At 39.7% G+C, this 143,655-nt stretch overlaps 8 protein-coding genes across 15 annotated transcripts in view; 4 read left to right on the top strand and 4 right to left on the bottom strand.

Annotated features, from left to right (window-relative positions):
- Window positions 1–45,125: 45,125 nt before the first annotated feature.
- LOC139605785 (hyaluronan-mediated motility receptor-like) lies at window positions 45,126–60,676 on the bottom strand. 3 transcript variants are annotated; one of them, XM_071457563.1, is made up of 8 exons: window positions 60,427–60,676; window positions 58,361–58,518; window positions 55,994–56,250; window positions 53,800–53,887; window positions 51,817–51,929; window positions 50,510–50,662; window positions 50,114–50,204; window positions 45,126–45,420 (listed from the first exon to the last, which is right to left on the bottom strand). In XM_071457563.1, exons 1-8 carry the CDS (start codon window positions 60,521–60,523, stop codon window positions 45,382–45,384), a joined length of 996 nt encoding a protein of 331 aa, XP_071313664.1. In that variant the 5' UTR covers window positions 60,524–60,676; the 3' UTR covers window positions 45,126–45,381. The 3 variants fall into 3 exon arrangements, with proteins under 3 accessions (XP_071313664.1, XP_071313666.1, XP_071313665.1); XM_071457565.1 differs by having other exon boundaries at window positions 50,114–50,201; XM_071457564.1 differs by having other exon boundaries at window positions 58,361–58,515.
- Window positions 60,677–62,532: 1,856 nt separating this feature from the next.
- LOC139605786 (leptin receptor overlapping transcript-like 1) lies at window positions 62,533–69,915 on the bottom strand. Its single transcript, XM_071457567.1, has 4 exons — window positions 69,776–69,915; window positions 69,052–69,127; window positions 67,678–67,864; window positions 62,533–66,131 (listed from the first exon to the last, which is right to left on the bottom strand). Exons 1-4 carry the CDS (start codon window positions 69,789–69,791, stop codon window positions 66,015–66,017), a joined length of 396 nt encoding a protein of 131 aa, XP_071313668.1. The 5' UTR covers window positions 69,792–69,915; the 3' UTR covers window positions 62,533–66,014.
- Window positions 69,916–71,506: 1,591 nt separating this feature from the next.
- srp72 (signal recognition particle 72) lies at window positions 71,507–82,336 on the top strand. The gene is made up of 19 exons (XM_071457104.1): window positions 71,507–71,665; window positions 72,997–73,117; window positions 73,882–74,002; window positions 74,195–74,338; window positions 74,504–74,615; window positions 74,699–74,730; window positions 75,244–75,368; window positions 75,590–75,647; window positions 75,778–75,909; window positions 76,019–76,147; window positions 76,396–76,468; window positions 76,813–76,877; window positions 77,100–77,195; window positions 77,777–77,880; window positions 78,107–78,184; window positions 78,712–78,849; window positions 79,022–79,059; window positions 79,495–79,654; window positions 80,558–82,336. Exons 1-19 carry the CDS (start codon window positions 71,566–71,568, stop codon window positions 80,736–80,738), a joined length of 2,007 nt encoding a protein of 668 aa, XP_071313205.1. The 5' UTR covers window positions 71,507–71,565; the 3' UTR covers window positions 80,739–82,336.
- Window positions 82,337–83,041: 705 nt separating this feature from the next.
- Window positions 83,042–84,436, top strand: LOC139605544 (snRNA-activating protein complex subunit 1-like). The gene has a single exon (XM_071457105.1). It carries the CDS (start codon window positions 83,168–83,170, stop codon window positions 84,275–84,277), a length of 1,110 nt encoding a protein of 369 aa, XP_071313206.1. The 5' UTR covers window positions 83,042–83,167; the 3' UTR covers window positions 84,278–84,436.
- arl9 (ADP-ribosylation factor-like 9) lies at window positions 83,127–90,402 on the top strand. 4 transcript variants are annotated; one of them, XM_071457109.1, is made up of 4 exons: window positions 83,127–83,268; window positions 86,392–86,572; window positions 86,666–86,841; window positions 88,690–90,402. In XM_071457109.1, exons 2-4 carry the CDS (start codon window positions 86,503–86,505, stop codon window positions 88,864–88,866), a joined length of 423 nt encoding a protein of 140 aa, XP_071313210.1. In that variant the 5' UTR covers window positions 83,127–83,268; window positions 86,392–86,502; the 3' UTR covers window positions 88,867–90,402. The 4 variants fall into 4 exon arrangements, with proteins under 4 accessions (XP_071313210.1, XP_071313211.1, XP_071313209.1 ...); XM_071457110.1 differs by having other exon boundaries at window positions 83,245–83,268; window positions 86,395–86,572; XM_071457108.1 differs by lacking the exon at window positions 83,127–83,268 and adding an exon at window positions 84,638–85,057 and having other exon boundaries at window positions 86,395–86,572.
- A 129-nt stretch (window positions 90,403–90,531) lies between these two features.
- LOC139605546 (sperm microtubule associated protein 2-like) lies at window positions 90,532–99,254 on the top strand. 2 transcript variants are annotated; one of them, XM_071457112.1, is made up of 10 exons: window positions 90,532–90,881; window positions 90,975–91,005; window positions 91,758–91,807; window positions 92,075–92,131; window positions 92,490–92,624; window positions 94,362–94,484; window positions 96,349–96,490; window positions 97,207–97,341; window positions 97,947–98,097; window positions 98,298–99,254. In XM_071457112.1, the coding sequence occupies exons 3-9, from the start codon at window positions 91,797–91,799 to the stop codon at window positions 98,076–98,078; spliced, it is 735 nt and encodes a 244-aa protein (XP_071313213.1). In that variant the 5' UTR covers window positions 90,532–90,881; window positions 90,975–91,005; window positions 91,758–91,796; the 3' UTR covers window positions 98,079–98,097; window positions 98,298–99,254. The 2 variants fall into 2 exon arrangements, with proteins under 2 accessions (XP_071313213.1, XP_071313212.1); XM_071457111.1 differs by lacking the exon at window positions 91,758–91,807 and having other exon boundaries at window positions 98,298–99,253.
- Window positions 99,255–106,450: 7,196 nt separating this feature from the next.
- Window positions 106,451–114,004, bottom strand: hopx (HOP homeobox). Its single transcript, XM_071458029.1, has 2 exons — window positions 113,667–114,004; window positions 106,451–106,758 (listed from the first exon to the last, which is right to left on the bottom strand). Exons 1-2 carry the CDS (start codon window positions 113,811–113,813, stop codon window positions 106,681–106,683), a joined length of 225 nt encoding a protein of 74 aa, XP_071314130.1. The 5' UTR covers window positions 113,814–114,004; the 3' UTR covers window positions 106,451–106,680.
- Window positions 114,005–128,505: 14,501 nt separating this feature from the next.
- Window positions 128,506–143,655, bottom strand: part of sec24b (SEC24 homolog B, COPII coat complex component) — a 25,149-nt gene continuing 9,999 nt past the window's right edge. For both annotated transcript variants that reach the window (XM_071506632.1, XM_071506631.1), the window contains 18 exons: window positions 142,587–142,771; window positions 142,219–142,321; window positions 140,044–140,170; window positions 139,814–139,923; window positions 139,264–139,376; window positions 138,941–139,059; window positions 138,135–138,190; window positions 137,318–137,524; window positions 136,601–136,724; window positions 136,072–136,230; window positions 135,545–135,718; window positions 134,976–135,086; window positions 134,698–134,873; window positions 133,747–133,884; window positions 132,951–133,055; window positions 131,802–131,894; window positions 131,083–131,186; window positions 128,506–129,543 (listed from right to left, as the gene is read on the bottom strand). In XM_071506632.1, the coding sequence (XP_071362733.1) occupies window positions 129,429–129,543; window positions 131,083–131,186; window positions 131,802–131,894; window positions 132,951–133,055; window positions 133,747–133,884; window positions 134,698–134,873; window positions 134,976–135,086; window positions 135,545–135,718; window positions 136,072–136,230; window positions 136,601–136,724; window positions 137,318–137,524; window positions 138,135–138,190; window positions 138,941–139,059; window positions 139,264–139,376; window positions 139,814–139,923; window positions 140,044–140,170; window positions 142,219–142,321; window positions 142,587–142,771 (2,319 nt within the window). In that variant the 3' untranslated portion in view covers window positions 128,506–129,428. The remainder of the gene's footprint in view (window positions 129,544–131,082; window positions 131,187–131,801; window positions 131,895–132,950; window positions 133,056–133,746; window positions 133,885–134,697; window positions 134,874–134,975; window positions 135,087–135,544; window positions 135,719–136,071; window positions 136,231–136,600; window positions 136,725–137,317; window positions 137,525–138,134; window positions 138,191–138,940; window positions 139,060–139,263; window positions 139,377–139,813; window positions 139,924–140,043; window positions 140,171–142,218; window positions 142,322–142,586; window positions 142,772–143,655) is intronic.

Raw genomic sequence — 143,655 nt, 5'->3', positions numbered from 1 at the left:
TCCATGACAACATACAGTAGTGTTAGCACCGAAACGGATTAAACTAAGTCCTGCTGCAGTGTAGGGGGGATTGAGTGGAGAACCTGCAGAAACAGAACATGTGTTTGGCTCACACAGATGAGGTCAGCTTGCTGCAGACTCAGTAGACCCCTCCGGCGTGGAGCTGAAACAGAGAGAGCTCTCTGGTCAGGAGCTAGCTGAGAGCAATAAATTGAACAAAAACGGAACCAACTCAAAGGGGAAACTATTCATCCCAGCCCTATAACTCTTCCTGCTCCTTTCCCCCCTATTATATTTTATGTCTGAGCTTTTTCGCGCTGATTGCATTAGCAGGCCCCAAAGAGGCCTTGGAAGAACAAAGCCGTCATAGCTGGAAGCAGACCCAGCTCAAAGGAGGAGGAGCCCAGGGGTCTGCACAGCAAAACACAGGCTACATAATGAGAAAAGGCCTCGGTGTCATCCAGTAAATTACCTCCCAATGCACATCTGAGGTGATGGATTTCAGTTTAGTTGTTTTATCTTTCAGTGGCAGTTATCTTTGTCTGTTTTGTTTATGTCAAACAATGTTTTTAATCAGTTTCATTTTTTATTTTTCATTATCTTATAGTTCCTCAGTTTTATCATCTGTAAATCTCTGTGTAACTTTTCTAAGTGTTGCACAAACAGTGTTATCACCACAGCTTTCCCTGTTATTTTATTGTTTGAATTTGTGGCCTCCGCAGCAGTGTAAACAGAGGATTTAGTTCTTGTAGTATTCTGAGTAATAGCAAAGGTTGTACCAGCAGTGGAAGTTGTAGTACCTACAGTCATAGTAAAGGCTGTATCAGTAAAAGTAAAAGTATTAGTAGTAGTGCAAGTAGAGCTTTAGTAATAATGTCTGTAGTAGTAATGGCTGTATTAGTGACAGTAGTAGAGGTAGCAGTAGTAGTAGTGCTTTAGTAATAATGGCTGTATTAGTAATAGTAGTTGTACTAATGGATGTATAAGTGACAGTAGTAGTAGTAGTAGTAGTAGTAGTAAGCTGCCATCAAGCTGAAGGGTGATGTTATCCATTACTGCTTCGTTTCTTATGTCGTAGAGAGCGATACAAAAATTACTTCATCACTCTGATACATCAACCTGTAGGTGGACATGTACAATTTGCTCTTCTTCATCTTCAGAGTCAGCCTGAGGTTTGAACATGTATGCCTGAATTACTCCTATATTATCACTTACCCATGTGTAGCGTACAATAGCTAGAAAAATACAAAAAAAGCAGAGGTTTGTGTGTTTGATGAGCAAAGTTCGAGCCGCAGACGAGCAGCTGAGGGGTGGGTGGAGATAGAGGTGGGGCTATCCTCAAATATTAAATGAGGTGTAGCATACAAGCTATTTTCATGAAAGAAACTTCTAAATATATCATTTCTGAGGAACAGATATGAGTTTGTAGGGGTTTAATCAATGCCAGGGGATGAACTTCAAATAATAGTAGCCTAATATGTAGTAGCAGTGGTAATGGCACAGTATTAGTACTAGTCGTAGTAGCAGTAATGCAACACAGTTCAGGGACGGCACAGACCATACTGACACTGAGCTGAGGTCTGAGTCTGGTTCATCATGTGTGCAGAGACTCACAGCACAGAAACTGATTGTGTTCATCTAAACTGCAGCAGTAGCTTGTGACCGGACGGCACTGAGGAGATTAGAGCTTCAAAGTGCTGTGGGATTAAAAAAAAAGTGAGGTCATGGCTTCTGGTGAATGCCGCTTTAGAGAAGCACAGGTCTGCTCCTGTCCCCTTATGGGTTCAGTCTTGTTTACTTCTCACTGTCGTGACTGTGCTGCATGTGATTCATTAAACCTCAGCGTTCTTCTGCATCCCTCAGTGTTGTCATTATGTTGCAGAGTTCATGGACGTTATCGGCATGCTTTGCTATGAATGAATCATGGAAATTGCTGTAATTATCTCTCGACCAGACCCTCTTCATGTTTACAACCTTTAAGCCTGTGTTTTTCCTCATTGCATTCATCCAAAGGAGAGGGAGAGGAAATATCAATATGGCTTGCATCAAGTCAGGGAATAAATTATTCTTAATTGCTTACAGAGAGCAGTAACGCTTGGGGGGTATTGTGGGGAGTCAGCGGAGGGCTGCGAACTGATAGTGGCTCTACCAGTGTTCAGTAGGTCATGTGTTACGTAAAGGTTCACGGTAAAGTATTATGTTTATTCTCTCCATTGTACAGAGCATGACTATACACCCTGTATCTACTTTATTAGGTACAGCTGTACAATCTAGAGCAATACACCTGTTCTACCATAAAGTCTATGTTTATGATGCCTATGATGTTTAGTTTTTTATGCCATCATAGAGGTGTTAATTAAATTATATTTTAGCACTGAGGCCATAGTAAGTATTGCTGCTGGACTTGACTGCATTATATCAAATATTCTGCCCCCTCATCTATGCAAACAGAGAAAAAAAATAGAGACACCTCTTAATATGATGTAGTCCACCTTTAAGTATGAAATCAGTGATACACATATAATTGAATTTGCAACATTTTCAACAATATCAGCGAAAACTGAACATTATCAAGTAGAAATTATGCCAAAACTGTTGTATTAAATTGTAATAGATTGTACAGTTGTGCTTAATGAAGTAGCCACTATTTATCAATGCATACTGAACTTTCGAGGGTACAGAACAATCTAATGTATACACTTTGTATACATATTGTGACTTTTACATGTCTGAACTTTCTCTGCCTTAAATTAGAGTAGATTTGTTGATGAGCTCAGAAAAGGTCTGATCCCACGTTGAATATATTCAAGTAAACTGGGGTGAATAATTACTTAAAGTTGGACTAATCAGTATTTTTATACTAAAAAGACGTAAAATTACTACATGTAATAATAACATGAGGTAAATCGACAGACTGTTATCGCTCAGCTCTGTGGAACATTTTAGCATCTCTCAGCTCATTGTTTTGGTTTTTCTCTCCCACAGCTTTATTGTTTCGCATCCTTCTCGCCACTCTCATCAAACCTGTCTGTTTTTAGAGAAAAAGCTTTGGTAAACCCACTGAAAACTGTCTGTTACATATGTTCAGCATCAAACAACCAAGACACAGTTAGCCACTAGCTGGGTTACACAGTGGAGCACTGAGTAGATAAACAGCTGGGTCTTTGTTTAAGGGGTTCACGAAGACCAAGCAAAGCTAAAATGAGAGCAAATATTGTGCTTATATCCATTAGGTGGACATAAATATGACCTCATATAACTGATAATGCTGATTCAACATATCAACTTCATGATGATAATGTGTTAATATGTCAAAGTTCATATTACAGTTTGTTTGTTTTTTTTCCACTGCCCCCAAATAGTCAAAAGTCATAAGTCAGTTAATGTGGGTTTACATCAAACAAGTGAGGCTGGGAAATTAATTGAATAACTGTTCAGTATATTAACTCAGTGATGGGTACAGAAGCAGATGAACAAGAGCTGGTACAAAATAAATACGCCATGTCGGTTGTGGGGTTCACACACTGTCTTCAGTCAACATGATACAGAACAAAACTACGTTAAATATACAGTAAATCAGATCTGGATTTGTATAAGAACATATGTGATTAGTCAGAATCAGTAAGTTTCAAATAAGTTTCTATTTATTGATCGGCACAAAGAATAAATAAGAGGTTTATTTTGAGGACAGAGAATGATTACTGAGGTAAATGTTCCCTATTAATCTTGGTATGGATTTCCGCTGATATCCCTTTCCCTACTCCAATAATATGTTGGTACTTTTGAGTAGCCCTCTTTTGTTTTGCTTGAGAAATTAGTCCAAGTCTAACGATCATTTCAGAGAAATTGTGTTGTAACTTGAGCCAAAACACGGTACGTTTCATTAGTTTCCACTGCTACGGATCTGTGGTGCAAAGTGCAAATACTAAGGAAAACAAAAAATTAAGTACAGTTAAGTACAGATCTGAGAGTGCACTTTAAATACTAGAAAAAAAAAATGTTTGAAGTAAAAAATGTCCAGTGAAAACAGCATCAGTTCCCTTCCCGAAGGACAGCCAGTTGAGAATATTTAAGCCACATTTAAATTGAACAATTGGATTGTATATCTGCCAGAAGAGAGAATTTCACTGTCTGCTTCCACTCAGGGACAGAGGTAGTGATTTTTCAATACTGAGTGTCTGAAAGGATTTTTTTTTTTAAGAAGATAATATTCCTGAAGCCAAATGGTTATATTTTTTATCTTTTTTTTAATCTTTTTTTGAATGAAAAAATATTATATATAAATAATAATACAAAACAAAAAGTTTGGTTGTTAAGTCACTCAACAGTGATTTTGTTTATTTATTGTCTTCTCTCACTACAAACCATAAACATGACACATTTCTAATAAGACCACATGGAACCATACTCTACCAAACCACAAGATGAAATCTATAATTTGAGCTATGTGTTGATGTGTTCAGATAATTGGAGCTTTCCATCCAAATGGTAACCGGAGCCATATTCTTGAAAAATAAGTTCCCTCCAATGGAGAGCCACACACCTCCACTGCTGAGAAGCACCAGAGGTGTGGGGTCTTAATTGAATTTTCATTGCCCACTTGCCTTGTAATGGCAAGGTTTCCTTTTTGGAATCAAAACTTGCCAATGCTGCAAAACATGGAGCTCTGAGCCCATGAAGTTTGGTGCAGCTCCAGGCCTTATGTTTATGTACTTGGAGGCCCTTTGGACCCGGTAAGCTGAACCCATTCTACCTGCAACTGGGAAACCATGTCAGCGTGAATCTCACAATTCGTTTTTCCACTTCTCTGAGCATATACAATTGCATTTTCATCCACTGTTACTTGCTCCACACCTGTGAAAGCCAGAACCCGAAGCATAGATGTGATGTGAATATAAAGCAACAGTCCAAGGATCTCTGTATACATTTTAGCTCATTTTAAAGCTGTGGTCTGAATTGCATTCATACTGGGCTGCCTCAGGAATGTCCTCTCTTTCAGTTCGCTCAGCCCCAAACTCCAATTAAATAAGCTTTTCTTTGACTGACATCTTCTCTGGCAATGTCTCGATGCAGTAACTTTCACACATCTCCTGCTTTAATAAGATTTAGAAAAAGGCTAAGAACATTATTTTGAAATGTATAATTTGATCCAGAGCCAATATCTACTGAAAACTGGTGATTGGGGAATTTAAGGTTTTCTCTATGTATAGCAAGACCAAATTCTTTTATTACGGAGAGTATCAAGTTAACAAGTTTAAACTGGTCATCAGGCGGAGAAAACAACAAAGTCCCATAGTGCCATTAGAAGCAGCTCCTGCATGTGACTTTTACAAGGTCATTTCACGGCGGTGCTCCCAGCCAGTCCTCACAATCACAAGATGCTGTAGGTGGCTGGATCCACGGTGATCTCATGTTTTAGCTGCCTCCCAAGTAACAGCGTAATTGTAGCAATGAATGTGGCAGCTGAGGGACTCAGCCTGTACTGGAGAGAAGGCTCTTTGAATTACTGAATCAGGGATGATATGTCCTGGCTGTGGACTTAACTGTAAATAAATGCCAGAGCACACCCTGCTGACTCTGGCTGAATGTGTGATTAGCTCTGGCGGCTAAATAAAAGGCACATTGGCTTGCAGAAGTGCCTGAAAGCTACTTTTTTTCCAAGGACATCATATTCCCATGCATCACATGTGGATCTGAGACGCCTAAAGCTCATCAGCTGATTTGTACTACTGTTTCTTTTGCACACAGTGTTTTGGATGAGTGATGGTCCATCGCCTGTCTGCAGATGAAAACCAAGTGATGTAAAGTTTGGTAAAAAATGTAATGATGCTTAGTAACAGGAAAATGTACTTTTAGTGAAAGCATTTATTTGTGTCATTTTTTTGGATACCTTAAGTTTTTTGTTATCTAATGATGGATAGTTTGATTTTGATAGATGGATAGATGGATCATTTATCTGCATCCAAGATTTGAGCCTCCAGTGTACCCTTGTGACAATTGCCTTCTTATAAAACATAAACAGGGTTTCTACAGGGTTCACCAAATTAAATTTAAGACATTTTAATTAACATTTAATTAAATGCCCATTACGCAATCATACCGCCCAAAGTATAAAAGTAATCAACACAACATGGAGCCAAATTAGCACCTGAGAAATGGTTGGATTAACTGATTACAAAATGATTAATTAATGAAGATGAGCTCCCTAGCTACTGTAGCTAGCAGTAGTGAGATTGTTTGCTACAGGTTTGATGACTGACTGAAACTTTACAAATGGGATTGAACAGAGTCTTGCATCACTGTCTATGGCAGGCAAGAGATAAATGTTTAATTCTTTTAAATGAAAGACATTTTAATGCCTTCTATGGCCTTTTTCTTTCAGGAAACTGAATTCAATGCTTTTCAAAACGGATAAATATGTCCCATCGCTACAACCTCCCTCGGTGCAGTTGCCCCATAAAATCAAGAGATGGATAAAAGCTGTTAGCAGGCTTCTGGTTTTTCGAATCAATCAGCTGTACTAATGTTGATTATATGAATTAGCCAAAAATAAAATGTTCTGCTGTCTGTGTATGTGACCAAAAATAAGCATTTCCTGTACTTTCTGGCAGTAGAATACTGATCCACAGCTAACGCTAGCAAACAGCAAAAATCGTCAGGATCCACAATTACTATTAATTACATCACATCAATACTTAAATCAACTTAATCAGGATCTCAAAAGCATTCAGAGCTGAGCGGGAGCTTGTTCTGTCAGTCTGTGAAACCATAAGATTAGCTAACGTAATGTTTGCTCAGTGGCCAGGGGAGACTGAGAGCAAAGAAGATGTTTTAGCAGCAGTTTGTTATTGTCATCAGTGTCTTAATCACCTTAGTCTGGCTCTCTGGAGGATTCAGTGCTGAGCAGCAGCTTATCCTGTCAGTCTGTGAAACAAAATTATTAGCTAAGGTTAGCTACATAACATTAGCTCGGCAGCCAGAGTGACGACACGGAGCCAGAGGGATTAATCTGATATCCGACCTCCTCAAACCGAAGATTGTCTGTGCAATAAAAGGAAGCTAGGTAGAAGTCATAAATGTAATTCCACATTTGAAGATAATGAGGTGAACAATGAAAAGGCATGCCATTCATTTATAAAACATATGTGAGGTACAATATCAGTCTGTTTTTCTTTTCGGAGCAGATTCATTTTCAAGTTCTTTGACGCTGTTCTTTGATCATGTGAAATATTGGTAAAATATTTGTCAATATTTCCTGGCATGTTAACAGTGTACAGTTTTCACAGTATTGTTTATTTCCCCTCATGGGGGCAGTAATTACCCCATAGAAACAATAAGTCTCCTTGACCCCCTTCCAGACAATCCTGGCCTCAACATGCCCCATAAAGTCTGTGTTTTTAAACAATAATTGCAGGTCTTTGACTGCAGTTTGTACAGATCAAAGTGACACACAACAACCAAAAGCCAGTGCTGCTAAATCTTCTCCTGTGTAAGTACTCTGGCAGGTAAAGCACAATCGTTTGGACGCCTTACCCTGTCCTAAAAACTGATAAAATACTGAACGCAGCCTGTCATGTTGGGGATTTACTAGCATCTCTGGCCAATTGACAAAAAGTTTATTTCCGTTCTTGATCTCGAGGATTCTGGAGTTGTATTTGATGGCTTGAGTTGTTGCTTTGGGGCTCCTCGTGATTGCAGCCATAAAGGGCTTACAGCAATCAGCGTGCAGATTCAGTCTGCCTCAGAGATATGTCTCTTCCCAGAAGTTTTTATTTATGTTAACTGAAGGTCTACTCTTAATGCTGATACCATAAAACAGCTTTTTTTGTGCATGTTCGTGTTGGATGTAAACCAAGGGTCACCTGTGGGTAGAGCAAAGACGACTGGAAACAGACAGTTCTTACTTGTATGTTTTGATTCATACATATCAGTTTTCACTTCCATAGTATATCAAACCGTGATAAATTCAATTTGGATATTATAGTCCTTGCATGTTGCACTTCCATTTTTGTGGCTTTTCAAATGTCTTATACTTGATATTATAGCTCAGACCTTGACTAACTCTCTGATTAGGCTCCTTCCAGCTCTATTTGTCAGGTTTTAGCACTTAAACCCCACATGGTTTTATTGTTCCAGCTAGGACTGTGACCATAGATTAAAATATCAAAGACAGAGAGAGAGAGAGCTGAACTAACACACAAAGAGGTAAAACGAGCAGACAGGACGTAGTGAAAAACTAAACCTGGAGAGATGCTTAGAGCAGCTGTCCAAATTAAACAGACACTTTGCCAGTGCTCCAACCTCAGTGAGCCATCCATCATTAGACGGGGACATTATTATGAACATGTTTTCAGCGTTTGGTTCCATAGGTGGAAGGTAAAGGAGTTTTTTTTCTGGTGTAATTACAGAGTGAGGCCCAGCCCGTACTGGGGGTTACCTGTTAAAAAAGGTTTCGGTGAATGCATAAGTTCAGGCTGAGTGGGACCATGTTTGTCTTCAGGAAATCAGGGTTTTTTGGGGTACTTTTACAAAAAACAAGACATGATAATTTAATCTTGAACCATCCTCTGAAAATTGGATGTTTGAGGTTCTGAGGGAATATGAAATATCCATGATGGATATTAAGGGATTCCTCTTCAGTTTCTAACTTGATTTAATGACCCTTGTTCCAAAAATAGCATTTTTCCATCAAAAGCAAATGTTTTAAAAAAGTTACCATGTGCACATGTCTTTACTCAATATATAAAATTTTGACATCGGAATTTGCATCATCAACCAACAGCAAAGTGTCTCAATATTGTCCTCTGAAAGGGGGCTCCAGTTGGAGAAGCTATCCTTTTAGCTGATTCTCTTTTACACAGTCCATCCTGGTACAATGTAAATTGCAGTGCTGAATGAAACATTGGTGGATCACAAAAGTCTGTTGTCTCCATCCTCTGGGGACCAGGAATGCCTGTACAAAATGTCATGACAATGCAACGATTGTTGAGATATTTCAGTCTGGAAATTAGTGGAAAGACGGACAAATCCACACTACCACTCACAAAGCCATGCCATTAGCATGGTTGGAAAAAAAGAGAGGTGGACCTCGCAGGGGGTATCAATTCACACAAGAAAGCCCTCTATTACATTAAATATCTTAAAATGTACCACAACTAAACTAGCTGCCCCCTGCTCAGGATATCCGAAGGGCCTGAAAAGTCTTAAAAAGCAGTGAATTCAGTTTCCTTAAAAAAAAAGACCTGAAAGATATTATAAGGTCCTAAATTTTATCTACTTAAGTCTTAAATACATTCTCTTGTCTGCTGTAGGCAATGATGTCAGTTCTAAAACAGTTTTGTACCTGGTTGTGGGTTGTTAGGAGACATTCGTGGGACTGTTGCAACAGGAAGCTAATTTTTTGTTCAGCACCATCAAACATGTAGCTACATGTACCGTTGGTAGAAAGTCCATTAATTCATAAGTTGATTTTAGCAAATACCTAAATATTCATCATTATTAGCCGGTTATTCCAGCTGTCTATTCCCTTTAGTTTAAGAAAGTATATCACTGTATTTGGAATTATTGTGATGTTGTGCTGGAAAATACTTTGATATAATATTAAAAAATTCTGGATCATATCATCCTTGCTGGTTTTCTGTCATGCTTTGGACAGCATGACCTTGAAAAAAGTTTTGAAATACAGTCTTTGTGGTGTTAAAAAGTCTTAAATTTAACTGAGTGTGCTCTGCAGAATCCCTGTCTGCTGGTCAGTTTCCACCACTTTCTATCCAAATACCCCAACGACGTCCAAATGTTTCTCAAAAGTGTCAGCACTCTGATGAATAGCACTCTCAGAGCCTGGAAAGTGAACTTTGACCCAGTGGATGATCATATGCATACGTTAATTTTCTTTCCTGGTCCCTCGGCGTAGTCTTAGACCAACTTCACTTGATGGAGTGCCAGATCTCTTTTTGCTATTAAATATCTGGAGTGCTTTAGATGCAGCTGCAAACACGGGCACAGATACAGAGGCAGACACAGACACACATACGGCACGTATTGATGAGCATTCATTTGTGAGTGTTTGGGTTCAAAGACAGTGAGTCATGTTTGCACTACATGCACACAACCACACACACTCCACAGACAGTCGCTGGCCTTTTTCAAAGTGTTATGGCGTCCATGTGTGAATGAGGTAATTACACGGTGTCATTCACAATGATAATGCTATTCGGCTCATTTGACTCATTACAAACCATTTCCAGTCAACTCAGTTGTTGGAGTAGACCCCTCCTACACCTATTAACTACACACACACTAACACCATCCCACCAAAGGAGAGAAATAGATAGTTTTCCATGCTGTGCAGTGGTTGGCAAACAAGGGGAAAAAAGCAAACATCCCCCTCTTCAAGTAGCAGTCCCTCATTCTTTTTATTGCCTCTGAGGAGTTCAATGATACAGGTGTCTGCTGGGACTTGTAGTCGGGCCTGAATCAAAGAGCAATACAGGCAAGGGGACATCCTGTAGGCTTCCTGTAATCTGGGAGTCCGGTATCTTTCCAGAAGGAAACGTCATCTTCTAGAGTTTACTGTACACACATCTTTCAGTCGTCTTAGTTTACATTTTATAAATACATGTTAGGCATTTGGCTGGTGTTACTGTGTCGACGTCAGAGGGGAGGGCTTCATTGTCTCACTAAAAGCTTTGCACTTCAGATGTCAGCTAATGGATTGGCTGTTGTGGGGAATTAAACTGTTGACTTCTGGTTAGGTCTACAACACCACAATGGAATTTTCCAATTTCCCATTGGGATCACCGGTAATAAAGTGTTATGGTCCAGGATTTTGAGTGTTGTTGAAGAAATAATAATTCAGCATTCGTCATAGTTTATTTCAAAGATTTGAAAAAATGGTTGAAAATTGTGACTTCAAAAATTGGTAACACAAGAAATCTGCATGGGTGTAAATAAGACAATGAAGACAAAGTTTGTGGTATAAAAACTCTTTAGTTTAATAGTAGGGAGGACAGCAAATATGTTTTGAAGAAAACATGATCAAAACTAGAATACGTTTTCTATGAATGTAGTGAGGATATGTTGTTAATTTACGTTTTTGGCAAGTGGCACATTCAAATCCAAGTTTTTGAGCTGTAATATTTGACTTATTTTTGAACTGCATTTTAGAAATTGTTGATTTTTGGCTTTTTAGGGTAGTAAATTACCCACCATGCCTATGTATATCAGTGTACTTGTTGTAGCTATTTGTTAATATTTAGCTTGAAATCAATATAATAAATTAAATTACAATTTCAAACATCTAAGTGTCTTAAAAGAAACTAACCACAACATATTGTTATTTCCACTAGAGTGGGAAGCTTATAAGCTGGAGTAGACACAGTACTGCTACTCTGCTAAACTAGGCTAGTTACCTTTTAGCTGGACAACAGTAATTTACATAACTTGTTCATCAAATGAATACAGTATATATTTAATTGTAGGAATCAGCGAGGGCGAAACTGTGAGTAAATTTAGCTTTAGCCAAAACTAGCCATCTAGCTTTCTCACCATCTAGCTTTGACTACAAGCTACATTTGACTACTACAAACATGAAATGATACATTAAAACAGATACAAAGAAGTCACCACTATTTATAGCATGTAGCTGCTCTGGGAATTTTAGGTGGGTTCCTATGGCCGCTAAACTGGTATGTGTTTTATGGGGGGAGTATCAGTATCTTCAGACTCAAACTACTGAACTTTTAGGCCAACAAAAAAAATGAGTATATAAAACGGGAGGACTCACAACCTCTGTATTATTAAAATCCTGGGCTTGGCCCTGTAGCCAGTTGCATAAGTAGCTCGTGACCATGCATACTTCTCTGTTACTTGCAAACCGGCAGTGGACCAACGGCTAGGGCCAATGTACCACTTCACCTCCTACTCATCACGGTTGTTGTGGAATCAATTAAATGTTGGTGACAAAAACACTTCAACCAGCTCGGCCTAGCTCATCTGGTCTATCCCACTATAGTCCCTTCAGCTGTAGCATGGCTGAGCTGCCACAGTCCTGTCCCTGTCAGGCGAGACACACCCGCACACTCAGTTTCCCTCGCTCAGCTCATCCCTCGAGCTTCATATCTTCTCCATATGGGACAGATTGAGTTGTGACCACAGCTCCTCTCTCTCATCCTGAATCAAGGCTGCAGAAATCAGCCTCCTTTCACGCTTTCCTGAGGCCACACAACAAGAGGGGAAGGCACTGATTGGGCAGCAGATTCTCTCTCCGCACTACTGAGGTCGGATGTAAATCCCCCTGAGGTCGGAGGTCAAGTGTTTTCATCATCTGTGCAGCTATTATTTTACTTGTCATTATCAGCTGTATAATATCCCCACTCAGACAGGAAACGGGCGTAGGTGCAAGCAAGGAAGTGAAGAGATGTGGGTCTTGTATGGCTTGTTGCCCTGCAGCTGTGGTTTGGGTCTCTTTCCTCCCCCAGGACCTCACACAAGCCAGTTCACATCCATCCAGTAAGTCCTCAATGTCTCAAACTGTAAAGGAAGCAGCTGCGTTTCATCCTCATAACCACCTTTGGCAAGACTGAGTGACCATCTATGGGCCCAAAGCGTTACTTCCCTGTCCACTGACCACAGCTGCTCTGATTTTTGATAAGCTTAGAAGTTTTGGGGCTATTTATTATAACCCAGACTTCGCTTCCCACCTAAATCACTCCCATTCTTATATCATATCCAACGAGAAGAGCCAAAAGACATTAGCCTTACTGTAACCCAATCCAAGTGTTGCACGTCAGTGCTGATACAGAGCAGTGAAGCAGGGACTCCACCAGTTTCTAATCGGAGCCTCCTTGTTTATATTTATTAGCTGACAGTTAAGCATCACTGTGGTGTGGAAATGTTTATTATGAATTGACGGCTCACACTTTTCTACAAACTTGGCTGCTGCTCTCCCACATACATCGAGGATGTTCCTTTACAACATGGAGGAGATGTGCAGATAACAGATAAAGTCCTGATGAAGTTAATGTAATGTGAATGTTATCTTTCCTCCCTGGATATTAAGAGGCAGCAAGAAATATTTTCACTGTTGCATAGCAGCAAATGGCTGTAAGATACCTGCCAAAGTTATCAGCCGTGTTGACTTGGCAATGTGCTCAGATTTTCTAGACATAGAAACTCACTTTATTGCCAAGCTGTATTTTTTTTTTATTTCACAGTCTTTTGCATCTATTCTTCTCTTTGCAAAAATGGGACATATTGTGCAAAAGATACTTTAGAGTTTCAGTTCCTGTCTGTGTTTGTCAGATTGTCAGGATGTCTTCTGTAAAGTTATGTGACTATATGTTATTGTGTTTTAACTTCTCGTGCTGATTGTTTGCTTAACATGTTTTGTGGATAAATTTTAGCTTTTAGCTTTTTATCCTGATGGCTATAATTTAACATCTAGTAAGGGGACAACAGTTGAAAATGAAATATTAAAGTAAAATAAAATTAAATTAAGAGTCACAGAATATGTCATTCACCTTTAATCTACACAGAGATAGTAAAACCTGTATGATGTGATAAAACTGTAATAGTTTGTGTCACAATGGGGGAAAACATGCATAAGTCATGTGATGACATCAGCTGCTCCTCTGCACAGACGCGCCACATCTTAGTTTTGCTTATGTTGCCTTAGTTTAATCTTTATGTTTCATTCTGCACCTCACAACGCCTGCACCCACATTCCTCACTCTTAAGGTCACTTAAGGTCATAGCAGTTGCAACTAAAAATAGGCTTATTTTGCATGATTAAAAGAGAAATTAACATACATACAAACAATAGCAAATGGGCTGGAAGTCAGGTGAGAGAAAGGCCAATGAGCTGAATCTCCCCAAGAACCAGACTCCGCCCACCTGGGATATTCCTGACCACATATAACTGGACTGGACTTGTTTTGGGTGGGTATCATTTGATACACTGATATTAAAGCTGCCTTACAGATAGGGGACCCTCCTCATTATGGGTACCATAATAGCCACTTGGTTAAAGATAGATAACAACTGCAGCCATTGCTGTATTGTATTGTGTACAGTAGTGGTTTCCAACCTGTGGGCTGTGGACCACTAGTGAGCCGACAAATCATTTGCAAAACAGTACAGTTTGAACAGTTGAAAAAAAGTAATTATAAAACATTAAGAAATACAAATAATGTTTTTAAATGTCTTAAAACAAAATTACGTTTAATAGCGTTAAAAATGTTTAAAACTACTTTTCTTTTTTTTTGTGTTGTTATGGAGTCTGTCGTGGGCCGTCAACATTTGAGATTTTCAAGTGAGCCATGAATTGAAAAAAGGTTGGGACCCACTGACAAACAGTATAATAACGTTATTGAGCCCTAAGCTGCTTCCCCTAGTCAGGGTAAATCAGCCGTCAATAGGCCTGACACAAGATCTATTTGATTTGCTAAACAAATCTGAGATGTGGGCGGCGATGCAGAGAACCAGGCTACAACTGTAATGGATGACAAGTGAAGTGTGCACAGAAAAGAGCCATCTGTATATCAGATCACCTGAGAAGATCATGGAAAACACTGGAAATCTTGTAAGAGCTGGAACTGCCTGGTCAAAGTTATGAATGCGATGACTGATCATTGGCTCAAAATAACTGAGAAAAGTACTGATAATATTTGTTTAAAATGAAATAAGTCATTTCAAAAATCCATTCTCTCAAATAACAGACACTTTTTCCAGTAGAGAGTCATTGTTGGTGCAAAATTAAAACCGATTAGTGGAATTGTAACCTGTCAAAAGACAGTCTGCTACTCAAGTTCTTAGTTCAAAACCTTTTCATTCACAAGATATCTAATAACACGCCTACAGAAATACTTTCCAAAGGGGGATGAATTGTACTTTGGAATGAAATCCTTCATTTGTAAACTGACGTATTGAAGTAGCCAATAAAAATTATAAATGACCTCGAGAAAGAGAGGCCACGGAGCAGACTGTGCAGGTACGTCGTCCTCACCAGTCATCCACACATTCATGGCTCTTGTGAGGATATTTTCTGCCAGAATTCAGTCGGCTCCAAAATTACATCTCAGTGTATGCAACACGTGGAGGCTCTTTGGACTAGCAACACCAACATTAGTTCAAAATCATCATCATTTGCCATGCAGCAAAGTCCTGCTGATTGATGCTGATTGACAGTGACATTTCTCAGAGTTACGAGGTGTTTGACAGCTGCCCCTGTGGCTCCCATTCATTTAGCATGTATGATGGCTAAATTTTCACTTTCAAGAAATCCACACCATGAACTTTGAATGGGTTCCTACACCAGGTCTCCTCTCCAGCCAAGGAGCTATTTGAGAATCCTTTTGATTAAGTGTGTGTAACCATTAAGTTTTCAGCGAGGGAAATTACACTGTTGTTACCGCTGAAGGTTTCATGTGGTCGACTGAAATGACCCGGCGTGACCACGGGGGCAGAGGGCTCGATAAAAACGACAAAGCATGAAACTATAGATCACTCTCCAAAGCAGCAAGTGGTGTTAACCTTGGAAATCTGGGGAGCTGTGAGGTTCAAAGAATACAGGCCTTGAGTTATTTGTTTAGGGTTGAGCTACGCTGAAATGGACCTACTAAGTTACTAGAGCCATAGCTCAACCGTGCCCCTCTTCCTGCAGGGGTCAAAGGTCAGCGCTACTCTAGAGACCGCACAACAGTAGAGAAGAAAAGTGGTGGTTTGAAAGCTGCAGAAGATGTGGAGTTTCTTTTTGTAGCCATCCAGAGACAGAGAGAGAGAGAGAGAGAGAGAGAGAGAGAGAAAACTGAATGAACAGTCTGCGGTACAAAACCCCACAAAGTTAATCTTATTATGACCTCATTTTTTGGCTGGTTTTGATAAATGTCATGGTAGCATTCAAAATAATTATCTACTGCTCTACTGTATGTCTTACAAAACCACAAAGCATGATTTCTTTACAGGGCAGAGAAGCCCTTCCGTTGCTCGTGTTTGCTGTTTTTGATGTAGGTTGTCCTAGGTGGCCTCCTGCACCATGAAGATCCCAAAACCACATGCACTGTAAACTATTTACAGACCCGAAAAGCACATCCGAAAAGAGGTTTCCGAGTCTAAATCCTCTGCCATTTTTTTTCTCTCTGAATGATACACCTTAAAAATTACACACGGGAAATGAACATGAGTGCCTCTATTTCTTTTTACCACTGACTTCCAACTACCATTTAAAAGAAGATATTTAAAGTAGGCATTATTTTGTTCTGTTTTAATGAACTGATAAGTTCCCCTAAAATAGATTCAACAACAACTAATAAGCACTGATCCCACCCTCCCCACTAAGAAATTAAAAGAAAGAATAAATCAATAATTGTATAACAAATAAACAAAAGCAATTTGCTAAAAATGTAATATTAACAATTAAAGACAATTAAATTTTTTTTAAAAAGAGGGTGTGCAGAACATCCTTGGTATTGTGTTGTCTGATGCAAATTGGTCAGAAGGTGATGCTCATAAATCTACTATCTAATACTCATGAAACATATCAGTAGATGCAGTAGATCGCCTAAAAGTGAATCTAACATAATCTAACACCACTAATCAATGAGGGTGGCATATTACAGTTTTGACCCGATGACGACGCTAGATTAAAAGTCAGAACAATTTATTCTGAGGGCGACGTGAATGTCTGACTCGATTTTGCGACAATCCAATAGTTAATTTCATTCAAAACACAAACTGTCACTTTAGGAAAAAATTTTGGGGTTAACAAAGTGATCGAGATACATCGTCTGGCAACCATGAATATGAGCAATAAAAGTACCTGTAAATAAAAATTTTTAAAAAACTTTATTTACTGGTGATGCTGAAAGAAAAGTGAGGGGGCTCCATCTTCTTCAGACCATGAATGTTAGGGCAGATTTTGAGTCAATCCATCAAATGGTTGTTTCAGTCTGAAACTAACTGACTGATCAACAATGCCATCTATAGAGGTTTTCTTACTTTTTTCAAATCCCATTAAAGGCTTAAATAATCGATAATTGCTATTTTTATAACACTGAGTAAAAGGGGTCAGTTGTAGTGATAATCTGCAGCTCCCCTCAGTTTATAGTGAGTTTCAGCTCTTTGTTTAACTGTGTGAACCACAACTTTACTCTCACTGCTCTCATGGTGATGTTTCTTGTTGTAGCAGGCTGCTGTTTCCCCCTGTCCACTTCCTGCTCTGATGCGAACATCAGACACAGTTAGAGACTAGCTGGTGAACATAGTGGAGCATTTAGCGGCTAAAGAGCTTAGAGAGAGTCCACTTTCATCAAGTGGACAGAAACATGACTCCAGATGATAATATTGCTCAGCTGGAAACCAGTGTGTCTCCTGTTTGAGAAAGACAAGGATCTGGTGTTGTTGTCACTAGCCTACGGGGCCCTCATATCAAGTGTCTTGTTTCATTTCACTAATCAAAAACATACTGATCTAATTATCATAATGTCAGCTTATTGCCACTTCTTGGGTAAACTATCACCCAAATGCTCTACCCACAGCGGACCTGTTTTTCTTAGCCAATCAATTTCCGAGGCATCAGCCCGGGATTACCTCCAAGGCTGAGCCAACCTCTCCTGCCACGGGCTGCGAACGCCCGGTCCATGTCATGCTTATTTTGCCTTCCTCTTGCGTATTTGGGTCTGTTTGTTGATCTTGGTCGTGCTTCTCCTTTCGAGACTGAACTTGGTTTTGCCTGCTTCGTCTCGCCAAGCCTTGACACCGGCTGGACTCGGGGCCGCACTGCGGCCCAGAATACACAAACGCCACTGGTCAGAGGGCCAGCGAGAGGCGCGAGGCAACGCTCGGCTTAGACCACACAGCTGTCAAACCTGTCCCACTGTGCAATCTGAGAGAATTCTGTGAATGCGGTCGGGTCGGCGCTCTGTTTAACTTTTCCTCGGCACAGTGAAGGGGAAATACAGGAAGACCCTCTGTGCTGTGTATTTTTGCAGGAAGTTCAGATAGAAATGGAGGGATCACAGAACCTTGATTCAGAACCACAGGGGTCAGTTTAACCAAATAAATGCAAAAAAAAAAAAAGGGGGGGGGGGGCAGTTAATAAGAGAGAGAAGAAAGACTGCTGGTGAATAATTTCCTCAACAGAGAAAAAATTGCTCAATTACATTGGTCTGGAGGTCTCCACTCCCAGAAACGGAGAGTAAAAATAGTCCACTAGATCTTGGACATTTCAGGATAAATTGGTATATATTGGCATGCATTAATAAAACCTCAGAACACGAGAACTGTTGCATTTTGAAACTAATGGGCAATAATACAGCTTTTATGAATGTTCTGCCTCATTTGAAGTGACTTTTTGGACAGTGAAGTTGATTTCGCTTCTCTCTAAAGCCTCTCTGCAAAATGAGAGTAACAGCTCATATTTTCCTTCATTAGGACTTTCTTCTCCTTCCACGATGTATTTGGTGTCCTGTTAGGAGCAGAGGTTATGAGCTATTGACTAACATGGTGTGATGATGAACAGACAAAGGGTGTAGAAAGTGTGACCGTTAATGGAAATTGTATCAAAGCTGTGAATTGCTTCTATGGGATTTGCATGAAGAGGAAAAATTAACTATTTCTGAAAGAATCCAAAAGAAAGTAGTTACTGCTAAAAAATTACCCTGGCACTTGTTTCTTACGTGAGCACTGACTGGTTTTCAGCAATGCAAGAACCAGACCTACTGTTTTACACATTACTCAGGGTTTGAACAGCAAAGAATTAAAACACAAGACACATGTAAGGCCTATTCTTGACTGTTTTCTTGCATTAATTGTTTACACTCTTGGCTGTTCTTCTTAATACTGACCCGCACTGTTTATTGCATGCTTCAGAGGCAGCAGAAAATATTATATAATATTATAAGGAAAGTAGCAGCTTTTGCTCTGTATCGACAATCTGCTTCTTTTTCATTTTTGCAGTATACACAATATTTGCTCACAGGTCCTCACTATGTTGCTCTTTTTCATCACATTACAGCTGCAATAATCTCCCAAAAATACACATTACTGCATCCTGCCAACTAAAGGATAAGGTGTGATGTCAATAAATCCCATTACAAGACCAAAACCAGCACTAAACTCTAACAATTCATACACCCTATTCTTCTGAGCCCAAATTTTTTTATTCATTTGTTTATTTGTTTATTTAGTTAGTTAGTTAGTTAGTTAGTTAGTTAGTTAGTTAGTTAGTAGTTTAATAAACAGGGACAGGGCACATTAATAAACATTGCTGTGCCAGAGTTAGCCAAGAGGCAATTTTTCATCTGTAGTCCCACATGTAACAAAGTCAAAACAGAATACAAGATTAAAATTGGTTAAGATCATTTATGATCATGCAGAGCAATAACAAAAAGAGGATATTTATGTTAGAATAAAATACAACAAACATTTCAAAGTAATGAAAGGAGGAATATTAATGTTAAAAGAAATATCGATTAACTAAGACAACATTGTGCTGCATTATTGTTATTATACCGGAACACAGACACAAACATGCAGTGCATGAAATACATAAATCAGTGTGGCACAGTAAAAGCACAGCCACATTAGAAGACATGCATGCAGGTACATGGTGATAGCAACAGCTCCACTGTTAAAAACATATATAAATGAGTCATGAACACAGGCTGTTTTTTCCCTTTATTAAGTGATTAGAGGACAAGTGAAGAAAAGTGTAACAGTATACAAACACATGACAGAGGATAAAACAAACACGTAAGACAAACTTGTGTGTGTGTGTGTGTGTTAATTATCTGCAGCTGAAAAAACTCCCCAAAAAATGCAGTTTACTCCTGTTTGAGTAACAACTGTGAATGTGAATTTTTTTGTATGTATGTATGTATGTATGTATGTATGTGTGTGTATATGTATATATATACAATATTTAGTGTGCAAATATTTAGAACTTAAGCAGGAACAAATGGAGCAGCAGCTGAGTCCAGCTGGTGTGGACAGGTCAGGTTAGGGAAGGCCGGACAGAATTGAGAGACCTTTGCTAATTTGCTTTTGTCTTTCAATGGGAATAAAAATATAAAACATTGCAAGCATCAAGGCCTTCTCACATCAGAAAGCAGGACTGCCAAGTTCTTGTAGTAGTAGTAGTAGTACTTCTGTACCTCAGCTTCCTTCATTTTGAACTCTCTGGCTCTCTGCTCTCTCACTCAGCAATGACAAGACTGTTTGATTATTCAGAAATTCACAAATTCTAATGAAATTAATTGATTGTGCATCTATTTTTGCCATTAAATGCTTGTGAGCATTTATTCCATAAATTGTGGAGAAGGAAGAAGCAGAAGCTCAGTTAAAAGTGGAAGTTCTACGACATATATGCATCAGTATGTTAACCTCCGCCAATAGTTTTTGTTCTCACTTCGAGGGTCACCCCACAGTGCCCTTCCCGGGTGTTACAAAGACATCACACATGTTTCTGCGTGCCAGAAACCCCAAGAACCGAAATTTGATTTGCAACATCCATCAAGTCTTTTAGTGAAGTAAAGTTATTTGCATTCAAGGGGAAAAAGAGATGGGAAATCCATAAGCTTCTGGTCCAGCTTCAAAAGTTTCTGCTTCTATTTTTCATATCAAACCTGCTGAAAGATGGGGCATTGTTTAAATTTTTTTTTATTTTGGTTACAGAGTGCACTATATGAGCTCTTTATGTTGGAACCTTCCAGACTGCAATTTATTTGATAATAGCAGTGAAATTCATCGGCTCTCCTATGCTGTTCCAAGAGTTATAAAAGATTTGGAAAGTTTTCTACTGGTTTCACACATTGTCTCTGATGGGAAAAAAAAGTTTAAGAGGGAAGGGAAAGGCCACCCTGGATGAATTCTCACTCTCTTTCTTTCCCTCTCCCTCTCTTTTTCATAAATGCACACCTCAGCTCGCTCTATCCGGCACGCGAGTCGACATTTTCTGCCCGGAAAACAAAGGAGGCATGTTCACCATCGTGGCAATTATACTCACCACCAGGTTTACAACGCAGCTGAATTAGTCTTTGGATTAGGTGTAGCACTGCTTTTCTCATTATGGCCTGTTGGCTCTGTTCATTTCATTGTTTCCGGACTCCAGCCTTTGTCCATGGAGGCTTCTATATAGCTGGTTTTGCAATTACGTCATTTAAAGAGGATTTTTTTGAATTACGCACTTATTCAGACATGTTCAGCATATGAAATGTGCATAAGATTTCTGGGAAGCATTGTCAGCCTTCTTTTAGTGACTTCATGTGTGATAAAGTGAAAGAGACATGGGGCAAAACGAGGGGCTTTGAGGAATTTGTAGTGATGTTTTAAAATGGTATTTGTCAGCCATTTTTAGTTATATTTTGGGTTTTACTCTGGGTATCCACAGTCCAAAGACATGCAGGTTAGGTTAATTGCTGACTCTAAAATTGACTGTAGGTGTGAATGTGAGCGTGAATGGTTGTTTGTTTCTATATGTAAACCCTGTGATAGACTGGTGACCCTCACCCAGTGTCAGCTGGGATTGGCTCCTGCTCCATGACCCTCAAAGGATAATCAGTAAAACTAATGGATGGATAATCTCACCTTTACAGAACTGACACAGCAGCTGTGTACCTTTGTCAGAAGGTGTGCATATGTTCCAAAACAGTGAGTTGTTGCCCATCTTTGGTAAGTAATTCAAACACTGGGTTTTCCCCAGTTGCAGAAACAACCGAATCAGATGCTGCCTTTCAAAGGAAGTAATGAGATAATAATGAGATAACAGATATGTTTAGCTTTTGGTAAAGACTTCCTGTGGGGCTGACGTTTTAAAAAACACCAAAAAAAGAATGACAACACTTTCCTGTCAACTCAAATGGGAAAGTGACAGTGTATGAACTTGAGGCCATGAATGTATTATTAGGTTTCTCAAATTGATATCCACCTATTAAATTATGTTTCTATCTGTCTTTTCTGTGGTGTGCGTTTATTGTGTTACCAGACACAGGTTAATAAAGATGGCCTGGCTACATTTGTCGTCATTTGTATTAGCTAACAAAAAATCCTGCTGCTGTTCCAGGCCTATTTTTATTTATTATTTTTTAACAGTAAAGTAAAAATAGTTAACTCAAGTTATAAATAGGACTCAATGGTAGCTAAGAAGTTCATTAATTTATTAGCTTGCTTGCCAACATAAGTCAGCTATAATAACGGCATGCTAAGTGAGAAAACTGTATCAGACCCCAGTTGCAATGTTGAGTCTGCATTATTGGGGATTTCTGCTGCTGATAAAAAAAAAAGAAAGAAAAACATTGATGGCACCACTACCTAATTTTTTGAATCTAATTTGTAATTTTCGTTCATGATTTCAATATTCCCACTCTCCTGACACTCTGGCATTACTGTGCATATGTGTCAGTTCTGACATGCTAAAGGACTGCATATAAAAGTTAGCTTTACGCTAACTATAGCACAACACATCAAATGGTAATAACTGTACATGGTCCCAATCCCTTACAAATAAAAAAAATCAATAAATCCTGCTTAACTTCACCAACTACACATTGGTTTATCCACCAACAGTCATCATTCACAATACTGAAACAAAACCTTCCCCATGGAACATTTAACAAGAAACATGTCAGACAGACTAACAGAGTAATAACCATATAGTCTCAATATCTTGATTCATGATCTCTGTTTGAGTTTCATACAGACAAAAATGCTAACCATCCTGTAAATCCTTATATATAAGGCAGTATAATACACTGAACACTTGTGTAGCAATACTTTTCTCTGAACAGCAGGTAAACATCACCGCTAAAGCTTCACTGCTCTCACATTAACTCCTCTTTGGCTTTCAAAGCAGAACAGCTGGAAAAAAAATCTAACTGTATTTGCCAGGGAGTCAGGACATGGTGTCAGTTTTAAAATTCAGTATAAAGATTTTTTCAGATTTTTAAGGCACAACCTGCCTTAAAAATATAATCTCCAAACTCAGTGAAGGGCTGTTTCTACATTGCACTTCCCAGAGATCACCTGTCAATCAAACTGTGAAGTAACTCTTATTCACTTTCTGTTAATGAGGAGTTTCTCTGACTATAACAGCTCATTTTCTGTTCAGTACAAACAGTCTGTAAAGTAAATCACATCACTGTCCATCAGCCAATACATATTTCCTGAGAGAGACCAATCAAACATTCTGTGTTTGGAACAGCAACTGTAAAAGCTTCCACGAACTGGCTGTATTTTGAATCACAATTGTGTTATAGCAATCAGTGATAGAGAGTAGCAAAATGCAGATCTGTTTATTTGAAAATGTCACATTATATAACATTCAGCTGCAATCATTCACTTATTCCTCCTGTAACCTGATCTGGTGTTGCCCAGTATTCCCATCGTCTCACACACACGCACCTCCGGTCCTGTCTCTAAGAGTTTGTACTGAAGTTATTTTCTGCAGAAACAGCCCTTATGCAAAAGCAAGATTTTTTTTTATTTCATATGGTCCTGCACGGTATTACAACCTTTTTTGGAACAATAGAGTCAATATATAATTGTATGTTGCTCTGGACAAAAGCATCTGCCAAATGAATGTAATGCAACAGATCATTTTATCTCGATGTTTATAACACATTATCACCTTGTGTATGACCTCTTGGCAAACGCAGTGCAGACCCTGGGAATAAGATCTGGAAATATATATACTGACCTTGCATTTATAGCTGCAAGAAAATGTATAACACCAACCTGTAATCCAAATAATGACCTACAATGCAGCACTGGTTACATGAAATGTCAAGTTACAAGGTTTGTGATAACATTCAATATCAAAAGAGCAGTTTTTGAATATGTAGCATCTACATACAGTAGATGTGCAAATGTTTTCAACAATTACAAAAACAAATGCTGTAAAGTGAGGATGCTGTAAAAAGTAATACCATGAACAGTTTTTATTCATCAATTAACTTCAGTAAGACAGCCTAAATGAAATCACTGTTTGCTTTGACGACCATTTGCCTTTAAAGGAGCTATTTGTAAGTTTTGCTACATAGCCAATGTTGGCTTTAACAGCTGTTTACTTACCAGTCTAGACAAAACATTGTGAGTTCAGCATCAAACTTTATTCTTTTACTTGCCAAGAGCTGTCTCTGGCAGTGGAAAGCTAATGTTAACTTGTCTCTATCACGTCTTTTCTTCTACTGACGTGAGCATGCTAACCAGCTAGCCCCAGCCCATCTCATCGCTTTCTGATAGAAGCTCACTGTTGCCTCCAGTCTGCTCTGAGCTGCTCAGAGGGTGTATTATAACCTCTTGTCTTGTAAACACAGCAATGGCTGAAACGAACCAATCACAACCGCCTGCTCCCAACAAGAAACCGCGTTCAACAGCAGAGAAAACTTACACCAGTTCACCAGTTCTCTTCGATGCACCTGCACACAATTTTTCATGTTTTTGGAAGGCCTGTTCCTCCAGCATCTTGGAGAACTTACCACAGTTTTTCTTTGGATTTAGTCTGCGTCATTGTCTTCTGTCTCTTCATGTGATCCCAGACTGACTCCATGATTTTGAGATTACGGCTCTATGGGGGCCAGACCATCTGTTGCAGAACTCCTTGTTCTTCTTGTCTATGTGGATAGTTCTTTATGACTCTGACAGTTAGTTTGGCGTCATTGTAAGTGCTGTATAATGAATTTGGGACCAATCAGACACCTCCTGATGGAACTGAGTGATGAATGATAATCTAAACATCTCAAGTGCCTAATACATTTTCTCTGAAGTTCATCAACAGAGCATGTATTTATGGGTTTGGGATACAAGAAGAAATTAAGGTCAAGTGGGTGATAAAGTACGTTTTTTTAGCCAAACAAGGCCCAGGCTCTCACAGGTTCATATACAATGAATCTAATGGCTTCAGTGATCCTCAGACTAATTGCTCTAGTGCCGCCATGAGGTTCACAATTATGGTTTTCAGGGAAACTATCTCAACAGCTATTGGATGGATTGCCATGACATTTGGTCCAGACATTCATGTCCCTCTCAGGAAGAATTTAACTTCACCTGTCATCGTCAAGACAAAATTTTAATTTGTCCAAATCTCTGTGTGTACTGTATGAACAGTTATTTGAAGCTTAAACAACATCACTGCACAGATACCACCTTTGTGAGCTTGATTTTGTTAAAAGCTGTGTCAAGTTGTAGTTGAGTTTATATTGTCGAGTTATTTTTTCTACTTATTTTACAGTATCTCCTGCGAAGTATCTCTCTACAGTATGTTACTGTCATTTTTAACATATCAGGAGTACAAACCTTACTTATTGATTGGTTTAACATGCTTAACACTAAAGTGACTTGTAAGGGCAGAGCAGGAGGAGCAGCAGGGCAAGATTTTCATTCATGGTCTTGGTTGTTGGCCACTTGGTCGCTCCACTCGAGGTTTTGTGTCTAGCTAAAAGGTGACAGTAGATGATTGAATTCTCCCGTGGCCTGTAGATTTGAACCTGTGACCCTCCAGCCACATGCCCAATTTGCTAACCTTGGTGTTTACATTAGCTTCACCCTTTAACTTAAGTACAGTGAATTGGTCTTTGAAGCCCAACCAGTTCTCTGGAGTTTAACGGCAGTTCTGTGGAAAAGTCGGTTGTGATGTAATTGTGATCTAAGATCATTCTTTTGGCTTCTGGAGCCATAATCAGCATGGTGTAGGCTTGTGACCCAAGCACTGATCCCAGAGCAGACTGAAGACGGGTTCTGGGCCGGCTCTTTATAGAGGTCACATTGTATTTTGGGAATGCAGCCACCCTTCATTCCTCTCCAATCCATGCTACATCAAAGCAACATGTCCTCTGCCGCTCGCCAGTGTACAACATGCTACAGTATACACTGGCCTTTATTCAAACCCCCACTAATTACCTCCAAAGCTTAGTGGGGATGGTCTGTTGTTTGAAAGTACTTGTTTCTTTGGTAACTGGCTAAAATGTGTATGTAGTGCTGAAATAAACGCAGAACTCCCAGATAGATGCACAACTGTAGATTACAGATTGTAGATGAGATTGTGGAAATTACATTCTCTGCCCATGCTCATGTGTTTTATTATCAGATTTGAGTTCAGTTTATTGTGTGTGTGTGTGTGTGTGTGTGTGTGTGTGTGTGTGTGTTTTAGCAAATTGTTCCTTGGAGAGTTTTGGAAAGAGTCCAAGTACAGTACAATTTGAGTTAATTATTGAAAGGAGAATTACATATGATATGGCCAGGGGCCTAAAAAATGTCACTGAAAAACAACCACAAATAACAAACACAGAATGACCAAAAAGGGACATAAAACAAATGCAAAGACACACAAAACTATCACAAAAAGACACTAAACAACCACATAAACAAAACAACTAAGGGACTAAAACTGACCACACAGGGGCAAAACAACATGAGATGCAAAACAACCACAAAGGGAAACAAAACTACCACAAAGAGACACAAAATGACCACAAAGGGACATAAAATAACCACAAAGGGACAAAAATGAACCACATATGACTTTATCTTTCAATTTGGGGGTCTTGCTCCTATGTAGGAGGGGGGCCCCTTGTCTGTGACCAGGGGCCCATTGTCTCATCGTCTGTCCATGTCAGTGCGCATGTACAGTTCTTACAGGAACTCAGGGAGAAGTTCAGCTCATAAACTTTGATCTTCCTCATTGTGTACATCCACAGACACTCAAAAAGGAACCAATCATAGATACCCTGGGAAAACAATGTAACTGCAATTCTGATGTTTGTCTTTGCCTATGTAAAACTTAAATGCTCACTTATTTCTTGTTGGCCTCCAAAAATACACCCATGACTCCATGAAAATAAAAAAAGCCTTTTTTTTGCCTTTGCAGATGCTGTTAAAGGCAGCACTATGGATAGTCTACAGTATGTATACCCCCAGACTCAAAAACCCACAACTCCCAGCTCCACACCCAGACGCCTCTTCCTCTCTTTTACAGCCAGACATTTTCCAACCTGTCTGGGGTGCAGGAGTCAACCACCACCCCTTGACACCAATCCATGCAGGTTAATTGACAATGAAAATACCTGGAGGGAAAACAGCCGTTTATAAAATCAAGATTTAAACCTGGCCATATAGGATTATTAAAAAGAGTCATGGGCATGCCGCAAAGAAAATACCTCGGCCTGCAGATGAATAGGTATTCTTTATTCTTCTCGAATGCGTTGTTTTTCTTTGGGGAGCTTGTGGTCTTGAAGTGCTTTGGACCTCAGCTCTGAGGCAATTTAATGGATGTTCAGCAGCCGCACTGTGCAGAAAATAGTATTAAAATATGTTCCTTATGTTTTGATACCAATTTCAGGCTTCGGGATAGCGCACAGTGTGCATCAGCGACGTTAAAACTCACCCGCTGCAGTGACACGTGGGGCAGTTTTCTTGGCCACAACGATGAGAAATGGCGTCCAAGCGTTTGCCTCAGCAGCAGCACTCTTAGAATCACTGAGGAGCAGTTTGTAGCCAGGAAACACTGGTGCAGATTTATGACCCTGTGGCTCCGTTTGTTGCCTGATGCTGGAAATGTTGTTCTTTTGCACCGAGTAAAATTTCGTCTTAAAATCCGGCTTATGGATTGAATTAACTAACCAAACACACAACTGAGACCCGTGTACACAGACTTAGAGATATGATGGAGAAAGACAGCAGAACGCATGCTCATTCACTAGTTACAGATCCTCATCCAAACCACTTATTTTTGGATGATGGGTAAACAAAATCTAAACATGTATTCCATATTTCTCTGTGCCTGACATGATGTTATTCAGGATTTTGACTTTTTCCTCTGCAAAAGCAGTCAGGGTGAATAACTTTGCGGCGATAGCATCACTGCTGTGTTCGCTGGAGGCCACTGAGCTCGTTCCCAGATATTATCTCTGCTTGACATCACCAAAGGGGTTAAAAATGAGCAGATTGTAAAAGAAACCACACAGCAGCCTGCAGGTCTTTGTTTCCATGACAATACCGCAGATGCACATCCCTCTCTGTAATCAAGGGTTTACTCACAGCTGCTTGTTTTGACAGCGTTGCGTCAACTGTTTTGACAGCCGCTAAACTTTTCAAACCATTCAGCCCTTCTTTTCCATTTTCTAATGTCTGTGTTCAGATCATCAGCTCATCAAACTGCAGCGGCGCCAAAATCTCTATTGTTACATGATTTTCAAAGATGCTCTGATCAACTCTGCACGTGGACGCCTCCAAAGACTGAAAGTGCACATGGCCTGTTTGATGTTGACAACCCACGTCTGTGATAGTTTACACCAACAAAAAGGAAAGGAGGAGAGAAAACAGTGTAAAGATGAAGAGTTTGGTTTGTTGTGCTCTGAAAAACACCTGAACTCACTTAATGAACATGACCTCATACAAAAAAAAAAAAACATTCGAAATTCGTGCACAGCTGAATGCTAATACTGGAGGGCAGATGGAGGGAGCTAAACTTCTCACAGTGGGCAGCAATGTAGCGAATGAGCACCCGGTGTTTATACTGTGACAGGTTGTGGATGTACAGCACTGAACAAAAGTTTTAGGCAGATAAAGTAAAGGTTTTATTTATCCGTTAACTGCAGTAAAACAGAAACAGCCTAAATCAAATCAGTATTTGCTGTGACCACCCGTTGCCTTTAAATCATCACCAGTTCTCCTCGGTACACTTGCACAGTTTTTCATGGTTCTTGGCAGGTGGGTTGTTCCAAGCATCTTGGAGAACTTGCCTCATGTCTTCTGTGGATTTAATCTGTCTCAGTCTTCTGTCTCCTCATGTGATCCCAGACTGACTCCATGATGTTGAGATCAGGGCTCTGTGGGGGTCAGACCATTGGCTGCAGGACTCCGTGTTCATCTCGTCTCTCAAGATAGTTCTTTATAACTCTGGCTATATGTTTGGGCTCATTGTCCTGCTGCTGAGTGAACCTGGGACCAATCAGACGCCTCTCTGATGGTGCCGTGTGATTGATAAGAATTGCAGCACCTGTGGTGCCTAAAACTGTGGCGCAGTATTGTTCATGTTTGAAGAATATGCGGGAACATGTGACTATAAAATGACCTCTGACCTTTGTGCCTGCCTTAACTACCACAAGTCTCTATTGTACTCAACAAAGTAAATGCTGGTATCTCAGAACATGGAGGCATCACTAAATATAAGTTCAATTGGGGCAAAAGGCTCGACCAGTCAAAAATTCATTCTGGGAGTAAACAACAAAAGGTTTTGCAAAGTTAGCTAAAACATAATTTTGGGTTGAAATCCAAAATGTAATGTCACAAACTGTAAGTGTACACATCTGCAGCTGACAAGGCAGTAACACAGAGTTAATGTTAACTGAGTGAACTGATGGTCAGGGCTGCAATAATTAAGGTTGTAATAAACTATGGTTTTACAGTAAGTGCAGTTTGATTGCAGTTTGATTTGAAAAACTTAGTGCACTTTATGTTACCAGTCTGTCACTTCCTAATAATTTCTACGTGTATCTTTACACGTATCTTACATCTGGTCCTAATCACAGGAAAAACTAAGTTCTGAGACTGTTGTTTTTTAAAGTTCAGTTAGTTGTCTTGAGATAATTCTTGACTTCCAGATGAATTCCCAGGAAATACATTTCTTCATTTAAACCCCAGTGAATATTCATCACTCATTCGTTTATTATATGAAACTTTATTCTTCACTTGGACCTGTGAAATAAAGTGTCACCTAAAAATCAATTGTGCTTTTCTCTGATTTTCACTTCCTGTAGATGGAAAAGTGCCAAAGTTTCATTTGTGCTACAAAGTGCCAGTCTGTTGGGTCTAAACTGGTAGAGAGGGGACACTTTTCTTTATGGCAGTAATTTAGGTTCATGAGACCTTTAGTTTTTTGCTGTTGTAAAGTGACATTGTTTGATGATTAGTGATTAAATGTTACCTGCACTCAGTTGCAGAGGAAAGTAATGTTTTTAATTTCCCAAATCATGGTTGTCCAGCACAGAGCTGCAGAGCAAAGAGTTCCAGTGGTAAGAAATACAGCTGCTGTGACAGTGACATGTGTATCTTCAATTTTATGGCCTTTGGCTAATCTCACTCTTCTTTTTTTCCCCCTTTATACAGTCCTGACATGGAGGCATCATAAGAACGCCAGTTCAACCTGATGTCCAGACTTGTGTCTGCTCTGATGAGAAAAAGTGTGTTCTCTTTTGTTCGGTGCAACTCCAGCTCCAGTGGTGAGTCACTGAGAAGAGGTTAAGACGAGTGGCTTTAAGAATATACCATCTTACATCTGCCTCGTCTCACGTCGCTCTTGTTTTTTTCTCCATCCCTCATTCCTTTGTATCGCGGTTGCCATTCGTTTGGAACATCTCAGGATCGTCTTTTCCATTCCCAGACAGCTGGAGCGAGTTACTGGCTGCCTGGCGATCAGGCCGGGGGGGGGGGGGGGGACGCAGATGGTTCAATTCTCATGTCACCCTGTCTGCTTGGCAGAGACATCGCGGAGCAAGTGGAGAAGGATTTACTCACACACACACACACACACACACAGAACATATACATACACACACATACACAAATAGGATCCAGTGCATACACAGTCACGCATGTATGTGTGGGGAGCTTTCACACACATTTTTTCCATTTACATTGTAGGCTTTCACTTGACACTCTTGTCCAGAGACACCTGAACAGAGTGCAGAAGCTGAATAAGCTTCAGTTCAAGCCACAAAAACAAGGAATACAAAAAGGTCTCGCCCTGACAAGAACTGCACCAACATATCGGGGAGATCATGTATCATAAACAAACAAAGATGTAAACATTTTGCAGAGTGGCCCACAATTGTTTCTACTAACAAATCTATTTTGATCGAGGGGTAAAGCCACAAAAACAACATTTAGACCATTGAAAGTTTGGATAAATTATATCTAGTCACCATTTTAGTAGTAATTTTAGCTGTGCTGAGTATTAAAGGTCCCATATTTTACACTCTTCCAGTGTTTTATTTGAAGTGTTGATGTCCATATGAAGATATATTTGAGGTTTTAAGTAGCAAAAGCCATGTCAGTGTAGTTTTACATCTCTCAGGTTTCTCCCTGAAACCCTAGTCCTAAGAGGTGAGTGAGGCTCTAAGCCTCTCTTCTGATTGGTTTTCTGAGTGATTGAATAAAATTATAGCAAATTTTAGATAAACACTCAGAGAAACCAAATCCTGCAAGGCTGGATGGTGGGTCCAGGTGGCTGAGAGCGGGGACTTGTGACATCACAAAGTTACAGAAATCCTGACAGCCTGTTTTAAGGCTCAGTTTCTGAATACAGGCTGTGTGCATTTCTCTGTGGACTGAGCACTTTGGGATTTTCACTGTATTAACATAGAACCTAGGCCTGCTTTATAATCAGAAAAGATATGGACATCTCACTTTATACAATACGGGACCTTTAAACAGTGTTGACTAAACTATGTTTGTACATGAAGGGAATCAGCTGAAATGATACAGCTGCTTGTTAAAGTCGGTTCAGAAATGGCCATCATACCAAAATATAACAAATACAACATAAATATTATTATGGGTTCACAGTAGGCTGCAGCTAATGGTTATTTTTGTCAGTGAATCCATGGACCATGCTTTTGATAATTGCATTAAACATTTAATAATAAAAAACAAAGACTGAACATAGTAATAAAAATACCATCATATTTTCCCACAACAGAAGGGTTGCATGTTTTGTCCAGCTGTTCAAAACCCCAAATTATTCAATTTATAATAATTTAAAACAGAGAAAAACAGCAAATCCACAAATATGAAAAGCTGGATCAAGCAAATGTTTTGCATTTTTTGCATGATAAATGACTTCAGTGATTCTGAAAATTGTTATCAGTTAATTTTCTGTTGATCGACTATTTGCATTTGATTAATCAACGGTTTGTCTTATCACCCTTTCAAAGCTTCTTGAAGTAATATCACCACCATCCCCCTTTCCACACTGCTCAACAGGAGGTCCACACAGTGTTGCAGAAAAGAAGGGAAAGGAAAACAAAAACAAACACACATCATACAGCTGAAAACCTATTAATATTTACTTAATTATAACCATATTCTTCACATTACAACAACAAGTGACCGTGCCACGCACCACATTTTCACTCTATTCAAAACATACTTTGATTCCAAAGCACTCACTGACCGACTCCATGGGGGTGAAACTTTGGAAAAGCCCTGAAATTATTTTGGAGAAAAAGAGTTTTGGGTCTCCCCTTGTTGCACTTAAGGGTTTTTCTTTTAAGTTTGTTTTCACAGAATGGGCCACGTTACAATTCTCGGGTAGCTCCGGTCCAATAATTGTTTGCTGAATGTTTTAAGGTTTGTTGTCATACCTAATTTTGGCAGAAGGGCAGGCTGCATTCCTGCGGTGCACGACTCGGTCATTGTGCTCATGGAGGCCCCTCTCCTGCTGGGGAGGAGACTACTGTTTGTGTGTGTGTGTGCATGTGTGTGTGTTAACATTGCACACACAGTAGGTGGGAGGTATCCGTAGCATGAAGACCCTGCTGACAGCTGAAGACAGGTGGGAAATCTTACAATAATATTACACTGCAGTTAAGGGAATGGGTGTGTGCATGTGATTGAGTGAGTGCATGCATGTACATGCTCTGTATGCATGTGTATGTATGTATCTGTGTCAGACTGCAGGCGTGTGTTCATATATCAGCTGATATGTAAAATCATATCAGTCGACCAACATACTTGTCTCTTACTTACACCACTGGTATAACTGCAACACTTGCAATGTGTTTTTTCTACTGTATATATATCAGTAAATCTATATATGTCTTTGGAGTGTGTTTTGTGGTTGTGATTTGTATATACTGAAAAAAAAAAAAGAAGAAGCAAAAAATTATTTTTAAAAAATTATTTATTTTTCTGCTGTAATAGCTGTACATTAGTGATCTCCAAGGACCATGAATATTTGGTACTATTGACAATGTTGATATTAGTATGTGCAATTCTGTGTGGGAAGGTACTTAAAATATTTAATATTCACACAGGCAGTTTTCTAACCATTCACACAGTGTCAGCAGAAGAACAGGAAAACCTCCCAATTTTACGACTTTGGAGCACTCACACATTATGGTTACACTCTAGCTAGGCTATTCCTACAGAGACTGTTTGGTGGCAACAAGATTTAATTGATAACTCTGAATTGATGGGTTATGTTTTCTGTTATATTGTGCATTTTTATAGCTGTTTTAAGTTATCCATCAGTAGTTTTAAAGTTGCAGGTTGAGGATTGTGTTTATTCTGCTGTTGGTCACCCTGCCATAATGAATACTGGGGATACGCCTATGCCATATTTTAGTCACAACACATAAATATTCAAAATTAGCTTTGTTGTTTTACATGTTTGTAATGGTTCATTCATGTAAAACATGTAACATGTAAAATCAGAAGAAAGAAAAAAGTGTGTATAGCTCTCTTAAAATTCATTGAAACTTTTGGTTTTAGTGATAAAAATGCATTTAACTTTACCTGACAGTGATGCTGGCTTCACGGTTATGTTGCCAGCTCTTTGCTAACGCTTCAGTTCCTCACACAAAGTTCGAGATAGAAATTCCGAATATCTCTGACTTTGAATTACAGTCTGAAATGTTTTTATATCTGTGAGGGATGACATCTGATTCTGCTGCGTGTGTATCTTTGCATGGATACAGTTGGATTGAGTGTGCATCCGTAATAAGACCACTTTGTAACTCCATGTCATGAATCGAATCACGTGGTGATGTAAGCGCTGAGATTTCGGGACTATAAGTTAAATGTTGTTGTGAGCTTTGACATTCAGGTCACTTGCCGTCACCACAACAGGTTCAATGAAAGAGCGACAGCTAACATTAGCTAAACAATAAATCATATATCATACAAAAACACTGAGTTGTCAATGATCAACTGGCGTGGAAATGACATTAACAAAAAGTAACATCTAGTGGGAATCGGTGCTTACGTTAGCAGGCTAAGCTACTAGCTTTTTCTTTATCTTGGGGACAGAGGAAAAGGCAAATAGCACTTCTCCACATACACATAAATAGATAATATTTCTATAAATATATACAGTCCAATATTATTCCAGAATATTAGCTAGAAGAATAGTTGCTTTTCAATTACAAAAATTGTTAAGATACATAAACATTTTCCAAATTAGTCAAACAAAAATCTGAAATTGGTAATAGTGGTATTTCCCCAGAGTAGGCCTGTTAGCCTCCACTCTCCACGTGGAACACAAACAATATGATGCATCCTCCAATATGTTAAAGGTTGTAAAGAGAGAAGCAAATTGAATTTCTCATGGGTGATGATCAGCACAGTGGTGATGTTGAAAAAGGTGAAAAAACACTTTGTATCAATGTTTGTAGGCTGCACAGTAAGACATGCTCCGGTCCATAGTTCACTACAGACATTTACAGCACCTCGGTGGAAACATCTACCGAGAGTCTTGAATTTTATGCACTGTTTCCACAAACATATCCAAAAATGGTTTTATTCTCTTTGGAAAGCGTTGCAAAATATATGCACACAACTACAGAATCATAGTTTATACTTTCTCAAGCAAAAGTGAGAAGAATTCGAATTTCAGTTTGACCTTAAATCAGCTGCTCAAACAACTTCTTTGAATAAGCTCATTTATAAAACAGCTATGACTCTGAGTCCCACCCCACCAGTCAGTAGGTGTGGTGGGTTATCCTGCTCTGAAAAAAAAAAAAAAAGCTGCTGAACCCTAAAATAATTTTATTACTTTACTTTATTATTTTAGTCTGCATTTCAGTGGAGAGTTTTAGTGTCCCATGCTGCTCTTAAAGCTGTGAGGGATTTCCCACAGCGATGTGAATAAAATTCCCAGGGAGACATTGAATTCTTGCCATTGTTGTGCATTATAATTTGCCAAATTTATGGATATTGAATATCGGGACTTAACATCCATGACAATTTTCAAAGCGGCTGCCTGTGGAACCGTAAGACATGCATGTGTTTCATCCACGCACCCTGCTGCTGAAGAATCTTCACCTGTGCACCGAGTTCATCTTCTCATCTTACTGCTTTCGTTACAAGGTTGCTTGGACACGAGCACTGCAGCACTCACCAGCCTGCACACTGGAAAGAGAGCTTCAAATGCAGGAAGAGCCCGTGCCAACATGAGTCACATCAACATTGAAGTGAAAAGTCAAAAATATCCCTGAGAAGTGGTTCTTTCTTTGTTATCAGCAACTCTGAATCTGCTTTACAAATGTGTGCAGGACACCCGTGACTGAGCTTGTCCCTCGCTGGGGTTTTTATGGTGAGATAAAAGAAAACCGAGGAGGTTATCTCCAACTCAGCTGACATTCCAGCTCAGAGGATGGTGTTGACTGCAGCCCGCTAATTGAAGACACATTTGAGAGTTGTCTCACCGTTTGCCAAATGGGCTTCGACTGACCCCACAATCCTGGTGCAAGAGGGACCTCCAGTGGCCGGTTTTGTCATGAAGAAATGCACTACATGCTTTTTACATGTCAAATATGATGAAGAACATACATTTATTACTGAGTGGGGTTCCCTAGACATCAAAGACAGGCATGTACCTACATCGGTGGCCTTGATTGCTGTTAAAAGAGTGTACATTTAGAGTTTGCCAAGGAGGTTAAAGTTCATTGACAGTTTGAGAGAATTTGACATGTAGACCATGAAGTGTAGCATGTGTGACTTCTACTGAATTTTGGTAGAAGAGCTTATGGCTGCAGTATTGTATTAACTCTGGAGTTCAGTTGGTAAAGACCTTATTCATGTTGCATAAGCTCAATTTATTGAAATAGGTTCTGAAGAAAACCACTGCATACCACAGAAATATAACGTGACAGGAGAAGCTGAGAAACAAATCCAGAAATGTATCATGTGCTATACCCAGTCTCAGACTAAATAATATCCAGGAAAAAGAATTCTACCGTTCAGACATCAATGTTAATCTGACAGTTGGTCACTCGCTTGCTTGCACACTGTCAGATTTTTGGACATGGTCAGAATAATGTCATCCAGCCGTGGTTTTCATTTGTCAGACCGTCTTTTTTACTACATCATCATCTCTGATTATGTTCATTCTCCGCTGCTTGACACAGATGATTCAGTTCCTGAAGTGTTTCTGCAGTAAAGACATCAGGAGACGCTTTGGACTCACTTTTAATCATCAGAAACTGCGGCAGCTAAACAAGTTGCAGATAAATTGATTCCTTGACTAATCATTGCAGCTTTGAATAAAACACTTTTAGGACTAACATCTAACAGAAACACTGTGAACAGACTTGAAGATGCCTGCTAGTTTGCAACATTAAGGCTACAAGCAACCAATAACCAATAACACTCAATTAAATGTCATTTCTTTTTAAGATTTAAAAAGGATAGCACGCTCTTAGTAATGTCTACTTTGGGATTTCATGGTTGTGGCCACACCAGGATATCACCAGGATATCTGACTAAATACTGACCATGTTTCGTGTAATAAAATCAAGGTGAAGATGGTCAGCCTGTCGGGTATTATGAGAATAAATGTAAGAATCGATTTTTGTGCGAGACAGCTGAGTCATCTGTTTCTGCCCAAACTCTTTCTTCTGGTTTATGTCTTATTTGGAAATGTGAGTCTGGGAGTGAGCTGACTGAGCTTTTTAATGCCTGGCTTTACCACAGCTTTCATCGTGGCTTCACATGCTGAGGAAGATTGTCCTGATTTAAAGACTACTGACAATACTTCTACACACTTCTACACTTCTTACACACAACATGATATACGCCCACCAGGAACCAGGCAGCAGTAGCTCAACTGTTGCTTTAATGGCCAAAGAGAGAAAAAGCAAAGAAAGATATCCCTCCCTCTCTTCTGAAGTCTGACAAAAACCTTTGACTTTCTTCCCAGGATCCTTCACAGGCTTCTGTCTCCTTGTCTTCTGAAGTGCCAAAAGGATAGCTGGATGTCGAAGTGTTGAAAATAAAAAAATAAAAAAATAGGGAACAGAGATGGAGTAAAGGAGAAAAAAAATCTTCCAAAACAATCCAGCCCTGGCACACAAAAGGCATTTCAGGTCTGAGAGAAAATAGATCACAGATGTTTCTGCCAAAACCTGAGGAGGAAATGTTTACAACCTAGTGCACCTTGTATACCAAATTGATACCAGCAGCACGACCTCATTTCTTGCTGGTTTTACATCGAAGGAGAAATACGACAGTCTGCGGGCAGGTCCGGTGTCATATTGTCAGACCTAAATTAAGCTCTGCAACACTTAAAGGATTAAGTGCCATTTTGGGAAATACTTTATATGACTATGTGTTACTGTATTACTAAATGCTACATAATATTTGATTTCCAGATGAGAGGATTAATACCACTCTCACATCTTTGCAGTAAATATGAAGCTACGACCAGCAGATGGTTAACTTAGCTTAGTATAAAGACTGGAAACCGGGAAAACAGCAAGCCCGACTCTGTCCAAAGGTGGGCCGAATGGCCAAAAAAAAAATTGTTTTGTTCTTTTTTCCCCCCTAAGCCTGGGGACGATTCATATTTTAATCCTTTATTTTTACAGCAAGATGCAAGAAAATTTAAACATGATATTTCTTCAGGATTTCATGGGCAAGACAGAGTGAGCAAAGCACGAAGAGGTTTTATTTAGTTTGAACTGTCAAATATCAGCACAGGGGGAAAATGCATGTTCATTTACTGTCATTGTAGTGTACAGATGTTTATTCACCTCTAAAGCTCACAAATTAGTTTTTATATCTTGTTTCTTTAATTCATAGAAAAATTAAGATGTAAAAGCAACAGCTTGTGGTTTTGTAGTAGAGACAAAACCTGTTAATTGCTTTATAGGTGCTGGCAGGTCGATGTTTCCAGTTTGAGACCATCCTGCAAAAAAAGAGCCCATAGGTCGTCTGTGCAGCAGCTTTTATGACCCATAGTTACATTTTGTTGTTAGGCGACATCTAATGGCTGTAGTAATTATGACAGGAGCAAAGGGAAAATTGCGTTGATGTAGTATAAAGAGCATCAAAGTCCATGTCAGGAGGAGGCTGGGTTGGATGGAACACAGGGATATGACACAGGAGAGCGGTGTTTGATTCCCATGTGAAAGTAGCAGTTAATGTTGTTTCTATTATCCATTATGACCATTATTATTGTAACTATGATGACAACGATTGTCTAGTGTTGAGGAAGTATTTATTTTAACCCAAATCACCATCTTTTCCTCAACCTAACCAATCAACCTGACTGTTATTATAGTAACCATGGTGATTAAGGTAGGTACGCCACTCTCAGTACAGTTAGCCTGTTTATCATTGTAACCATGACAACCAAGGTCAGGTGACACAGAGACACTCTGATAGGTCGTATCACAGGGTTGAAAAAAATGACCTGTGTGGTTGTTCAGGTTGGAGGGCTGGTTGTTCCAGTTCCCTATTCCCAGTCTTAATGCTGAGCTAAATGAATCACCTGATGGCTACTGTAAGGCATGAGAGTAAGAGATAGAATAAGCATATATCCCAAAAATGTCATACTAGTCTTTCAAAAGGGGTTGTATTTGATTTGTACTGTCAAAGGTGTAAAAAAAAAAAAAAAAAAAGTAAAGGGAATCAAGGTATGCTGACTTGTTGACCTTTTTCCCTCAAAGTCACCATTTATGTGCCAGAAGATTTAAAGAAAAACTTTCTGACCTTGTGCCTTCATCTACATCATCATCGGTTCACGAATGAGCTCATGAGAAGTCGATTTAATAGCTGAAAATCAAATTAAGGTTACAGCTTTCACCTCAATCCATCTGGTCAGCAGGTCATCCTGGAAATCTCCTTTAGAGCAATTTATCAAAAAATGTAGCAGGAACACAGGCAATATTGACAGTGTAATAACAATGAAATACAGCCACCATAATATCAGTCAAAATGCCTTGCCAGTGTAAACACTCCATCGAGTGGAAAGTATATTTCTCAACATAAAACACATCTGTCTTCCAGACCATTGATATTAGGCTTCATACGACAGCAAAGGGAGGCTTTTCCTCTCAGCTGGCCAACGCTGGAACAACCTTGTCGCTCTGCTTCACCTGTGCACTCAATGGTCCGGACGGCTTCGGCAACCGTCTGGGGCTCAGCACTGCTGCCACACACACACACACATACACACACAAACACGCACACACAGTCACCCTTCAGTCACCCCGTGGGCTGTAAAATAAGCTGCCGCCACATGCCAACCAGGGGTCAATGGTGTGTCAACATCTTGTCTCTGTCATGCAAGAAAGACACACATGCACAGGCGTACACATGGAGCTACACACGTTTGCATTGCCACAGTTGGGAGGGCCTTTATTGTCTACATTCATTCCCTAACCTCAAACCATTTTCCTTCCAGCTCTACATGCTAAAACCGCAACTTTTACCTTAAACTAAACCCGAGCCCAAACCCATAAACGCTCCTTGAAGAAGTGAAGACCGGCCAAACAGACCTCACTGAAACTCACACTGGCTCTCATTTGGATAGCAAAACAAAGACACAGCCACTCAGATGGTGTTACCACTGACATCAATCATTTTTCGTCTGCAGAGAGCCTATTGAATCCATACAGAGGGAGGGTATGAGCCAACAATGAGCCAACAATGAACTGTTCAGCATATTTATAGTGACAACGTAAACCTTGTCTCGTGGAGGAGGGACTTTATGTCAGACCCTTTTTACTTTCTGAAAAAACACAGACACAAAGTGTTCTGCCCACAACGTAAAGAGCATCAAGCCTATTCTGTGTACCCTGTTTCTACCGACAAATCTCCCGTTAAACAGCAGAGACCATAAGGTTCTCACGCCAGTCTTTGCAGCGGCACCTCTTAAAAACCTGCAACCACACCACCTACATTCAGCTCCTTGTCGATGATTGTCTCGTTGGTCTCCACCAACCAGTCTCTTTCTCTTCCACTTCCTGTGTCAAAAACACACCAGCAACCACGTGGAAGCAAGGAGAAGAAGGAGGAAGCAAGTTGATGAAGATTCATTCAATACAATGGTGACAAGTAGGCCTATTCAGTTATATATAAGTTATAACGAAGAGGTCACAGTCGGCCTTCTTCAGTGGATTTGAAATTGTTTGATACCAATAAAAACTCCTGTAAGGATGTGAGTATTAATACATACACAGACAGTGTACACGCAAACCCAAAGAGGGAATGATGATGTGTTCTTTAACACAGGGATCATACTGAGCCCCTTGAACCTTGAAACATCCTCCTGTGATTCAATAATCAAAATCTACAAGCAGCGCAACGTTGAAACATTGATAAATTAATGTACTAAACTAAACTGAAACCAAGCTTACCAAGCTTAAGCTTGAAGAATTAGCACTGACTGATCAAACACCTCTTCTTTTAAAAGATGCAGTTGCCCAGCAAGGTGACTACCAGGATGCACTTGTGTGAAAGTGAATAATTTGTCAGAAATCCTTGTTTGTAATCTGAAAAACACTACAGAAAGACATAGAAAACCAGTTTCAACCATAGCAGCAAGTTCTCATTTCACTCAGACCTCAATCATGTTTTTCTTGGTTTAATAGAACTTCTTTGTCTTCTTGTGACAACTTTGTGATAGTAATAAAATGGGGTTGGGGGCGGCCCGATGGCGGAGTGGTTAGGGCGCGCACCACATGAGTGGATGCTCTCATCAGGTGAGCACCGGTTCAACTCCCGACCGGCCTGACTCCTTCCTGCGTGTCATTCCCCCCTCTCTCTGCCCCTTTCCTGTCACTCTCTACTGTCCTGTCAATAAAGGCAAAAAAAAATAAAAAAATAAAATAAAATGGGGTTGGGAACCTGGACACTGGCTCCTGCAAAGACTCCCAGCAAGACAAAAGATCCAGGCCCAGTGAAAAAAGCCCACACATCTCAAACGCTTCCTTTGTGCTGTGTAGTAGAAGTAAAGGAGCAGAACTCCCTCTTTAGCACACTGCCAGGTTTGCATTTTCTCTTGTTCACTCGTTTTGTTTATGGGGAGGATTCCTCTATATGTGATGTCAGTGTCTCTTTAAGGTATGAGTAGCTTTGTGTTTACATGCAGTTGTGTGTTGTGATCTTCCTCGCTGTACACAGCGCGGGCGTTAACAGCTAAGATCTTCAGCGGCTAAACAAGACCCCCTCAAAACCCCGACACCTAACCCTTGTGTGTGTTTACTCACGCCACTGTTAAACATTTACATACCCATCCAAACAGTGTCAGAGGGAAAACCGCATCATCCCGCTCTGTTTTACATTAGCATGCGGCTGAGCAGTTCGCCGCTTCCTCCAAGAGGCAGAAAAAGTCCCAAAACATCCATAGTAATCAATCTGGTGAAACCAAACAGCAGTACACACACAGGACACGACACAGTAAACAACTTTTAACTCAGTCGGATTGAGGTCTCATCTCCACAAGGAGCGAATATGACGTGACTCGTTTTGTCTCATAGTTTAAGCTCCGAACCGCAAACAACTGTGTGCTGAGCACATCAGAGTTTGTTTTGTGAGCTTAGACAGAGGGATATTTCTCTAAACAGACCCCAGCTCTCGTAAATGTTTAATATTCACAATAATTGAATCTCTTCCAAAGCCATGTGGTGCTATTTATAATTCATTTAAGTTACGTACTGTATATGCTTTTACCAGATAATCCGTGTTTGTATAAGCAAGTACATGGACAAAAGTCACACGTGGAAATACAAGCCTCCTGGCCTCCATTTTAACAAGTCTCACTTTTTTTTTTAATGGGTATATCCTGGTGTTAAATATCTGTAACGTGTTTTCCCTGGCTGTGACGTCGTTCAGACATAAACATGCTATTCTTGCTCTACCTATAATTGTTCTATTAATAACACCTATAATGTCTGAGTCTCGTTCTGCATGGAAGGGTGCAACAGTATTTATTGTGTGCAAACGCGACCTGTTTCCAGCTGCCACACGTTGTTAATCTCTGGCTACACCTCTGCCATTCACAGCCCATTTAGGTTAGACTCCTTTGGCGCTTGGCAGTCAAAGGGCAGGCTGCCGCTGCTGCCACCGATGTCCCTCGTGGTCAAGTGGCGCTGCCGCAGATCTGGGGCCACACCTTTCTGACCAGACTTAACGCCGGGTTCCTGCAGCGGTGACACGTCTCACCGAGAACAGCAGCACCTCGCCTCGGTTACCTCTAACCCTTCAACCTTGGTCCCAGACTTATTGCGCAACTGCCGTAAACTTGCACACATTCCTTTCCAGTGGGGTTCTTGCTCTTTCAGGGGCAAGGGTAGCATTAGCCGCACAGAGCTAGGCCCAGAGCTGTAGTTGTAGTAGTTGTAAGTTGCAACCCAAATAATCTAGACTGGTGCCACCAAATTAGAGACTGAAACCCAATCCAGGAAGGTATATTTTTGCTTTATTTCATCCATTACTGACCTTTTATCTCATCAGGCTAATGCAACACATTGCTTACACTTAATTGTTGTCTATCTGCGTTCTTGCCTGAACTTGAGTTCCCATGGACTTGTTTAATGTCATTATTCACTAACCAAGTCCTCTCCCAAAGTCTGCATTTAGCCAAGACTGCTACAGATGTTTGGAAGTGTTCCTCCTCCAACAGTTTTATCAAGGATGCTTTACTTTAGCTGACTTGTTTGAACTAGTGCAGGCCAAAAGTGAACAAACTAATATTTTCTTCTGCTTCTTAAGATGATGGAAAAGTCCTTGAAATTAATGTCAAGCTAGTGTGTGAAGCCTCTAACAGTACACACCGTAGCCTGTCCAGTGTTTAACTTGTGATGGCTGGACTACAACAGCAAAAGGTGTTATTCTCATTATTCTGGATTGGATGCGTTCCCTGTTTATTTATATCTTTTTAAAAGAGCTTTTGACCGTGTTGACCTCTGTATCTGCATTGTTGTGCTTGTTCGAAGATATTTGCACCTTTATGATCCGTCAAACTTCTTAAATCCTCAAATTCCCTAATAGTTTTTCATTAAATGTGACCCAACTGACATGGAGTGTAAATGAACAAAGAAAGACTGTACTTCGGTTTCCTGCAAAGTCATCTTCATCGTACTCTGACCTGAATATCCAGGATTAACTCAGTTGTTCACCCTAATTATCACACAGGGAGAGGTAATAATGAAATGCAGTCTTTTGGTAGATGACTAAGATGCTGAACTAATCCTCAGGCTGGAGACTGTTCACAGGAGTCAGTGGAAAGTATTTGCTTTAACAGTTTTGTTTAAAAAGGGTTTTTCTGAACAATGAATGCAGGCTCACCAATGAAGCTGAATTCATTCCATGTTTCTCATGTATCTCAGCATAATGTGATACACACCTGACTAGGGTTTGCATCCTGCACACCACATGTTATTAGGTTCAGGCCACTAAACCTCAAGGAGCTATTTGTAAGTTTAGCCAACATTAGCAGCTGTTTACTTACCAGTCTACAACAAATGTTGTGAATTTATCATTAAACTTCGTTCCTTTACTTACTAAGAGCTCTCCCAGTGGTGGAAAGCAATGCTCTTGTTTTGCTTCTCTTTCAATAACTTCTTTTCTTCTACTGAAGTTAGCATGCTAACTAGCTAGTCCTAGCCCGGTTGGCACATCTTGACACTTTCCAATACCGAGTCACTGTAGGGTCCAGGCTGCTCAGAAGAAGTAGCGCTGCTCAGAGGATGTATCGTTACCTCTTGTTTAGTAAATGCAACAATGGCTGAAGCTCTTACCAAGACTGGTAGGTAAATAGCTATTAATGCTAACGTTGGCTAGCAATAGCAAAACTTACAAATAGCTCCTTTCTATATTGTAAAAGTCAGTATGTCTCATCCTTAGACTTGGTGCTGATTCCTTGATATTTAATGAAAGCCACAGCCTTCTTCTAACCTTAATAAGGAACTTTGACTTGCATAACATTAAGAACATTTACTATGCTTTGTTGCCAAAAGTAAAGCAATATAATACAAATACATTAACATTGAACATTTTGCTTCTCTCCTCAGATAAATATATATCTATATATATCTTTCCAGGTAAACCACGGAGCATCTGATAGATAAAATGGTAACTAGCTGATTTGATCTAATTCAATTCAGCTGCAATTAGAATTTGATATTTTTACTTAATAATAATAATAAAAATGTCACTTACCCATAAAGACATGAAGCTGTAACTGCTGCCAAATGGGCTTCTACAAAGCACTGAATGAATGCTTTTGCAACTTTTGATTTTTAATACATTAGTAAAAATGTGTTTAAAGAAGTTTCTAAAAGTATGTTTCCACTTTGTCATTATGGATTACTGAGTCTAAACTGAATGGCAAAAATGACACAATGAAAGTGTGCAAAAAGTGAAGGCACTGCCGACATGTCCCTGTACATAAAACTCCAATACACCCTTACCTGACCTGATGAGGAAAAGTTCGTAAAAGTCATTACAAAATGACTAAAGAAAGTAACTTGTGGCAATGATATAAAGGTTTCCATTTACCTGTGGCAAATGTGTAATCTCTTTTGCATTATATGAGTAAAACTGGCTTCACTTTATTGAATGTGTTATGCAAGGTTTTATCCAAAATGTAGCTGCTCACTTACTGTCATTTCCTCATGCCGCCAGTAATTGAATGTAGAGTTAAGTGTGACAGAATGCATGCTTGAGACATCTTGGCCCAAACATTAGCATCGTCTGTAACCTGTTGTTGTCTTTACACCATGCCTGTATCATATGGTTCACATATTCTTATTCTTAGTTATCATTATAAGTGTGAGCTAATATTATCTCACATATTTTGCAGATTCTTGCTGACAAGGAAAAGCAAAGTGGTTAGTAAAACATTCTGTCTCTTTAGAGACAAGATGCAGCAAACTCTCATTGTGGGAACGACCCGCACAGCTTCAATTTGGTCAAAACAACATATTTGTTGTTTCCCTGTGCACCAGCTGCTGGTTCCCCTGTGAGGAGTCACTGGCAAAACAACAAAAAAAACCAACATTCTCAGGTGCTTTTGCTCTTGGTAGTGGTGTTGATTACAAGGTCTGAATAATGGACAATTACAGCAAAATGTGTGCAGACAACTTTAGGCACATGTGATGTACATGTGCCACAGTAAAAGAGGACAGGAGCACATAGTACAGTGTTGAATGCAGTCATATATCATGACGCAGATTTCTCTTCAAGACAGGTGAACAGTTGTGGGAGACAAACAGTGAATTTATGGTTTCACTGGTATGTTTTTCCAGGATTGTTTTTTTTTTTACACAATGACTGGGAAGTGCTCCACATAGCTAACAACACACACAAACATCTAGTTATTATCTTCTGGTTTGCAGAAGGTGGGAAGAGAAAACAAAGATGAGTTGAGGCTCCAGGCTTCTGTCCTCAAGGAGGTTTTTGGTGTCCATTGACAGGACTCCCTGCCTAAGGACAGAAAAATAAACTGTAAGTGAAGATGACCAAAGACAATAAACATAATGTGTGCGCAAGAGGGGAACTCAGGGTGAGAAAATGATTTCAGGAAAAATGTCCTGGTAAGTATCTGCAGGTCAAAGAATGTTGAGATAGCAAGGATAAAATTCAGCTAAATTTGGATGAAAAGTGTTTAGGGACATCAAGGTCACGTATTGAGGTCTTTCAACTGACATCAGTTTCTAAAAGCCACAGGTCATAAACTCCGCACCCTTCATGTTAAGCTAATAAATAAAAGTACATGTCAAATTAATTTTTGACAATTTATAACAGGAGTGTAACGTCATGCTTTACAGCTGTATTGACTGGCGATTGGGTCAACTGGGCAGACTCCGCCTCCAAATGCCGCCACCACCATTGTAAGATAGTCACTCCACACAGTCATTGAGTACAATCATTGAAGTCAATGGGAAAATTTCTGTTATGACCCCAATGCATGGGTTTTCCTTGTGCTTTTGAGGCCATTTGATGGTACTGTAATGTCTTCCAGTGGCTGACATCCATCAGTCCATACAGTCATTGATTTCAACCCAAACTAAATATTGAAATTGTCATAGAAAATACTTTTGAAACAAGTTATATGTAACCTAGACGTCTAAAAAAACATTTATACTTTCCAACCACATTCATTTTTGATAGAAGTTGCACAAATGTCATTTTCACCTGCAAATTTCCTGAGATACAGCTCTAAAGTTTCAAATATTGTTCGTCTAGGCACCCGTATGATTTTCTTTATATCGCTGTGTCATCTAAAAATGAATTTTATGTCTACACACTGTGAATCTGCTGTTAATATAAGTCATGTCTGAGCTAGTAATGTGTTTTATCATGGCTGTTTCCTTTATGTCTCCGGCAGTCCCTGCTCCTCCAGCTAAATTTCCTCCCCTCTCTCAGCTCAGCAGGGACTGAAAAAAAAAAAAAAAACCTCCCTGCATCATCTGCACTCAATCACAATAATTATCCCAAGAAATGCAGTGCAGAGTCTGTGAGAGGTGAGGGGAATGAAGCACAGAGGCTATTGGCAATCACCTCCCTCCAGTCATTATTAGTCATCTCTCTGCTGCTTTGGAAGAGGACCTGGACGGTTTGGGAGGAAGCCATGTGCAGCCGACAGACAGAGAAAAGGCCTGATGTGACTCCGGTGCACAGAAAGTATCAGTGATCTCTGAAGGCTTCTGGCAGCACAACAGCTCCACTGGGGACTGGCAGTCATCCGCACACGAGTATTAGCCTTATGTTCTGTCTGTCAGGTCTCCTCTTATCCACAGATCATAAAAACACTGAACTTGTCACTCTGAAGACAGGGAGCTTTTCAAAATCCCACAGCAGCCAGCATACACCTTTTTGAGTTCTTCACTATAAAAATCCTCAAGGAAGATGAAGCGTTTGAGGTCCTGTCAGGATTTGTGAACACTTCCTAAAGGAGTTTTTTGTGGAGCATTGTGGGGTTCCTGTTTGATTGCAAAATGGCTTTGCAATCAAAAGTTCCTCAAAGCCCTTTAACGTTTTTAAAAAGCAGACAGACAGAAAAAATAAAACACTGATTAGGCTCCACTGCCCATGAAGTATCAGTTTTATGAATGTTCTGGCAGCACTACAAGTCCACAGGGGGCTGGCAGTCATCCTCAGATGAATATCTATGTGTTTTGAATTTGAATTTCACCCCTGAGATTTTTTTCACTTGTCTCTGGTCCAAAGACTTTAGAAGAATGAACTGGTAACTTTAAAGGTAGTGGATCTTTTCTAAACGAAAAAAAAAGGCTGTCAAGTCTGCACCCCAGCTTTGAATATTAACTAATGTACCCTCTCTGCTGAGGTTCCACATGGCACCTTTTAGGGGCCCCCTGTTTTTTACCATAAGTATTTGAGTATATTATATAAGATGAGAAGCTCTTTGTATCGGAAAGTGTATGTGTAGACTGGATTACAGATCAGAAAAAAGTATATTAGGCTGGAAAAGATGGCATTTCAGCTTCAACTTTACTGGATCTTCAGCAGGCAAATAGGCAACATGACAAATATAGTATATAGATGTGCAGACATCAAACTGAGCCTTTTTGTGTAGCCAATATAATATTTCATATTTATTCATCATTTATATATATATTTATTTATTTATTTATTTATTTATTTATTATATAATTTTCACAAATAAATAGATTTATTTATTTATTTTGTTTTTTTTTAAGAGTCAGGTTGAATTAGACTGATTTTCAGTGTGACACATGATAGTCACAGTTGATGGGTTTCCATCCAATCGTAGCTCAAATTTTAACAGAATTTTGAGAAATTTGGCAACAAAAAGAAATGCTAATTAATGTACATTTTCATCCACTGCTGTTATGCAAATATTTGCAAAGATAGACAGCTGGTGGTTTTAATCCTCCAGCCAGCTGCTATTAAAACCATTGCAGAAGAAGTGGGTGCAACTAGAGGGTGCAATTAAAAGAGCGCCGGTCAAATCCCAGATGGTGAAAAACAAACAATGTAGAAAACATGACTGAAATATGGAATTTGTGTTTGTTTCATGCATTAATTTAAGGAACGTAACAGTCCTGTTATCATTCTTCACAGATGTGATACCACTATTTTCTTTTCTAGTCTCTTCAGTGAATGTTTAGGTCACATGCTTAATGTATGTCATGATTTATTTGCTAAATCTTTAAGTTTTTGCCAATACAACTTTTTTTTTTTTTTCACTCAGCCAAACTAAACTTTTTTGTGATATTTTATTTTTCAAATGGTGGTTCCACTCAGATTTTTTATTAGTAAATTGAAAATGCCAAGTGAATAGGATGCCATTTATTGAAAAGCTGATATTTAATAGGTAAAGTTTGCCATGTTCACTCGTGCATGTGTTTAGTGCTTATTCACCATTTGTAAATAAGGACCAAGCACAAATTACAGCTGAGACTGATGACAACATCATTAGTTTTGCTGGTATTTGATCCTAAACCAAAGAACTGGACAAATTAAAACTTTGACCTGCCAGGGAATCACTTCAGTCAATGGGAACCATCAACCATTAATAATGACGCCAATTTATGGGTTTCCCCTGTGCCCTCTTGTGGTCGTTTGATGTTACTGCAATATCTTCTAGTGGCACAGTTGATCTTTCATGCACCTCCTCCTCTTTGCATACACAGCTGAACACTGCATAGAGTTGCATGTCATTGTGATAATATACAGCAAACAGACAAAATAAAAACACTGATGAGACTTCAGCACCCATGAAGGATCAGAGTTTTGACAATCCTGGCACCAAAACAAGCCCACAGTGGGCTGGCAGCTGTGCCCAGTTGAATATTAGCTCTGTGTTTTAGGTTTCTTAAATTTCACCCTTGAGAGCTGCAGTTGTCTCTGATCCAGATATTTTAAAACACTGAGTCATTCGTTGTGAGATTTAAAAAGAACTGAAGTCAGCCGTAGTCAGTATGTACCTGTTTCTGATAAGATGATAAAATAGCCCTTTACCAAATAGACAGCCGCTTTGGTCGCTTGTTCAAATGGCTAAAAAGTTTTCTCAACAAGCAGCATTCAACCAAGGGCCCAGCCTATGTTTAAGATCCGCAGCAACTTGTGTGACATTCCTATACCGCTGCAAAAAGTCTTATCCAGAGAGACACATTGGAGGGATTAGTGTATCAAGCATCTGAATTCGACCAACAAAGACAGGGATGTGCATCCTTCCACGGAACAGAAATTTATGGACATACTGCCAGTGTTCATATTATATGAAAGGGGTTCTTTACAAAACATTCTGCGGTTACTCATTGATTGCATAAAGCATTGCATTCAAGCAACCTTTAAAGGACAAAAACAATGATGATACTCCAGTACCCATGAAGTTTCAGAGTTCTGGCTGTATTTCAATTCCTGCAGGGACTGGCAGTCATGCCCAGATGAATATTAGCTCTGTTTTTTGGTTGACTTCTATTTCAATCCTGAGATCAGTCCTTTTCTCTAATCCAGAAATGTTTTGATACAAACGTGGTCACTCTTAAAATACGGGTTTCTGCTAGGGTGCTGTTCAAATTCATTCATTCAGGGAGCCCGTGAGCATTTCAATTTCCCTACAGGTTTCTTTTAAGATAAGAGGTGAAACAAATATTTGATCAGACAATTGACAAATAACGAATTAGCAACTATTTTGATAATCAGTTGATAGATTAAGTATTTTTCCCAGCAAAAATACAAACAACTTTCTGGATATTGTGGTTATGCCATGTTATCCCAATAAAAAAAATCTGTTTAAAAATATCTCCATGAGCTGTGGGGAATTATAACAGGAATTTCTTGATGCAGCTCTACCTCACATTAGAGAGCTGAGGAAGTCAGACTTTGTTGTGGCTTCATATTTGGTTGCCAAAGAGCTTTAAGTAACCCCGCAGGTACTCCACATCGTCTTTACTTTTAACAGTCTGCATCGGACAGAAAACACCGTGGACGTACCTCTAATTTCTGGAAGAACTGGCAGCAAGACAATTCCTCTGGGGATTGGTAAACATAACAAGATGAATATTAACCCTTTCTAATGAATCTAATCTAAATTAATATTTCACCCCTGATGTTTACACGTGAACCAGTGTAAAACACACGCCTGGCCAATTTTCAAGAATTAACAAGTGAAAAACTAAGCTGGTACCTGTTTCAAGAGCTCCTCATACAACGTGTCTGACTTCTCCACCTCACACTCCAAGTCAGCCACTACATCTGCATCCCATGATGCTATGCTGCTGCAAAAGAAAGGCAAATTAAACATGTTATAAATGATGTGTAGCCTCATGTTGTTCTGGAAAGTTTGAAGGAGGTGGAAAGTGGAAAAGATAGAAAAATGATGGGACTTGTAGAAGAATGTTGCCGTAATTATTTAATGCTCAGTGGGAGTGTTTTTGAGGCTTCCTCATAGTGATATACGGTACAGGTACTTAACTTTAATAGACTGATTCGGCGCTGTTGTTTGGGTGTGATATCTATTCTGGGTTAAGACATTAGTTAGCTGTTTCCTGTCTGTTTTGTGTCTCTGCTCATTATTTCTTACCTGTCACAGTGCTCAGTGTCCTGTAGTGGGCAGGGGAGGCTCTGTGTGGGACTGTCCTCATGAGAACCCGTGCTCGGTCTCTCAGCTGTCTTTTCCAGCCCGCTGATCTGCTGCAGCATAGCTTCTCTCTCCTCCATCAGGCAGTCTTTGAATCTACAAGATTCGTTCAAAGCAGTGACCAGCTGAGTGATTAAAAAAGGATTAAGACAATACAATAGATTTTAACCACAACATGGATTTATATCCCTACAATTTCTGATTACACAGCACGTTAAACTTAGATGGTCTTAATGTTCAATGTACGAAAGCCAGTGAGTGCTCAGATATGGCTGATTAAACTACAAATTAATGATTTTTTTTTTTTTTTTTCCTTAAAGGCAGGGCTCAAAAGAAATATTTGTTGCTCATTAAGTGACCGCGCATGGGGAGCACTGGTGTTTCTTAGCAAGATTAACAACATAATTACATGACATTTAAAAGCTTGAGTTTCTCATATTTCAGATTGAAACACATGAAAGACCTAATATTTATCCAGTAAGGTTTACCTTCATGGTCCAAAGAAAAAATGGGACACAGGTGTCTCCCATCTACAAGATGTACAGTATTTAAACTAAAACAAAAGCACGTCACCTTTCTAAAGGTTCCACTTCTGTTCAGATCAGGCTTCTTGGTCCCAATTATTAGGGACGTAAGGCATCAATATGTTTAAAATGAAATGCTTGTCGTATCATCAAAGAGCACCTGAAACCCCATCACCCCACCCCACAGCGTTTTGTCTCATACTATGATACATAAATTAAAAAATGGAGATATGTATACCACGTATGATATGTGCAACTACTATTGAAAGGTAACAGTTAAAATATACAATATAAATATAAATGCAACAATATATGGTGTGATTGCACAGTTTGAAATAGCACTTGTCAAAACAGCAGTAGAATAATTGCACTTGGTATTGCACAGAGAATAGAAGTATTGACCAGGACTGTTTGCTTGTGGTTTCATCAGCTTTGATTGACAGCGGCAACGTAAGCAAACAACCCTACAGCTGTCATCAGACTCAGATTGTTATTTTTATACTTGTAAAGTCTAACTGGTGCATGGAAATACCCGACATCACCATTTTCCAGCCCGGTTCCGCACAGCACAGAGACAAATACACACATAGATATTAATACTTAACAGTGTTGACTGTGTGTTGATGCAGGATAGCATGTTTTAGAGTAAAAGGATGATTGAGAAAGAAGCTGTAAATGTCCTTTGATCAGGTCATGTGCCTCTGTGTGCAGGGAGAAAGCACCCACCTCTTCACACAACACATCCAGTAGCGCTGTTGCTGACACAGCCACTCAAACTGTTCTGCTGTCTCCTGTAGTTTCCTCAGACTTCCTTCATTCTCCTGTTGCAGTTCTCTTACCTTAAAAAAAAAAACAAAAAAACACAAGATATCATTTTTATTGCGTCTTAAACCAGGATGTGATTGAGACAACAAGAAAGCAGGAAATAATGAGGGAATTTGTGGTGTGCATGTCTGTCTGGGCTTAAATATAGATCAGAAAAATGATTCTGGTGCTCACTGCTGTCATCTGGAAAGATGAGCAAAAATTCAGTGGAGTCAGAATTAATCTTTAACTCCCATGACTTTTATAATAATTCACAGGCTTGATCCACCATGAATAAATGTTACTCATTAAGTTTTTCTCTGTCAGGGCTGTTGAATCTGTTGTTTTGTTCTCTTGGACTTGTCCAGATCTCAAAGGAAAGACAATTGTAGACCTGGATTGTTCGCTGTCTGATGGACTGGTGGAAGCAGAGGCCAGTGAGGGAGTGAGTCTTTGAGGCCAAGTGTAAATAAAAAGAAACTCCTGACAGTGTGGAGGAATGTTTCAGTCATGCCCAGACCGCACGCACACTAATGCAAACCTAATGCCAGCAAAATCTGAATTAGTGAGCTCTCTCTGGGGTGGTGGTAGTTTTTAAAATTTGGCCACAGTACATAAATTTGAACCTTGAGGTTTTACGTTTCATGAAATTAATTATTCAAAGTCCAGCAGTGGGCTGTAATTCACTGTTTTTAACTGGCCCACTGCCACGTTCGCTGAAATTAGCCTGAGACAGCATGAGCAGCATTAATCCATTCCTTCAGATTGGAGGAGCTGGCAGCCAGCTGATGCTGCACTGCATTATTTCTGACGCAGTTGGCTGCGAGTTTGACAAAGAGAAATACTCTGCATTCATTGTAAAACCATTAAAACTCCATTATTTATCTATTTATGTTCACTCAGAGTGGAGCAAAGCTGCTGAACAAAGAGTCCACTCCTGACACCTGCTGGACCAAAGTGATATTGCAACAACAAGCAACTGATTGACTTTCCTATAGCTATCATATCATATCTATGGGTCCTCTGTCTTTCTAAAAGGAATCCACTGTGCGTTAATAAAGTTTTCAGCTTTTATTACACTACTTTTCTTACATATCTATTTGTTATCAGACAATATTAGCTATGGACAATCTGGTGAACATACAAAATTAAAAAAAAAAAAAAAAAAAACAGAAATTTAGTGTGTGCATCTGAGAGTAGAGACGAGTTTATTTCTCAACTGTTAAATGTTCTGCCCAGAACTTTTCTTGGTTGTATTTGTTTAAAAAAAATAGGAACCTTATTAAAATTGTTTACAGTTACAAGTTTTTATATATATATATTATAAGTGACCTGACATGAATTGGATTTTCAAACAAAATGCTTATGTAAGTAAACTTTGTCATCTTTGCATCTCACAATAAAAGACTAACAGAACAATTTATATATTAAAGGTCCCTCTGCACCTCTGTAGGAAAGCTTTGTATTGTTGTTCAGTGAAGGTTCTCCCTAGAGGCAGAGTAATGATCAGTGAGGCTCTTTTCTGCTAACAGAGCTTCACTTAACATGCAGCTGTTTTCACATATTCTGTTTTTTCATTTGTTCTCCGCCCACTTTAGAGACATTTCCCTGGAACTAAAGTAAATCAATATCACTGTTAATACAAGTGTGGCCAGTGCTGTCTATCATGAATGGCTTAGAGTTGTTGTTGGATCACAACAAGGATAACTACAGCAAATGCACGCTTGGTCTTGCTGTTTTTCTTTCTAAAGGCTTGAGACTTCACCTGTTGAAATCCAGCTGAAACACAAGGAAGGACCTCTCAAGCTTCTTAAAACTTCAGGTTATGAGAAGCCCCAGGTTGTCTTGATACCCACACAAACAAACTGCAGCAGAGCTGAATCTTTCTCTGTACATTTTCCTCACCTCCTTCTGATGAGCTCTGCTTGAGGCCTTCAGCTTCTCTGCCAGAGTTTTGTTGAGGTCTCGCAGCTCCTCCACCTCCACTGTCTTACTGTTGGGGACAGATACGCAAGGTGATTGTTTGTTTTATCTGTGTATATGCTTAACACAGGGATGGAGTTGTCAGCACCAGGCTTCTAACTTGCTATAAACAAAAACTGATCCACATGGTTTTCAACTGCACAGGAAACTCCATTTACAATAACATAGAAATAAGAATAATAAAAAACTGAAAAAGGATATGCTAATACTATCACAACAGATTTGACTTATTTTTCTAACTCATAGAAATGAAAATTATTTCTATTACTTTACTATTTCACTTTTTACTAGTGATAAAAACAGTCAAAAAATTGTTCAAATATACACATTTGATTTGATTTAAGTCTGTGATAATTGCCTGTTTGGTGCCTGGATTGCTCCGAACCAAAATACTCTTTCTCATTTTTAGTGTTTTTACAGGTGTTTCTTCCACAGATGTATCTGGATTTCTATTTTCAGCCCTCGCAGACAAGCAAGTAAAATTTATTTTCACGGTTGTATTAATGCATTTTATGTTGTTCTCGAGAAGAATTCTCTTTCATCTTCTCCCTGTGCGGCTGCTGTGTCCTTGAATCATAACGTGATAACGTATTCTGACACCAAGCCAACCATCAGGACTCCTCAGGGATTTAAAGTCAGCAGACGGAGGGCGACTGCATTTCTGCTGACTTTTAATCACACATTCAAACTCTATATTTTTGTTGAGTCTTGAGACAACAGTCTGAGCTGAAGGTGACAGCTTCACTTGGCTCCAGTTCACTGCAGATGGTAATCAAACTATTGTATTTTTTTATCAGTCTGAATGGTTCTTTTCTTCATCTGTGGCCTTATCTTTAACATTATTCTTCCTTTTTATATGTGGCTTAGTTTTAACAGCTGGGTGAAACATGGAGGAATGTGTTCAAATCGGCCGAGCAACAGCTCAGCGTGGCTAAGAACAACACGGAGAGTGACAGGTTTCCACAGTCCTTATTTCAGGTATTTCCTCCACGGCCTCCTGTCTGCAAATTTAAATTTAATGTTTAGTATCATTACCATTAATGTACACTAAACTGTGAATCTGAGGCGACCACACAAGGAGGTTAAAACATTCAGTTTTTCCCTTTTAATTGTCCCTTAATATGGTTGAAATCATCTTATTCCATACTGTCTGAAAACATCATCTACTGTATCATTTGTATCGCCTTTTTCCGGCTTTACAGTAAATGATATTTACACTATAAGGGAAATATTATTCTCAGGGATTTCTAACAGCTGCACTGCTCCATCAAATGTAAATATTCAAAATGTCTTGTGCATCAATGTATACCCATTTTACCAAAATTCATCCTGACTTATTTGGTATCTTTGGAAACCTTTGGAACCTGCACTAGAATTTAAAATAAAGTTATGGAGGGGGGGGTCTCAACAAATTGTTAACCTTTGTGAGACAGCTCCAGAGCAATCTTATGTGATGTTAGGCTTTGGTGTTGGGTCAACATAGTGTGTAGTAATAACTCTGTGATAACACTTTGAGCTCCTTTGAGCTGTTAAGTGAAGCTCTTCAGGTTTTAGCAAGAAAATTCCCCCATTGACATATTACATAGATGTCTGGGGTGATTAGTTGCGGCATGCAGTCCAATACATGCAGTCATGCATGTATAATGTAGTCCTAATGTTCATCAGGACGTCTTCCGGATCTGGAGTACACCTCGGATTTGATTGCATAAGATACACAATGAACAAAAAATTGGTGTTGAATTTCTTGAAAAAAACATTGAGCTCGCTCTTGTTAGTAGCCTGTTCTCCTGTTTGTTAGAGAAAGTCTTTATTGATTTGTTGAATACTAACAACAAAACAACAGAGTAGTATATAGAGGCCACTGTGTGCTGTCAGTATCAGGATGAGGTATGGAATTGAGACGCAGCTTCTGCTTCTCTTAAAATTGCAGTCAAATCATATTTTCAATGAAACAATAACATTAGGTCATTTGATCATGTTTGACAGAAAGCCAATGTGGACTGAGGCTAGGAAGCTGAATGTCACAGAATAGAAAAGTGTCTATAAGCTGGAATATGTGACTAATTTTGATTTAAACTTTGTGTCACTAATAAATGATCAGTTGCTGTGGGCCTACCTGCGCAGCTCCTCCCGGAGGCTCTTCGACAGTTCAGCCCTGCGCTCGGCCTCAGAATGCAGCTCCGCCTGGAGGTTCTCTGCCACCTCACCTCTGTGCCGTGCCTCAGCGTGCAGCTCCTCCACCAGGCCCTCCAGCTTCACCTCGGAGCTCTGCAGACACAGCAGCTCTGAGCCGACCTGCTGCAGCAGCTCTGCGTCCCGGGAGCTCTCCTCCACCAGCAGGACCACACGCTGCTGCAGCGAGTCCACCAGGTCCTGCAGGAGAGATGCATGGACAAACCGATACTCAGATCTTCACTTACACACATGAGGGGAGTTGATGTACATTTGAGTAATCCCTGCTAATGTGCATACCTTCTGCAGCATATTTACACATTTTTTTTTCTATTTTATGGCTTTTATCATTCTGGTTTTATTACTCTTTCGTGCTTGCACGGTTTCCACCATCTGTTTTATAGCATGCATTCCCTCTAATTGTCTTTTTTCCCTGCTGAGTTACTTTTATGGTGTTATACCTTAATCTCAGCATGCACCTAAACATGGACAAAATATACTTAAATACTACATATTAACCATGCATATTAATCTTATATGTGAGGAGTGGACTCAGTACTTCATGACCTCCCTGGAGATGTCCTGATCATAGTGTTATCAAACACACCCGGATTGTCTACAAGTCTACAAGTTTGTGGCAAGTCCAAACCTGAAACTATATCAAATCTATGTGGGGAAAGTGAGTGAGCCACACTCTCCAAATGTCAAACAAATACCATCAAAGTATCTAGAACAGCTGAAAATCCTCCTGAAGTCCCATAATCAAGGCGTACCCAATCCAGAAACAAAGAAAACAAAAGGCTGCAACATTTGTCTGCCACAGAAAAATATGTTGATTTTTTCCCACCCCTTTCTCTCGTCTTTTTTAGTCCTGTGAAAAAGCACCAAAAACAGTCTGTGAAAGCAAAACTAATTGCTCTTTAGTTAAACTTCTCACAGCTCACACCTATGCAGCCTGTGTGGAGCAGCCAAAAAACCCAAAGAGGTTGGTAACTGCTGCCAAAACTCTCTGCATTTACCGTATGTTCACACTGGCACTTACTGGTAGCCCAATTCCAGTGTAATTACAGTAATTGTAGCATAGGTGGCCTGTTGGTATGGTCGTGGCTCTGTGCATTCAAATTATGGGGCTGTAATGAGGTTAAACACTGTAAGGTTAAATGACACAAATTTAAAAAATCACTGTGAATTGCACAGACATTGGCCTTCAGTAGTATTTTCTAACAAGAGCCTAATTGCTACAACAACGTCAGAGAGTGAACTTAAGCTGCATGTTGGTGAGAATTGTTTTGACATCAATTAAAGTGAAATACTTATTGGCCTCTCTGACACCTGAACCCAATTTAGCCACACCAACCAGAAGCAATTTAGGTTAACTTGCAGGCTATGTTTTTGTCCCTTTATCATAAGTGCTGTATTACGACCAAATGAGTTGTATTTTTATTCATGCTTGACAGGGGCTTAAGTTCCACTCTTTGGCTTGCAAACAGAAGTCTCCTTCACATAAATGCTCTGTAAAGTCTATTAAAAAATGACAGAACCATTATATATTGAACTGCAGTGCTCGTGCAGCCTGGCAGAGAGCCAAGGATGCAGAGAATAGGCCCAGAGCTCAGTGGCCCAAAGACCTCAAGGGGCACCTGGTCCAAAGGCTCAGTTTGAAGTGGCAGTAAAACGACCACAAAGAGACACAAAATCATTATAAAGAGAGAAACAACCACAGACACTCGAAGCGACCACAAGTCCACAGGTGGAAAATGACCTTAAAAAAATACAAATGACCACAAAGAGGTGCAAACAATCCAGAAGAGACAACAACCACAAGTGGTGCAAAACAACTAGAGAGGAGAGTGATGCACAATGACCACAAAACTGCAGCCGCAAAATGTGGTCATTTTGTGTCTGTTTCATTTTGGCAGAAAGTAGTGATATGAAGGGCCTCGTACTGTCTGCATCAGCGACTGATCACAGAGCTTCTTCTGCAGCTGAATCACTGAATATTTATCTGCAAGGCTTGATTACCGGTAGATATGTGAGAACAAGAGTCTCCACTGGACTATTTTGTGGTTCATTAAACTTTTTAAAATGTATTACTGAACCAAGACAGACAAGACAATAGTTTACATTAATCTGATGGTACTATACAGAAATGTTACTGGACTTAACACTGCCATCATAAACTTTACACAAAGGTGTCTCAGACAAGAACCTGAAATTGCCACGTTTACGTAACAAGGTGCATGTCTGAAAGGGGCTGTGGTCCAGTAACTCAACCAAGATTCTTTCGCTCTCTCCGCCTCCAACAGCTCACCTTTTGCTGGTGTATCCAGCTGATGAGCTGGTCCTGCTTCATCCTCAGCTCCATGTTCATCTGCTCCTGGTGGAGGAGTCGAGCGGTCACAGCTTCCAGGTCGTTCTGCAGCTTCCTCTCCCTCTCCCTGGACATCAGGAGCTCCCTGTCGAGCACTGCTGCAGCCACACAAGACATCAAACCCAAGTCAGCAGAGGAGAATCTGCTTTATATATGGGCCACCTGGACGTGTTATTAAAAGGTACAAAGAGTGGGATCTTTGCCGTTTACAGCTTCAGACCTTCATCCTTTTGAACATGAACATCAAAAGAACAGAGTTGGACCTAAGTGTGCAGACTCTTCATTTCTCCTTTCTCCAGATTTACTACCCACAGAATCAAGTAACCATTATGTCCTGATACAGGAAAACAGGATTGGGACTTGGAGAATGTATTTTATGTTTCATGGAGTCTGTCAATGTCAGGTTTTATAGCGGCTGCTGACATTTCTGGCATTTAAAAACTTGCTGTTAGACCTCCTCTCTGCAATTGTCTTCATGTCTCATGCGAACATGTGTCTTCATCATCCATGTCAAGTACACACGGTCGATAGAGTCTGCCAGTGCTGTTGCAACTCCCTCTGGTCATGAACAGAGGTCAGCAAAGGTCACAGATTTCTTCACTGTTCTAACCCACTCATTATGTCACTAAATATAATGTTATCCTGCAAAAGTGTTCAGTACAAGTACAAGGCTTTTACTTGTATTGTTACATATTGGTAATTTAACTCAAGTAAAAGATCTAAATATTTCAAGCCCCCTTAGATACTACACCTTATTTTTCAGCACTGTATGTCACAGGTACTAATGTTGACTTTTGTGAAATCTTTTTTTTTTTTTTTTATAACTCTTCAGGCCTCTAGAGATGATTCAGATGCAACAGTCAGAGAAGGGAAATTACTCTTTAATTAAATAGTTCTTCGTTGAAGGGGTCACTTCAACCATCTCTGCATATCTTATGTGATCCATAACTTTAAAAAACAAGAGCCATCGTTGATCTAATTACTTGTTTAGTGAAGTTATGAAGGGTTATTGTCACCATGATGTACTGTAATAGTCATTATGGGATATTCCTGAATTACATCCCCAAGTTTCACTGTGTGTAAGGCACATTTTCACTTCGAAGTTGTGACCTTTGAACCTGGTTAAGTAAACTATTTCCTCCTGACTATGCTCAGAGAAAATTCACAGGTGCTAAAAAACACTTTAATGTTTCTGCTGAAGCACAAAGCATCATCCTCTTCAGGCAGTTGTGGTATTTTCTGTAAGTGAATCATTTTATGGCATGAAACTAGTTTTAAACATTAACCTAACACATTCAACAATCCAGCAGATAGCAGGAAGTGTAAACTTTTAGCTACCACAGTACTCTGTGTGTTAAAGTACACATTAGACTACATCCAATTTGTACTGTATATTACACAATTTCTAACCTTGTCACTTTGGATAATCATCAGTTAAGACAGTGTCACTGGGTCTTGGGCTTTCCCTAATTAAACAATAATCTAAGTTAATTATTGGTGCCTCAAGTGCAATCAATAATATGGTGAATTAGAGGAAGCATACACTCAGTCGGCAGTTTATTAGGAACACCTATCTAAGTAATACAGTCCAATACAACAGTCCTGCAATAGATCTGTACCTCCGTGTTCACATTTTGTTGAAACGCGTTGACTCAGCTTTATGATCATTTTAGAGAATATTTTTTGCGGTGCTGTTGAATTGTGTGGTTTACTCCGGCAGTAATACACAACACAAATATACGTCCTCTAAAATGGTCATTAAATTGAATCTGCACCTTTAATAAACATCAGAACCTTCAGGAAGGAGCATTCACTGCAGCACTGTTGAATTAGACCGCATTAGTTTTAGCCAGGTGTTCCTAATAAACTGACAACTGAGCGTAGATAACATGAATAGTGTCAGTTGACACTTGATTGACACAGTACACTTCCTTACCTGCTCGTCTCTAAAATGTTAATGTGTAACTTCACTTGCAGGGGTCAAAGTCTTGACCTTTATGACTTACCTTTGTCATGAGCCAGACGGGTGCACTTGGCCGTCAGATACTGGATCTGACTGTAGTCCTCATCCCGCTGCGCTCGGAAAAACCTCCTCATGCTCATCTCTTTCCGAACTGCTCTCTGCCTTCTAAAGCTTCTTCCACCTTCCCATGATCCTTAGATCCTAAGGGCACGGTGGGTGTGTCCCCTACAGTCAGATAAGACACGGTGTGCACTTTTCCTGCAATATTGAACTCCCCCCATGCACAGCAGACAGACGACAAGTTTAAGCATTAATCCAAGCTGCTGTTTTCATAACACAGAAGCGAGATGAGCTGCTGGTGTGTGTGTGTGTGTGTGTGTGTGTGTGTGTGTGTGTGTGTGTGTGTGTGTGTGTGTTCAGGCCTGGCCTGCTGGCCCACTGCTTGAATAAATAGGAAAATTATGCCTTGTATGAAGGCTTAATCTGACATTATATGCATTAAGGGCAAGTGCGAGAGCTGAAGCAGGTCGGGCATGTTGTGTCTAGCAGGCACACAGCTTCCTAGCAGCAGCCTCAGGTTGGTAACCTTATTATACAGGGTTGCATAAGACATTTTAGAGAGGAAAATACCCACTGGCATGTGTTTGTGCTTTAGTAGTTCATGTGTTGATTATAGTCCTGAACTTGGTATGAATGTTTACTGATTTTGTAAACGAATTCCTTTTAAGGATTGTGACCTATCCCAGAGTTTTCTTTGTTATTATTCAATGTGATACATCAGCCAGATTTTAAGCGCTTCAAACATTTAAGGAAGTTCATCAGTCTGAGTTTCACTGGTTTATTGTCCTGATAGTGCACTTGCTATCTTGATAATCAGAACCAAGAAGAAATTACAAATAGGAAATGCACTGAACGTTTTGTGCTTGCATTATAAAGCCTATGAAGCTCTAAAGATAATGTTAAGTAACACTAAACACCAGTCACACTTATACTATGTGTGAATTTGTGGCTTGTTGGTGACAAATATGTCTACGAAAAGACACCATCCTCTCTCAGGACTCCTTCTGTTCTGTTGTCTTCTCATATTTTATTTTTAGAGCTCAAAAGTGTAAAGCCAAGGAAAGGTACTGGAGTCAGCTGTGGTTTGCACTGTATGTGCAGCTGCTGATGTACCTGCTGTCACATTTCCTGCCAACAGAGGGAGGCAAAGCAAAGCTGTTCTTCTAATCTCCCAGGCCCTTATCATTTCACTTTGTACAGTTTTCATCAAATGTTTCAGTTCAGTACGGGCTTTTTTGTAAAGTAATTTATAATTTAAACAACAATCTTAACCCCAGATGTTTTTCCTCTCAACTGTTGTTTAAAAGCAGTCATTATTATCCCCATCATTAAATATTTGGTGTTGAGTGTTTAATTTCTACAAGTCATACTGCCATAAAACATTTCTACCAGTTTGTGGGTCTCAGTGAAGTGTACTGGTCCCATGATGGTCTAAGCACTTTTTAAATTTTTTTCCAACCTTTACAGGGTTGAATTTCAGGAGTGACTAAACTGTGAATTTGTGGTATTCGCTTACAGGAAATGTTTTTTTTTAATGATGCTAACAATAGTGGGGTACTGGCAAAAAAAAAAAATGCTGGCTGCTGAAATATTATTATCAATATTAACACATGGGACTGGTATCCAAGGGCCTTGCCCAGGAAACAGATACCAGTAATTACCAGCCAGTAAAAGTGAAACTACTGATAAGAGATGCAAATAGACTATTTAATGACTGTTGCTGAACAAAAATGTCATGGATGAACAGATCTAAAAAATAAGGGTTGATATAATAAAAACCACAAGGATTATGACTTGAAATATATTATTTTTATTATTATGATTAATTTGATTAAATCCTCCACTAACTGAAGTGTCAGTTAATTCACATTAAGTTCATTTCCTTCAATAAAAGACTTCCGACTGTTTAAAGTGCCATCTTCCTTTCTGTCTAGAAATGATTCTCCTGAGTGCTCTGAGTGCTGCTCACCAACAACAAAAACTAACTACAAGATATCAGTTAAGCTTATTTCCTGTGAAGCGAGTGTATCTGATGCGGTCTTTCCAGCAAAGTCAATGCATTTGCAGTCAACAGTCAAAGGAGAGGATGTTCAAAAATGGCGTTTATTTAAAAAAAGAAAACCCACCATGCTGACTTCTGCCTCGTTAACACAAAAGTTGTAGATAGAAAATGGCGTTGGACATTGACACAAAGCGTCCGATAAAATAAATAAATACAATATCCACCTAATTCCTCCTCCAAAAAAAAAAAATCTCTCTTAAAACAGAAACAGAGGGATACCATCCCACAGCTATACACCAGGCTCTGTCACATCAGGGAGTTAACATCAGAAAACAGAAAGTCAGAAGAAGAACTTTTGACAAATTTAGCTTAAACTTCATACAGACATTCACACCTCAGGAACACAACATGGAGTCACCCTGCTTGTCAAAGCACAGACAGGCTTACCGACGGACACCGGTGGGTAAATTTACTGTTAAGAGCATTTTCTGTAGCTTCAAAGTGGTGTCACATAATAATTAATAACATGCACAGATCATGTCAGTAGTTTTCAACATTAGCTTTGCTTTTTTTTCACATAGGTTTTCAACAGAAACTGAAAAGCAGCCATCACTGTGGTGCTTTTCATACAATCAATGCCTTCACTGAGGTTATGATCTCTGGAAGAGTCAGGTAGAGGTGGAGGGTTAAACCCACTGTAGTAAAACACAGCTGTCGGTTCACATTTTGAGCCCTCACCAGGTTTCTAATGCTTTTCTCCTCTGAAAGTTTTTCATTTGTGTGAGAAATACTGTAACAATTGTGTTGAACATAATAGGGTTTTTTTTCTTAATAAACTGCAGCTTTGTGTTAAAGTTCACTTTAAAGGATAAGTATGACATTTTGGCAAAACACTTGCTAGCTTTCTTTCCGAGAGTTAGATGAGAGGACAATTATTCTCATGTTGCTGGAGACAGGAGGCACTTAGCTTAGCATAAAGACTGGTAGCAGGGAAGAGCAGTAAGTCTGACTCACCTCAAAGTTAAAAACATTTACCAACATCTCTAAAAGTCACCTATTAACATTTAACTTGTATAGAATTGACAATTTGCTGTTTTAGAATAAGTTATGTGCTTTAACGTCTTCTTGACAAACATCAGTTTATCCAGCAGTTTACAGGTGAAGCACATAGCTCCCCTTGAACCACAAACTACTATTTTTACATTTCTGTCTGTGTACAAATTAAACAAAGAGATAAAAAATGTTTATTACTGAACGTTAAAGGTGTTGATAGACATACTGACCTTCAGACAGAATCAGGCTAGATGTTTCCCCCTGTTTGTGTGCTTATGCTAAGCTAAGCTAATCTAGCTTCATATTTAATGTGAAGACATCTACTTCTCAGCTACCATATTTACCAAAATATTGAACTTTTCCTTCCCAGCAAGTTTTCTGTGGTTTTAAAATCATAAAAAAGGGTTCAAAATTAGAAATTTTACTGTGACTGTGGGACAAAAAGTGTGAATACTGAGTTTCAGAGTTGGCCTTTTTCACAATGCAAAATTTTCATTGGAAATCTGCTATGTATGGAAATCTGTGGTAAAAAAAATACCTTCAAGGCAAATACATAATTACTCTAAAGCTGCAATGATTAGTCTTTTAATTTATCTAAAGAAAACTAATCAGTAACTATTTTGGTAAAATTTCAAGCAACACTGACAAAAATTTGAATCTTAAATTTTCTCAAATGTGAGAATTTGCTGCTTTTCTTGGTCCTAACTTAAACATTTTGGGGGTTGGACTGTTGCTTGGGCTGTTTTCTGATGTTTTATGGACCAAATGATTAATCAGTAACTCAAAAAAGACCTAAATAACTAAAACTACTCTTGAAATGATGGGATTCAATTTAAAAATATCCCTGAAAAGAAATGCTAACTTTTATCTTCCAGAGAGCACATTTCAAACAGCGCCATCCACAGAAAAAAAACAACAAAATCAACATGTAAAAGGAAATGTTCGACACACAAATCTCCATCCAACACACCAGTGCTTAAACGAGGCAGCAGATGCTTAGTTCCTTGTTTAGCTACCGCTAATGCAGTTAAACATAACAGCAAACCGGCTGCTTATCCCAGAGCTGTAACAGATTACACAAACAAACATAAAAGTTCCCTTCCCACGGGCCGGAGAACATAGAAAAACTTCAAAATGCAAAGAAATGATAAAACATAACTTGTGTTTTTATCCTGGAAATGCTGGTGTGAGGTAATGCGACGGCGTGTGTGCGCACCAAATCTGGACCTAATGTGCTTAATTAACACCAAGCATAGTGTCTGGATTCTTTTACACTGAAGGAGTCATAACAAAGCAGTCCCATTTAAAAGCTTAAGGGCTGTTAGTGACTGACCAGGCGTTGTTTATAAGTAGCCCAGGTCTTACTGTAGCTTGGCTGCTGTCCTCAAGCTAATCCTACGCTAGCTGGCTACAGGCTACTACAGGCTTTTCATGCTTTCTTGACCTGACGAGGCGAGCCAAACCCAGACATACGGTGAGGTAAGAGCTATCAGATACTAAATAACATGGTGAATAAGCAGCCTGCATCCAGTTGGCACCTGGGAAATCGCAGAGTCACTTGAATTTGATCTCTGCGGTGGCGGTCAGGGTGTTCGAATGAATCCTCTGAAGTTGAGAGAGGAAACAAGCATACAAACTACCTCCTTATTTTATGTGATGAGAAACACAAAGAACAATCCCAAAGCTGGAAAGACAACTGATTTAAATCACATTTACACATTTAAAATGGTTTGAAGGGTGTGTATGGTTAGTGGCAGTAACAGCCCAGTTCTTTCACACACAGACTGATCTTCTAGACTTGTTTGCCAAGTTTCACGGCTTAGTGATTTGAGCTTTACATTAGCGAAAAGCTGACAACAACATCTGCACTCTATCAGCTGAATTTTTACCCTTTGATGTGACAACAGTTTCAGTTCAACTGAAATGAAAATGGAGCTTTGATCATAAGAGGAGGTGAAATCTGAGCTCACACTGTGCAGATGTTCCATCGGTTTTCTGCTGATTTACTCTCAACTCAGTGGACACACACACCCATCTGCGCTCTTCATATAGAAAAAGCTTCTTCACAGGATTCTCAGAGTAACTGGAAAAAAGGGGGCAAGACAACCTTGACCCTGTCCTTTTGGTCAGATTAAATCTTAGACATTCAATTGGATTTTTTTTTAACATATTTTCACAGATAACACAAACAGTTGTTCACCATTGCCTGGGTTACAACGCTCAAAAGGAAAGCACACACAGATGGAGAAAACTCACAAACACAGAGGTCAGAGAGCAAAATTAGGAAAATCCAACTGAAAGTCAGCATTCTCCTTCCCACTAGTGTCATTTCAGTATGATGCAGGCCGTAAAAAAAAAAAGAAACGAAAAACAAAGTATTGCACTGGTTTGGTGTGAGTCTATTGATGGGCGGTCATCATATAAATAACAACAACAAGAACCAAACAGTAATACCATAATAATAATGCTAATAAAAACAGTTCAGACTAAGGTCTCCCACTCCCACCTCTGCCGTTTTACCACTGCTGCCAACTGAAGTCGTCGTTGGATCCGAAGACGAGGAAGAAGCCCAGGATGGTCCCGAAGATGACTACGTTACCCGTTAGCACGAGCGCACACGCCCCCCAGGCAATCTGTAAACCAACACATTAATGATTAATTTGTTCATGAATGATATTTAGGACAAGCTCTGGTGGTGTCAACAACAACGGTTAACAGAATCCTGCCTACACTTGTATATTGAGGACAAGGCAGCTGAATAGGACGTGAACAGCAGCCACCAGTGATACATTCATAGTGTCCTGGGCTGCAGCTGGAGCATCTGACCTGTCTTTGACTCTTGTCTTTTACAATTTTCACTTTTTTTTTTCTTCTCTAAATGGCGCCCCATTTCAAATGACCACATACTTGCCCCATTACAAACAATCATAGAATCTGCTGCTGGACTCTTGACTGTCTTTACATCAAGAACTAAACCTGCTGAGGAAGCAGCGTTAAGGCTTTGGCTCAGAAATCTTAAAATACATAAGTTACTATACTTCTTTTATATTCTCTCTTTTTTTTATTTTATTCCGTTATTGATGACACAACATAACACAAAAATAATAATAATTATTATTATAATAATTTATATGGTATCCTGGCAATGTAATAGTGATATATCTTACAAGAAAAATATGATAATATAAAATAATGTGAAATAATATGATAATAGTGTAGTGATATTATGACAATATAATATGTATTATTTATATATTTTTATAATATAATAATTCTTGTTGATGTTATCTTGATTTAAAAACACAGAGAAATATTGTATTTGTTAAAGGATATTTTTGAAAAGTTGATTGTTTACAGTCATTTACATTTATCTTGTTATATAATTTCATTGTGCACTAGAGGTAAATGTTGCAGTTTGTAAAAATGGTAATGTTGTTTTCTGTGATTATTATGTATGATGACTGCACTGTAGAAGAGGGAAACCAGAAAAAAGCTCACACTCCTGACTACTGAGGGAAGAAAAGACAGCCTAAGACATCTGGAGGAGAGCTGTGTAACGCGTTTTAATTTTGATACTAGAATTCACTAAATTTCTGGTTTAAAAACAGAATGTTGAAGTGAGTCAGAGCATGAGTAGAGAAAGCGAACAAATGCTGTGCCTGACCACAATACTGAAAGTGAAACCCACATTTGTTTCACAAGTGGAACCAACACTTGATATTCACAGTATCATGAAAAGTGACAGATTATAATGTGATGTGTTTTTTATGTTGTGAAAAGTGAATTCTTTCAAAATGTGTGATAATAATAATGGCCAGAACTTACTTCCTAGTATTCCATGAAGTATAGTTTACTTTAAAAAATCATTGTTGTTTTTATTGTAACTTAAGGTACATTATTCTCTTCTTTTTTGCTTGCAACCCTTCAAAGTAAAACTAAGTCTCCTCGCCTCTACCCCAGTCTTGAGATCTCTAAGATTGTTTCATTGAAATAGTTTTGGATAAAAATTGGACAAAAGTCAGAAAAATAAACATAATTTTTGAAACAGCAGTATTTTTTTTTTCATGCAAATGACCTTGCAACCTCTCAGATTTATCTTGCAACAAGTTAGAGGGTCCTGACCCTCAGTTTGGAACCACTGCTTTACAACAGCACAAAAGCTAAACTACTGTAACTTACAACTTCAGCTCTTGCGAAGACGATGGGCAGGCCGAAGGCCGAAATGACGATGCCCGTTGTGAGGAAGATGGCCAGCTCTTTGCAGGCATTACTGGCCGAGTCTGTGTCGTCGACCACCCTCCGAGAGATGCAGTAAGGGATGGGAGAGAGGATGTAGAAGAAGAGGAGGAACAAAGGCCAGTATTTGCTGCAGAGACATTAAAAAAAACACATTGTTGTGTTAAAAGTGTACTGAAGGATGAAGGAATAAAACACTGTTTGTTAGGTGCGGACAAGGCTGTATTACAAACATGTTACACATTAGCTACGATAAGCTAAGACTTGTTGATAATATCAGTCAGGCTCCACTAATAATCATGTATTGCTTTTCTAACTGCCTTCCTCCCCTACATTCTGCTGGTCTGAGGCTGTCATTTAGTATCCAGATAATGGCTGAGAGGAAAATGAGATTAGATTACAAGAGCCAGATCTTTCACCAGAGCTCGTCCCTGCATGCAGAGACTGAAAAACCTTGTCACAGCTGATTTGAATAAGCAAGTCAGCCGTATCCAGCTATGCTTGAGCGGTTTAATGTGTTACAAATATACAAATGCAAAGTTACCAGGCTTTCTTTTTTTCTGAAAGCTTAAGAGATGTGTTTGAATTCCGTCCATCGAAATGATGATGATAAATGTTGAGTTACATTTTACACATCAAAACAAACTTAAATTTCAATTTCATCCTTTCATCTCTCCTTCTGTTCTACTGTGCTCTCTCTCTCTCGCTTTCTCTCTGTCCCCCCTACCCCTGACACTGTTGGAGGTTCTGACAAATTCAACATCAATCAACCTGTGTTTTTACTTATTTTCTTGATTTTTTTTTTTTTATTTCAACAAATTATCTTGGCCTTGCATTTTTTTTGATAAAGTCCCTATTTGGGTAAAAAAAGAAATATTTGGTTTTACTGTTACTTCACTGTAATGTTTGAGCTTCATCCTGCAGAGTGATAAACAATGAAGTAGCTTTCACAGTTATCTGCAGAAGTGGGAAAGTCACATTGTGACACATTGTGATGTGGAAACTTGAAACCTCCAGTGCATGTACACAAAAAATTGACTTTTCAGTGAAGTAGCAGACATCTTGTGTCCAACATATTTCCATATTCATAGATTCTGGATTCCTGTCATAAAATGTTATTTGAAACAGATTATTTTTATGTGTATGAGAGGATCTTTTAGAGGAGACTGTCCACCAGTCCAGTCATGCATTTAAAGCTCTAAACCTGTGATGGGATCACCCAAGGTTTACCTTCGTGCCATGTGTGAACAGTGTCCTTCACGCACACACACGCACACACACTGACAAGCTCATGTGGTGCGTGATGGTGGTACTTACTCATACACAGGGAGAGCACATCCTAGCATGAGGAACATGAGGCCAATGGCCCCTCCAAAGGACAGGCTGATGAGAGCTGTAAGACAGACGGGGGGGGGGGGGGGATCAGCATGCATAAAGCCAGACACCCTCTCTCTGATACTGAGCATGTGTGGCCCCCAGACCCTAACCGATCTCATCGCAGCAGCAGGGCCCCTGGCTACAGTGGCTATCATGTGATGAATCAGCTGATTTCACGTGTAACAGCTTCATTAGCAGTGTAAGCCGCGCTATTAGTGCTTCATGTTAAACTCTGGAAGCAATACAGTGCGTGTGGTTGTTTGTTAACAGCAATTTAATCCACTTGCAACAAGCACAGCATCTCAATCAGCGACTGAAGTTAAGGTGCAGCTAGCGTTAGCATTATAAGGGTAACTACTACGTTATTACACTACTAAAAAGAAATGCCATTAAATACGGTTTAATAATCCAGCATTACACGTTGATTAGCTAATAATAATATACATTTAATTGAGTTGATAAAGCATCTTGTCATAAGAGTGCAGGTTAATCAGCTAGCTAATGCTAACGACTGTATTGGCCCTGCGGCTGTCTACTTCTACCGTTAGCTCCCTGGACATGGAAAACGCGTTCATCTGTCTTCGGGATATTTCAACGCAGTTACACGAGCTGAGCCTGAATTTAGAGGCTTTTCTAAAGGAAACAAAAAGTGGAAATTGCCAACCTTTAATACCGGCCATTTCTCCTGGACAAAAGCTCGACACACAGCCGTGGTGAATGACAACAGTGCCCCCTCCCCGGCTCAGAGTCCGAGTCCAAAACCACCAACAGCCGCGCTGCCTTCACGTACTACCACAAAACCGGAATCACGAGCTTTCCGTGTAGAAACAGCCTAATCAAAAAGGTGTAAGGGTGAATTATTTTGTATTTAGTGGTCTGTGGGGGAAAATGCACCCAACACTTTTATTCTTGTAAAAGTAGTATTACCACAAATACATTCACATCTCCATCTAAACGATTCAACAAAAAAAAAACTCTACTCAAACTTTAAAATGTTTAGCTTATTTAGGAAATTTTCAAATGTCTTCAGTTTTGTTTTTTTCACATATTTCATACTTTCCAGAATATTCAAGGTTTTTCTTACATTTTTCCCCCATTTTTCCCCTGAATTAATGGAATGTTCAAAATCAATTTTCCACAACTTTTCATTCATTTTCATAAAAAAATCATAAATCATACAGTGGGCTTGAAGTGTTGCAAACATTGCTCAGTGTCTTCTCAAAGTTTCTCAACTTCCCTCATTTCCCAATCTCAATGGAGGATCTACATGAAGGGACTAAACACAAAGCATTTTTCCTGTTGTTTCCCACTGTTATACATTAAAATGTCACCATATACATATCACTTCATTTTTTTAATCACAATAGTGGCAGATCACGAAGTATCTGTATTTGACACTTCAGTCACTGCAAGCGACCATCCTGCTTCATGTTTCCCTGCAGGCAGGTCTCTCAACCTGCAGGTGGACTGTAACTCCATCGTCTGGTGACGTTAGTTCTTGTTCTGCTCAGGTGGAGAACTAGTAGCCTACACCAAGCTCGCTGAGCTGCAGAGCAGAGCAAGGCCATCACCAGCTGCATCACCATCACCAGCTGAAGTCCAAAATGGTGGTGTTTCCAGAGACCTGCCTGCAGGCAGGGAAACAAGACAAAAACCCAAACATAACTTTTGTGTATTTCATAGGGATGCCAGAATCCACCTCAGGCCAGCACCAAACCTTATGGTCCCCCACAACCAGCAAGTCTTTTTTTTTCAAATATAAATCTCTTTTGTATTTGCACAAACTTGAATTTGTAAACTTGTAACTTGTGAAATTTGTAAATCAACCTTTGAAGTTTGCAATGGTTGATTTACAGTGATTTACAATAAATACAAACTGGAATTATTCATAAATATTACTTTACAAGATGAAAATAATTTTGACCCTAATTTGAGTCTGGATTAAGTTGGGGGATAAGTCAGGGGATAAATTGTTGTTTAACACTGGGCCTGTCATTTCTTAATGGCATTTCAGACAGTGGACATTTTGATATCTTTTCATAGCCTCTCCTGCTTTGTAGGCATCAGTTATCTTCATTCTCTGATCCTCAGTCAATGGCTTAGATAAGTCAATGGTTATTTAGTTCAAAGAATAAGAGCCTCAAGCTTTCAGGGCACCCACTGAGGCTAAAGTGTATGGGGCCCAGATTTCTGTTCTAGGTCCCTGGCATTCAGTAATTGGAGCTGCCTGCTACGCTTTTTTAAATAGGGCTGTGAAGGCATCGTTTGTCTGCGTCACTGCTGAATTAAAAAAAAAAATCCAAAATATTGAATTTGTATTAACTTTGAAACAAAGTCGTAGATAGTAACCGATCTTCAGTTCGTGTATTTTAATTGTGTTTAAAATGTAACCGCGTTGACCCGGATGTGTACACCCTCTTCTTCCGCAAGTCGAGTGGAAGCCATTCAGCCAAGATGGCGAGCGGGGGGGTGTCCGTGGCTTCGCTGTGGACCGAAGTGAACCGCTGCGGACAGAATGGAGACTACACAAGAGCCCTGAAAGCTCTGACAAAAAGTAGGAAACTGTGTGTTAACGTTACTCTCAAATAGAGCCGGAGCTGAGGTCAAAGAGCAGGCGGCCGGTGCCTTCTTGGGGCTCCGGTTAGCTGGGTCCACGGGGCCAGCTGTTAGCCTGTGGCTAAGCTAGCGGCCGTTATACGGTTGTTTGCCAGATGCCACAAGCATCAACTAAGCTTTGTATACCCAACTACTGCGCATAACCGTGTTTATAAGGGATTGTAGCTACAAATAAATTTGGTTTCCCTGTGTTTCACGTTATTTAAATAAATGATATTTTGCCTTAGAAAGGGGCCGTCCTCCCCTGAAAACTGACGTGTCCCTAGCCCGACAGCTAACTTCTCATGTTTGGCAGATGATCAGCTTTCAGCCAGCTGTTACCAAACTTGTAAAAACGCTTATACGTCTCTTTATTATCATTTTTAGACAGTTAAATCACTGTGTGGGTCTCATATTGCCGTTAATCTGTCGACAGAAGTTGGAGACTTGAAGGAAACTTAAATGTCAATACTGTGCAACCGATTCTTCGCATTTCTGCACCACTGATTGAAAAGGAGTCAAACCGGCTAGTTAAAGCCTTAATACGGGTTAACGGCCACTTTCAGATTTATGTAACCTTAAATCTACCTTTGGGAAATAAGAACTTCACTGTTATTACTTTTCCCCATGTAGACCACATCAGACCAGGTCCAGATCCAAAACCACTATATTTCAGTTTGTCATATCTAGCCCACATTGACCAAGGAAGGCTAAAGATTGTTTAAACTTGGTTTCAGATTTGTGAAACCTTCTATCCATTTGTGAAAACACAAAAAGGATAATTTCACAACTTTTTTTGTCCATCTAGACCTCTTCAGACCAGATCTAGATCACTATGCCTAGATTTGGGAAATCTGGACTAGATTAGCACATGAAGTGTAAAAACTGTTGTAAACACAGTCTCAGGTTTGTGAAACTTTGATTCTATTGGTAATATCTCAATGTGTCCTTATGCCACTTGAAATTAGTCTCCATTTAATTTTTGATTCCTATTTTAAAAAAATCTTTTCTCAAACTCAAAAAGTTAGGTTTGAAATTAGATTTAATTTTGTTTACTTACGACTTATTCACAAAAAGACACATTGTCGTGGCAATACTGTAAAGCAGGGAAATTGGCTTTTTTGCTCTCATGAATTAAATAAAGGTTTTAAAAATCTGAAAACTAGGATGTCTTAACACCATTTCACAACAGTAAGTAGTGCAAAAAACAGAATTGCTAACTTAAGTTGCCTCTTTACTGCTGAACTGGAAGCAAACTTCAGTGTGTGTGTGTTTTTTCTTCTGTTCCAGTTTTGCATGAAAACAGAGATGATGTGACGGCCCTTCACTGTAAAATTGTTTGCCTAGTGCAGAACGGCAGCTTCAAAGAGGCTCTGAATGTTATGAACACCCATTCAAAGGTGCTCGGCAGGTAAACAACACATTGTTATTAATATTTTTTTTTTTTTACATTAACTTCTACCTGTGCTGTCTGATCAATGTGTATGGTTCATATCACTGGAGCTGAAGCAAACAGCAGACTCATGGAGTGTCAGAAAATTATTTCAGCTGCTAGTTTGATAATTGAATAATTTCAGTTATGTAATCAAGCAAAAAAGTGAAAGATGTCTGATTCTCGCTTCCAGAATGTGAGGATTTGCTTATTGATTTATGCCATTATAAGTGAATTTTTTTGAACTATTGAGCAGATAACACAAGGCGTCACCTGACTTTTTAAAATTTCCTTTCGACATTTCATTGACTCGCTGATTAATCAAGTTCAAGTTTATTTTTATTATTCTTGAGCAACTGCAAAGATACAGCTGTGATAACATAAGTGTAGCTAACACTAAACAAAACTGTATTGAATTTTATTATTATGATAACAGTCTTGTTGTAAAATTTAAATCTAACCGGAAACATGTGAAATATATACTTTGAGTGACCATGAAGTCCTTTATAGACCAGAGGCAAAATCACTAAGTCAATGCTGTAATGAGGAGGAAGGTAGTAGTAAAATCAGAGTGATATGATCAAATGATTAAATATTATGATATTTGACACTGTTATTAATACTTAAACAGTATCATATAAAACTGTTGTCATGCTTGTTTCAAGCTTTGCACATTTGCTTTACATTTCGTGGTTGACACTATCTCCCCATTGAAATGACTTTTATTTTCTCTTTTCCGTTAGTGAGGTTGTGTTTGAGAAGGCATACTGTGAGTACCGGCTGAACAGAGTGGAAAGTTCCCTGAAGACCATTGAAGGTGCCCCTGAGCAAACAGACAAGCTGAAGGAGCTCTATGGTCAAGTGGTGAGATTCTTTGGTTGAGACTGTTAAGGTGGATGGACAGTGATCCTGCTTACCTCAATGTTGAAGATGTAGAAAGCGCTAAATCTCCACACTCACTACAATGAACTTTCTAATCATTGAAGCCTGTGTTGTTTAGTTCCCATTGTGCTGACAAAGCAGAGATCTCTGCTGACTGGATTTGCCTTTTTCTAGTTGTACAGACTGGAGCGCTACAGTGAGTGCAAGTCCGTCTACACGGACCTGATCAGGAACTCTCAGGATGAGTATGAGGAGGAGAGGAAGACCAACCTGGCTGCTGTGGTGGCTGCAATGAGTCAGTGGGAAAACGCCCCCATGGTAAACACTCTTCTACTAATTTACAATTTCATTTTGGCTTTTTTGCTGACACTGTTGAGTAGTTTTTTTAATATTCACATCTGTTTTAAAACTTAGCAAGGTCAAAGTATAAATTTATCTCACAACTGTACATTATTTTAAGATGGTTTTCTTTCCTTACTGCAGGAAGATCTTGGTCTTCCTGAGTCGACGTATGAGCTGTGTTACAACACTGCCTGCGCTCTGATTGGCCAAGGACAGCTGACAGAAGCCTTTAATAAATTACGACAAGCAGAGGGTCAGTCCTGGTCCTTCTACCTTTCCTGTCAAGTAATTTTGTCCTTTTGTGATTTGGTATTAACTGATTGTTTTCTTCTTCAGAGTTTTGCAGAGTCTCTCTGGCAGATGATTCTGTAAGTCTTTGTTTGTTGTTCAAAACATTTAAGCATCATGTATCAAGTCACATCCATTTTCAAGGAGATCGACCACTAAAATACACTTTGTCTAGAGTTGTTTAGAGTATGAGCTCTAATTCTAAGTCTGGAAATTGAATTTTCCATTATGTTGGACTAGATAAGCTTGGGAAAAGTCCCAAACACTTACGGAAGACATTAATGTTGTTGTCAATAATCCGTTTTGTCTTGAGAGTGAAACTGTAAGTAACTCCTGTAGAGCATCAACCACAATCTGATTTCCAGGAAGAGTTTGGTCTCGATACAGATTTAGGTTTAGAAAATGATATTTATTGGTCTGATTGCAAGGAAGAAGGTGGATGTTACAAATTGATCAAAGAGTTAAAATGTAGAGAAGTGTAGATTTAGAATAACGAGATTGCATTCTTTACTTCTCAGATGTATTCTCCCTAGTTCCTGTCTCTTAACTTTCCCCAGAATAATCACTGTCATCGCTGCTTTGTTCCCTTGCAGGACGTAACTGAAGAGGACATCGAGTCAGAGCTGGCTGTCATCCATTCTCAGATGGCGTACGTCATGCAGTTACAAGGTCGGACAGATGAGGCACTGCAGCTCTATAACCAGGTCATCAAGCTCAAGTAAGTTCAGGGTCTGTCACATCCAATTTAGTCCCAAAACAGATGATGGGAATATAAATGAAGAGAACATAACTCAGGTTGAAAGGACGTTGTCATATTACAGTTTGAACTTGTGTGGTGATGGCACTTGTACATTTGTGCAAGATGCAAAGGGGCTGGTTTCAACAGGCATTTAAAAGGCCATAAATAAATATTTAAGTAATTGTTTGATTTACTTTCAGGCCATCAGATGTGGGGCTGCTTGCTGTGACTGCCAACAATATCATCACAATAAACAAGGTGGGCAGAAGGCGAGCTTGCCATGTTTAATTAATTAATTCTTAAGTCTTTGCCACATCACGAAGCCCATAAAACTGGATTCCAACTGGAGCAATAGATGTTTTCATTAACACTCTGTGCGTTCCCTCAGGACCAAAACGTGTTTGACTCCAAGAAAAAGGTGAAACTCACGAATGCTGAAGGCGTTGAATACAAGCTGGCGAAAAAGCAGCTGCAGGCCATCGAATTCAACAAAGCTCTCCTGGCTATGTACACAAATCAGGTAAAAGCTATAGCAGAAAAAAAAAACCCGCTGTGATTCAGAACAGCAGTAATGGCTGATTTTTTCCTGAATTCCATGTGTTATTTACGTTGCTGTTTGTCTTTACCAGGCTGACCAGTGCAGGAAACTCTCATCCAGTCTTCAGTCTCAGAACCCAGGTCACCCACGACCAGTCCTCATCCAGGTCGCTCAGCTGTGCAGGGAGAAGCAGCACAGCAAGGCCATAGAGCTGCTCCAGGTACAGATGACCGCTGCTGCCTGATTTGTCTTAAAAACAAAAAACTCAACCTTTTGTGATTATGTAAAAGTCCAAGGGTAAAGTAAGGCACCAACTTTACTGATGTTTTACTGTCTTTACTGACAGCTTTACTGACTATACAATAATTTGTTTTCAGGTAACATGCAAGGTTGATATTGACACTATTGTGTGTTTAATAATTTGCATTTTCAATGACCACGCTAACTGTCTGTTCCTGTGTTTTCCAGCAATTCTCAGATCAACACCCAGAGAGTGCGTCTGGCATCAAACTGACAATGGCACAACTCTATTTAATACAAGGTACTGACTTGTTTTGACCAGGATTATGATTTGATGCGTTCAGACAGACCTCTGCTCCTTTAACCCTGGATGTCATTTGAAAATGCTCCAGCATCCTGTAGTAAAAATATGACTATCTCTGTCAAATGAAAGCATATTTTATTGTTAAACCTTGGAATTTTTTTGTGAATCATCTTCACATAATCATTGCAACTTCTAATGGAAGAATATGATGTTTTCAATTAGTGTCTTGTGATTTAATTTTGATAATCTAAGTTACACTATGGGCCAGCGGCTGTTTTTGTGCTTTAACACTGTGTGTGAGGAACTTCAATGATGAAGAGCTTTGTTGTTTTGGTTGTCAGGTCACGTAACAAAAGCCTGTGATGTCCTGAGGTCCATTGAAGAGTTCAAGCACAAATCAGGGATGGTAAGTCTGAAAAGACAACAATGTTTTACTGGAGTTTTCCACAAGTGATTTTTGAGCAGTGTTGTCTCTTTCCATGGTGGTTGGTTATTTCTTGCTTAGGTTGTGTCACCTGACCTCATCAGCTCTTGTCAGTGTTATACTCTAATAACTGTGTAAACACCCTGATTGTAGCTTCAGTCATTTCTCGTTCCATCCAACTCATCTCTGCCTTTGACTCCTCAGGTCTCAGCTCTGGTAACAATGTACTCCCACGAAGAAGACATCGACGGCGCTATTGATGTTTTCAAACAAGCTATTGGGCACTACCAGTCTGAACAGGTTGGTGTCCAGTGTTGTGTTTTTTTATTTTATAGCAGATTGAACATGTGCAGCTGGACATCATAGGGTAGTAATCAGTCTTTGTAATCTCTTTACATAGAGCTGGTAGAGATGATAAACTGCTCTGTGGCTGATATATGTGGCACAACAGTAATTATTTGTATGTCCAAGTAAAGAATGCGGGCGTACACACCCTGGTAGTTGTTTCCTGAGAGAAAATCATTAAATTCAGAGTGTCTGCAGGTCTCGAATAGTCTGAAAGTATTAAATTCAATTAATTAAAAAACAAAAAGCCTTAGAATATATTAAAGTCTTAAACTGACATTTACAAAAGCTTTAAATATTGATGACTTGAATGATGACTTTTATCGTCATCCTCATCATTCAATTTATTGAAAAGCAACTGGTTAGCTAACATCAGCCATGATAGCCACTTACAGAATCTTATTAAAAAAAACATCCAGGGAGGAAACCAGTATGTTAATGACAAGCTATGTTGACAAATGCAGTGCAGAACAGAGATGGCAACATATTTTTAAAGATAAATATTGAAGATGTTCCTGGTGTTTTCTTCTCCACAGCCCGGATCTGCTGCACACTTGGCTCTTGTACGAGAAGCTGCTAATTTCAAACTGAAGTACGGACGGAAAAAAGAAGCCATTAGTGATCTGGAGCAGCTGTGGAAGTGAGTTTACAGTCCTCCAGTTCAATATGTGAGGAATATCTGGGGAAAAAAAACAACTCATGTTTATCTATCTGACTCTGCTTTTTGTTTAGTCATCTTGCCAGCATGATGTCAAGTAGCTCAGACATTTATGAAGTTCTCAAATGGCTTGATATCACAACAAGTTTATGCAGTTTCTTCCTTTGCAACAATGACATTTCATTTTCTAAACCTTTTCTTGAAACAGGCAAAACACCAACGACATCCACACATTGGCACAACTCATCTCGGCGTACTCTCTGGTGGACACAGATAAAGCCAAATCGTATCCTTTCACCCTCTGAAATCACTGAAATGGAGGACAGCAGAGCCCAAACAGAAGTTGATTAGTCAGTTACTTGATCAACAGAAAATGAGCTATAAATGAACTACTTTTATTCTGGATTAATCATTTAAGACATTTTATAAGCAAAAAATGTCAAAAGTTCTCTGATTGCAGCTTCTCAAATGTGAGAATTTCCTGCCTCACTCTGTTCTATATAAATATCTTTGTTTGGAATTGATCGTCCGATGAAAGAAGGAATATGAAGACACTACCATCTGGGAATACATAATTAGATTTTCCATCATTTTTTGAAATTTTTTTAGTTGTTTGAGAAAATAATAATAATAATAATATCTGTTAGTTACAGCCTCAGAAGACCAGAATCTGATCTGCTATTGACTAGTATTGGCTTGTTTTGTTTTCATTTAATTTCATATAAGCCACAAACTCATGTAGGGACAACAGTGCTGCATTTATAATACGTATAATGCCAATGCTGAAATGGTTCCTTAGCATTTCCTCCCCAGCCTCAGCAAGCACCTACCATCTGCAGACACCATGTCTTTCAACGTGGACGTGGACGAGCTGGAGAACTCCCACGGAGCCACATACGTTAGGAAAAAAGCCGCTAAAGTCACAGGAGAAAATCTTCCTAAAGAACAAGGGTAAACCCTCCTCCACACTCAGCCTGACACATCATCTTTATGATGATCTGAACATTTTCTAATTTTCCCTACACATCTTCTCTTGAAGATGCGCTGATCTGTATACTCTAGAATGAGCTTAGGTGGCCATACGTCCCCCCTGTTTGCTTATATGTCTCCATTTCCTTTACAGCCAAGGAGAGATCAAGAAGAAGAAGAAGAAAAAGAAAGGTATGTTTCTGCCTCCACTGAGAGTCAAATACTGAGTGTGGGACAGGTTGTTTTCAAAATAAGATCAATTTTAAACCAAAAAATACAGTAAAACAAAATTAAATGGTGTTGACAATACGCCACTGAGACACATGAGTCTGTTACAGCAATGAAGTTTTGACTGACACTTTAGAGAATATGCTGTAAAGTCTTTGTCTTCATTTAAAACAGGCATAATAAAATGTGCGATCCCTTATCAACATTATTGTTAGAGCTTATTTGCTCATGCACAAGATCCATTTTAGATATATGTTGGTCTTTTATCCTTTTAAGGCAATAAAGTCTTTCTTGTTTATTCTTTAAGGTCATTTAAGGACATAGTAATCGACCACAGAGCACAGACACCGGCTGACCCAAGTGCTGCTTTTCACTGATGTCACTTCATCTTCATTTCAGGCAAATTACCCAAGAACTACGACCCCAAAGCAACGCCTGACCCCGAGAGGTGGCTGCCCATGAGGGAGCGTTCCTACTACAGAGGCAAGAAGAAGGGGAAGAAGAAGGAGCAGATAGGAAAAGGAACACAGGGAGCGACGGCAGGAGCATGTGCCGAGCTGTGAGTAAACTCCACAGTCACATGTGTGTGCACATCACCTGCGAGGAGTGCTGTCTGGGTGCAATTTCCTGTAATTGAATCCTAATCAGCTCCTATAATGGAAGAAATTGTCCTCTTTGTTTCCCTGCCAATGAGTCCTCAGTGAAGCTCTCCAGCTGCTGCACAGAAGAAACAGCCAAAATAAAAATTATTGTCAGTCTCACCGGAAGGAGAAATCTGTCTGCTAGGACTCTCTGAGTTACTTCAACACCAGGCGATGTCAGATAGAACATATCAGCTTTCAAAATGTGCATTTATTAGACTTCTAACAGAATCGCATAAGGGAATAGTATTTTTTGGCACAATACATTACATATTAGGCAGCCCTGATTATATAGATATTGAGAATAGTGCTGAAACAGGTGATAAATAAATTAGTTGCTACACACAGAAGTAAAATTTACATTAAAGCTAAAATGAAACAGCAAAAATATGAAAACAATTGATGGATTTAGCTTCTTGAATGTGAATATTGTATTTAATATTGTTAGAAACTGAATATCTTTACGTTGCACTCTGTTGGTTGGACAGAGAGAAAACTGAAGACATCATCTTATCTAGAGAATAACCGTTAGTTGCAGCATCAGTTAACAGCTGAAAGTGTTTACAGGACATATTCTCTGCAGCAGTAAAACACCCAACAGGAGCTGTCAGAGAATTGTGTAAATTAAACTGAGCTTCCTTAATACTTTTAAGTCTGACAAAATCTAAAGAAAACACTATAAACAGACATGTTTATGACACAACTCTAACTACTTAAATATACTACTAACTCTAACTACTTAAATTATAATATTCAGAGAAAATATCATCTTATATTTGAGAACAATCTCTGACAGGATTTTGGTTGTGCCTCTGTTGCAGGGACGCCAGTAAGACAGCCAGTAGCCCCCCTACCTCCCCGAGACCAGGGTCTGCGTCTGGCTCATCTGCAGCCCCCAGCAGCAATGTGGTCCCCCCACGGCAGCAGAAACCCGCAGCCTCAGGGGCTACTCGCAAGAAGGCACCACAGAAGAAGAAGAAGGGCGGGAAAGGAGGCTGGTAGTCAGAGGAGCCACAGGATCCACCGACATCTGTGTGGCTGAGAAATCTCCAAGAAATCAAACTCTCTTTTTTTCCAAGGTTAATTTTAGTTTTGTTGTGGCCATTCATTTAAACACGTGAAACCAAAATCTCCCCTTTGTGCTAGAATTTTTAAAGGGCAGTTCCACTAAAATTAACTTTGTTGCTCTTCAAAAGCAGATGTTTTCTTGAGTGGTAGTGCTTTATTTTGGTTTCAGTTGTGGCTTTTGAAATGAGAGTTAAACAAACAAAGGAAAACTTTATCAAAAGAGTCACTTAACTGTTTATTTTTTAAAAAATGCTGAAAAAAATGCTTTTCTGTGCAATTGCTTGGTGTTTGGAGATCAAATTAAATTTTATTTATACTGTATAGCCCAATAACACTATTCACTCATGCTTCACAGGGCTTAACAATCTGTGCAGCATTACAGCACCGTCTGTCTTTAGTTACTCAAACCAGACAGGGAAAAACTCCCCTGCTGCTGGCTCTGTGAGACCCAGTTTTCCTGATGCATCAAGAAACTCTGACACATGTTTGTAGCGCCTCCAGCTGTGCACGAAACTCCACGAGAGCACCATCCTGTGTGGATGTTTGTGCAGCCTCCACCCGTCTGATCAGCCCCTCCTAGTCTCGGTTCTTCTCCAGAGCTGTCCTCTCAGCTCCTCCTGATTCCCAATCATCTCCACATTTTCCTGCAGGTTCATCTTGAGCTGGTTTCCCTCTCTGCAGTCACTGATGTAACTGCAGAGAGCAGCTTCTCCGTCTCCTCTGCAGAGCTCTGGAGAGCTTCTTCCTCTGCTCACACACTGAAGCTCTTCAGTCATCTGGTTCACTTTCACTGTCAATCAGCTTCTCCTCCAAATCCTGCACAATCTCATTCAGTGCTTCTACTGGTGACACTGTGCTGGGCACTCTATCCTCAGGCTGCTTCATCACTTCATCTTGAAGAGTCTGACATGAGGCCAGCTCCTGCGGCTCTGAGAGCTCCTTCTGCTTTGCGACATGCTGTCAGCTCTTAATTCAGATTGGCCACCGTCCTCTCAAGTTCCACACAGCCTAATTTTTTTGATTGCACAGAAAGTGTCACCTTATATATGCAGTGTGTACAACGAGCCACTTTGTTGAACCATTACATTTTTATTTAGTAATAAAAGTGAAGTTATTGTCATTTTTGGACTGAAGTCATCTTGATACTGCGGAGTCGCTACTGTAAAAACCACACATTAGTTTAAGGACATTTTAGGAAAACAGCTGCTTTTGCAAAGTAACTTTAAGTTCAATTTTTAGAGAATTGTCTTTAATAATTTCCCGGGTCTCAATATTTGAATGCCTGCATCATATTTCTTTAAATTGTCCCTTTACTTTCAGTAAGCTGACCATCAACCACTGGGCATTGGATGCAATGTTAAAGAATATTTATTTTGAATCCCTGTGTTGGTCTAAATTCAAGCAAAAGAATTTTAATTCTTGAGTTTCATTATGTCAGATGCATGTTTTAAGAAATGAGAAAGAGAGAGACTATTTTGGCCAAACATATGTTCCATTTTGTTAAGTCTTAATAAAACTCTTGTCAACAGCGACTCAAGACTCCTGTGTTGCATGTAATATTTGTTCAATTATGTTGATGTTGCATTTGTTATCAGTATCATGCCCAACACTCCACAGCCAATGCTCTTCACCATTTTGGGTCTGCGGAGAGAATTAAAGCACATGAATGAGTTTGATCATTGGTTTGTATAGTTTGAACAGAAATTCATCCACTTGTTAGGATAAAACAGGTGGACTAGTGCTCCTCTACTGACAGGATACAGTAGGTTTTCACATGTAAATCTTTGATGGGACAATATTCCTCTGTGAAACCCCAGGAGTTTTTTTTAAATAAACCTTTCTGAATATGGCCTTCAAAATAAAACCAGGGAAATATAATTCTGAAATAAAATCAATAATGTATTATAATGGGTGAAATTTATGGTCTGCCCTCATCAGCTGATTAGCTGATTATTATTATAGTTATGTGCAGCATGTATAACAGTTTGCAGTCTTCACTTTCTGCACGAATGAATCTGTGCTTTCATTTCATTGGTTTAACGTTTATATAAATCATTTTAAAGCAGTTTAACCCAACCTCAACATTTTTCGCTGAGGTATTTTTGATTGAGGGCTCATTCATGTTTTCCACCTTACAGGATATTACTAATCGTGCACTTTTCTTTTTCCCTACCATGCCCCAGTGGAAACCTGCATCAGCCTGTGGATAATTATTGCCATAATTAACCATAATTAACCCCGCCCACTCGCAAAAAAAAAAAAAAACTCTAACGTGATTGGCCAAAAGCGAACCTCACCTGTCTTGATGGGCGGTTTAGTGGGGGTTTAGTGGCGGGGATCCGAGGTGGTGTTTCGCGGACAGAATGCCTCGTTTGCCGCCCGTTTACTCAGATTTCTTCTACAGCCCTCTGACAGAAGACGTGGAGGAGCTGCTGGCTCGCTTCCAGCACACCGACTCAGTGAGGTATGAGGTGTTTACAGCCATCTGGAGGCAGATGGGCTTCTCAGATGTCTTCATTGGACTCTTAAGTGGGGGTGAGATGAAGAGATTCAGCAGAGTAGCCATGGCCACAGCTGTGAAGTACTTCCTGCCGCCATACAGCTACCAAATCAGAGTTGGAGGCTTGTATTTGATGTTTGGTTTTTACAACACACAGCTTTACGTACCACCTGTGAAGATAAGACTCGCCCTGAAGGACTGGGCTCAAGTTCAGAAGTTTGTCAAAGATTCTGTGGACGCTGGCCATCAAGATGTGGTTTATATCTACAGGAAGCTCGTTGCGACCAAAGCCATACACTACGTCGCCATGCCACATTTTCTCACCTTCCAAAAGCAGAGGAAACCGAAGAGGGAAACTGTGTGTGGAAAGTTTCTGGGGAGGACCACAGCTGTGCAGGATCTCATCTCTACGGACATGGTGGAGGAGGTGACCAGCATCCACAGTCATTACGAGAAGCTGAAGGAGGCCACAGCGGAGGTCAGCTGCCAGGTCACCATGACGCACCGAGACTTCGCCTCAAGCCTGAAGGACTGCATGTCAGAGTTCATCGCCTGGCAGCAGAAGACTTTCTCACAAGAAAACAAAGTCAAGGACGCTGGAGATGACGATGACGGCGACGACGACGACGACGACGATGATGATGACGAAGCTGAAGCTCAGTCCAGCAGCACCAGGGCCAGGCTCCTGTCCTCCATCAAACACAAGAGTTACAACAACTTCCAAGACGCACCCAAGTCCCGGAGGCACCGCCAGGCCAAGACGGTGGACTCATCCACCTCAGGCGTAGAGCAGGTGCAGGAGACTGTGTCTGTTCAGAGGAAGAGGCCTCCATCACTCAGGGCCCGCACCCGGAAGACCCTCGGGGAGATGCAAGAGGATGGCAAGCTCCAGGGCTGGCTCCTGAGTGCTCCTGAGAAGCTGGAGAGGGTCCCAGGGAGGAGGACCAACCAGGTAGCACCCTTCAGACCATGATGAGATCAAGTTCTGTCCTTCCATGTTCCGCCTAGTTTTCTTCATTGGGAAAAAAAAAGACATTTTAATTTGATAAACATTTGGATTTGAACTGTCTCTTTAGTTACTTCTTTAATAATTGGAACCCTTTAATTGTAAATAAATATACTTATCTGCTAATTGTCTCTCATTCTTATTTATACTGCTGACCTTTCAAATTGCTTTGAAATGCTAAAGGCTGACTGTGCTGTACTGGCTATAAAAGAAAATATTGGACCAGAGAGAAGACCTTTGAGGTAATATAGTGAATGTTAAGAATAATGGTGACACCTGGTGGCCAGACTGTCACTCTGCATCAACAACAAAAAAAAAAAAAAAACCCTCACACTTCAGCCCGGAAATATCGTTTGAAGAAGTTCCTCCTGAGCTTCCTGTGAGTTAATCCACTTGTTGAAGGCAAGAGGAGGAGGAGGAGGAGGCGGACACGAAGTTAAAGCTTCACCAAAAACAAATACCATGCCCGTCTAACCAGAGCGCGGAACCCGGCAGTCCAGCACCATGTTCGGTTTGAAAGAAGCCGGTGTCCTCGGCGCCTCCGTCGTTGTAGCGGGAGGAGTCGCGTATCTTATCTGGAGCTACGCGTCCTCCTCCGGGCAGAAGAAGCCGGAGTCCCGGCCCGGCCTGCACGGTAGGGGTCCCCGAGAGGAAGGAGGAGGCGGAAAGGAGGAAGAGGAGAAGCAGAGGAGAGAGGAAGCTATACCTGAACAAACTGTTGCGGTCGCTGCTGCTGCGCAAAAAGAGGTAAAATAAATAAATAAATAAATAAAACAATGAATGCAGCTTGACTGGACACAGTGCAGGTGAAGAGTGTGTTATCATGGAGCCACCGACCACGGGCGGACTGTGAGTCTGCAGGGCTGGAGTGGGCCCCTGGGAACTGACATGCCAGAGACCCCCACCCCTCCTACATACAACAAGACCCGCACACTTAAACACGCTCTCTGTGGTTGTTTTGCATCTTTTTGTTTTAACTCTGTTTTGCCGTTTTTACATTCAAGTAATTTTGCACCTCTGTGTGGTGCTTTTGTCTTTTTACTTGTTTAATGTGTCTGTGTTGTCACTGTGCATGCCTCAGTAGGCATTTTGTGTCTAGTCATACTCCTTTTGAGTCTCTGTGGTTCTTTTCAGTTGTTTTATGTCGCTTTTTTGTTGTTTTGCGTCTTTCAGTGATCATTTTGCATCTCTCCACAAAACAAATAGATGCAAAACAGCCACATTTTGAGTCCATTTTGACTCGTCTGTGTCTCCTTGTAGTTGTTTGTTTGAAATATTAACCGCCACTTCACACAGGGCCTCAGGCCCAGGGGCCTAAAGGTTCGAGGGGCCCCTGCTGTGCCCAGTAGGTCATTCAATAATTCAGTGTGCCACCAAATGTCCTCATGTGAATTTTAAAGGCGAGAAGCGAGGCGAGGCATGTTAGGGTTTTTTTTTTTTTTTTTTTTTTTTTTGCCTTCAATTATGAAATATGTATATTTTCATGGCCACAACACTCCACAGCAAGTTTAGGTAGGTTCTCTGGGTGTTGATATGGGGCATTCTGGGAAATGTAGTAGATCACTGTGTGATAAATTATCAATAGTATTTCAACTTATAGCCAGGTAACTGTAATTTACAGGATACATTGGGGTCCAAAAGTCTGAGACCACTTTTCCATTCACTTTAATGTGATTCTCTCTTAATTAGAATATGTTCTTTTAATTAACTTTTCACATAACAGAAACAAACTGTTTTGAAAACGATCCCTTATATTTGGTTATTAGATAATTGTGAACAAGCAAGACATTTTACAGTTAAAAGATAAATAATAGGGACACTGTCTCTAAAACCCCTCATAACCTAAAGATCTTTGATTTCAACCGATGTCTGCTGATTCTAATATATCTGCATTAAGGTAATGTCTGTCTATTTAATTGTCTGGCTTTAATTTCGCAAAGTTTAGCCAGTTTTTCATCAAAGAAAAGGTCTCGTATTTCTACATCATGTGAAGACACAGATGAACATGCGAGTGTTGGTATTGCAAACTTTCAAACAATAACCGGCCCTTATCTGATGTGTACTGGTCTCTGTGTGTGCAGCAGTCCAGGCATGTGCAGTCAGGGGGGACACAGGTTCTGGTTCTGGGTCTGGATGGAGCCGGTAAAACCAGTTTGCTGCATTGCTTGGCCACAGGCAGCCTGGAGCAGGACATGCAGCCGACACAGGGCTTCAACGCCGTCTCCATCAACAGAGAGGACCTGCACGTCGAGTTCCTAGAAAGTGAGTCTGAGCTCCTGTTCAGCACCTGAGTGAGCAAAAACAGAGGCGATGGTGACGGTCATATGTCTGTCTGTGTGTCTGTCTCTCTGTCAGTCGGAGGTAAAGAGGAACTGCGACTGTACTGGCAGAGGTACATGTCCAAGGCTCTTCTGCTGGTGTTCGTGGTCGACTCCTCCAACCCACAACGCTTCCCAGTCGCTAAGAAGCATCTACACGAGCTGCTGGCCTCTCACCCCCGCCTGCCTCTAATGGTGCTGGCCAACAAACAGGTGAGCATGACAGAAAACCACTCCAGACTGGTTTCAACAAAAGCCTCTGGGCCCCTTGTCCTCAAAGAACCTGGCTCAGTTTAAAATTAGAAACATTTAAGGCAGCTCCAGTGCTGCTACTAACTATTATTTTTTTAATAGATTAATGTGCTGATAATGTTCTCGATAAATCATTTAGTCTAAAATAGTCATCCAATCAAAACTCCAGAACCCACATGTATTCAGTTTGGTATAGGAGATAAATTAGAATTAAAAAAAATATTCACATTAGGAAGCAGAACATGAGCTTTAGTCAGTTAAGTTTTTTTTTGGTAAAAAAAAAATTACCTTAACGATGGATTATCAGTATAGCTGTTGATCAATGTTTTTAAATCAGCAGATCAATGAATCAACTGATAATTTCAGATCTTGTGTTCAGATGAGATTACACTGATTATGAGTTATTTTAATAACTACTGAATTAAAAGTACTTTTTTTTTTTTTAATTTATTTATTCCATGAAGAGTAAAACATGAATAAAACAGGTCTCTATTCAAATACTGTTTTCTCATCAATAAGTCAAAGCATAACAATAGATTTTTGTTCAGTTTCAGTTGGAACTGGTAAAGAGAAGGTTCTGAGTTGTCATGTGAACTTTGATTTAAAAAGAAAAAATCAAAGTAGTTGGAGAAAATTCATAGAAGTGTCTTAAGGCACCTGCAGCAATTTCATCAGTCTTATAAGTTTATTGCAGGCTATACGGTGCAACATGGATTTAATCTAAACTTGGGTACAACATCATGTTTGATGTGTGCAGACCATATGATGATTAACACCTTCTGAATCATAGGCTATAAGACAAGTTAACATATAAGCATAATCATCAGCGTGCGTCCTCCATCTGCGTTGCTATAGTGGTAAATAATGAAGCTAAACAAGAATTGAGCCCTTGCAACAGCGGTATTTATATGTATTGGAAAAAAAACAGAAGAAGAAGAGGAGGAGACTGTGGACCCTGTCGTAGCAGGGGGAAGCTCAGGGTGCCAACGTTGCAAGCGGAGTGTGAAGTTTTTGCCAGCATACATAAACATATGCAGCTGTCATTTCATGCAGCGTTCCTGTTGGTTGGGTTGTTGCAGCGGTCACATTGTGAGATGGTCATCCTAAATTTCTGACATTTTTTGTCCCAGGGTGTTTTTGGTTACAAGATGTGACAACAGCCATCTTTAAACCTCCCTCACAGATCATTTTAGATATCGCCACTTTTCTTTCACTTTGGTCATCCTTCCTCTGGGACAGCCCAAAATCACCGAAGTATACGATGCTGTGTTCAGAGTTGTGCTTTTGTGCAATTTGTTTTGCTACAAAATGTTCTCAAGATCTGTCTGAGACTGACAGTACCTGCTCTGTGGCACTGGATCATGTTCAGTGTTGCCATCTTCGTCCGTCTTTAGTACAGAAACATACGTGACCCTTGTTTGATTCATTAGAAATGAACTCTGTCAGTGAGAAATATTTGCTCATATTGTTGTTTGTTTCCAACTTGAACTCCATCAGCGCTGTGGTAATGCTGCTTTTTCATTCAGAGAAACTGATCATAAATCCCAGGGTTTGTAGGAACGATTCAAATTCTGACAAAAAGCGAAAGTAGGATCTGTGGAGTCTTTAAGTCTTAACGTTTAAAAGTCTGAAGAGAAGATGAGGTGTTTTATTTAGATTATCTGACAACACATAGAAACTGACTGGAGTCCACCTGCTCCAGAATATGAAAAGCTTGCCTCCAGATCGAGTATCAGAAAGTCAGATGATAATATTTTTTGAGACTCAGCTCCACCCTGACGTCTCCTCATGTTTCCTTCATGTCTCCAGGATCTTCCCGGCGCCTGCAGCATCACTGACCTCCACGAAGCTCTGTCCCTGTCCGAGGTCGGAGACCGCAGGTTGTTCCTCATCGGTACCCACGTGAAGAAGGGAGAGGCGCAGCTGAGCTCAGGCGTTCAGGACGCCCGGGACCTGATCATGGAGATGGTTTGTGAGGGCAGATAAAACACTCTGGTCTCAGTCCGTTGGTGGTTGTCACTTAATCCTGTGTTTGTTTCTGTAATAGTTTCTTTGCACTTTACTGTTTTCACTAAAGCAGATTGGCTGAAACTCTTTTATTTATTTGTGAGAAAATTAAATCTTGTTGTTTTTGTATGTTACATTTGGGATTAAAAAAACATTTTCACCGTTACCAAATGACCAGACCTGAATGCTAAAATTATTTTTTTATTTAAAATGTTTTTTCCAGACCTATGTTTATTTAAGCTGGTTTTCAAATTTTATTCTTACCAAAAATGTATTTTCTTTTTGTCCCAGCAGGAGACGGGTAGAGCCATAAATCTGTCACTTTACAACACTGTTATTGAGTGCTATTCATTAATGTCTGCTTCTGTAGATGATGACACATGAGCGACTCTAAAAGCAGTCCAGGTGCTGCCTTCGGGTTTTATCGCTGGTGCTCAGATGGCACAGAGTCCCAGTGGATTTACTTCAGGCCATCTGTGCACCCAGTGGCCGCAGCTCTACCACCTGCAATGAGCTAACACTTTGTTGGCATCATAACTTCTTTGTTTTTTTTCATTGTGTCAGTGTATGCAATCAAAAATGTAAAAGAAAAGACACTTATTATTTTTCTAATTTGGATGTTATCATAATGTTATTCATGTGTCATAATCCACAGAATATTCAATACCTCAACATCAAGATTTAAGGCTGTGCTGGGCGAGATTTTCACGAGACAATAAACATATCAGTCCTAAATGTTTAAATCTGTGCAGTCAGCGAAACACAAAACTGAGGAAGATTCTGCTGTATGCAGGTCAGCGATGGTGCCTGTCATGATTTCTCTGTGTTTTTTCTTTTTTTTTAATTTTCACTTTTCATACACTGACTCCTTTCTGCCATTTGGGGCCGCCAACATGCAAACTTGCTGAGTGCAGCTTTAAGAAAAAGACAAGCTCCCTGTTGTGCCGTTAGTGTTTAAAAAAACATTACTTCAACAGGAAATTTAATGTCTCAATAAAACAGCTGTTGACTGAATCAGGTAGAGCTGAAGCTGAGGGCAGTTCGCTCCAGTAATTTTTCTGATGTTACCAAACCTTAACACTACATGACATCTTTTCTCACTGGAGTGTTAGTGTTGGATTACAGCTTCAAAAACGCAGTAACTTTAGAACCTACTCTGATATGTGTTTGTCGTAATCTTAAAAAAGGAATTTACTATATCTTGAAGAGGAAAAGAGAATATAAACCACAGATTTTCAGAGAGACATTACATTACAGCTTTTACTCATTATTTTATCTTATTATTTTTTTTATTTGATGAAATTCATGGGTCTACGCTGTTCAATTGTGCAGAACCTTCGTATATACCATTTATGAGGAATGTAAAGGCACATTTTTGTAATTTCATCCAAAGTTTCATAGCTTTTTCCAATATCAAAACATGTTCAGTTTAAAGTACTGTGTGAAAAGATGCCTCCCAGTTCAATATAGTCTTATAAAGTGTTTTTCACATTTAAATAAAGTGTTTCCAGTAAACTGCTGTGGTGTTTTCATTGTAACACATCCACGTACAGAACGCCATGCAGTGCCATATTCATGGGGATAAAACTAATAATAAAGACATCTTATCTGAGAATGCAGATTGACTTCTGCGGTGAGGAAAAACCTTAAAACCTTATTCTAACACAGCGTCTGGCCTTTACACTGTCGTCGCGCAGTCAGAGCACATTTATGTCTGGAATCTGATAGAAACACAGCTGCCGCCTTCGTCACTGACCTCAACATATCAACATATCACTTAACATCCTGCATCGGAAATCTTGAGCCAGTGAGATGGGCGGTTTAACTGTGCAGACTCCGGTTTCAAGGAGTCCTCAGGTGTGGAACTGGTTGCTAAGGACTCCTGGCTCCATAGCAACAGCAGGAGTTTAGTGTGTGACACCATCAGCAGGCAACAGGTCGATACATCCAGCCCACAGCACTGCTGCAAGTTGAGATGGTGTCTGAAAAACATGGTGAAGTTAAACAAGTCTTATGTGCAAAAGAGTCTTCAGATGATTGTGGTCTGATGTTTTCAGCCTCATGTGTTTTGTTGTTGATTCTTCCAGGTGTCCAGTCCAGATTTGGTCCATCAAACAGGTGAAGTAACATCTTTTTTTTTTTTTTTTTTTAAATCAATTTATCCTTTTATCAGATGCATCAATGAGTTTAAGTTAAGTTTTTAAGTGATAATGACTGGTTTTTACTACCTATTTTGAATATTTATCAGAGTGGCAGAGTGTGCTTTGCTCAGTTGTATTTTCACATATCATTTCTATGATATATTTCATCTGATACCAGCTGAAATCTCTGGCTGAAGTGGATTAGCAGCTGAAATAGTTAACTTGCTAAAAGTACTGGATAAAGGGCTGATACATCCAGCTTCTGCCAACAGAGTGTGGAAGTTCGAACGCAAACTTTACACCAAAGCAAATTAAAAAAGTTCAATCATATGAAACCAATATTGTAACAGTATCCACATTTATATTATCTGTAAATATAGCATCCAGTTTATAAGTGTTCATAATAGGTGGAATCTGTGACAGGTGGCACTTGAGCTTATCTGCCCGGGCTGTGGTGTTGTAGATCAGACCACTGGTTTTTCATCTGTCTAATTTCTTTAACTTTTATCATAGTTTTTATTTATTTCATTCAAATAGTAGCTTATCCACCACTTTTTCTTACCCTGTCTGTTGTAACCTAAATTGTATCTTCTCTTATCTTATTTTCACTTTATTGTATTATATTTGTCCATAACTGAGCAAGTGTCACAGTCTTTTCTGTTCCTTTTTTTATGTGTAACTATGTCCTATACCAGTTTGAGGTCAAAAGAAAAGTGTGGTTTCTTTCAGGCAAAGCTGCTAAATGAAAAACCACTGTAAGGAAAATGAATGACTCACAGGTAAATTCTGACAGTTTCATCTTTCAGTTTGATTAGTGGCCACGGTGAGGTTTCAAATTCAAAACCAACTGTTTAAACTTAAGAGCAGGATCAGGTTTTGGATGTTTCAGCTCTGCCAGAAAAAGTAGAAAACCCTCAACAGAAACAGGAAACCCTCAGAGTGATTGCATGCTCCCCTCTGGGAACAAAGTGCCTGAAATGCGCTTGTATTTAATGCTGATTAGTGTGGGGTTTTTTTTTTGTGAATGTTGTGTTTCTTTTTGGCAGAATCTTGGAGCTGGCGCAGCACAAAACCTCAAAAACAGTTTGGGCTACGACTCCGTGGTGAGTAGCCGAGTCACATACACTTCTCTGAGACCACAAGAAGTATCACAACGGCCTCTGTCCATTGCGTGTTTGGTTTTACAGTTTTTCAGCTTATAAAGACAACCAGCTGTTACATCATATGAGATTGCATGTTTGTTCATTGATCCAGTCTGAAATAGTCTCCAATAATCCAATGGCCTGAATGGTCAGTGTGATTAAAGACAGATGTTTGGCTCAATCAGAATGAACAGGGGTCACATCTGATTGTAAGTATAATTGTTTAATTTAATAATTGCCCACTTGGAAAATATTTATTCTGCTTCTGCATCAACATCTTCATAATCACTGGAAACTTTTCCTCTTTGTCATTGATCAGCGCGAAGCTGAGCTGGGGCAACCAGGAGCCAATATGGCCCCTTTCCGCTTCAGCGCTCGGAGCCAGTCCAAGTGCAAGAATCCAATACCTGGCCAAGCACAAAAGAGACTTCTCAGCAAGGGAGGACCACCGGAGGTAACTGTAGCCTCGTCTGCACCCCGAACATTATTGATGACTCTATCAAAAAAGCATGAGAGCTTGGGAGGGCTGTTTGTGTTCACGCTCTGAAGGAGAGTACACAAGTTTTACTGTAGTGCTGCATTGACATTATCTGTGGAAATGTTTGCAAAAGTGAAGGGTAATAACTGCAAAGTCCCCCTGATGATTCAGGAAACTCTTAAAGTGATGTCCAGGACTGATGCCAGATGCATCCTGGGCTATGGCGATCACCCCTGAGAGCTGTCAGGCTCAATTAACGGACCTGATGGTAGTTACAGTCCCGAAGCTTTTATTTTGATATTGTTTGTTGCTTCGTGACTCAGGCGTCACATTAAAAGCACAGTGACATGCAGTGTAATTCAATCAGAAGCCCACACAGGAAGTGCAGCTCCCAGAAAATAATAATAATTTACTGTAACTGATGATGACAGTGATCACCTGCAGGATGTTCATCAGAGATTCACAGTGTGGAGGAGCTGTGAGAAGATACTGATCCAGGCTGATGAATACATAGGCACAGATAGACTGACTAAATTTACACTGTGATAAATGATCACAGTGATAATTACACTGCTGCTCCACATCTTATCACTGCAGTCTGCAGTCCAGAGTCTCATCCATCTTTTTCATTTCTAATCTAATTATTTACAAAACACAATGTCTGCTCCTGCTTGACTGTTCATTTTGCAAAATAATTTTCATTTGCCATTAAGTAAGAATTTAGATAAGTAAGAATAGTCAGATAAGCCCAGAAATAGGCATTAATTATATAAATAGATGTTAAAATAACCAAAATCTAGCATCAATATTTTAAGCATTGAGGACTCAGCACCAAGTTCTTTCCATTAAGTTCTTTCCATTAAATTCTTAGTTAAAGGAGTTATTTATTTTCCCCCAAATCCCATGAAAAGACCTATCCTGTCTGTGTCTTTAAGCTCTAAGCTCATTGTTTCCTGCTGAAGACAAACATCTTATAGTTCCAATCCTATAGCTTTATTTTTAAAAAGCGACACGAATTTCCTAAAACAGTTGGCCACTGTAGTTTTTTGCAAACTTTCCCTTAAAAGGGAGGATGCCGTATATTATTGGGGTCTATTTTCAGCAGCGGATTAATCCACATTTCCTGTCCCTGCGAGTATTTATGGCAGCAGGACAGTGTGGGTGACAGTCAAAATAAACTACAGTGTGTGTTCATGGTGATGAAAGAACATGTCTCCCAGTGCAAAAGTGACTCAATGCAGCTCTATGGCTCAGAGGAATAAGATATATCAGGCTGCAGAAAAACACACAATACCTGTTAGTAGGATCAAGTCATTGTTGGTTTTAGTCTTTTGATGAGTTGTATTGACAATAAGAAACATTTTGAATATCACTAAACTCCTCCTTTACACTTTGAATCAGTTGGAAAGGATTTTGCAGAGGTGAAACATTCACTACTTGGATTTTTGCTTAAAGAACAAAAATGAATGAGTTTGTCAGCAGGAAACAATTCACAGTCTCAGTGAAGTGTTTCACAAAATTTAAATGTTTTTGCTGGTGCAGCTGATTTTCCACTCATACCTCCGTCATCAGCTGAGCCCTGACACTTATCCATTGTTCTGTACCCCCACCCCTTCTCCTCCTCCTCCCTCCTGGCTTGAGACATTGTTTTGTCCCAGACTAACAACACGACATACTATAATGGACATTGTAATAGCTTCCATTTTCCTGCAGGAAGGAGGAGGAGGCAAGCTTCTTCAGGAAGACCCAGCGTCCTTCCTCGAAGACGTCCCAGTACGAGAACATTGTCCGCCTGTCAACACCCAAAACCAGGAGCCACAGCTCCCAGGAAGCAGGGTAAAAGCCTTGTTACACATCAAAAGTCAACCAGCGAAGTTAAGTTAAACTGAGCCAAACTAATCGAACCTGAATCAAAAGAGTGTTTTATGAAAGAAGTGACTTGGTGATTTTCAGGATAAAAGATGTATAAATTGGCGTATATATTGAAACCGAGCTCAAACTGTTTAGACAATAAAATAACATTGATTCAACAGCTTTCCAATGTATTTCATTGTTAAGCTCGACTTAAATACATTTCAAAATAAAGTTGAATGAAAAGTCAGAGGATGACTTCAACTGTCCAACAGCTGCTGAGACATTTCAGTCTGAATATTCATAGGAAAAAAATATTTTATTGTAAATTTAACATCTTCGTTTAAACTCACCTTTGACCCTGAGATAAGCACTTTCCTTTTTAAACTGACGTTTTAGAGACAAAAAAACCCAACAATTAATCAAAAAATAAGGAAAGTCATTAATTTAGCTTATCATTAGGTGCAGCCCAAAATTTAGCTTTGCCAAGCAGAAACCAATGTTATTCTGGAGAAGTTGAATGAATTAAGTTTTGTATTACTGTATTTTAACAATTATCTTTTTTTTGCACTGACAGCAACAGTTTGGAAACATATTTATCACATCAAACTACTGCTTTACAGTGAAGAAATGTGTACAATATGTAGAGCAGCTCCATGACAAACTCTTCGTGGTATCTGTTTCAGAGATTATCTCCACATCCAGCTCTGCAGTAGACCTCTGTGTCACCAGTTTTTGGCAGATTTGTGACTCCAAACTCCAAAATCTTTTCATTCTCCCTTCAGGGAGCCCACATACGAACCAAAGTCTAGAATTTAATCGCTGCAGAATAAAACATATCATAAAGTTAAACATGACACGGCCAAGCAGAGGCTCATGTCCAACACTAACGTCTCCGCTCTGTGAGGAAGCCAACGTTTGGACATCTGTTATTTCAGTGTCAGACTGTGGGAGAGTGAGGAGCAGAGACAATAGAGCTCATTGTCCAGAGTTCAGGACCCCTGGGGCGCTCGCAGACAGCCGCGGAAGTCTTTTTATAAATCCTGAACACTGCAGCCGTGGAACATGCTGCTGTTGGGCATGGACAGAGATTCATCCAGGGTTTATATTCTGAGCTCAATACACAAAATGAATGTTTGCATTCCTAATAGTTGACATTACACTGATTGCTGTTTTAATGCCCTGCCCCAAAAAATAATAATAAAAAGAAACTTAAACCTCACAAGTTGTTGCTCCAAAGAAAAAACACAAAAAAGTGAAACAAATTAATAAATCAGACAAAACACGAGGCACAACCACGTGGCAGATAAAAATCAAAGACTTTCCTCTGAAAAATTAAACAGATTAGAAATCTACACCTTGAGAATAAAAGCACCTAAATTGACATATCTTCTTATGGATATCAGCGATTCAAATAATACACAGCGAAAGTGTAAAATATGGGACCTTTAAACTTAACATTTTCTTGAAATGATCATTTGAATAATTAATGTACGTGTATGGTGATGTTATATGTTTGGAAGACAAAAAAGGTACAAAGTAAATATAGCAAATGCAGGATCCACTTACTCTGAGCTTTCAACTGTATCCAGTGACCTTCTTATTCAGGCCTTTTGTAGAATGGTGATTTGGTTGAAAGCTCCAGGAACTAGCACAGATATGTTTGACAAATCTACTTTCATAACAAACATAAAGCTAGGAACTATATGACTTTTGGTGGGGAAAATATAGAGATAGATATGAAACAAAGATAAAGAAGGAGACAGTCTAAGAGCACTACAGCTCTGTAAGACATTTCAGATGTTTGTGCCATGCAGCATGTTTGAAGGCGTCTCTGTTGGTCCCACAGGCCTCCTCACACACCTCAGTGTGAGAATAATTGTCCGATCTGGCACATTGATCCCAGAGTGAGAACTGCCGTGATCACACCTCGACTGCTGCAGCTCTCACAGCCCAAAGTGAACCATCTAGACCTCCAGAGCAACAGAGAGGTGAGATCCTAAAGCGCGTGTGCACTGGAAAAACCCCACATACAAATAATCGGTAATGTTGGCTGACAAGGTGCATCAGCATTGTTGCACGGATTCTATAGGATTTTAAACAGACCTCAATAGAGGCGATTTCAGACCTTATTCATTTGTGTTACTGTTGAAGACAGACGCTTCAACTTTCTCTCCTCACACTTTATTGTGTAATCATCAAAAATCATCACAGCCTACTGTTGTCTTGCGGTGGTTGTATAAGAGGTGAGCAAAGTGACGATGTAGCAGGAGACAGTAGAAATGTCAGTCATCAGTGTTTGCTATGCCAAGGTATCTCCTGCTGTCATATCTCTGATTATATTAGACCATTGAAAGGTATTTTGTAAAGGATTTTGCATTAATGTAATAAGGTACCAGAATTTATAGAAAATGTATAATATATAATGACCTAGTACATATTGATATTATATACTGTGGTAGAGATTTTCTAACTTTCATGTACCTCTATGTAATAAATTTCAGGGGTGGTGTCCTTTCTGAATGGGACTGTTTACTGTAGCAGTTGACCGAAAACTGTGTTGGACACCAGAGCTTTTGATAACTTTTTATATGAAACAAATTGAGACCTTCCTCAGCCACTGCTGGGATTCTTCTTTTTTCTATTGTGGGACTAATTTACTCTTGAGAGACCCTGTAACTTTGTACTAACCTCTCTGTCTCCCCAGAGCGCTGCCTCCATTGTGTCCCTGGCATCCAGAAGAGTCCGACTCTCTCAACGACTGGTCCGGCTGTCACTGCCCAGACTGAAACAGAGCAACATCTGCTGCGAGCTTGGACGTCCGGAGGAATCAATCTGGACTGTGAGAACACTCACTGGCATGCATCTTCCCTTCAGGAGCATCTCATGTCACTATTTACCGTGTTCATTCTGTCCTCACCTAAAGGATTTTAATGATGCCAACTCAATACCATTAGAAGAGTCATAATTCACTCATATCTAGTTATTACTTTTGGAGAATATTCCTCTAAAACTGTCTCAACGGCAACAAACACAAAGCAGAAAACACAACAACTTGCTCAACATCACAAAATAAGATTTTTTAAAGATTTTTTTCCAGCTGTTTGACCCAAATTTCTTTCACCAGTTGTGGAGTTCAACATGATGAATAGCACATTAAATTAATTGTCGAACTCTCCAATTATTGCCATCAGCCGAATGACTATTTGATGCATTCTCTGCATGCATTCAGTTTCCAGATTTTTATTGGCCATCCATTGTTTCGCAGTCTGGTTCTTATTCAATTTGATTAAGACACAAGTTTTGGGTCATTACTGTCTAAGTTTTCTCTGGCATTTTCTTCTTAAACCCCCTTTAACATTTCTTAAAGTTAATGTCATTATAATTTACATTATGTAGCATACATCTGTCGAAACCCCTCATATCAGTCATTATCTCCACAAACAGGTTTCAGGAGCGGCGAGGAGAGCCACAGCAAGCGCTCGAGTTGAAATGCTGGCAACACCAAAGCAGCTTCCCGAGGACTACGTCCCTCCACGAGAACCAGATTGGATCCGGAGAACCGCCATTTCCACCTGAGCTTCAGAACCACAACCAAGTCAGTGCACATCTAGTTTGTGCTCTTTGTGAGACTAAATCACTGACAGACCAAACATGCAAAACTTTAATGATGCAATTAAGACTTAAACTTTAAAAGTGGTGTTAAATACATATAGATCTTAATAAAGGAATAATCTCTTATTTTGGTGCTTTCAAACTGTCTGAAGATCTTTATATTCTATGTTTTCATTCCTCCAGGCCTGCGACAGCCAGAGCTGGGGGCATTATTTGTTATGTCAGACCCATTCCAGTGAATGCAATATCAAGCGATAGTACGAACTCATGGATGAACTCAAGGATTAATTTATTAAATTTTGGTGGTCAAAGGTCAAAGTTCAACATAACAGTGATCTCACAGTCTTGTGAATGCAAATTTCATTGCATCTGGCACAAAAATTCATTTTGACTGAACTGATGAACTGATAAGAATTTCACAAAGTCACACATTTTTGGCCATAACTCACAAATGTAGACAGTAATTATGACATAAGCTAACTCAAATGTCTATAAAAGAAAGATGACATTTCATATCCAAATGGTCTTCAGGTCATTATTCAAGGCTTTAACTCAGGAAGAGGAGTTTATGACCATATTTCCTGCAACTTGACTGGTAGGTGGAGGAAACAACCACAAGGTGGTCATTCTAGTTTCAAAGTCTTTTGTTCTAATAATCACAATAAAGCTAGAATAGCAGTAGAATAGGTTTTTTATATGATTTGCAGTAATTCAATCAAATGTGATAAAATCACAAAAACAAGAGAAACCCTGCACCAAACTGCTTTAACTGCAAACTGCAAACAAATGGAAGAAAAATCAAGATGAGCAAAGGCACCAGGATTTAGTTACAGGATCTAAATGACAACCAGAAGCAAACAAGAAAGTTGCAACTTATTAAAAAAGATTTGAAAAAAATCACTAAGTTAACATTCCTACCTCAGTTTGATAGATCTGGAAGGAAAATGTGTATGAGAACAATCCAAACTGGTTCATCTGTTTCTCTGCACTCGCTGGTTCATCTGTTGATATCATCACCATGTGCATGAAACCTCAAAGTGGTTAGTGTTGGATTGTGACATTATGACTTATGAAAGATTTCTGGTTTAAATCTCTGATCTTTTGGCAAAATCAAAAGCAGAGACAGTGAGTGATGTTAGGAATAAAAAACATATCTCCCTCTCTCTCCGTCTGAGACCTGTGTCTGAGCCTCAGCGTGATCCACACGATTTTTCCTTTGCACTCGAGCTGGATTCAGTGTTTATATCACAACCATGTGTCTATGAATCCTGTCCGCGCACTGATTTCTATTCAGTATTTACTTTAGACAAAGCCATTCTGCTTCTAGAGGTCATGACTTGTTGAAAATACCACAAATCTGGCCACAGTGGCCTGAGCTTCAGTTTGGAAATCCACTGTAATCCCAGTGACACCTCTCTTGCATAAAACGTGGGCACTGCTGATGTGAGGCCCTGTACTGTAATTCAGTGTGAAGCCCTGCAGGCAGCAACAGCCAGTGTGGGCTGGAGATCAGCGCAGGTTTGTGCTCCGGCTCGGGGCAGAGGCCGGCCAGACATCAAAGGAGATTGAACCCACGTCCCGCTGGCAGGCTAATCTGGGATTAGCCTGCTGCGATCGTGACCTGGGACCGCAAGGTAGTGAAGAGGAGGTAGGAGGGTTGGGGGAAAAACAAAATAGAGTTTTAACAGAGGACTTTCTCAGAGGAGTTTTGCTCACATGTTGCTATTTTTATTTTCTAATTACTGCCTCCAACTGTTGATCAGGGGGAAGAGTATAAAACCGTCAATAGGAATGTGTTTCACATGAACTGCATGCTTGTGCACACACGTGCATCTGTATGAGCACAAACAAAATGTCGATCAATTTGTAAAAATGTTGCTTTATAGTGCTACTGGTGCTGAAAAACTTTAGGATTGTCTGCTGATGAAATTTGAGTTTCTGAAGTTGGACCGTTTCTGTTTCTCATCATAAAAACACCAGTTCCTCTTTTATTTCTTCCAAACTAAATGCAAATTGCTTCACTTCTGTGGCAGGGACAAGCCGTACAAAGTTTTCCTATTATTTTGTGCTTTTATCACACGTACAGACGGTGGATAAAGTAAGAAATTATCTCCTAACATTGTCAACCATGACAACGTCACTAAGTACAGCCTCAAAATTTACCATGAATGTAAATCAACATCCTCCTGAGTTCTCTTTTTGACTTCAGAGGTTGAGGTTGATTTAATTTTATGGTTGTTGCTTTGTTGCTGCTGCTGTTGTGTTAAAAAGATTTGTTTATTAGGTGACCAACAGAAAATGAATCAATAACATTTTGATAATATTTGAAGTCATTTATCACAAAAAGTCAAATATTCTCTAGTCCCAGCTCCTCAGAAGTTCACATTTGTTGCTACTTGTTTTATATGACTGTAAGGTGAATATCTCTTGATTTTGACCATTGCTTGGACAAAATGAACAATTTTAAGATGTCGTATTGGGCTCTGGCAGCTTGTAATAGGAGATTTTTACCATTTTACAACACTGAGAGGTCATTAACTGAAAAAAATAATGGATAGATTAACAGTTAAACTATGTGCAGCCTGACAAGTATTTATTGCAGGACGGTTTTGTTGCATTTTCCGGATGTGGTTTCTATTGTGTCCACACCCATGTATATAAAAGATCAATAATAGATAGGTTACAGTACGGAGCATCAGAAGTATGCCTGTTTGTACACTCGGTGCTTATCTTAAGTTCACAATGTCTTTGTTGTCTTTGAGTGGTGTGTTTTTTTTTTCCTCATTGTCACATGTGTTTTGTGCCAACAGCCTCACACAGGATGTTGTGTGCAGTCAGCCCACACCTTCTGCTAAACACAGGAAATACTCCAGTTAGAGCAAGACGTTCTCTTGTCACCATCCTGAGCGGGACAGACAGCCAGCGCTCCATCAGCCTTCACTTTAATTCAGTGTAGGGGTTTATATCTGAGGTCGTTCTTGTTTTTATACCTTCCTGCTTCACACCTTATAAATACAACTGATATTTGACAGTGCAGTGATTAAGAACCTGAAACCTGCTCTTATAAAAACATGCAAGCAAGTGAACCCAGTCATGATGCATCTCAGGAATAGCTCGGTTTTTGAGAGTTAAATTATCTCTGGTTTTTTTGTCATTTGTATGTTGTAACTCTGCAAACAACCATGTCAGGGTGGAGTCACAGGAACTCTCTCCAAACAAAAACCTCTTTGGTAAATATTCCCTGAGCAGTGAGACACTGGCTGCAGCAGCACTCTGAAAACCACTGCAGGCTGATGCTGCATGTAAAAGGTCCACAACAGGAGAAACAGACAGGGGGAAAAACTTAGGCATCGTCCTAAGTGTCATTTTTTCACCAGGGAAGTACAGCAGCCCAGAGTTTATTGAAAGGTGTTTTAATGGGTTTCATTCTTACGGGGATGATCAGTCTTCATTACAGAGGAGTTTGTGCCTTTCACAAAAACAGGGATATAAATTCACAAAGACTGAATCAGATCAGTGCTGGTTAGATACCTGGTGCTTGCTGAGTCAAAATTTGGTCTAAAACTGTCTAATCAATCATCACTTCACATCACATCAGTCAGAGCTGCAAACTCAGAGAGTAACGTTAGTGTCTGATGAAGGTTTTTTACGTCTTTAGCTGCTTCTTTCTTCCCAGATGTTGATGTTTTGTTGACTTTCAAAACACTAAAAGTAAAATTTCTGGATCTGGGGGTGGTGCTGGATGCTATAATAAAGTCAGGGGGTGTAGTTATAGATGGATCATGTCAACAGTTTTGCAATGATAGTTATGAATATCACATGAAAACAGTGGATTCTTAATAGGTTCAAGATTCAACTGCATGCAGTTTGTTACCCTGTTGTCTCAGTTGAAGTCAGAGAAACTGCTGTATGAAAATGTGTCTATGTTTCTAGTGCTGCAACTAATGATAATTTCAATTATTGATTACTTTTCTTGTTTTCTTGTTAGAAATGTGCATTCTGATGCAGCAGCCTCTCCTCTTAGACATCTGCACCCTACATCTTAAAATAATTTTCACAATTATATATCATTATGCTCTTTTAGTGCAACCGTCCGCTTTTGTCTTCTGTTTCTCTCCGTGTGGACTATAGGACTGTAAAGTTAAATTAACCTGCATGAAAGTTAGGTCTGTAAAATGTACCGAAACATAAATTGACCCATTTACATCAAACCAATTATCAAAATTACCAAGCATTAATTTTTTAGTCAGATCAACTAATCATCTCAGCTGTGATATGCACAGTAAGCTGTTACTGAGGCTGAAATTTTAGGAGCAATCTGCAGAGGCTTACATTTACAGCTAAAACCTAAAATCAGAGTTGGAGTTGGAGAATCGCTTCAAAAATGGTAAAAGTATAACAAAGACAAACATAAACAGTCACAGGTGCAGATACTGAAACCACGGTGGAGGACTTTTGCCCTGGTGGTTACAAAGACAGTGACGAAACGATCAGGTCAATGTCACATCAAGTGGAACAAAAAGTCAGGTTGCAGAGAGTGACGCAGGCCGAGCCTGGCAGCCTCTAAATGACAGATTCCTCGCTGCCCTGCGGAGTTTTCTTAGCAACAGACAAAACCAGACTCCATTCAAATTCTGCACACATGCTCATCAGCTCTTATGGCGAAACATCGGACACTCACATCATGCCTTCACTGCAGTGACTCGGGGACAGGCAGAGACAGCCAGAGAGGACTGAGGCACATTTTCCTCTGTCATACATGATCAGTGCAGGAGAGGGTGAACTTTTGTTGCACCAACAGGACACTGTGACCTCTGACCTTTTACAGGATCACCTTTAATTGCCTGTAATACTAAGTTATAATCAAGAAACTGAAGTTCCAATCTTACTTCTACTGTAAAGTCATTTTGGATAAGTTATCACCTGAAAACCTTAAATATACAACAAGCAAAATATTTGCCATAATGCTCTTTCTTTGTTTTTATTTAGATCTTATTATATATATTTATTTAAGTGGAAGTCATCTATGATTTAGTGGAAACTGATGCAAGATACTGGAATTATTTTAGGACATCCGAGCCAGTCTAAATTATGTCTTCACAAAAAGTTTTCAGGTCAGGAGAGGTCAGAGGTTCCAATAATGACGATAAAAATGCAAGCTGTATAGGTGTGCATGGGCTATTTTTTATTTTGTTGGATCAGATTAAAATTTGAGATTTGAAATAGACTTGAATATTATAGGTTATAACAAATATAACAGTATGTATAAATCTTAAGGATATGTGAATATAATAAAAGGGTTAGAGCTCCAGCAGTTACAGAGCAACATTATCATTGATCTGGCTCTTCAGCTGCTACGTGCTCCACCTCATTCACCAGCTAGTTTTGTTTGTCTGCCTTTTTGGTGCTGAGCAGGTGGTGTACAGTGAGTTTATTTAAGAGCTGTAGGAGAAAGCACCTGCCTGTGGTGACAGTGAACTGAAACAGTGAAGCCGTGGGCCGTAAAAACCAAGACAATGAGCTAAGAGATGCTAAAAAGCTCCATAGAGCTGAGCGCTACATCATTAGTCACATGACCCACTGTTGTTTTTCTTGATTTTGAAAAAAAAAGTAAAGATTTAGAGAATCGAGTCTAGCAGCAGTCAAGTTGCAAGTTTCAAGATTTAAGTTCAAGTGTGCAGATAAAACACAAGTGTGTGTGTTTGCAGAGACAAGATCATGCAAACCCATCACTACAGCTGCAGAACTGCTGAGACTTTTGACTCCAAGGCTAAGACTGTAAATAGGACTGTGTCGAAATGTCTGTTTCTGAAACAGTGAAGGTCATTAAGTAAGTTTCACAAGCTTGAACAGTATTAGTCCACCACAGTTTTCAGCTGCAGCAGATATACAGTACCAGTAACATCCTCACTCCTCTTCATCTCCACATCAGCCGTGAAATGACGGTTAACCAGTTCACAGTGTTAAGCAATAATTCAAACTGTGAGAATGACTGGTGATTTATGAGGAAACAGGAGAGGGGCAGGGTGTGGAATATAATGTATGTTTTCATCGGGGGCTTGAGCAACTGTGTGTGTGTGTGTGTGTGTGTGTGTGTGTGTGTGTGTGTGTGTGTGTGTGTGTGATTTTTTAGTGAGTGTTAATCTTTTTTTCACACTCAGATGAACAGGGAAAAACACCCCAGGCACAGGAAACAGACACCACCACAATGTGTGTGTGTATATGTGTGTTTTGTCTCTTTATGCTTACGAGGATCAAATGTCCTCATAAGTATATAGAAAAGGAAACTGGAATCCTGTGAGGGGGAGTGAGGGAGTCTTGACTGATAGAATTAGAGTTAGGAGTAAACTAAAGAAAATGTCAGTAAACGTGAATATCAGTGCTGATGTGTTCACACTTTATAAATGTGTGTGTGTGTGTGTGTGCGCAGCTGATGCCAGAGTAAACACTCGGTGACAGCAGCCTGTAAAACACAGCAGTGTGTTTTATGAGCAGTTGAACTACCTGTTGGGTCGGTGTTGGTTTCTGTCGAGCTCGTTGTGCAGACAGTTCCCACGATCACAACGTTTTCACTCCCAGCTTTTTGGCAAGAAACCTCATCCTCTCCCTCTCTCTTTCTCTCTGTCTCTCTCCCTCTCTCCTTCTTCAGTCTCCTCACACACAAACAGAACAAGCTCAGGATAATGAAAGTGAGCAACTTTATCCCTCCTCGCTCTCTTCTTGCTCCATTTTTTCAGCCTGGTGGTCGGATTTCAGGACACATTTCCATTCCTTTACAGGAAACATGTGCAGCAGCAAATACCTTAACTTTATAAAGGCCATACTCCACTACTCCAGTCACCCTTTTAATATTTAATGAGATAATATTGACCTAAATAGGCTCATTAGGAACAGACTGGATGGCACACTGCAGATTGTGGTTGCATTTCTCACAGCTGAAGTTTTATCAGCTGTAAATGCAACCGCTGTGCATCAGCGTCAACATGACACAAGTTGTTTTCAGTCCCTTATCAAGTTCTATCAAAATGTTTTTCGTATAATAATGACACAGTTTTCTCCCAATTACCACACACCAAATTCTTTGTTTTCGGGTTATATTGTGAAACTTTACCATTGTCACACAAAATCAGTTCCTCTGTATAACACACAAGGAAAAGTTTTTTTTTTTTTTCTTGATTTTAGATTCGAGATCCATAGTAAATATATGACATGAAAGGGATTAGTTAAAACTCATTATAACAACAAGAAGTTAAAAAATGGCAACTCAAGGAAGAAGCCCTCTTTTTGTTAAAGAACTGATGCCAAAAATCAGCTTTAAAGTCAGTGAAATTAAAAATGCTGCACAAAATACACAATGTTCATTCAGTAGTTGTTCTGGACTTTTCAGTTCCATCACATGACCTTCATCTGCACATAGAGTTTGCCCAATTGACATGGAAGTGGAGATTTTCTTTTTTTTTTTTTTAGAAGTTTGGGTGACTTATTGTACATGATGGCTTTAAAGTTGACCTTGTTTGTGAGATTGTTCCAAAGTCAAGAATGAACTTTCGATCTCGACAAACATACTAAAAAGTACACATTTTGGCAGAGCGTATGAGTATTTCCTGAGTGATATTTACACGTACCTTTCCTTAATTCAAGTAGGCACAATAATTCAATAATTCATAAAGCAATGGAAACAATATTCAAGAATGCACTTGTTTTAGGCCATCAAGTGTTATAGTTAGGGTTATTTTTTCAATGATTAAGGCCGATAATATTTTTTGTAGTCATTAGTTTGTCTTTTGACACTATCTGACTTACATACTGTGTTTGTTGCCCCAATGGTTCCTTCTGAAGACATAAACCTTAAAAAATGAGTTTCATTACAAAGTAACTCTCAGTAATTTGTGCTTTTAATAACATCCTTCTACAGAACTCGGTCACAGGGAAAAAGGAACAATGAAATGACATCACCTGCCATTTGTTTAGCCCATGATACCATTCAGTTAAGGCAGCTCACATGTCGTCCCCTCTCCTCCCCTCTCTCTACTGCTGGACATGTTCCAGATTTGTCTCTGGACGTTCCTGGGTAGTGGCAGCAGATTCCAGCAGCATCTATTGTAGTCCCACCGCTTCCTTACATCTTTTATAGCCCTGTGAACAGCTTGGCGTCCAGCCCTGCTCCCTGCTGATGGACATGCGCATAAACAAAGCCCGAAAACAAAAGCACAACCCCCCCCCCAACCCCAATCCCCCCACCCTTTTTTGAACTTCATCCTACCATTGTATAACTCAGCTTCCTCAGTGTATTTGGGCCCAAGATGTACAGTAGCCTCAAAGCACACTCAAGTCAGTTTAACTTATAATAACAATATGTTTATTTCTGTAAACATGGCGGTTATAATTGGCAACAACACACAAACCCCTTCACATTCTGTAAGTTAAAATAGCTTCATAGATACAAAAAGAAAGATGGGCACATGGAGAGGGAAGTGTGTGAGGAAGAGGTGGGGAGGTCTGCTTGTTCGGGGAAAACAAGGTCAGCACACAGAGCTTCAATCATCCAGAAGATGGTCGGAAAGTCTCAGTCCAACACCGAGCCCAGTTCAGCTGGAAGTCCCTCCGCCTGTCGCCACTGTGCGTTACGTAGCTTGAACCATTTCTGGAGGAAACAAATAAACAAAAGAGGAAAAGGACAATTGCCCAAGGGAGGGGTTAAAATCGGGTAACAGAAGGTTTTGTGCAGGAACAAGGCATGTATGCACATTCGGCACACACTGCAGCAGAGCCTGAAACACGAGAGAGATGAGGTAACTGGTCCGGCTGACAAAATGCAGTCATGACATGAATATTCCTGAGACTTCACAGGTGGAGTTCTGGTATTGTCAAGAATGATTTGAACAAAATACAGAGTTCTCTAAATGCTTTGTTATACTTTTCTCATCCCCAGGCCACTGGCTACATTTACATGTAGACAATAGCTTAAAAAGTGGCTATAGCTCGTTATATGAGTCTTAGATTGGAAACCTGATAGTCCTGTTTACATGTGCCGTGGTTGTTGTGAGCATTCATTAAGACACACCATGGGCTAAAGTACATGCATAATATTTTGACTGGAGTCTGGATTTGTTCATCCACGAGTATAAAGCTACCATGACATCTGAACACTCAATTTTTATACAAACAGGAAGTAAATACAAAGACAATTTGTGATTTCAGGGATAGAAACACATCGGAACAAAAATTATCCCTTGAAAGAAATGTGTTTCTTTTGTTCCCAAAATCTGAACATTTTTGTCCCGTTTCAGAACATCAGCAGAGAACTTGGCCTAATGAACTGTCCTTGTTAACATACTAATGTTGCAAGCTAACAGGGTAAACACTAAACTAACATATTATCCTATGAGTATGTAACATGACTGAAGTTAGCACATTAACAGCTGTTGAATTTAGCACGTAACATTTTAGCATGCCATGGTTAGCATGTTAACTTCTTCACGGCTATTAAAGTGAACTTAAGCTGACATTTAGCATGTAATGTTTTGCATTTTGCATGTTAACATTGATGTTAACAGCTATTGAATTAACACATGCTGACATCTGGCAGTTAACATTCAGCTTTTCAGCATGCTAATGTTAGCATGTCAGCATCCATGTTTACAGCTATTGAATACACTGACATTTAGCATGTAACATTTAGCATTTTAGCATGCTACATCACAGTGCAGTAAATTTAACGCTGTCAATAGCATTAGCACTAATGTGCCTACATGTTAACATGCTAATATTTAGCATGTAATCACACTGTGTGAGTATGGCACAAAAAAGATGAGAGAATATTACAAAAAGATTTACAGGATGACTGAGATTTGATTTGTCATGTAAAACAGTAACTAACATACACAAATGAGGTTTTGTTCAGGATTAGAGAATGACAAGGTTTCAGGGCGGATTGTGTTGAAGGTGAGTATCAACATCTGTTAGGTTTGAAAAAGTTTTTGTTCTGTTATTTCTGTGACCAGAGTGCGGTCATCAATACAGACACCCTAAATATGAGAACTGTGATTCTCTTAGAGCCATGAACTAAAGCTATTTTCCTTTCTGCCTCTCATTACCTTCATAATCACATTACAGTCACATTTCTTGGTGCATGTAAATGTGGTTGCTGACTCATGCAGACACAAAAGTGACCCTGAGGTTAAGTTGTGTCAGGGAAACCACAGAAAACGAACGTTTCCATCTAATTTTAACAGAGAATGTTGGCACTGGCTGGGACTGCTTCTCTGGATCCAGTCTGAAACTCTGACCACGCGACTAATGACTGCCACAATGAAACTATGACCAGATTGTGTTGAGTGCTATGGCACACACCCGTGACCTGCCGCATCACTGTTTTCGCTGTTCACGTTGTCAAGGGATCCATAACAACGTTGACATCATCTCGACAACGCCGAGGGGAAAGGGAGGGATTCAGCTCTCCCGCTTTAACACACAGGACCCTGACTGGATGTGTGAGGCATGCGCCTGGCAGGAGGAGCGGTTTCCACATTTTGTACTGACAACATATGAGATTCCCATTTGAAGTTGTCTGGGTTTGAACTTAAAAATGCAGAGACTAAATCAATTTAAGAACTAGTCTTTGAACTTGGTTGTTCATCCTGGACGGGAACATCAACTTTTGGAAAAAAGTTTCCACCATTAAATATTGTCAACTAAAGAATATCCGGTCTTTTAAAAAATCATTTTTCTCTCCCAGGTTTTGAATGAAGGTCAATGCTTTTGCTTTGTTTCTTGCCCTCTTTCAAAGTACAAAAGATCTCGTAAAAGCATTACACACATGCCATTTCTGAACAATAACGTCAAGATTTACAATCCTGCTGACCCATACAATGGTGCTTGTGTCATGTTTTCCCATTGACTAACACTGGATTACATAACAAGGTCTTTCAAACTTGACTCTACCTTTAAAACACTCACTCTGCTGCACTGAAAACAAATTAAATGTGTGAAAGGAGCTTAAACATGCTGCACGGAAGCTAAGGCACATTGTAAATGCTGTTAATGTGAAAGAGGGAGTGGTAGCCGGGGTGTGTTTCTTCAGCTAAACCTTCTCCAATGAGAGCTTTGTTAACAAATCTGAAAACAGGAGGTGTGCAGCAGAAAGAAAAAGAAAGCCAGAAAAAAAAACATCAGCTGGGAATGAAGTGAGGTTCTTTGATGAGGGGCCAGAACTTCACCTCACCCTGCCTGGACCTGGCTTCCCTGTCAGGTCGGCCCTGGCATCTCCCACCTTTGCACACAATGAATGGTAACAGTCACTAACAATTGAGAAGCAGTATGGTGCAGTTTTAGCTTAAAAAAAACATTTTTCATGACCTCTCTTGAGGCAGAAAAAGCTGAATATAAACCTCAGTGGGCAGAGCTAAAAAATAAAACGCTTCTGTTGTCATAGTAATGACAGGCTGAAGATGGGGCTTGGCAGTAATAGTAATTAGTGGCAGTAAACTAAATCAAATGGGTATCCTTCAAAGTTACAATCTGTTCTTGTTCTTTGCATTTCCACTGAGGGACACATCCTGACAGTCACAGCGAGGCTCGTAGCTAGGATGAAACTTGACCCATAAATCTGCACACAACTACCAACTGGGTAGGACTGCTGGAGCCTTACTAGCTAGTTAGCGTCAGCTAACTTTAGAATACAGTTTTGCACAGAGTGAAGACTTTGTTTTGTTGTATGAAAGGCTTTTTGAAACCTGCACAGAGTTGGATAATTATCAACTTGTTTGACATGCACATCCACACAATGCGTTCATTGAGATTTGGGTACCATGTGCGACAGCTCATCTGCAAGCCTCTGCGACCTATAGTTACCCATAACCCCCTTTTTCTGCATAGATTCAGACATACTTGTATCTTAACAGAAGCAGAATTTAAGCTTTACAATGTCCCCACACACAACCTTACACACATCTGACATAACTGATCAGTGCAGCTATATCGGTTGCATAACAGCCCAACCATAACCTAAAGAATACCTTTAGGATTCAAGTATTCTGTTCCAACATGTGTAACTGCAGTAGTATTGCAACTGATTATTTTAACTACTAGTTCCTCTGCAGAGTTTTTTTCTTGAGTAATTGATTAATTGCTCTATCTATAAAGCAGCTCAAGCTGATGACCCAAAGATATTCAATTTACTATAATTAAGACAAGAAAATTCATCTTATTCTCACCATTAAGAAGATGGAGCTATCATATTTCTGCTCGAAAAGTGAATTAATACATTACTCAATTATCAAAATAGTTGCTGATTAATTCTCTGTCAATTAATTAATTAATTGTCTAATCATTGCAGCTCTAGACAACAGTAATTGGCTGAAGCTGCTGCTGCTGCTGTTGTGGTGCAACACAAGTCTAAAAGGTGCTTTAGCTTTCTCATAACACAAACTTCTTCATGTGACTTTTCTTTCTAAATAGGTAGAAACTCCACGAAGCAGCCGTTTACACATCGGGATGAAATGTGCTGCAGATTTTTTGTGCCCTGAGAAATGTGGAGGAACTGGTTTGTGGAGTCAAAGTGGAAAAATCAGTGACAGAAAACACGCGTCTGACGAGCACAGGTCATTGATTGGTGAAATGCGTGTACTGAGAGAGCCAGTTATGAGAAGGGCACATGTTCCCTGCCATGTGAGAGCTCTCTCTCTCCGCCAGCCTCAACCTGTCTGTCAGCCTCACAAACACAAAGACCAGCAGAAATTTGCCTATGAAATGAACCCAATGTTACGTCAACTCAAATGACACAATTTACATGTAGGGCTTTACCTCCCAGCGAGTACAGCTAAGTGCATAGTCACATCGTTTGCCTGCCAAATCCTGAACAGGAATAACAACTGACTATTTTTTTTCTGAAATAAGATGTCCATCCTTTACTCTTACAAAACTAAAACTCATTTCCGAAGTGCTTTTACAACGACCTATCTATCAGAGGAATGCTACTGGAGGTGCCTGCATAACTTCAGTTGCTGTTATCGGTGCTCTGAAGCTTCACATCTGGCTCTTGATGTGTTACAGTTGCACAGACTTTACAGTATAGGCCAAACACATTCCTCAGATAGACGGATGGTGGGAGTTCTTGCACGTGGGAGGCGGGAAGAGAGAGACTGAATACCTAAGGTAATAATGTGATGTTTTTTTATTAATTAAAGGACAGTTTTTCTATCTCGATCGCTGACTATAACAAAATCCGAAAATCTGACTCCTCTTCATGAGAGCTTTAAAGGTTTGTATTTCTCTAGAAAAATCAAAATGAGCTGGTAGATAGCATTTCCTAATACAATATGGATATTATTAATACATTTTTTGTGGTTTTTGTAGATATTATTTTTGTTTGTTTTTTAGATTTTTTTTTTGGGTGCATAAGGTAGCTTGTTTGTTCTGTTGTGCTGATTCTTTGTTCATGTCATTTTATTTTCTAGTTTTTAGCTCCTATTTTCTAGTACTTCTTAATATCAGACATGGAATGTCTGTGTTCATCTTAATAAAAGTTACTGGACTGTGTAAATAACAGAAACAATTGTACAGGCCTTTATCAGTCCAAGAGCCACATTAAAACTTACAATACAGCTTCATGCTATATAAATCCTCCCGCTGAAGAAGACGTGGTTGAAAGTTCCAGAAAATGATAGACAGTGGAACATTAAAAAAATAAAAAATACTGTTCCCAAGGTCAAGAATGAATTTTCACACACAAACTTCAGTTTGACTGTTGATGATGATTTTAAAAATCTGTTTCCACATCATTATAGTAACATAAACTATTGCTGCAACTATTTATTTTCATTACTCATTAATCTGTGGTTTATTTTCTCATTAAATCGACTTGTTCAGTCCAAAAAATGTGAACAAAATGAAAGTTATCCATTACAATTTCTAAAGCTTAAGCTGATGTATTTTTATTGTATCATATTATGTGTTTTTTGTTTAATTTGTATAAAGGCCCATCCAGGGTCAGGTATTGCAATCAAGTTTAGGCTAAATACTGCATTATATGGCAGTAGTTCATGCTGTATTTGTCCTTACACACATAAATATCACAGCAATTGCTTGTGTTGTTCAACCACTATTCCGAACCCAAAGATATTCAGTTTACTATTACATAAGACAAAGAAATACAGAGGCTGAAACCAGGCCATGTTTGGAATTTTTGCTTGGAAATTCAATCAATTAGTCAATTAACTAATCAACTAATCATTTAATCTGTAGGCTACATTAAAGTTTGTGTTGCTTATGAGCAGCCAAGCAAATACTTCACCACATGTCAGCTTTTTCTCCTCGTAAGTCAGTAAAGAAACGTTTCCCACTTTCAAACATATGACCACTTTAAACTTGACTCCCTGAACAGATGAATCACTGTTTGTGGGAATGAACAGCAGTCGTTCTCAGAGCTGAAAAAGCAGCAGGAAACTTGACTCTGACGCGACTTCATTATGAAGAAAAAACCTGGAGCTGCTCCACTGACGATCAATGAGGCGCTGCCTTGTGATCAGCGTTTGTTTGCACTCAGCTGGGGGATTATTTCATCACACTGTGACATCTTAGCAGAAATACTGACCAGAATCACCCAGGGCACTGTCACTGTCCACACACCTGCTCTATTCACTGCCAGTGGAGCGGCTCCATGCTTGACATTTCAGATTGAAGGCCTTATTTTGCTTTTAGAAAAAACTTTTTTCCTGCAGACAAATACATGTGTCCTTTCTGCTTTTGTCTCTTTAGCAGCACATGGTTATTTCCTCAGAAGTTACTTGACTGAGACACTGATAGTGACACTGATAACCCTCACGACTTGTGAACCGTATTTATACTTAGCTGTGACACCATAAAGTTAAGTTTCCTGAGTCTAGGTCTCGTGTTTTTTACTGTCAGGGCAGGAAACTGAAGTAAAACCTCTGAAAGCTGCACAGAAGTAGACAAAATACAGAAGTACTGTTAAGTATTTTTTGGCAATGATGGATTTGTGCTCCACTGTATTTCTGAGTAAAACCAGATTAAGGGAATAAAACATTATGTGTTGCTTAACATTAAACTATCCTAATGCATATACAGTATTTACTCTTATTAGCCTATAAACCAGACCAGTCACAAAATGAAAATAAAAGCTTTTGAAATTACACATAAAGAATTCAACACACTGACAAACACATTAACACTGGACATTTACTTGTACTGGAGTCTTGTTACATTGTGGTATCAGTATTTCTTGACACCAAAAACATCCCCAGTCAATACACTTTCTATAGGAAACTTGTCACAGTGTTGTTTTACATCCCTCGCAGAATGAAGTGCAGATTGCAGACAGACTGGTGACTCGCTACTCTATCAATTAACTGATTAACTAATCAAATGTGCAACAAACAACAATCAATGAGCTTATAAACCCCAAAAACCTATAAACCAGGGCTTGCTAACTTAGTTCCACACATTTTTTTTAAATGATCAAATCCCTGATCACACACAAACTGTGGGGAGAGAGAGAGAGAAAGAGAACTGAAGTACGAGGTTTCCACTCACTAGTGTGTCCTCCTCTGACAATCCGCACTCCGCAGCGACCAACATGAGCGTCGTCCCGTCCGGATACTTGCAGCCTTTGAAACTGTCCTCCAGCACTTTGATCTGTTCCTCCGACAGCTTCAGACACTCCATCGATTTAGAAGCCATATTCCTATTTGCTCGTTTAAAAACAGTTCAGCGTCAGCCCTGGTCGGAGCTCCGGAGCGGGGGAGACAGATGTGCGCAGAGCGGGAGGCGGCACCGCGGCGCGCAGCGGACGCGTAGATAGAAAAGCGTGGAGCGGCGGTGGCTCACTGACAGCTCGGCGGGAGTGTGTATGTCTGTGTGTGGGGAGGGGGGGGGTGTGTGTTTGGAGCCTTTACTACTGTCAACAGAGGCACGTCATGAGGCCAGTCCCACCAGCGGGACCCTCCCCCAAACACAAAACACACAGCATCGTGCGTAAAAAAAACGGCTCAGATGAACGTCTTCGAGTAAGGCTGCGATCATAGCAATAATTACTGGTAATCGTTAAATAAATAGGCCATGATTTAGGTTACAAATGAACTGTACACAATAAAAAACAATGGAAAACACAATACAAATGTACTAGTAACTTCTACCAGAATCCTTTTGAGATCAAAACAAAATTAAAGCCATATGAAATTTTTAATGTAAATGTCATGACCTTTAGTTTTCCTTTTAGGCTTTATTAGGCTAATTCTGATGGAAATTACCACTGGGAGGCGCCAAAATCAGATTTTTATTTATTTTTTTATTTTTTTCTTAAGGCAGAACTGTGCACTGAATCATTTATGGGTTATTTTTTTTGTGCTGTATGCTCCCTAAGATCTTTGTTGGTATATGATGATGAAACTAGTGATTTCAAAACACATTTCAACAAAACACAGTGTACTATGTGCACGTGTCCGTCTCTGTCCTGAATGAGATTTATTCCTCTGAAGTGGCAGTAAACACAACACTGATTACTGTTATTCGGATCTAAACATATTTAGTGACGTTAAAGGAGGTGTTAAAGGTGTGCTGCTATTGTATTTATTTTTCATACAATGAGAGAGAAAAAAAGAAAAAAGATTTATGATAGATTTCAAAGGCACTTGCTAGGAGGTCATTTGTGTAGCAGAACAATTAATTATAAGCTGCGATTAGACAAGCTAACAGTCAGGTACGCCTTCAAAACTTAGAAACTGTCCTTTTCACATTGTGTACTGGTTAAGCAAACAAGACGTGTTAATTAGCAGGTTTCAGATGTGCTGGTCGGCTGTTTTTCGGAACTGGGACAGAGCCAGGCTAGCTGTTTCAGCTTTCAGTTTATGCTAAGCTACACGGATCACCTGCTGGCTCTAGCTCCATACAAACATCTGATTGTTCATGTTCATAAGTCTTGTTCACTCTCATTACAGAACATGTTGACTGACTTGAGGAGAGCATGCTTTGGGAGTCGCCTGTTTAAGCATGATAACAAAGATAAGATACTCCTTTTCAATCATACAGCCCCTCCACACTCTCCAACACACACACACACACATACACACACACACACACACATTGAAGATGTTTTTCTCTCCAGTGAATCTTATTATGCAATTTTAACTGCACTGAAGTGAGTGGAATATTTATAAGACTCACTTTATATCAGATAAACACAGACTGTTATGGTGATTTCGCGGCAAAGGAAACATCCTGACCGAGCATGTTGAATTTCACATGGTGGAAACGGCAAATATGGGCCTGATAATGTGCCCATATCCTCACACACACACACACACACACACACACACACACACACACACACACACACACACACACACACACTACACTTCCTTTTGATGCTATCTTTGGATTTTGATTAGACCCATAATTATGTGGTACTTTCACTGAAAGCTTGACTTAAGCGACTGCAAAGCTTTCTGGGTGATTTCCTCTCGCCTGCCAAATAATATCTCGCCTGCACAAATCCATGTATAAATTTCACCTGTGATACAGACAGCAAGTTATGACCAGTAAAGATATAGTCAGCTTTCAGAGGCTCCATTTATCCTTTAATGCAGTGATTTTGCAGTATTGTGTAATGTCGATCTGATGACTAATCTCAGGCTTTTTAGGCATCTAGAAAGCATGTTTAGCTTGAAGCTGTTCATTTCCACTCCACGGGGTTTTCTCCTTTAGCTTGGTTCACATTGCCTGCTGAGTGAGATCCCATTCAAATTCTTCTGACACCAAACAACCACTCAAAAATGCCTGAAAATGCAAAACTCTGTTCTCTGTTCAGCAGGACTGTGGTGTCATTTGTTTATTGTGAAAACGTAATCTGACACACTTTGAGGAAATTACCTCAAAATACACAATTTTGTGGGAGTGAGTTTTGATATATGATAGCCAGCAGGTCCTCAGGCTTGAAAAGCTGAGAACAACATTAAGTCTGAGGCCATTTCGATGACCTGGAAGTCGACCTCCATAGACTGACTTTTTTTTTTGTTTGCATTGCTTGTGAATCCAAATTCACCTTTTACTACCCACTGTTCTGCTCACAGGATCTTGGCACCATATAGAACTATAAAGGGCTGCTAATACAAAAAGTTGAATATGATTGTAAGCATGGACGGATTATGAGAGAATGGGCCCCTAGACAGAGACATGCCCCCCACCTCTTCTGCACAAAAGCAAGTTCCACAGATTTAAAAAAATGGATGGAGTTAGTAAGTTTTGTGTCTCTTTGTCATCACTTTGTGTCTTTGTAGTCCTTTTGCATCTTTCTGTAATTATTTTAAATGTTATGTTGTGTCTCTTTATAGCCATGATTTGTTTTTGTTGTCGTCATTGTGCATCTCTGTGGTTTTTTCAAAGCAAATTGTGAATTTAATGTGACTTTAATGTCCTGTGGACATTAATATATTAAGGCATTTATGGTCATACATTTAATGGTACAAATATCCTCTTTCATTTAAGCCACTGACTATGGTTCTGTGATGACTACATGAGAAGTCATTGGGCATCAAATGTAAAATCAAGCAGAAAGGGGGGTTGAAACTGATCTTAAATACAACTATGTAGCAGGTGCCAGTTGCACATGAACACAGCAATAAAAGCAGATTAGATTATCACCACAATCAAATGATTATATTCTTTAATAACTTTATAAAACTCACTACAAAAACAGGAGCGAAAACTTCACAAATATATCGTTTCAAACCAGAGACGTGGCAGTTGTCCTTCACAAGCAGAGGATGATGAATGATCAAATATTTTCCCTGTCTAACAACACAGCATATGGGGATTCTGCTGATAACAAGATGTCAGTTTATGACCGACAAACACAATATGTAGTTCAGTGGGATTCAGCGGAAAACAGTATAAAGCTGCAGCTGTTAGAGCCGATTGGCTGCTGCACATCGTCCAGGTCGTATTTCATGATAAGAAGAGTAAATCCTATCTGAACGTTCCAAAGTTCACCCTGAGTGCCTGATGGTACTGTAGATGTTTCTGTACATGATACTAGTAGAACAGTTTTTTCCTTCATTGTTTGTCATTAAATGTATCCTCTGTTCTTTGTTATTTCAGTCCCAGTGAAGCACACACTGAGCATTTCAGCTGATATATACAACAACGTACTGAAAGTGTCCAGAACTTGTTTAAAATAAGAAAAAGCAAATAAAACCTGACGTGAAAGTGAAAAGAAAAAAAAACATTGGGTGAATTTACAAAAGATTTCATAAGCATCAGTGATTTTATTCAAAAATCATGTAAACTTCTATTATAATGAACAACTAGATTTATTCTAGGAATAACACCCTTAGATAAACTTCTGTTCTTTCTGTATATCATGTTACATCTTTTCTTCCTGACTACTGATGAGAGAATAGCAAGTTTTTTTGTTGTTGAATCACACAGGAGGAGTTTATTTTGGCAATAAACAAACAGCCTCCAGTTACTGAGCAAAGTGTTGTGTTTGAAAACTGGGACTCTTCTGATAAATATGTGACAGACCGCGGAGAGGCTGTGGTTTTTTTGCCTCCTACGTGTGGGATAACATTGCCTATAAAGAGCCTGAAATAGAGAAACACCATGATAACACTGAGTGGCTGAGAGTCCACGACAGAGACCGGTCAGAGTAAAAATATCACAGGTCGTGACCCTTTATTTCCAGGCAGTGCAGGAGATCGTACGGTCAATTTTTTATGTGTCCTTTCTGGTCAGTGACATCATGGTGACCTGAATGTTGTTAATGTATCAGTAATGAATGAGCCATGATCCCTCCCTTTGGAAAACATACTGTAACCATCTACGTTTTGCTCAATAAAGAAATAAACTTTCACCTCACAATACTACACATAATCTCGTGAGCTCAGTTATGGCTATAAGGTTAAAGTCTGGAGAAACGTCCACCTGAGAAGTGACTGGGCCCTGTACTTGATTACAATCAGCAAATGTTCAAATGAGACTCGCAAAGGCATTTGCAGAAATGCCTAAAATACATCAACAAGACATTAAAACTAGGCATTTTGCAGGGTTTCCGCAGCACAGATTTAAAATCATAAGTATGAAATTATCGTGGGAAACCTCTCTGGGCAATAAGGCCTAGAATTATTTATTATTATGTCACATTTTTCAGAATTTCGCATTTGTATATAACAATAATAATAATCTCTAAGGGTATTATTTATCAAAATGAATGTGAGATGGAGCAAGATATGTGGCATAAATTGTATGAATGGATTAATTAATGAAAATGATGAAGGTTTTTGATGAAACAGACATTTGTCAAGAGAGGATGAGTTTATAAAAACGCCTCCAATCTGATACAGAGTCTCTAGTTCTAATAACATGAGGTCCTTTCCTCTTTCCTTTATTTAACAAAGTAAAAGTCTCCACATCAAAGTGAGACATGGCCTTACTATAGAAGAAATAAACAGATTACAAAAACTGTGATACAGGACACAAATGATGTACAAACCATCCAGCTAAGGGATTGATAAAGAGGTTTGAATTCTCAAGTGATCATCACAATGAATTAGAAAGAAAAACAGCCACAGAGAGTGTTGTAAGTCCTTTATAACAGACATGAGTTCAAAGCAAAGCAGGCAGGCCTGACTCCGTCTTCAAACTAATGATAGGGTGGTGTGGAAATGTGCTAATCCAGCCTGTGTGTTACACAGTGATCTAATCCTTTGCTATTCTATATGCAGGAGTCACTATTTCCGTCTGCTGACGTCTTTCCAGCTCAACCAGTTCCTTGGTGGCAGTATTATCAGCGAGTTGTCTTTTTAACTTTCCAGATAAGACTGAAACACTCACTTCCCTCATCAACCTAGCAGTGGATAAGAAGCGCTCCACAGGTTCAGTCTGCCTTGTCCTGATTATCTTTATCTTCTACTTTGTTCAAACAGCACGTCCAGTTCATCAACACCTTTCAGGCAATGTAGCTCACTGAACTGCCCACCACTGGACAGTGAGCTACTGTCACTGAGCCCACCCACTGGACATATTAATCACTATTCAACTGTCATTTATTATTGGTTTGTCAAGAAAAAAGAGCTCACTGGTAACACTTTAAATATGGTAATTGTAATTTTCACACCATCTTTCCTCAGGTTTCTTCAATTTTCATTCGCAATGTATCAAACCCGTGATACAAACAAATTCTAAGGTGGCATATTATCAGTATTTATTATGTGTATTTACAGTTAAAAAGTAACAAAATGAAGTAGACTCAAACTGTTGAATTGATATCTGGTGCACCTATTGTATCATCTTCTGTTCAGTATAAAACAGTTAAATATATAATTTTTTGTAAACTGACTGTAGTCTGAATTTGTCATGTGATGTGTGTGTATATATATATATATATATATATATATATATATATATATACATGGATTGTGGATCATTATTTATAATTATATTTATATTATTGATAGTTTATTAGTCTTGTTTCCTTGTTTTATTCTCATTTTCTTGTGTCTCTTATTGTTTTTTATTGCATAGAGTAGAGTGCTCTGTAATTGAGTTTGATAAGTGTTATATAAAACTTATAATAAAATTTTATTGTCTAGGCTTGTCTGATCTTTTATTTACTTATTTACTTTTATTTATTTATTTATTTATTTATTTATATACCCACGTTAATTTTCTACACTAACTTCTACTACACAGTATCCTGTACTTTATACTTATTTATAGGTGCCAGATATTTTATCAAATTTTATGATATGTTCAGTTTTATCTGGGACAGAGCAGCCTTCACGTTTCCCTAAGGATGTGATGTTTGTTGAGAAAATAAGACACCCCTGAGGTAATCATACTCATGACGAAGTGTGAATCATTGTGATCCCATGTGGCATTCCTGCCGAGAGACATGGGATCATCTCCTCACAGTCTGTAGGTGAGACAGCTGATTGCACCATCCTGCGCAGGCATGTTGTAAAGTGGTGTTTTTACACCTAACTACAGGCGCAAGCGTCGAAGTCTGACACGAACGCTCATCACAGGAGATCTTTTGTGATTTCTCACCGTCAGGGCGACTGGTATACAGATGCTCGGCCGGATTCACAGCTGTTTACTGTTCACAGACAGAGGATGATGTCGTGATATCAGGAGAGTGACTCTGCACGTTGGCAGAAGTCAACACAATCAACCTGTCAGTGTTTCCACTAGACAGAAAAATAGAGAGAAGAAGACAGAGCTGTTTTTAAAGCCATTACACATAAATACAATAACAGCTTCTGCAGGCGTCACCTGATGAGGTTTCATATCCAAAAGCCTGAATTAATTAGGACTGATGATTTTTTCATTACCGATTTATCTGGTTATTATTTTTAGATTCATTTAATGTTTGATTATATTAGGACAGTTTATTAGGGCACCTGCATTCATAGCCAGAGCAAGCTTGCAGTGTATGATCTCAGATGAGCTTTTACCAGTCTTGGACAGTGTTACTTGACAACTGTAATTAACTCGGCCTGCTCATTACTCTGTGAAAGAGCAGTTTCATTATTTTAGTAATTACCCAGCAGGAAAAGTAATCCGGTACATTACTGCTGATTTTCCTTCATTGCTCAGCTGTCAGCTCCGTCAAGAGATGCATTTAAACAACTCCACACCCCCACACTGCATCTTTTGTACTTAACACATGTGGGAACAGAAGACAGGACACTGCAGTTTGGAGGATTTACTGACCATCAAGCAGCTAGCCTAGCCTCAGTGACTGCACTCAGCTCCCCAGAAATCACAAATCGCTCCAACTCTAAAAAAGGTGACTCTTTAAAGTATCTGTACTTGCGCTTTTCAACATCAGCCAGACAAGATACACAAAATTTACATTGGAAAAAAATTAGGATAACCTGGAATAGTAACTGTAATGTAGTCTCTTATTCTACTCCTTAGTGGAAAAAGTAATCACAATACTGTCACGCATTCCTAAGTAATGCATCACTGGCCCACACCTGCCTTTACACACAGACACATAAAACATCAGGATGACACACTAGAAATACCACAAAACTTTATTAATACCTGATTGATTTGCGTTAAATTGTTTTGTCCAAACTTGAACATCTATGGGAGATTTAGGAGCAACGTGTTAGACATTAAAAAACAGACTTTATGTTAGCTTTTCCTTTAATCTGTCATCCGTCTCTATATGCAATGAACACGCACTGATAACCAGGTCAAGTTCATAGTGTTAGTTGTGGACACTAACATTTTTCCACTGCTTTTTTTCTGGGTGGGGTTAAACAAGGCTACAGGGTTAAAGAAGTCTGAGAGAAACTAATTTGCTTTGAAGCTGTTTTGGCGTGAGGATGTACTCATGACATAGGAATGGACAACTTCATAAATACATTGCACTCCCTGTTAAAAAAAATAGACAACATAAGGCACGAGCATGTTTAACCAGGGACCTGAGGAAAAGGAAAAGGGAATAAATCCAAGACAAACACTGAGTTTTGTGTTCAGAAAGGAAGCCTCATCCTCCTCGTGAGACTCTAAATCCATGGAGAATCAAATATGTACAGTAGGTTACTATTAATACATGTCAGGCTCCTGTGGGAAACAGGGAAAGCAGAGCTCTGGTAGCCTCACCAGCCGTGTCCTCTGTCCTCATCGTTTAACCCTCGTAATTCACATGGCCTTGTTTTCATTAAAGAGCGGCTGCGAGTCAGGACTGATGCCTGGAAGAGGGAGTTCATTATATTGGCAGAGAGTCATGGTCGGCACATGGCCCTTACGTAAGTCTAAGCTCCCAGCTACCCACCCACTCGCCCACTCCCTCATCAAACAAAAGCATCTGGGAATGGAGAATCTAATTCACATTGACCTGAGAGAGGCAGAAACATGGCTGCTGTCTTACCGAGTGTTTACCATTTCTTTTACTGTAAATTGCTGATTTTGGGACCAAAAGAAATTTAATGGCAGATTAAAGTCTGTGCTGCAGTGGTCAGGCCCAGCTCTCGGACCATAGGGACGGAATAAGGGAAGACACACGCAGAGGTTACTAAAACAAAGGAATTTTATTCAACAAAAATAAAGTTTTACTTCATTAGGATAACAAAAGATAACATAAGAAATGCTGAAGTAAATGAACCCAAAATCAAAACTTAAAACAAAGGGACGAGGTGGTGCAAGGGAGGAGGAGGGAGCCTCCTTCGTGCCAGGACGGGACGGGCTTAAATTTTCTAGATGGAAGACAGTGGCCAGCTGCCACCACTTCCCTGACGGCCTCCAGCTCTACCCAACCAGGAATCTGTATGAACACACACAACAACACACAACAGAGCAACAACACGCAACACAGCCACTAGATATTGCCTAACAACGAAACGTAACTATGGGTCATAATAACCTGCTGCACAAACAACCTATGGGCTCATTTTTTACAGTCTCTGTCTCTGTCAAGATATTTCAATAAGAGGCTAAATTCTGAAGCTGAATTCTTCAAATATTCATGCAACACATAACAATCCACACATGACATTTGCTCCAGCGTGCACCGGCTCTGCCATGGGGTCTCCTCGTATATCTCCGTGAATCCTCCCCACTCTGAAGCATCCAGAAAACATTGTCATCTGACATGACATCCCAAAATGGCTCCTTTCAACATGAAGAGGGAGCAGTTCTACTCCTTCATCCCCAGCACTGGACAGTATATTAACAGGCCTTTCCATCAATTTGGGAGTTCCAGAACAATCCAATCCTTTGTTTTGAATTTCTGCTGGTTTGGTGACCATTCTGTGAACATTTAGTTCACAGACGGTGCCTTTCATTCTTCCGTAAAGACAGGAAAGCTGTAGCTCACTGGCTCAAGTTTCTGCAGAGAAGCCCCGCTCTAAATGTTTGTACAACGAATCCAATCTGGATTTCAACACCACGTGTGGACATATTTTTAGCATGGTTATCCCCACTGGGACGGGAATCCTGCACCACAGTGGTGTAAGTGCCATGCTGAGCACATGTGGGAACATGTGTACATGTATGGCGACAGAGAGATTTCTATCAGGATATTTTCCATTTGTTCTTCTTTGTTACTCGGGCAGGCCTTCATAGAGGAAGTGCTGAAGACGTTTCAAACAGCCAGAAAGGGAAGCCAGGACCTGACAGCCGGAAACAACTTCCTGAGTCGGTCGGGGGATCCAACCAATACAGAGGAAGCAGAAGTTTTTGAGGAGCTGTACCCTGTGCAGCATAAAGGCAGGATCTCTTGCGTAACTGGGTGGATTTATACAGTCCATGTCAAACACTGGGGGCCCTCAGTAGGTAACGACTCTTGGGAAGGGGTTGAGTCTGAAACCCAACTGGTGCCGTAGGCCAAATACAACAGTTCAGATCAACAGACTGAAGAACTGCTACGTTATGCTATGGAGACGTGTTTTGGGAGCTGTGAGGGAGCTATTCTCAGTCCACTGAACTCCAAAAACAAAACAGTTAAGCCAGCGATTTGTCCTCTGACGCAGCTTTAAAAAGGAGTATTGGACATTTTTCCGAACAATATAGCTGATAAACTTTCAAAATGTGGGCTTAGTGTTTCTATGTGCATATTTAAAATGAGCTTTTACAAAACAATAACGTAAGCCTGCTCAGAAAAGGTCAGGGGCCGGTATTAAAGCTGAGAAAAGAACCATTAGTTTAATGTGGTGTTGGCAAGCGATTCGTTCAAAAGAACTGAACTGAATCTCTTCCTGAAACAATAGAACCAAAATTGTTTGTTTTATCCAGACATCAGTTCAAACCAAATATACCGCGTTATATAAAACAGAGAAAATCAGTGCCAGCAAATGGCAGTCTTCCATGATAAATGACTTTAGTTCTTAATTTATTGTTAAAATGGTCATCAGCAAAAATCAATTGATTTTTAATCAATCTTAAATAAGATCTTCAGCTATAGAGTGATATAACTGTGTCTCACTGTGGTTTGATTTGAACAAGACACAAATCCAAACAAAACTGGAAATAGTATGAATTTCAAACTGGAACATGAGTATGAACTCCAGTGAGATCATTAAGATGTGATCTGGAGGATGTGGAAGTCATTACAAGAGAAAAGTTTAGCTGAGCCCAACTGGATGAAAGAAACATTATATTTATTTTTTTTTATTTAACAGAAAGTCCAACACTCTCCAGTGTGTCTTGAGGCCTACACCAATGGCGCCGCCACAGTTGCTCTCTCTGAAGTCGTTCTGCATGTGGTTCAAGTTGAGGACTCGGGGCCGTCTGAGGAGGAATGCTCATCAAAATAAACTGAGCCGGGCTTCTCCTTTTCTTCCTCCTGGCAGCTGAGGAGGCTGATCAGGAGGTCGGAGGCACGCTCAGCTGGGACAGAGGGCTGGTGTGTTGCTGTGTCAAGCTGCACCAAAGCTGAACAAACAACAGTGTTTGTTCGTCACAAAGCGGCGCGGCGATAAAGAGACGTGACAAGAGATGAAAACATTAAAGCTGCTTTCACAGACAGGTGTTATGAAACCGGGCTTTTGTTTGTGCTTGTGGAAACTTCTGGGGTTCAACCGCAAGTAACGAACTCACCAAATAAATCTCCTGAAAAGAGATATGGACAAAACATGCAACCACATTTGAGTGAACCACATTCTGCATCTTATACTGTTAGTAGGAGAACCACAGGCATAAAAACAAGGCACGAGGTCCTTATCTGGCCTCAGACTGAAATATTTTCCCTCACCAACTACAAAAAGAAGTTCTCTCTCTATTTTGTCTGCTGCCTGAGACTATCTGAAGTATATCTGGAGCAACAATACCCCATTGTTTGCTTACAGGACGAACACAGAAACTGCTTTTGAGTGAAGCCAAGACTACAGAGCGGCGTATCGCAGGCAGATAACCTCAGAGAGCACAAGACCAGAGCTGCATATGTGTCCAACAATTCGTTTTGATTTCAGACAGGGAAGAAGGAGGATGTGCGCAGGCGGCGGCCTTATCTTCTAATGGCTTGCTCGAATCAAAACTGAACATACTTCATGCAGAAGTAAGTGATGAATGCGCCTCCACCCTCCTGCTGCTTTCAGCACAGTCAACGGCTGCAAAATAAACCGGATTTTTTTTCCTGTTTACATTTCATTACTCACCTATAACACAAGGACAGGTTTATTGTCGCTCATGATGAATAATACGTGACATTAATATATGAATAAATGTCTCTATTGCTGTTCCTGTGACTTCTACAGTTTCTGAAAGCTTTTAAATTTGCAGCCGTTTATACGCATTATAGTAAAAGTCCTCAGTTCCTGGTGTTTTGCCTTGGCGATCTGACTTTATCATGCAGTGATTGGTCAGCTGCGTGGAGGTGAGAAAGTACGCTGGGTTTAAACTTCTCTCTCTAGCTTTCTTTTTTCATTTGTCACACAACTATCTCTGTCTCTTTTCAGGCAGAAACGTGGGACACTATGAATGTCTTCTAGGACAGAGTGTCCTAGAAGTCCTAAACATGCAAAATATTTCCAGTTCCTCAAACTTCCACACAAGATGTGAAGCAATAAAATGTCAGCAAAGCAAAAAAATATTTTTAAAAAAGCATTATGTACTTTACTTAGGGGATTAACCAGCTCTCATTGTGGCTGATTTAGTTTTGTTTCTTGTTACTTGGATTATTACTGTAGGGATTACTGCAGGGTAAACGCTGATGAGGTAAAACATCCAGCTTTGTGAGGAAACTGTGACTTCATGATCATAAATAAATCAAAGAGGGTCTGTAGTAAGAAGGAAAGTTGGACCAGAGTTGTGGCAGGGGGTGGGGGTTGGGTGGGTGATGAGGAGAGGGTGATGGGAGTTGGACCGTTGGAAGTGGGTGTATGAAGGGTTGGACCAGTTAGTGGAGTTTAAATATAGCTGGCAGAACAGCACTCACTTGTTTGTTGGGTGAAAAAAAAAAAAAAAGAGAAAGAGGCAGAAACTCATAAACGAGCCCTGGTTCAACATGTGGAGCGCAGCAGATTTGCAATGCAAAGAAAATCTCAGCTTTACTTTTCATGGCCTGTGCACACGTATGACTTTGTGTGTGATTGTGAGCGGAGGATAATGCTGCTTTCAAGCGCTTAAAATGACATGTCTAACACCCTTTTCCAGGTAGATGTGTATTTCTTTCCCTCCTGCACGTTTACTCACATTTTACACCGAACCATGTTTTTCCCAAACTGAAAACGGAGAATGTAAGATGTGTTATATTCCAGCTTTTTGCCTTCAGTCTGGCTGGCACAGAAAGCTTGAAAAATATTTGAGGTCCTGGCTGCAGTTTTCCATGAGAACAGCAGCAGTCAGACCATATGGGAGCCAGATCTGTTTGCAAATGGAGCAGAGACCAGTTCACTCGATGTTTGTGTGTTTACTACAGGCGATTAGCTTCAGAGTATTTTACAGCTCTTTCTTAAGCATCTCCACTCGGTTAAAGGAAACAAACTTCATTCTCACACAGGGGTCCTCTGCAGGCCTGCGAAGCCTGAAAACTACTGGAGGATGAAATTCTGTCATTTCCTGCTGCTGAGAAGTTTGAGAATAACAGAACAAGCCTGGAAACTCATGGGAAACATGTTAAACTGTTCATTTAATGTACTGCTGTGTTTGCTGATAAGAATTCTCCCACTTTCAAATCAGTTCAGCTTATATATCAAAGTATTCTCTTAGTGTCTCATGGGTGTAACTGTTTCAGACCTGATGGCATGAAAACAGTCAGATACTGAACGTCAGAAAACTGAAATAGCAGCTGAATTACTGCAGATTTGCTGACTGACTGAAGATGCAGTCATGCTGTTCAGGCTGCAGCGTTAACATGTGATTCCCATTTGACTGCTGAAATATACAGACCTGAGCGTTGTTGCTTTCTATGTATTGAAGAGATTGCAGCGTTCACTGTCCGGAGCACAAATATAGTGACTTAACATGTCAACGCTGACATGAAGACTTTCTCACGTTTGTTAGGTTTATTAGATTTTACATCTTCAGCTGGTCTGAAATCAGATAGAGGCAGAGCTGTGGGAAAATACTGGAAATGAAATCTGCATTTTGAAACACTGTAGCCATTGTTACAGAATCAGAGTTTCTGCAGGGTTCACTGTGTTAAGACTTACTTATTATATCATATAATAATAGTAATAGTAATAGTAACTTGAGTTTTGGACTAATGAACAAAGAAAAACAACAACAACAACAAAAAAAACAACAGCAGGCTGGAATAAAGATTGCGAGTTTTGTAAATGAAATTTAAGAGTTCAATATGTAACTCTATGGCTTGTTTTGACTAAAGACACTGAATTCACTGCTTTTATATCCTGAAAATGCACACAGTTATTAAAAGGCCAGTCTCTACTAAATAGATGAAGAACTGGGAGGTTTGACAAAAGGAAAAAACTGAGAACAAAGCAGCAAAGATGCAGCATCACCTCTGCAAACATGTTTCAACAATCTCGTCAACAAGTCGTCTAAATTTATCCTTGTCATACTCGTCTCACTGTGTTTGTACCATCACCTTTTTATACTTTTCTGTAAAAACAAAAATCAGTGTCCTGTTGTTGGAGGCAGGACAGGGAATGATGAAGAAAGCAGCACAGACAGAATACACACTGATACTACACAAATACTGCATAAAGCTTTACATTAATTGTTCAGGTGTTTGCTGAATCTTCATTTCATCTCTACCTGGGAGCAGATGCAGTGCAGTTGTTCGGAATGACCGCTGTAGCAGAGGTTAGAGAAATATAAAACAGGCCTATAGTGTAGTTTGTGTGCAATTCATCTTTAAACAAACCAAACTGCATTAATGCTTTCTGGTCAGTGGATGAGGTGGCAGCTTGATCCAAATGAACTCTGACAGACATGCACACAATCTGTGATTAATGTGTAAAAAAAAAAAACCCAAAAAAACAAAGGGTCACTGTTGAATGCAAAAGTTCACGGACCTCGGTCAAAAGTGTTTGTTGGACGGTTGAATAGCTTCTGAAACTCTTTCCCACAACACTTAACTTCTGACGTTGGACTGAGGGCATCTGCGTCCTACCACTTCTGTAAGCGCCGGTTTATGGTTTATTTATGCAATTAAAAAGGTTCAGATCCATAAAAGCAGACAAATATTTTCAGTTACTTTTTGTTGACAAATCCAGACACAATTATTCTTCACCCAAAAGTCTTTTAAATAAATATGTGGTCTTAAGTGGTCGAAAATATCTCTAGGTGGGTCTTGCGCTGATATGTGTTGAAACATTAGAGCAGTGACATGATGACAAAAGTGACACGATGTCTGACAATGGAGAGCAACATCCTCTCTAACACATACCAACAGAAAATAATTCTGTTTTAAATCATAAATATCTGTTAATCAAAGGCACCACCACATGAAAGAAGCAGATTCTGTTTTTGTTTTTTATTTAATAAGCTGGTTCATAAATTATCGCACATAAAAGATTCTTTTCAATAGTTACAAAGTGGATAGCAACTCGAGTTAGCGCCTGGGAAAAAAAAACAAAACAAATGAGAAAAAGATTGTTGACAGTTGGGCTTTTCTGAAGTTTGAGCTCGACAAAAACCAGTTCACAAAGCGGAGCAGAGAAGAGGGAGCCGATGGCGGGTTTTCAAACGTCCAACCACTGTTGAATCATGTTCCCGGTTGTCGTCTGTCCTCAGGACTAGCAGCAAACAAAACGGTGACATGCGTATTTCAAAGCACGTGCCGAAAAAACAACAGAAGGAATGCATGTTTCTGTTCTCCAGTGTATTCAGAATAGTTTAAAATGAAACTGAGGGAGTGAGGAAGGGAATAAATTATAAAATAAAAAAATAAAAAAGAAAGACAGCACTAGCTACATGTGAGGCTCACGAAAACAAGTTAAACTAAAATGTACTGAAGTGGCATCTTCTTGGCTCGACTTTCTTTCCCCTTCTTTTCTCATGATGGATCTGATGAGAGGATGATCGGGGGTTGACAGTGATTGAGAGGCAGCGAGGAGCGCGTTCAATAATTCATGTTGACATTTAACAAATCCCTGTTCCTTCATTTATTCCTGTAATTCTTTATTCTTTTCTACAACTAACCACCCCTCCCTCCCCTTCTGATGGTCAAATCACGGCTGACCAATGAGCTTCGACGATTGATTGGTTTGATAAGACAGTTGAAAGAGAGGGGAGGTAATCCACCTCGCTAAAACTGGTCTGAGGGAGCGATGGGTGCCCATCATTGGCTAGCACTAGTTTTCATTCTACGAGGCAGAAATCCTTTCTCGCACCGGTCTGCGGATTCTAGCGGCCAGGGTGTCTCTCGGTATGGATGGTAGCCTACTTGGACATTTGCAGCTGAACGTGCTGCAGAAATTCATAGTAGGACGAAGCCGAGTCGCACCGATCCTCCACCAGGTGCTGGAAGAAAGTGGATTTAGCCGAAGCATCGTCCCTGCAGGAGAAGGAAAAGGAAAACAAATGGTGGTGTGACAGTAAGTCTGAATTTCACCATCGACCTCATCACATGCACTGTTTACTCATTGTCCCAGCTACCAGTCCTCATCACACATCAGACCTCCTCCTCAAAAACAATGTGGTTGGGCAACAATGTTTCGCCACAAAGGAGGAGGAGAGAGAGGAAGCAGAAACAATGCGTTCCCTGTGGAAGCCTTTACCACTGCTGTAAAATCTGTGAGCTCACTGCTTACTATGTGTTTACACTGGAAATAGTTTTCTGTCAACCTCAGGCCGATGTCTGTTGGGAGAGGGTTTCCACTTTAACATGAAACTGGTCACACCCCGTTTATGTTCAGTGCCAGGCGAGAGCAGCCCACTGGAAATGTGAGTATGCTTTTCAGAAAGCTGTAAAGAACAACTGCAGCACTGTCAGATGTCGCTCTGCACTAAATGAACTGTGGGACATAACATCTTGTTCCTGTTGACCTGCTGGTTTGGACGCAAAGTATAACTGTAATGTCATCAATTTGATTCCACCCTGGTACACTGCCTGTCACCACCCCCCAATAAAGGGGTTGACTCTCATTAATAATTTACGTTAAGGAAAAATGGCCAAACACGTTACAAACTCACAGAGCCCAAGATTTTGTCTCCATAACTGCTCAACTCAAATTCACTGTTTTCAGTCGTATAAAAGAGAGAGAGAGATGCATACTTTTTTGTTGATAAATGAATTAAACCATTAATACACTTACAAAATGTATGTTTATTATTGCTTAAAGCCTAAAGTCTTCCTGCCCCTGAGATATCTCCACAGGACATGACCATGACCTCTGACCTCTATATGCTGCGATTTGTACTCCTGAATGTTTATTACACACATCATAGATTTTGTGGATATTTGAGTAGCTTGTCATGGTGACCACACAGCATTTAACATAAAACATTTGGTATTATGTTTATTTTAGATGGCATAAAGAACAAAGAGGACATTGTGTGTCCTAAAGATAAATAAAACTGATGATAGTAAGTATTGTTCAAGTATTTTCCATCTTTCCCCTCTCTATTTGGAATATAAATTTTATTGATTTCACAGCAGCAGGAAATTTTAAGTAAAGGAAATGCTCTACCGTTTACAACTTTATAATTAAGTTATTATGTTTTTCTTCTTCCTAATAAACGTCAATCTCAGCGATACTGTCACCAACAACGTGCCCTTCAAACCTCCTCATGTCATGCTGCTGCTACTGTTGGTAACAGAGGAAGTGAAACTTATTTCAGTTACAGTGATTTACGGTCACTGTTGAAAACACATAAAGAAAAGAAACAGCCTCTTTTATAGGCAGGTTTCCATCCACAGCAGTAGAGTCTGCACCAGTTTAAATTAGTGATACATGCCGATGGAAACCTGGCTCATGACCCTCTCACACTTTCTAAAACCCAGCATCTGGATATGAGAAGATGCGTTCAGTCACGCTGGACGCTAAGTGTTAGTTAAAGTCAGATGTTAATCCAGATGTGCAGCAGTGCTTACTTGACAACGTGTATTGTTGAGGTGAACGCTCTGTTGTCCTGCAGCCAGTCGAGGAACGCTCGCACTCTCTCAGACAGAGGAGTGTCCAGCTCAGGGATGTGACTCTGAGAAAGGGACGAGAACCGAAACATCATCAACACTGTCTTCACTGCTGCATGTTTCACATAGGAAAGGTCGATTCACTCAGTCATCAGGAAATATGCCTGTGGTTTGAAACATGAGCTGTGTAGGTGGCTCTGGGAAGCATCGGCCCCTTTGTAGAAAAATAAAATAAACAGCATAAACAAGTGCTGACAGCTGCTGTTTGTTCTGGGTGCTGCCATCACGCCCTCAGTGTGGTCATGACAGAGCTTTCTAGGTAGCTGCAGGGTTTGTTAAAAAGCTACACCAGCAAATCTGTTCTGCTGCATGAGTTAGTTTTTAACAATGCAAACAGAAATGCAGTTGCTCTCTTACTGTCAAGTGAAACTGTGACTCATTTTCAAGGGAGCGTGTACAGTGCTGAATTGCATCATTCATGCAGCAACTGGGCGGTGGTGCTTGTATCAGCTCAAGATGTACAACAAAACTGTGGCTTCCCTAATCACTGTTAATTTCCTGATATGTTGAATATGGACGAAACCTCCTCCCTGAATAACAGCATCATTTGTAATTTACTCCTTTTCAATAGAATGCTAATCCCTTTTTACTACAATCCGGAATCAGTTTGTCTCACTGACCATGTTGGGGGGTATCGAAGTGTAGTTGGGGCAGCCCAGAACATCTCGTATGAACATCTCATTGCAGCATTTTCCGATCCACAGGTAAAAAACCTGCAGACAGAAACATAGCAGCATCAGTACAGAGTATCACATTTTCCTGACACGGATTAAAAAGTGTGTTTCAAATCTTATGTCGGGACTAACAGATTTGCAACTAAATGCACAATTAATTGATTCATTTATTCATTTTCTGGATAAGCCGTTTTGTCAATAACATATCAAAAACAGCAAAAAATGCCTGTTACAATTTCCCAGAGTCCACTGTGATGTCTTCAGATCCAAAAATATTCAGTTTACTGTCATATAAGCCAAAGAAAAGCATCAAATACTCACATTTGAGAAGGTGGAATCTGCCTATGTTGCTATTTTCACTTGAAAAATGACTAAAATTATTATTCTGTCTTCAATATGCCAGTTAATTCTCTGCTAATATGTTAAGCCGTTGCAGCTCTATGTGCGACAATCAAAGTTTAAGGCTCAGGGAAAAGAAAAAAAAAACCTTAGGTGTTTTTTTATTTTATATTCAGAGTTAAACAATCTCTGATTGATGAACAGATAAATGTGAAGGATGTGTTGCCCTTTGTAAGCTGATTGAGAAAGTAGGTTTCCAGGACCTTAACTTAATCAATGGTTTTTCTTGCTTTACAGGCATTTGAACGTTGCTCAGTTTTGAATTGTGCCCACAGAACAGTATTTCAGACACCAAAATACCTTCTAAGGGTAAAACTGTTCACAATTGACATTTGGCACAGATATTCAGTGTCTTTGAATTAAATTCTTCCTTGTCAACAACTGGAATGATTCAGTTTCCACAAAAAAAATGAATTATGTGACACTAAAATGCAGCTAAAATCGGGCTGGTAATGGTACTGTTGTTTCTGTGTTGAGACTCAAAATGAGACAAATGTGAACACGCAGGTTCCTCAACTTCTCCTTCTTATAGGCCAAAATGAAATTATGACATTGCACTGGCCTTTAATTTACTTTCACAACGTTAACAATCATTTACACTAGTAGCAAAAGATGAGAAAAAATATCCTCTGACATTCTTAGGAAAATGCACTTCTCTGTAGCGTGCTTTATGATTAAATAATACTGAAATCTTACGTTGCCACAGTCCATGAGGAAAGCTCCGTCTCTGCTCACCCTCTCAGCTGACAGGTGGAGCAGGGGGGGCTGTGGGACCACTGTGTCGTTCAGGTGGAGCGCCCCCTACAGGTCACACACAACCAGTGCAACAGATTAGCAGAAGGGCACTCAGGTTTGATTCTCCTTGTTTGTCAAATTTACAAATCAACAGCAGAATCACTTCAGTAAAAAAAACTATGTACTCCATATGTTTAACACAATGACAGACAGAACACATATTCAACATATTCCAAAGCACGCATCCCACCCAGCCCGTGCCCATTAAAGCCCTCTATAACATTCAATGTAGACTTCAATAACGCTCCCAAGGTTTAGGATGTTCATGATTTCACATACAACTTTTACTCAACTACAACTCAAAGATAAATATTATATTTTCTATTCTACTACATTTATTTAATATCTATAGTTACAAGTTACTTTTCAGATAAAGACACTTAAAAATATTGGATCATCTTGTGTAATATAATGAAATGCTAAATTAAACTATACAACAGTAAATAAAATTGTTACAGCTTAGCTCTGCCAATAACATAATAAATATGACACTCTTTTTTTCCCCTTTTGACTGTTGATGCTAATACTTTTATTTGAGTAAAGTTTTGAAAGTATGACTGAGTAAAAGATCTCAATACTTCTTCCACAATTGATTATGACTGTTAAGTTTAACACCAGCAGGGTGGCAGGGTGGATCCATTCACTTCAACTTATTTGACTCATGATTCAAAAAACACTTAGTTCAGTCTTGCCCTACCTGGTCGGACATGTTGTCCAGCCTGTACAGGTCGGGATGAATCATTCGCATCAGCTGCTGCAGCGGCTGCGTCTTGAACTCACACATGGCAAAGACCCGTTCATCCAGCCGTGTGCTTGTGCCTGTCCGCAACGCTCTCTGAAGAGAAATGTTTTCAACAGTGTTCATTTATTTAAAGGTCTAATGAATAAAAAACTAATGTTTTATGGGCTGTGCAGCCATTCGTGAGTTTGGGTTATGTAAATAAAATTATGTTGAATTAACTTATTTTTACACCGACTTCATCTTTTTTCAGTATGAAAGTCACAAAATCACAGAACTCAACAGTAAAACAGCAGCTGTCTCATTCTCCACCTTTGATCTGATTTTACAAAACATTCAAACAAGCAACTTCAAAAAAACTAAGGTTTCATCTAAAGATTACAACACTTACAATTATCAATTAAAATAATCTCTATATTCTAATAAAGGAAAGGTGGATTAAACAAAGGCTGCAATAGAAAAATATTTATTTCATGTTCTTGTTTCCAAGTAAGTTTTTATTTTTGTTTGCTCAGTCAGGGGCCATGAATGGATTAGGGTGTGCACTAATGTGACCTATTGGAGTTTTTGTCTCAGATGACACAAAGGGCGTGAGGCTGTGCCTGAATGTGGACACACCCTGGACGTATGAATGGATGAATACAGTCACCGGCCGTGTAGGGAGGCTCTATGACTGTAAACTCAGCCTTTTTCATTGTATGTGTTTGTGTATGGGTCATTTTGCACCTCAGGTACAGGGTGTTTTTAGGGTGTGCATTGATGATGTTCATATTTAAAGATGTGTCATATCGCTGCAAAGGTTCAATTACTGTCTGTTTAACCGCAAATTCACACCTTTTTGTATTTGAGGCTCTAAATGTTTTAAGTATTCATGTCTCTATGCCACGATTCCTTTTAAAGCAGCCACACCTGTTTGAGTAGAGCAAGTATGTAGAGAGCAAAGAGGCGCATGGAGGCGGGGAGGACGAGGCCCGACTGCTGCAGGTTCGACACGTTGCTCTTGTAGGCGCTCACCAAGTCCACCACCGCGTTCACCAGGGCGTCTCGAGCATCCGACAGGCTGGACGATATCGACCGGTCGATGGCTGGAAGAAGAGCGTAGACATGATGGGATGAGCAGTCCACCTCTGCTGATACTTTCCAAGTAAAAGCAGTGCACATGTGACATTTAGCTGTTAGAGACTCACCCATGTTGGCTAGCAGACAAGTTATAGCCTGGACATCAGCTCCTGCATACACGTCACTCAGCTGGTTGACCACTGGCAGACACAGAGTGTGAACTCGGATACGCCTCTTCCCTACAGGGACAGTCAGAGACAGTAAAACAGCTGTTGGTTTGTTTTTGGTTTTTTTTGTTTTAACCTGCTTAGAAATCCGAGAGAGAAGATTTAAGAGACTTAAGCAAAGAAAAGAACTGAACACCAACAATTTTCTAACAATTCACTGAATCTCACCCTATGTTAGCTAAGTAGGCTAAATGTACCATAAAAATCAATTTGCAAAAAAGCTGTATTAGTATTTGGTTCATATGTCAGCATACAAATATTTTTAACCCCTTTATTTATCAAAAGATGTTTTACTAAGAAGAAAGAACTTTATTGTTTCACAGTAAATCAACCAGAATAACTACAAGCTGCTCCTGTTGGCTGTTGAGCCCGAAAAGCTCTTTAAGTGTACTCAGTAGTATTGTAGTGGGACAGAATGTACTTTGGTCACTGACCCTCACAATGATCAAAGTGTGTGTGAATTTGTGTACCTTTACTGGAGGTATAGAGCAAAGCAGCCTGAAAACAGGCCAGAGATGAGTCTGCCAGTGAGTCTTCGATTGACATCTGGACAGCGAAGGCAGAGTCTGGGTTCACATTGGCCAGGGACAGCAGGTCGGTGGAGCGCACAAAGAAGTTGCCGTGGAAAGTATGGATGGATAAACCTGAGGGTGAATGGACGAGAGGGTAGGGACAGAAATTATGTTTGAGAAAGTTATGTAAAAGGAGTGCAGAGGGAAAAAAAATGAAATGTACAAGTACACCACACATTCAGGTATGAACAGGTGCAAAGATGAAAATTCACACAGCAGATTGTTTAATTATACAGCTGTGCAACCATGTTAACAGGCAAGCGCATTTCAGTGCAGCTGTGAGCACTGAAACAACAGAGACATCAAGAGCTCAAAGAGCATAACAAGCATTGTTATCTTTACCTTAAATGAAACAGGAAATAACACTGTCATATGGGATGACAAATATCTGGAGGGACAGTGTGAGTGACCTCTACTCCGGTTACCTTTAGTGCATCGTATTCTCATAACTGCTTCGAAGCCGATCTTCCTGGTGAGGTAGCGCTCCAGATCCCTTTGGAACTTCTCCAGCTGTGCCGGGTTGTGGATGTAATGAAAGGAGGGGTAGTAAAAGATGCTGCCAGCCGAATACTTGGAGATACAAGCTGGAGAACAGGAGCAGGGAAAGAAGAAAGATATTCATTCACCAACAACAGAGGAGTACAAACTTTGCTAGAGGTTCCCAAATGTTTTCTTTCTTGCTCTGAAGTTTCACACACAGATCTCCTGTTGAATTAGCATTATAACATGTTAACATGGAACGATTTAGTATTTTAATGCATTATGCTTAAAGGTATGCTCCACTGAAAATCTATCAAACACTCAACCACCGGAGCTATATAGGGGACAAAGAACTCTCTGACCTCATCCAATGATTGTGAAGATATTTCACTCTCAATCAAAGTATTGGAAAGAAAGAGAAACACACCAACTGACAGAGGATGGTCAGTGAGGTTTAGACATAGGCATTATTACCCAGAGAGGCGAGGTCAGCGTACTGGGAGCTGAGCAAGAAAAGATCCATCCCAATCTGTTGTCCTGAGCAGTCCAGTGCGAGTTTCTTGTAGAAGTCTGTGGCTGGGCCGAGGTGCTGCACTCCCTGGGAAGATACACAGTTATTACAAAAAAAGAAAATCCCATTCTTGTTCTGTTTTCTGATCAAAGTAGAGGAAGAAACCAGGTTTTGGGAGGGTATTTTTGGATTTAAATTATCCACAAAATCCTCCAGAAAGCTCAGAATCTAAAGGACAGAGAATCACTTTCCCTGAGAAATAAAGGACATCTGTTTTTAGCTCTTTCTTTTTGGAGACCACTGCAGTAACTTCTTGGCAAGTTTTTTCAGACCAAAAAAAGAAAGAAGGGTTCTGTCTCTTAATTGAAATGTGAGATCCAATAGTAATCTCGTGGTTGGTTGTGGCAGGAATATAAATATGACAGTAGTGAAAATGCCGGGACAATAATTTTAAGTCCACTTGCTATATCTCAGCAGTCATATGATTTGGTTTAGGTGTCATAAATCACAGCAAAGGAGACACAAAAACACTGTTTTTCAAATTTAGCAGCTGGCACCTTTGCAAGAAGATAAAAACACTGCTGAACAACAAACACAGCAGCACCTATAGAGTCTCAAACTTCACGATCAGCAAATATCATATTAGAACCACTAAAGTGAAATATCTGCCCTCTCCATACCTTAGCACTCGAGCGCTGGTTGGGGTCTTCCCTCGACTGCAGCATACCAGCACCCAGCGTGGGCAGCTGGGTCTGGAAAACGGTGACGCGGCCCCCGGTGGGTGACATGAGCTTGAAGGCGGCCTGTAACGCTGGACCCAGGGCGCTGTGGGTCTCCCTGCTCTGACTGAACATGGCCGGCAGCGAGGTCAGCAGGTCCTTCACCAGCTGGAGGAGGAAGTGAGGGAGGAGAGAAATTTAAATGAGGGAAATAGGAAATGATGGAAATGGAAAGAAAGAAGTTTTATTACATTCAGAACTTTATTGTTGGACACAATAAAATTTGGTAAATTTTATACTAATTACACATTTTATAGTAGTTCCTTTTTTTTTTTTTTTTTTTACATTTGATCCCTTTCAGCTTCTTTATTTTGCACGATCCACTGGAGACAGTAACAAAGCATTTCACTGCACATTTCATTTGTATGATTGAGCGTGTAACTACATTTAAATTTGAATGTAATGATGCGAGGAGCAGGGAGAGAGACAGATGATACAAGGGCATGAAAATGAGTAAGGTGAAGGGAAGAGAGGAGAGAACGAATGGATGGAGGGCAGGGGGAGAGAGAGGGAAGGGAGGATAAGAGCAGGTAGACGGAAGGAAGCAATGAAGGGAACAGGAACAAGAATTTAAGAAAGAAAATGAAATGGTGGAGACAAGAGAGAAAAATCAAACATATTTCACTCCCAAAATGAGCGTAAACCTCAAAATGTGAAAAACAACTATAATGACCTCTATTAAAGAGAACATCTATATTCACACAGAAGAACAGTCTACCTCTTTGCTCTCCTTCAGATTCACCATCAGACTGTCATGAGACGGTATGAACACATCTGCAAAAAGAAACAGTGACACAAACCAAAGCAACGTTTCACGAAATGTTCAACAAGAGACTCCTTCCCACTCCTTCCACCTAGCAGAGCTGCTCTGTTCGACTTGCAAGTAATTTTATTTGTTTTAAACATCGGGATTCAAGTTTAAGTCAAGGTGAGTAATTCATCCTTTCTGCAAATCATGTGAGTGATAAATAAAAATTTCTCAATAGTTATTTTATCACTTTGACTAAGATTTAATTACTCAACCCACAATTATTTGGATCACAATTGTTCTTTCGAGTTATTAGTCTCAACCATTTTTAAATCACACATTAACTGCTCACAGTTTGCTCTTTGAAGAAAGACAGTAGTGACAGATCAGCCAAGGCCCAGTTCCCAGTAAAATATGGTTGTAAATGTCATGTTCCACATCAGCTGGTGACAGTCTGAGGAGGATTTATAGGTCTCTCTCTAGTGAGTATCTTTTCTTATAGTAATTTAAAAAACAGTGTAAATAATCTGGAACACACTCTTCAAGTATAAAGCAAATTCTCCACATCACAAGCTGCATATTATGTAGAATCTGTAAATCAAACAGATTTGATCAGTATCAAATATTTTCTGTTAAGATTTCTTGAAAAATATCTACAGATTTATATTGTTCGTTATATTGTTCGTTGACTGCTGCCACCAACTATCAGTGGTTAAAACAGCAAAGTTACTTAAAGATGACATGAGCTACATCCTGATCCCTGTTACCAGACGTACCATCTATGTCAGACACCACCAGCATCTGTGGCTGGGACAGTCCCTCCTGGAGGTTGTAGAAGTGGATGGTGCTGTCGAAGGTGAGGAAGCCCACCCTGGTACGCGTGTCGCCGGGCAACCTAGAGCACATAACTACCTTTTGTCAGAAGTGGTTTAGATGGGATGGCTGTTCATAACATCTTCTCCAGAAAACATACTTATATATATATATATATATATATATATTTGAGAGTTGCAAACTTAAAATTCTGCAACTTACTGCATTAATTTACACGACAAACTTATCAACCAGCTGTATTATAGTTATAATCAACAGGACTCACTTATCTAGGTTCTCAATAAGTGATTCGCAGAGGTACTTCAGGTAGCCTGCTTCCACAGCATTGTGTGACACATCCAGGACAAACAGATAGACCGCCGGCTGAGGAGGTCGCAGCTGAATACACAGAAGGTAGTGCAAAATCACATAATTAGAGACGATGTAATGAACTTGACACAGTCTTAAAGACAGCTGACTGGATGTGACAATGCATGAGTTCATTTTCATTTTTAATTCACTTAAGTGTCACATCACATTTAAGTACTCTCATTTGTCTGTTTAAGTTCATACGGTACACACACACACACACACACACACACACACACACACACACACACACACACACACACACACACACACACACACACACACACACACACACACACACACACACACACCTTAAGATGTTGTTGCACCAAGATAAGACTACCCTCTAGTGGACAGACAATCACACTACATGAAAATTCATAACTACACAACAAACTTTGTTTTTGACAAAAAGTCACTGTTCTACAAGAAGAGGCCAAAGTTTATTGACAGAAGAGGAAGTGTACCATGTAGTCTGAGGAGGCAATGAACTCCACAGTGGAGTTCTGAACCTCTGGTCTTTTGTGGGGCTCACCATACGACCTGGTGACTGGGTTGTACATAAACTCATCTGGAACTGAACAAGAAAGAATAAAAGCGAGTGAAACATCTTCAGAATTACATAGAACTGTTGAAAACAGAACAAGAGACAGAAGAAGATGTGCGATGAGAGAATAACATCGGATTGGGCTCCTACCATCGTTGACCCGATAACAGAGGTTGCATTTCCACCTGCGCTGGTCCAGGAAAGTGACGAAGGGATTGATGTAGGTGCGACAGGAGCGGCAGCGCACTATTGTATTCGACGTGATCACTGGTAATTGCTGCAGGAGGTAAAGGGCAAGACACAGTGGAATAACTACTAAGGAAAAAAAACAAAATGTGTCCTCTGATTCTTTTCTAGTCTTAGAGACCACTCAAAGCACTTTACAATAGCTACATCACACCCACACACACACTCGTACACTGATGGACCAGCTATCAGGAGCCATTCTGGGTTCAGTATCTTGCCCTAGGACTGAAGGAGCCGGGGAATAAACAACTGACCTTCCAACCCCCCTACCTTCTGAGCTGTAGCCGCCATTTTTCCTCCCCAAGTTTTGGTCCTCAACTGCTTTTTTTCAATCATGACCTTTTCCAAACATCCCTCATTCATGACTCAGTCAAACGAATGAAGAGAAGCTTTGTTTCCATTTTTCACAGAATGTGACTGAACAAATCTTTGCAGCTGCCACTCCTCCACATGTTTCTATCACTGTATTCTCCACGACGATCGCTGTGAATTCTCTATGAATTATTACAGTTATTCTCCGGTACACCTGAAAGCCGTACTGTGTGTTTTTGGACTAATTGTTTTCTCTCTTCTCAATTTTACAAAAAAAAACAAAAAACAAAACAAAAAAAAGGACAGTTCCCCTTGGTGAGAATGCTCTGATAACAACACAAGCTCATTATCTGCTTGACAATTAAAGCAAAGCAGATTCATAACTGCTTTTTTTTCCCCAAACAAACTATCAGCGTTTGCAAGACATAGAGCCAACTCTGGTTGAAGTGTGGAGGAGAACGAATGTCTGTTTTACATTTCAATAACAAACGATCACAACAGCAGACTTGTGCTGTGTGAAATTGGCAAGTGGAGTAGTGTGAAGCACATGGCGACTGCGAAACCTGTATCCATGGCGTTACAGAGAGAGCATTATCGCCTGGGAATTGACAACTGTTGCATAACCTGAACATGGTTCCAAGGTTGTGTAGCAGTTTTACTACATGAATACAAACTGAAGTGTTTCTCAAGGTCTTATTTCATTCAGCGAGTCCTTTACAAATGTTTTTAAAATGCACTTGTCTCTCTTACAATTTTCTCCAGCCAACTGCACTGTTAGAAAAACAGAATGTGTCCATCAAGCTGCCGTTGTTGCTGCTTGAGTCAAGAAAGTTTCAGGCCACTTCTGAACTCTGAAAAGCGTTTGGCCGGTGTTAACCTCCTGTCCCTGTTTTTCACGTGGTATCAGTGCATCACTGTTCTCTGTCAGCTCACTCCCTGACACCACATCACCGAACACCTCTATAAATACACTGACTACAATCTTCCTTCATCTTATCATCGTCCTCCTGTCCTATTGTCACTGCAGCTGCAAACCGTCTTCAAAAGACTTCCAACTGTTTCTGTGTGTTGTGAGCAAAGACTACAAACTTTCACAAGCTCGGCACATCAAAATAAAGTAAATTTTAAAAAATACATACACATACGCAAAAATACATAAAGAGGCTATGAAAAAAACCGTTTGTCCCGACGATCCAATTGATTTTTAAATTGTTTATTGGCTTAAGAAGTGGGAGACTTCTTGCAATTAATAAAGAACCACTGAATTCCAAGATCTATGGTTTAATACTAATACTAATTTATCTAAAACCTTTGAATTGGCTGTTCTCATCACCTGAGGAGGGGTCATTCTTTCTGTTCAGCATATTTTGTGTCTTAAAAAAAGTCTAAGTAGTAAGAAGAACTGCAGCCTGTAATGAGGTGATGATACTACAATCAAAAACAAAAACAAAATAAGTTCTGCAAAACTTTACAGTGCAACTGCTTAAAGTAAGAGCAGCAACAGTGGTGTTAGTGTCCTGAGTTTTTAACATAATGTAAATGATGTTTTAAAGATTTATTTCAAGTAGAAATAAATAAATTTCTTAGCAAAACAGAAAAAAGCTGTTCTCACACACTATGCATTTCTTTGTGCAGGAAAATGGTAAAAGTTAAACATACTCCAATCTACCATAATATTTGAAGCTACTTTATCTCCAAGACAGCAAAATCTATCTGAGGGTTTCACTGTGTTGATCTCTTTGAAAGGGTGCAGGGCCCAGCTCATACCTGTAAGTCTCTGAAGGGGTGAAGGAGAAGGCCCAGAGGGAGCCTGGCCTTGTTGAGTAAAGCCTGGGTCTGGGGGATGCTAGTCAGTGTACACCTGAATGTCCTGATCGACAAAGACACAAGGAGAGAGAGCGGCTTAGATTCACACATCCACAGATAAAACGTTTCCTACTTTGAATTTCCTTAAGTATTTTCAGTTTTGGTTATTTTACCTACTTGTTGTTTTGGTAGATAACAAGCCTTTATTTGGTTGTAAAACAGTCAAACTAAATGGTGAATTTAATGTTTAAACTGCATTTAAAGCCATTTGTGAATAAAAATTTAAAAAATCAACATCCCATTGGCTAATATCCCCACACTTTACTTACTGTGGACTGCAATTGACCTTCCTGAGGTCAGTGCTGAGGTTGGGTTCAGGGGCTTCCAAGGGCCTCGGGGGCAGCAGGTTCCTCTCCTGCAGCAGGTTTACCGGCCTCAGGGTCTCCACCTCCAACTCAGGCACCCCGCTCAGCCCCCCCAGGGCTGCAGACAGCTGGGACAGGTTTGGGAATGGCTGAATAAGAGGGAGGGAGATGGTGAAATAATATGTTTTTACTCTTGTAATCTCTCCGGCCTGATGTGGCAATACAACAAGAACACAACTGCTTCTGCAAGAGATAAGAAATTAAACCATCAGCCTAACTTACTGCCAAACTGCAGTGAAAAGATCAATGAGACAAAGCTTCTGTAATAACTTTATCAATGCTTGTAAAAAGATAAAGCTTTATTTTGTTGAATCTCTTTAAATAGCTCAGCATCAAATGTACACTGCTCTGCAAGTTCAACGTACTGAGAGGCACAAACTAAACTGACTACGGTCAAATATGGTCGGCATGTCTCGTCCATATGTTTTAATACTTTATGGACAACAACAGTTTTACAGCAGCACAGGCAACATCAACACGTGTAAAGAGGATGAATTCATTGTTGGTTTCAGTCTCTAAAGGGGAAACTTTGTTTATAATAAAAAGGATTAAAAAAAAACTGCTTAATCCTTATCCTTAAACCTACAAAATGCTGTACTGATATTTTTGGCCACTTGGGGGCAACATTAATAAGTTTGAATACAACATTGGTATATTATCACCTTTTAAGTTTATATGTAAAATTTGTTAGCAAACAGTTGCATATTTACACATCCAGTTACAAAGCAAAATTATCATTCATTTCATATTTCTGAACACCTGGCAAATTTAAGCCCAACATTCACTCTCTTTTAGCTCCATTTTTGGTCTCTACCAACTCGAAAGGAAAAGATCTGGCTCTTCAGCTGCTGAATGCTCTACTATGTTTACCAGCTGCTCTCTCACTGTGTCTGTCTGCTGTTCAGTGCTGAGCAGGAAGCACACAGCAGGTTTTGAGAGCTTTTTTCTCTGAAAACAGCTGTGGCAAAATATG

The sequence above is a fragment of the Trachinotus anak genome, unplaced genomic scaffold, assembly GCF_046630095.1.
Source record: "Trachinotus anak isolate AG129_WGS33_773 ecotype Australia unplaced genomic scaffold, CSIRO_AGI_Tana_v1 ptg000021l, whole genome shotgun sequence".
Taxonomy (NCBI): Eukaryota; Metazoa; Chordata; class Actinopteri; order Carangiformes; family Carangidae; genus Trachinotus; species Trachinotus anak.
The sequence above is the reverse complement of the archived record's forward strand: the minus strand, read 5'-3'. Positions and strand labels throughout refer to the sequence as shown.

Bases quoted from the DNA above. Each gene is read 5' to 3' on its own strand.
- LOC139605785 (XM_071457563.1), bottom strand. From the start codon at position 60,523: ATGAGCATGAGGAGGTTTTTCCGAGCGCAGCGGGATGAGGACTACAGT. The intron at 56,251-58,360 runs GTGAGCTGTTGG...TCTCTCCTGCAG, and splicing joins GCTGGATACACCAGCAAAAG to GACCTGGTGGACTCGCTGCA. The intron at 51,930-53,799 runs GTGAGGAAAATG...TTTTTTTTTAAG, and splicing joins GCAGAGCTCATCAGAAGGAG to GTAAGAGAACTGCAACAGGA.
- LOC139605786 (XM_071457567.1), bottom strand. The intron at 67,865-69,051 runs GTAAGTACCACC...ATGTCTCTGCAG, and splicing joins TGTGCTCTCCCTGTGTATGA to CAAATACTGGCCTTTGTTCC. The intron at 66,132-67,677 runs GTAAGTTACAGT...GTTGGTTTACAG, and splicing joins TCTTCGCAAGAGCTGAAGTT to ATTGCCTGGGGGGCGTGTGC.
- srp72 (XM_071457104.1), top strand. From the start codon at position 71,566: ATGGCGAGCGGGGGGGTGTCCGTGGCTTCGCTGTGGACCGAAGTGAAC. The intron at 74,339-74,503 runs GTAAACACTCTT...TCCTTACTGCAG, and splicing joins AGTGGGAAAACGCCCCCATG to GAAGATCTTGGTCTTCCTGA. The intron at 79,060-79,494 runs GTATGTTTCTGC...TCTTCATTTCAG, and splicing joins GAAGAAGAAGAAAAAGAAAG to GCAAATTACCCAAGAACTAC.
- LOC139605544 (XM_071457105.1), top strand. From the start codon at position 83,168: ATGCCTCGTTTGCCGCCCGTTTACTCAGATTTCTTCTACAGCCCTCTG.
- arl9 (XM_071457106.1), top strand. From the start codon at position 84,815: ATGTTCGGTTTGAAAGAAGCCGGTGTCCTCGGCGCCTCCGTCGTTGTA. The intron at 86,573-86,665 runs GTGAGTCTGAGC...TCTCTCTGTCAG, and splicing joins GCACGTCGAGTTCCTAGAAA to TCGGAGGTAAAGAGGAACTG. The intron at 86,842-88,689 runs GTGAGCATGACA...TCATGTCTCCAG, and splicing joins TGGTGCTGGCCAACAAACAG to GATCTTCCCGGCGCCTGCAG.
- LOC139605546 (XM_071457111.1), top strand. The intron at 91,006-92,074 runs GTGAAGTAACAT...TCTTTTTGGCAG, and splicing joins AGATTTGGTCCATCAAACAG to AATCTTGGAGCTGGCGCAGC. The intron at 97,342-97,946 runs GTGAGAACACTC...CTCCACAAACAG, and splicing joins CGGAGGAATCAATCTGGACT to GTTTCAGGAGCGGCGAGGAG.
- hopx (XM_071458029.1), bottom strand. From the start codon at position 113,813: ATGGCTTCTAAATCGATGGAGTGTCTGAAGCTGTCGGAGGAACAGATC. The intron at 106,759-113,666 runs GTGAGTGGAAAC...TGTTTCCTCCAG, and splicing joins TGTCAGAGGAGGACACACTA to AAATGGTTCAAGCTACGTAA.